General features: G+C 46.2%; 3 protein-coding genes and 1 pseudogene across 13 annotated transcripts; 2 read left to right on the top strand and 2 right to left on the bottom strand.

Annotated features, from left to right (window-relative positions):
• Nucleotides 1-2,805: 2,805 nt before the first annotated feature.
• Nucleotides 2,806-15,377, top strand: Plin1 (perilipin 1). Of its 2 annotated transcripts, none has more exons than XM_087637767.1 (9): nt 2,806-2,905; nt 3,454-3,512; nt 5,578-5,782; nt 7,529-7,611; nt 9,014-9,278; nt 9,877-10,049; nt 12,106-12,306; nt 12,942-13,187; nt 14,000-15,377. In XM_087637767.1, exons 2-9 carry the CDS (start codon nt 3,468-3,470, stop codon nt 14,336-14,338), a joined length of 1,557 nt encoding a protein of 518 aa, XP_087493893.1. In that variant the 5' UTR covers nt 2,806-2,905; nt 3,454-3,467; the 3' UTR covers nt 14,339-15,377.
• A 5,867-nt stretch (nt 15,378-21,244) lies between these two features.
• Nucleotides 21,245-47,770, top strand: Kif7 (kinesin family member 7). Of its 10 annotated transcripts, none has more exons than XR_015685249.1 (22): nt 21,245-21,305; nt 22,675-23,026; nt 25,607-25,807; nt 26,153-26,546; nt 26,678-27,197; nt 27,933-28,049; nt 28,574-28,792; nt 29,510-29,646; nt 30,048-30,163; nt 30,264-30,416; nt 32,822-33,024; nt 34,772-34,969; nt 35,180-35,305; nt 35,477-35,653; nt 36,537-36,752; nt 37,331-37,537; nt 38,074-38,272; nt 38,360-38,506; nt 38,759-39,292; nt 39,817-39,936; nt 46,351-46,541; nt 47,436-47,770. XR_015685249.1 is itself a non-coding variant. In XM_087655736.1 (19 exons), the coding sequence occupies exons 2-19, from the start codon at nt 22,699-22,701 to the stop codon at nt 39,124-39,126; spliced, it is 4,020 nt and encodes a 1,339-aa protein (XP_087511862.1). In that variant the 5' UTR covers nt 21,245-21,305; nt 22,675-22,698; the 3' UTR covers nt 39,127-39,568.
• On the bottom strand, nt 31,816-32,258 carry LOC147996856 (peptidyl-prolyl cis-trans isomerase NIMA-interacting 4 pseudogene; annotated as a pseudogene).
• Nucleotides 40,137-82,074, bottom strand: Ticrr (TOPBP1-interacting checkpoint and replication regulator). Its single transcript, NM_001432258.1, is given in 22 exon segments — nt 40,137-40,935; nt 41,546-41,671; nt 41,784-43,890; nt 45,382-45,539; nt 46,387-46,518; nt 47,421-47,479; nt 49,156-49,243; nt 49,899-50,060; nt 51,589-51,646; nt 56,424-56,520; nt 57,196-57,423; nt 57,598-57,677; nt 57,764-57,857; nt 58,455-58,555; nt 60,485-60,636; nt 62,175-62,393; nt 63,654-63,793; nt 69,759-69,888; nt 72,566-72,800; nt 74,154-74,392; nt 76,414-76,690; nt 81,296-82,074. Coding segments are annotated over 22 exon segments (5,655 nt in total). The 5' UTR covers nt 81,959-82,074; the 3' UTR covers nt 40,137-40,825.
• Nucleotides 82,075-108,556: the final 26,482 nt, after the last annotated feature.

The following is a 108,556-nucleotide window of genomic DNA, read 5'->3' as shown; positions in this document are numbered from 1 at the left end:
ATTTATTATATGTATGTACACTGTAGCTGTCTTCAGACACACCAGAAGAGGGCATCAGATCCCATTACAGATGGTTGTGAGCCACCATGTAGTTGCTGGGATTTGAACTCAGGATCTCTGGAAGAGCAGTCAGTGCTCTTAACCACTAAGCCATCTCTCCAGCCCCGAGAGTTCTTTTCTTTTCCACACTTTTCCACCTCTCTTCTTCCCCTTCAACCCCCTAACACTGGGTAAGAGAGAAATAAATCCCTGAATAAAGTCAGGTAGGAAGAAGGGCAACCATATTATTAGACTGCTCCCTGCCGATTAGGGGCATTGAGTTCCTCAGGGTGTGTTCGATCTTCACCCAGGATATCTAACGTCTTCTTTTCGTCTCTTTGCACACAACTACTTGGCAAACCACAACCAACCATTCCCAACTGCAACCAGCAGCATCCAGGCATGAGATAAATCATAGTCACCGGCTCTGAAGCAGCCCCAAATCCCCAAACCTGGGATTAAAAGGAAAACATTCCCGTACTATTCCTGTGGTTTTTAAAGAAACCAACACTGTCGACAAGACTGCACAGGGCAGCACACTGACAGTTGAGCATTGCTGCCGAGCACTGACTCAGCAGTGGGGACCCTGCTTGGCTTGGGGGCCCGCCTGTGCACAGAATGGCCAAGAGCCCTGCTCTCCTGTAGTGGAGGGAGGGGAGCTGCATGAGATAGCTCGTCTCCGCCCATCCCCCTATAGTTGGAGAGCTGCCTCTCACCCTCCCCCTCAGGATTTGCCTGGTTCTTTCCCTGGTCACCTTTTACCCACATTCTAGAATCTGTACCGAAGCAGCCAAAGGACCAGCTTTGTCAGCAGAGCTTTTAGGCACAGCGCCCTGTATCCTCTCTGGCCCAGAGCCACTGCCCGGGAAGACAGACTGCCCTTTAGCCTGGGCTGTGCCCAGATGCGAGCCTCCAGATCACCCGTCCTGAACCTTGAAGCAAAGGGAGAGGCCACTTTACACGCTTGCCGCCTCCTCCACTGCTGTAAGAAGACAGCAGCAGCTCAGACCAAGATTAAAAAGTATCCAATGCTTCACACATTCATTACCTCTTTTGGAAGCTCCTTGCTCCACACCCCTCCCTTTCCTGGCATCTTGTTCCCTGTTTTATTATATACTAAAGATAAAATTTACCACCAAGGATCTATCTGTAGCTGTTTCTCAGATCCTTATTATTACATTTATGCATGTGTTTGGATTATGTGTGTGGCATGTACTCTGACTTACACACACACACACACACACACACACACACACACACACACACTTATACACGTGCTCAAACGTCACAGCATGCATATAGAGGTCAGAGGACATCTTGCCAGGGTCACTTCTGTCCTTCAGCTTTGGGGGGCCCAGGGATTGAACTCAAGCGGTCAGGCTTGGTGGCAATCACCTTGACCTGCTGAGCCATTTTGGCGACCCTGCCCAGTGCCTTTCTATCCTGTTGCCCACACTAACAACTTAGTAGACTCAATAACATGCAAATCTGCTAAGTAGGGACTAACATTAATGCTGTGCTCTCATTCACTGTGATTAAGAGGTGTAAAGACACCGGTTGGCACCACAGTGTTCCATCAACTTTAATCAGGAACTAAGATTTGAGCTTGGCTTGAGTCCCTGTTTTGTTTTTTTGTTTTTTTTTTTTTGTTTTGTTTTGTTTTTTTTTTTCCGGAGCTGAGGACCGAACCCAGGGCCTTGCACTTGCTAGGCGAGCACTCTACCACTGAGCTAAATCCCCAACCCCCGAGTCCCTGTTGAGGAAGGAATGGCAGCAGATAGTTCTTGGCTGCCTAGGTGCTATTGGTTGGCAAAAACAACCAACCAAACAGCAAACAAACAAACCCAGCTTGTCAACACCTTTACTTGTCCAGACTTAGGTGAACAAAACCAAATAGTTTCGTCCCTCTTTCCCTCTCTCCCTCTCTCTGTTCCTCCTTCCCCCTTTCCTTTCCTCAGTGCTGAAGATCAAAACCAGAGCCCTCCACACACTAGACAAGCAAGCCCTCTGCCATGGTGCTCCACCCCCCAGCCCCTGAGACACAAGCTTGCTGTTCAGCTCAGGCTACCCTCAAACTGTCAGTTCCACCTCAGCCTCCTGCGTTCTGGGAGTTGTTCTGTGGCTCGTGCCATGGTATCCAGCTTCAAGAGGTTTTCTCTAGCTTTGGAGGTTTACAGAGGATGAAACTACTCCTCAGAACCCAGGTTGCTAAGAAGTCAACTCTCACTGCTCTATCTTGTCTCTCTTTTGGCCGGAAATTAATCTTGATACCGGTAGACTAAACATTAAGGTGAACCCTATCCCTGTGTGGGTTTGAATCATGCCGTTCAATAGTCATCCTTGCTAGCAAACAAGAAAGGATGGGGTAATGATTGAATATTGTCCCATAAAAACTTCTTGGGAAAGGGACTAAAGATTATAGAATTACATGGAACTTTGAGTTTAGGAGTTTAATGAGCCACATTGCAGTGGCTTCTTTATGGAAAGCAATTTTTTTTTTTTTGTCAATTGAGAGCCAGAAATATTCTGGAACTACCATCTCTGGGCTCTGACAAATGAGTCCTTCAGCCCTGAGAACCACCTCTTTATTGGCTAAGTATCCTCCATAGAAGTTAGGGTGAGCCCAGGGGACACCCTGGCTCAGACAGCTATGGTGACGGGCTGGCCCAGCTTTCTCTTCCTCTTTGCCCTCCTCCAGCTGGGAGGTCTGAGAGGCATTGCCCAAGATTCCCTGGAGTGGCTGGAAGTGTTTCTGGGGAGGAGACCATCCACAGCTGGGTTGTCTGAGATTGAGGTGGCTCTCAGCTGCAGTGAGTGTAGGGTCCTTGGGTGTCTGCCTTACCTGGTTGCTTTCTCAGTGTTAAAGGCAAGGAGCTGGGAGAGAGAGCATCTGGGGAAATTACCAAGGGATGCAGAGATCTGCAGGGAGAGCCCTGAGGAAAAGAATGAAAGACCAGGGGCACAGGGGGACCATTGGCTTACCCAGAAGACAGCTCTTTGAGAGAAGGCTTAACTTAGCTGGCAATAGAGGGAAACAGGGGTTAACTAGAATTTTGTTGTGAAGAAAAGACTAAACTCTACCCAACACTCATTCTTTAGTCTCTTTCAGTGTCTCTTTTTAAGAGTCCCAGATTTTGTTCTAAACTGTTTCTCCCATCTCATTCTCTTTGTCTAATTGCCTCCATTTTCATCTACCTTGAGCCCTTTAAAAAAAGATCACTTTTGAGCTCATTTTGGGCAGACTGGGGGACTTGTGTTGGGACTCCAAGGAGCAGCCTTTCCTAGGTGATATTTGCCCTCCAACCTAGGCCAGCTGAGCTCAGGATGGCTGGAGGACAGCTGTGAGAGGTAGGGAGGGAACCCATGGAATACAAGCCTGCCGGCTTCTGATGGATCTGGGATTCTGCTTTGCAGCGTGAAGAGTAAGGATGTCCATGAACAAGGGCCCGACCCTGCTGGATGGAGACCTCCCTGTAAGTGACCTGGACTCCTGTGAGGTGGGGAATGGGCCACCAAAGGGGGAGGGATGAACAAGTAAGATGTCTGTCTACCTTAGGTTCCGAACTCAGTGTCTCTGTTATTCCTGTCCTTGCCACCTTTCACGGGTGTTTGGGAGAACGGAGGGGAGAAGAGGTGGCTATAGAAGTCTAAGAACTGTGGAGAAAAGAATAGGAATGCGGGCTGGGGCCTCAGGAGAGACAAGGGGAAGAAACCTCCTGGTCCTAAACCCAGAAGAGTGTGCATGTCCTAGAGAGTCCATTGTTCTGTGGCTTCAGCTTGAGCCCGTGACCCTCATCTGCAGCACGAAGCCTGTGCGACCATGCGTGGGAATGAATTGGAAGTTTAGTGTGTCCAGTTTTTATCTCTAGCCCTGGTTTTGAGTAATTCTGATACTTTTATGTGTTCTTGATATCTTTTGCCTCTTTGCTTTGGGCTGAGTTCAGATAGTGAAATTCAGGCATGTGACCCTGGAGGAGATGAAACTCATTCTATTAGGATCTAACTAAGCTCCGCACTAGGGGCGACTGCCTTGTTTTGTACTGAATCAAGAGAGAGGTGTCAGTGGGTCACAAGAAACCTTAACCCTTCTAACTAACGATTAGTGGTTTCTTCCATTTCCCTCTCGTTTCTCCTTTAGCTTTGTCCGAAACAAGCCTTGAATGCTCTGCCCAAAACGTTAAAGAGGGTGTTTCCTTTTGTAGTCAGAATCCCTTTCTCCCTCTGATATCTGACTCGCTTGCAGGATGAAAAGCTAAAATCGTGTGGGCTGCTTTGTTCAGGAGCCCAGGCAGCCTTCCCTGATGGCTCTGTTAACTCCTCCTGCAAGTAGGGTAGCATCTATGGCAAACTACAGTAAAGATTAAGAGAGCTCAAGGCAGTATCCTAGAGCATTATAGCCTCCACTGAATGTTGTTTCCTACCCCACGACGAGAATCACTCTCTCACTCACAGATTGGGCCTTTCTAAAATCTAATCATGCAAGTGCCGACAAAGCAAAATGCTTTGATAACATAGCATCCAAATAAGAAGAGATGTCCACACCACGTCCCACAGGACCAGGCTCATCGGACTATCAGCTTAAACATGGAGTGTTGTATTTTAACGAAGGCCATGCCAAATTTTAGAGTGTCAAGAGGAAAGGATCGCAGGTCTGTCCAGTGACCCATTTATAAACTAAGACAGGAACTGGCCAGGTGGTGGTGGTGCATGCCTTTAGCCCTAACACTTGGGAGGCAAAGGCAGAAAGATCTCTGTGAGTTCAAGGCCAGCCTGGTCTATACAGTGAATTCCAGGACAGTCAGAGCTACACAGTGAGACCCTGTATCAAAACAGGTACTGGGGACTAGCGGCCATTCTCCTGGGAGAAAGGTAACCAGAGCAGGGTGGCAGAGGAAGACAGCCCAAGGGCAGACATAATCATAAAGGCAGAGAGCCAAAAATTGGTCCTAGCGGCACACGACACAGGCTTTTAATCCCATTACTGGGAGTTCAAGGTCATCCTCAACTATATATATAGAGTTCAAGGCTATCCAGGGTTACAAGAGATGTGCACCACCTGTCTCACAGAGGAGGTCATAGAAGAGAATAATATTCTATTACACCAAAAGGGATGGGGGAGGGGAGGAGAGCCTATTTGGCAGTGGTCCAGCATCCAGATGCAGGTCCAGCATCTCAGAAGGACCTTGAAAATGTTTAGATGAAGATATGAGTTGAAGGTGGACTAAACTTCCCAAGCATTATCTTTCTCTCTGTAGTCAGTCAAGAGGGATGAGTTGGGAGGAGATGGGATTTGGCTTGGTTCCCAGAGAACACGGATTGCTTGAGAATTTCTCCAGAGTCCAGGAAGGCATAGCAGGCTGGGTCCCATGTTCTCTGTTGGCTTCCTCGTGCTCTCATGAGCAGGCCATTTGGAGATACGTTGCTTCCTTTAGACTTGGGCTGGCCTCGATAACGTGACCCTTGCATGGTTCTAGCAAGGGTCAGCTCTCTGGGAGGTAGAGTGGGGGTGGGAGTATCTGACTCTTTCTTTGCTGACAGGAACAGGAGAATGTGCTCCAGAGAGTCCTGCAGCTGCCTGTGGTGAGCGGGACCTGTGAGTGCTTCCAGAAGACCTATAACAGCACCAAAGAAGCCCACCCCCTGGTGGCCTCTGTGTGCAATGCCTATGAGAAGGGTGTACAGGGTGCCAGCAACCTGGCTGCCTGGAGCATGGAGCCGGTGGTCCGCCGGCTCTCCACCCAGTGTGAGTCCTCAGAGAATTCCGTGGCATCCTGCCCGTCCACTGATACTCCCCGCATGTCTGCCTGTCTGCTTGTCAGTCTGTCTGATCATCTCACAACTCATTTGTCCACCTCCCTGACTCCTTCCCTTGCTTATCTATATCCAACTTCCTGGTCTTCTCCGCTACAGACATGTGTCTATATTTGCCTCAGTTGTAGCCCAGCCTAACAGCCAAAAAATGCTAGGGGGTTGAGGGGGTAAGAAAGGGGGAAGGTGAGCAACGATCTGTGAGCAGCGGTGAGAGTAGGGCCAGTGGCAGGACATTTAGCCACCTCAACTCCATATGCAAGAAAAGCAGCAGTATCCCGAACCAGCAGAATCTCGCGCGAAAACTGGCCTAGCAGCGCTGAAGGTTCAGGGATAGAGAAGGCCCACTCATCCAGCTGCTGCTGATACTGGTTCCCGACAGGTGGGGGCAGCAGAGAGCGACTGGCGGCAGAAACAAGGGTCCATCCAGGCTCGCCTCACCAGGCTCGCCCCATCTGCGTCATTCTGCCTCCATCTGAAAGTATGGTTTCTAAGACTTATTTTGGCAGGGCTGAGGGAACTCTCAGCAGCACCGAGAAATCTAGCACCTTCTATCATCCTGATAGAGGCTTGCGGGTAATGTGAGGATTCTACCCAGCAACCAGGTAAAGAAGACTTTAAGGCTCCACTTAAAATCTGTGGTCACATAGATGGCCCTGGCTGAATTCTGTGAGCGATAAAACAAAACGAAATGATAAGAACATGAGACACGAACATAGGGGTTGACAGAAGTGGGAGGGGGATTGAGAAGACGCAGGGATAAGAGTAGAAAATACACCACATGCGTGAATACGGTTGTCCAAGAAAAAATACATTCAATTACTGATAAGATAATAAAAATGTCTCAGGCCCTAGGCTAGCCCTCCCAAAAGCCTTCATTCTGTTCAACCAAAAGACAGCCAAGTCCTCTGGGCTTTTTGTTACTTGAAAGAAATATGAAAGAGTGTCTATAAATACCCTTTGAATCTGTGCCTTCCATGGCCTTGACCACAGAGCCTGCATCCTCAGCAGACCGTGGGCAGTCTCCCCTGACACGTCTGCATCCTCTGTGGTTTGTCCCACTCCCCAGGGACAACGTTTTTCTCCTCCCAGTGGCTCCCGTCAGCTTTCTGCCATCTTGGTAGTTGGGGGTTAAAGCTGGTTCTAGGGACCATCTGGAGCGTCTCTGGCTGTGGCTGTGAATTCATCATTTCCAGAACTAAGCAAGCCTGGTCTCACTGAGGTCAATGCAAAGGCCCCGGTGCCACCTCCCTCGCTTCCACATGATTCACAGGGCTGCCATCACTACAGGCTTGCTCATCCGACCGCAGAACCTCAGAAGCTGGTGGTTCTGACTCCTGACAGGAGGGGGCAGCAGAGAGCTCCTGCCCAGGACCCTAGAGCTAAAGTATAGGGATAATATGAGTCTTAACAGGCAGATGGGATTTACTAAAGCCACATGCTGTGCAGATGGAGGTGCGAGGGCTTGAGTGCAGGTCCCACTGACTCCAAAATGACTCTGCTCTCAAGGAATCATAAGTACATGAGGGCTAAATATAGCAAAGACTCTCTGGTCCCCAAATGCCCTGGAAGCAGCAGGGCTGGAATCTGTGGGCCCCAATGTACTTTCTTTGAGATGGAGACCACTCTTAGCTCCTTAGGAGCGGGCAGGGATCACCCCAACATGGCCCTTCCCTTTCAGTCACAGCTGCTAATGAGTTGGCCTGCAGAGGCCTGGACCACCTGGAGGAAAAGATCCCGGCTCTTCAATACCCTCCGGAAAAGGTGAGTCCTCCCTCTTCCTCAATGCTCCCTGTACTCTGTCGGGACCTCTTCCCATGAAGGAGAGCAGCCCACTGTGCAGCTTTCTGTATTCATGGGGTGAGCACCCTTTTAGGCAAGAAGAGACTCCTCTTCTTCCTGTGGGGCCAGGCAGAGTTGGGGTGTCTGGGATAACAGGTATTTGCCTCCAACAAGCTCAGATAGACACTTTTATGATCCTCAAAGGGAAGGAAGGGCTAACCCCGGCATGGCCCTCCCATCACTGCACAGCTTTCTGACACCGTGGCTCTAAACCTGGGATTCTGTGGGCTTTCACAGTTGTTGACAACAGCTACCTAAGATCTTGGGTCCCACTCAATGAGATCTCAGGATTACCCACATGGCCTTGAGGTCCAACCTTTTATATACCATGAGACTAAAGAAGTTACTTCCCCCTGGTCACACCTTTATCTACCTTTACTCAGTGCTGGCTTCAGTAAGGCCTGTGACCTCGTGTGTTTTACTGAGCACCACCCATCTTTCTTACAAATCCCCCCTGCACCCTGCCCTTGCCAACAGCCACAGCACAGGCTTCGTGGCGCCCTTGGGTCATCCTTGGTAACAGTACCGGACTTTGCGACCCTGTTGTGCAGAGGAGTAAACAGCCTGAGGTATAGACCATGGGGGCAGGCCTGCTAGTCACCCCCTCTCTAGTGCTCCAGATGGTCAACTTGTCATTGCCACAGAGGTGCTCCCAGGGTCTCAGGAGAAAGGAGGCTAACTACGCCACTATAAAACTTGGAGGAGGGCCAGCCATATCTACCAATCAGTGTGAACAGTGTGTGAGGGAAAGACAGAGGAGTGAGGGTAGGGCTTCAGAAGAGGGGGTGTCTTGTGTGAAGGTATCAGGACAGGTGCCAACAGGCAAGGCTTTGGGGCTATCCTCTAAGTCCAGATCTTTAGGTAGAGTGGAGAAGCCAGGTGACCCAGGTCGCCACGACAGCAAAGGTGGGTCTTCCCCCCTAAAACACACATATTATTGCTGGTCCCTTAGTCCTTTTTTTTTTTTTTTCTTCCCGGAGCTGAGGACCGAACCCAGGGCCTTGTGCTTGCTAGGCAAGCGCTCTACCACTGAGCTAAATCCCCAACCCCCCCTCAGTCCTTTTTTAAAAAAATTATTGTATATTTATTTTGGCATTTTGAGACAGGGTCTCATTATGTAGCCCAGGCCTGTCTGGAGCTCACTGTGTAGCCAGAGGTAGCACTAACTCTTGGTGACCCTTCTGTACCAGCCTCCAGTCCTTACATTACAGGTGTGTGCTGCCATGCCTGGCCTGGGGCCTTTGAAGGGGGCTCTCCAGGGAGCTTCTGGGCTCAGGGCCTGTGAGGGATTCCACATAGTTGACCATCTCCCAACACTCCTCAGATCGCCTCTGAACTGAAGGGCACCATCTCTACCCGCCTCCGAAGCGCCAGGAACAGCATCAGCGTGCCCATTGCAAGCACTTCTGACAAGGTTCTGGGGGCCACTCTGGCCGGCTGTGAGCTTGCCTTGGGGATGGCCAAGGAGACAGCGGAATATGCTGCCAACACCCGAGTTGGCCGACTGGCCTCTGGAGGGGCTGATCTGGCTTTGGGAAGCATCGAGAAGGTGGTAGAATATCTCCTGCCACCAGACAAGGTGGAGTCAGGTAGCTGCCATTCAGACTGGTTACCCTGGGAGCCAGCTGGCCGCTCAGCACCCGAGCTGGGAGGCTACAGGTCTTATTGGCCCTGCTCTGGGATAGGGAATGTCCCTCAAAATCTTCAGAGGATTTCCAGGCCTTTAGTTTCCCCTCCCCAAATGTAAGAGAGAGTGAGCTTAGCATTGGCTATCACCAGTGGGGTCATGGCAGAAGTTAGGTAACTGTTTTCCAACCCTAAGTCCATTTCCGATTTTGTCTTTTTTTCAATGTCATGTGGTCATGTGTATGAGTGTTTTGACTGCATGTATCTGTGTATTCTCTCTCTCTTTCTCTTTCTCTCTCTCTCTCTCTCTCTCTCTCTCTCTGTGTGTGTGTGTGTGTGTGTGAGAGAGAGAGAGAGAGAGAGAGAGAGAGAGAGAGAGAGAGACTGCTGTCTGCAAAAGCAAGAGAAGGGCATTGAATCCCCTGGAACTGGAGCTACAGATGGTTGAGGGCCACCATATTGGTGCTGAGAGCTGAGCTTGAGTCCTCTACAGGATTGACAAGTGCTGAGCAGTCTCTCTCCAGGCTCCTCAGTCCCTCTTTGATCTGTTTCCTCCCATAGCCCCTTCTTCAGGACGGCAAAAGACGCAGAAGGCTCCCAAGGCCAAACCAAGCCTTTTGAGGAGGGTCAGCACCCTGGCCAACACTCTTTCTCGACACACCATGCAGACCACAGCACGGGCCCTGAAGCGGGGTCACTCTCTGGCCATGTGGATCCCGGGTGTGGCACCCCTGGTGAGTGTCTGCTCTGAGTTCTGCTTGGCCCTGGTCCCTTCTGTCTTGGAAACATCCTTCAAGCTGGACTGGGACATTAGACATAAAGCCAGGGGACCTAAGAGGCTGGTGGGCTAGTTGTCCAGGCCATGGAAGAACATGGCACAAACGGAGAGGTGGTCCTGCCCCACCAGCCTCCCTCGGAGCCTCTCAGACTCCCAGCCTTCAGGACCCCATGTGGTCCTCCCCCATCCCCATTTGCTATTAAAACAGTAGAAGTGTCACCCACAAACAAACAAACCAACCCATAAAACCCGTTCAGTGGATGCGAGTCCCACTAGCTGTCATCCTGACTGCAGATTACAGTCTAGGAATTTCTAGGGTTTTTGGCTGCCCCAGCACAGCCAGGCAAAGATGCTTCCCTGTTCATCTTGATACAGTTAAGATGATCTTTTAAAAAAAAAAATAAGGAACTTAGTGAGAAACTAAATTGAAAAAAAAAGGGGGGGAGGGAAACAAGGGAGAAAAAGGCAACATTAAAGTCAGATGTGGGGGTTGGGGATTTAGCTCAGTGGTAGAGCGCTTGCCTAGCAAGCGCAAGGCCCTGGGTTCAGTCCCCAGCTCTGAAAAGAAAAAAGAAAAAAAAAAAGTCAGATGTGTTAGGACATACTAATAATCTCCACACTTGGGAGGCAGAGACAGGAGGATTTCAAGTTTGAGACCAGTCTTGTCTATAGAGCAAGTTCCAGACCACACAGAGCTGTATGGTAAGATGTCTTTTCAAAAGACAACAGAAGATCCACAAACAACAAACAGAAAACCAGAAACAAATAACAAAATTAGAACACAGAGGTGGGTCTAGCCTGGGCATACGTGAAACCACATATCCACAGCACTTTAAGAAGAGAAAACCTGGAAGTTAGCAGGAAACGATGACTTCTTTTCAGTCATAAGAAAGCCTCCATTGATTGATTTGTTTTTTTGAGATAAGGTCTCATTCTGTAGCCCAGGTTAGCCTTGAATGTGTGGCCATGAATTTGCCTCAGCCTTCCAAGTGTTGGGATTACAAGTGTTTCCCATCACACATGGGTGTGAGTGGTTCTCTTTTTCAAGTTTTGTTTTAGTTATCATTACCCCGTGTGTCATCTCCTTCACCCTTTGAGATAGGGGTGGGTGTGTATCATGGTGGCACTAGTGCCACGGTCAAAAGCAACTCTCAGGAGTTGGTTCTCTGGAGAAGCAAGGAGGAACACTACAAGTTCAGGGTCCAGCCTGGTCTGCATAGTAAGTTCCAGCCAGCCAGGGTTACATAGTGAGACCTTGTTTCCATAGATAAAAATAAAGATAAGTAAATAAATAAATGGGCACAGAGGTTGGGGGGTGTAGCTCCAGCTTTGTATAGAAGGGCCCTGGATTCTGTCCCAACCCGAAAAAGGGAAGGAAGTAGCCGGAAAGAATATGGGGCTGTAGAAGTCAGACAGAGGTCACAGACGGGGAATACAGGCTGACGACACTTAAGAGAGTCCTTTGTGCTGTGGAAATGGTCTCTATCTTGATCTGCTATGGTTACATAGAGTGTGCTTACAAGAATTCACAGAGGGGCTGGGGATTTAGCTCAGTGGTAGAGCGCTTACCTAGGAAGCGCAAGGCCCTGGGTTCAGTCCCCAGCTCCGGAAAAAAAAAAAGAACCAAAAAAAAAAAGAATTCACAGAGCTCTGTGCTAATGAGGTGTGCCTTCAGTGATAAGCGTTTACTAATTAAAATGCTGGGGGAGTGGCTCAGTGGTTAAGAACACTTGTTGCTCTCCCAGAGGACCCAGGTTCAGTTCCCAGCACAGACGTGGTGGCTCACAACCACCCATAACTCCAGTTCAAGGGAACCTGAGGCCCTCTTTTGACTTTCGTGGGCACCAGGCACACATGTGGTGCACATGCATATGCATAAAATGAAATAAAGAAAAAAAATTTAAATCCCTCTGCGAGGCCAGGCTCTGCCCACCACCCCATCCTGCCCCTGTGACTAGGGCTTTTCACCCAGAGGGGTCTGCTGAGCAGCTGTCTGTTGCCGCCCCCCTCAGAGCAGCCTGGCCCAGTGGGGTGCATCGGCAGCCATGCAGGTGGTGTCCCGGCGGCAGAGTGAGGTACGGGTGCCCTGGTTGCACAACCTGGCAGCCTCCAAGGATGAGAACCATGAAGACCAGACAGACACAGAGGGAGAGGAGACAGATGAGGAGGAAGAAGAAGAAGAGTCAGAGGCCGAGGAGAACGTGCTCAGAGAGGTGACGAAGAGAGAGCACAAGGCCTCGAAGCCCATGGTGGGGGGTGAGAAGGAGGGAAATGGGGTAGAATAAAGGTCTCTGTCCTCGGGTCACTCCCAAACCCACAGCCAACAAAGTGTCACTATGCCACTCAGTGGGTGTCACATATCCATAAGAGTAGTCAGGGCAGGGATGTTGCTCCAAGTGACATGACCAAGGCTACCCCCACGACTAGGTACAGACCCAGTCCTAGATTTTTGTCTCCCTCCCTCCCTCCCTCCCTCCCTCCCTCCCTCCCTTTCTCCTTTCCTCCCTCCCTCCTTCCTTTCTTCCCTCCCTTTTTCTCACACTCCCTCCCTCTTTCCTTCCTTCCTTCTTCCCTCCCTCTCTTTCTCCCTCCCTTCCTTCCCTCCCTCTCTCCCTCCCTCCCTCCTTTCTTCCCTCCCTCTTTCTCTCCCTCCCTTCTTCCCTCCCTCTCTCCCTTCCTTCCTCCCTTCCTTCCTCCCTTCCTTCCTCCCTTCCTTCCTTCCTTCCTTCCTTCCTTCCTTCCTTCCTTCCTTCCATGTCCACATTTCTTCTGTAGCTGGGGCTGGTGGTTAGAGAAAGGGTCAGAGGAGCTGATGTAGGGCAGGGGCTAACAGTTCTCTGGCCCACAGGTAACAGCCCTGCCCACCCCTCTCGGCTTCCTGGGTGGTGTGGTACACACCGTGCAGAAGACTCTGCAGAACACCATCTCGGCGGTGACATGGGCACCTGCGGCTGTGCTGGGCACGGTGGGAAGGATCCTACACCTCACACCAGCCCAGGCTGTCTCCTCCACCAAAGGGAGGGCCATGTCCCTATCCGATGCCCTGAAGGGTGTTACGGATAACGTGGTAGACACTGTGGTACACTATGTCCCGGTGAGTCCTGCCCCAGGGCCACCTTCTGACTCCCAAGGTAGATTTGACTGAAGGAGATATAGACCCCCTTTTATCCAGTCCCTGGGCCCAGAACCTTCTTATGCACTGATCTTCCCCAGCCCAAAGTGCAAATGTTCACAGCCCTGACCTCAGACCTCCCCTCTCCTAGCCCCTAGCCCCCACCCTCCGACTTGTGCCTCCCACTCGATGATAGAATCATTTGTGAGTCTCTAGTGGCTCAGACCTCCGGCCTCAGATCCTGGAGGAAGGGCCTGGTAAATTTACATGCCACTGTTCAATAGGCTTTCATGGCACCTTGAACAGCAGGCTATACATCTGGGGACAGCAGCTGGCCCTATGTCACCAACAGGGAAAGAAAAAAGAAAGAAAAGCCAAAGGACGCTAACGCTGTCCTTTTGGGAGTACTTGAGACCCTCTGTTACAGGTTGAGCAGGCCGAAAGAGAGCTTGGTACAACAGGTGGCCCTAGTCTGGCCAGGGGAAAGGTTACTCAATCATTGGTACCAAGAGCTTGGTAGTCAAGCTAATTCGTATTTGGTCCCAATTATATGGAAACTGGGAGAGGTGGCACCCTTCAAGAAAGGGGACTACTCCCTCCACCAGAGGTGATCAGAGGCCCTTAGAACCACAGGAGTCTCCCAGATTGCCCCCCCCCCGCTCCCCATCCTAATGGCCTACACCCCAGTTTGTGTCCATATGATGGCAGCCCCAGGAGAACTAGGTCAAAGCCCACAAAAAGGGCGGTGGTGACTCCTAGAAGAGGGATCCCTAACAAGGGTGCCCGGCTGTCAGCTTCCCAGGCTGTCCCTGATGGAGCCCGAGAGCGAATTCCAAGACATCGATAATCCTCCAGCAGAGGTGGAGCGCAAAGGGTCGGGGTCGCGGCCCGCCAGCCCAGAGTCCACGGCGCGCCCGGGCCAGCCCCGCGGCAGCTTGCGCAGCGTGCGGGGTCTCAGCGCGCCCTCTTGCCCCGATCTGGATGACAAAACCGAGACATCAGCGCGTCCTGGCTTCCTGGCTATGCCCAGAGAGAAGCCTGCGCGCAGGGTCAGCGACAGCTTCTTCCGGCCCAGCGTCATGGAGCCCATCCTGGGCCGCACGCAGTACAGCCAGCTGCGCAAGAAGAGCTGAGTAGCCTGCGCCCCTAACCGCCCTGGCGCCACCCTCACCGGAAGGTCGCTTCTCTCCCCAAGGAAACAGAAACCACACTTCCAAGTGGGCCACTCCTTCAGGGTGGCCTCTTGGGAGCCCGAGTCACAACCCCACGATGTTCTCGAGACCCACATCATTTCTAAGGCATCCTTGGGGCTTGACCATCACAGTCAGGTTTTAAGGGGCACCCGAGCGGCTGTCGACTCTTTCCTCTCTCGTGGGCTGAATCTCTCATGGCTTTTTTTTTTTTTTTTAACTATAAAAGCAATTGCTTAATTGGATTTCTCACTTCTTTAACAAAACTTGGCCTGACTAGTTCTAAAAATGTAGATCCCTTCTCTGTGGACACGTATTTATTGCCAAAAAGTAGTGCGTCAGTTGACTGTTTTCTCTTTCTTTTCTCTTGTTTTTCTCCTCCCTCCATTCCTCTTTCCTCCTCCCCCCTCCCCCCTCCTCCTCCTTTCCTCCTCCTCTCCCACCTGACTCCTCCTCCTGCTCCTCCTCCCGCTCCTCCCCCTCCTCCTCTTCCTCCTCCTCCTTTTTTTCAATCATGTCTCCCTACATAGTCTAGACTGGTTCCATTTCCAGTGCTAGGTGATCCCCTCTCTGGCCATTTGAATGTCAGGAATTCTCAGCGCATTTTTTAGCACTGAGTTGGGAGACCCTCTGATTACCTAGCTCTCAGCATAGTGCTTTGAAAAGAGCAACAGAGTTGCCAAAGCCTTTGTGTGTTTATTTAGATAACATCTCCAGTTCCTGAGTCCTTCTCCCCTGCACAGGTGGAGCATCAGGCCCGTCCTCTGTAGCGCCAACTTTTTCACAACCACTTTTCCATGGCATCACTCCTGCTTGTGTGGTCACCCTGGAAGGTTGATACCCCAGATGCTGGGAACCAGCAGTGATCCCCTTTTGCTTAAACGGTGTATATCACATAGAGCACATCCCATTCCTAGAATACCAACACTTTGTCAATCTAGAAAATTCATAATATATGCTTGTAACGTCCGAATATTACAAAGTGTGTGTGTTTTCCTTTATGGATTTCTCGGTCCTTTTCCATAAAAACAGCCTCAGTTCGGTGTATCCTTCGAGCTATACATTGTGCTTCAGCTAGCCCATGTGTATAAATCCTTATCTTTACTAACTCAAGCTGTGAGTGGTGGCCTCCCTGACTTTTTTCACTCTGTCCAATTCGTCATTAAAAAAAAAAAAAGATTATTATGGATGCTGGGAGTCAAGCCCTGGTCCTCTGCAAGAGCAACGAGCGCCCTTACCCTCCGGGCCATCTCTCCAGCCCCTCAACTATGGATCTCACCCATCTTTTGGTTTTGGTATCAGAAGCCCTACCTGCTCTTTTGAATGGTAATTCGTATTGTGAATTTAATATGGATAATTTGGTGTAGCTACCTTCCTAAGGATGAACTTTTAGGTTGCCCCACCCCCACCCCCTATAAACAGTAAAGCTGGGAAGTAGCTCATTGGTAGAACATTGGCTTAACATGTGCAAAGCCCTGGGTTTGATCTCGAGCAACACACACGCAAAATCTCATTCGTGTGTATGTGTGTATGTGTGTGTGCGCGTGTGTGTACAAATTATAACTTGTAACTATGACATTCTTTTTTTTTTTTTTTTCCGGAGCTGGGGACTGAACCCAGGGCCTTGCGCTTGCTAGGTAAGCGCTCTACCACTGAGCTAAATCCCCAACCCCGGAAACTATGACATTCTTGATGAAATAATATATACTTTGCAATACTGATGGTTCCAGGTAGCTTTTAAAGGACAGTCTATTTTATTCGGTTATTGTCATCTGCTGCCACAGAAATGTCCATAAACCATCAGGACGCACCTGTCATTTAGATATCCAGGTATACAGCAGACCCTCAGGCCCATGAGTACCTTCTTGGCCCCTGCTATGCAGAACACTATGGTTGACCCCTGGGTTTTGGCAGATCTTTGTTGTAATGAGTTTTACACCTTAATCCTTGGTTTTGGGGTTCAAGGATGCCAAGAATAGGGACAGGGAGTGGACAGGGGCATGCACATGTGAATGTGACTAGTATACCCCTCCCAAGTAGACACCACACTCACGTGCACTCTGGACTGTAGTGGACCTGGCAAGAGAAGTCCTTAGACACTGGTACCCAGAAGCAGCCTATCTCTGGCAGGACTCCATGGACAGCAGCTGGATGTGCAGACAGGATACAGACTCATCCTGGGTCTCCTATTCTGTGCTGGGCATCCCCACCCACCCTGGACCTCCTCCATCTACCCTGGATACCTCCTAGCCCAGTTGAACCTCCTACTCACTCCGAGATTCTATCTACAACACGGCAACAAAGCAAAACAAACCACAGAAGTCCTGCTGTATTTATTGACTGTCTGTATTTCCCCTTCTGTGAGTGGCAGTCAGAACATTTAAGTATTTTTTTTTCCCTCGGTAACTTACTTGTTTGCAAGTTCTGTATCTTTCTCCAGCCCTCAACTTCTGCCTCATGGTTTCTGCATGGGTTTTTTCTTAAATGTGAAGGAGTTCTTTTCGAAAAGGTTTTATTTTGAATTATGTGTGTAAGTTTGTGTGTCTGTGTGGGTTTGTGCACGTGAGTGCAGTGCCCCAGGAGGCCAGAGGATGGTATGTGATCCTGTGGGTCTGGAGTCACATTGGCTGTGAGCTAAGTGATGTGGGTATTAGGAACTGAACTAGGGTCCTCTGCAAAGGCAACATTGTGTTCTTGGGCACTGTTTGAATTGACTTAAATTGATTCAATGTGTTTATTTAAATTTAGTCTATTGATTGTTTTTCTTCTTTTATAGCTTTTAATTCTTAGTTATGACTTTCAGAATATTCCTTAATACAAAGTCATTGTGATATTGTAACAGGGTTCCAGACCTTAGTAGGCCCTTAGCAGGACTGGCACCATGAAGGAAGTACTACGCCATCATGGGCCTTGTCACCCCCATGTAGACAGCACCATCATCCAGAATGAGAACAAAGATCTAATCCATCAAATCCTGCAGTTCTGGGGAAGAGCCTCAGGTACTAACCTTGCTTTTTGGCTTCTGTAGTTCCACGTCTGGCTGTTATTGATAAATAAGTTGTGTTAATCCAGTGTGTGTGTGTGTGTGTGTGTGTGTGTGTGTGTGTGTGTGTGCATGCACATGTGCTTGCACGTGTGTGCATGCACTTAAAAGACCACCCTGAGAAGGGCTCAGGACTTCACCCAGGTCCGGAACACCCTGTGTAGTCAGCAGGTTCCTAATAAAGACTGTCTATGGACTTAAACCTGCGTCTTCACTGGTGGCGATCTCACAGGAGTGTCACATGTATTTCTCCAAATATTTTCACAATGTGGTTTTCTACATTTGATTGTTTTTTTTTTTTTTTTTTTTTTTTCGGAGCTGAGGACCGAACCTAGGGCCTTGCGCTTGCGCTCTACCACTGAGCTAAATGCCCAGCCCCCATTTGATTGTTTTTTAAAATACTCTTTTAAGTGGAGATTCAGTTTTTCCATCCATGTGCAGAACCGACTGGAGAGCTACATGCTTCTCAACTGCTTCTCAGTTTCTTGGAGGTCATCTGGAAATGTCTGACCTACTGCTGTCTGGTGCCTGGTTGGAATCAATAGACTGAGGTTTGTTTGATGTCTTGGGCAGCCATTGATCAGTGTCCTGTTATACAAGTCTAGCTTCCAGTGGATCTTATTTCTGTAGGACTGACAGAGTATCTGGCTCACAATGGTTCAGCTTTTACACCTGCATAGGCATCCGCACACTGCCCATTGGCAAGAGTGTCCTTGCTACACCCTGCACTTTGCTTTTTCATGTAAGTAATTGTCTTAGTTAGGGTTTTGTTGCTGTGAACAGACATCATGACCAAGGCGATTCTTTTTTTTTTTTAGATTTATTTATTTATTATATATAAGTACACTGTAGCTGTCTTCAGACACACCAGAAGAGGGCATCAGATCCCATTACAGATGGTTGTGAGCCACCATGTGGTTGCTTGGAATTGAACTCAGGACCTCTGGAAGAGCAGTCAGTGCTCTTAACCTCTGAGCCATCTCTCCAGCCCCCCAAGGCAACTCTTAGAAACATTTAACTGGGGCCTGCTCGTAGGTCCAGAGGTTCAGTCCATTATCATCAAGGCAGGAGCATAGCAGTGTCCAGGCAGGCACGGTGCAGGAGGAGCTGAGAGTTCTACCCCTTGTTCCGAAGGCAAACAGGAGAAGACTGGTTTCCAGGCAGCTAGGATGAGGGTCTTAAGGCCCATGCCCACAGTGACATTTCCTATGACAAGGCCATACCTCCAAATAGTGCCACTCCCTGGGCCAAGTATATTCAAACCACCACAGTGATGAAACCAGCTTGCCAGACTCCTTTGGACTTTTAGGTCTACCACTTTCAAAGCATCTGGATGTTTCTTTCCTCCCCCTAACCTCCCTCCACACCATCCTCTTTACCCTCCCTCCCCTTCCCTTCCCCCTCATCACTCCTTCTTCCCCATCCCCTTCTTTCTTGGTTCTCATGTAGCTTAGGCTGACCTCTAACCTGCTGGGCAGCTGAAGTGCCTACTCCTGATTCTTCTTTTGCCTTCATCTTCCCAGTTCTAGAATTACAGGCACGTTACCACACCTAACAAGACCTCAATGTTCTGAACACACACACACACACACACACACACACACACACACACACACACACACACACACACACTCCAGTTCTTGACCTAATATGTGGAACTATCTGTTTTGAACTGGGGATGGTGATAAAGACCACAGTTTGAGCCCTGGGATGGGAGTGCTGAATTGTTCCACGTGGGTGGTGGATACCATCTCCTGCCCCGTGGTAAGGGTTAGGAAAAGGTTACTTCTTTGTAAAGTCATGGGTTTGTACAGACAGTTCCAGTGACGTCTAATGCCGCAGAACTCCACGACTTTACTGTAACTTTAGTGTTACCTTCTCGGTAGCTTAATTACTGTAATTGCTATTATAATTATAGCTCCTCTGGAAAACGTGCTGCTCCATCCATCGCCTTCTGTGATGTGTATGCAGCTCCAGTGGCTGGCTTCTTCACATTCACAGCCTAAATGAACCTCTTTGCTTGTCTCCGTGGCTGGCTGCTTTGCATTTTGCGTTACCCCTGCTCAGTCCTCCAACTGGCTGAGCGTATTTGGGACCCACAGTGCAATTCCACAGCTTTGTCTCCTTCACTGCAATGTGCTTTATAGGAAGTGCCACTGCTTCTGGCAGCTCCCATGCATTAGCTCCTGGGCATCTAAGGGAGAGCTGCCAGTGATTAGCTCAGGGATGAACAGACCTAACTGTGTGGCATACAGGAAGTGAAGGAAAGAACACAGATCCCAAGAGCACTCCACACCACCTGATGCTCCTTTATTCCTCTGGGTGCTTAGAGTCTGTAGATGACAGATCATACATGTGGAAGAGCAGGTACTGTCTCCCCTGCCTCAACCTGCTGGGGACTGTTAGGCTGGAACTCCTGCTCATGCCCTGCAACAAGCTGGGAAGCTGTCCGCCCTCCTTCCCCCAGCCCTGCCCTCAGAGAAAATCCCAGGCTAACATGCCATCTCTCCTTGACTTCCCGTTTCCAGCAACCCATACAAGAGTGCCCATCTGGGGGCTCAGTTTTTGACCATGTGTGGACCCCATCCCAGCTCCTAGCTGTCATGCCATCACTTCTCGCCTAAACTCTATATACAGTCCCCTTGCTTTTAGCCTGGGTGTGTGACGTCACTGACCTCCACCTATGAGATGGATGAACCCACCCGAGAGCTGCCTCCTAATAAACCTGCCTGTGTCTACTTTTCATCTGGTCTCATCTGGTCTGTATCTTTGTCACTGAAGGAGAGAATGTGCCTATCAGGGACCCTTCCTCTGCTTATCTTACCAGTGAGACAGCACATGGCCTCAGTATTGGCCTCCCTTCAGGCTGTGTTTTTACTGTTTGGGGCTGAGGGTTTTCTCATATAGATCTGGGTGAACTGGAAGTTTCTGTAGTCTTTAATTATGCTGCCTGCCTATAACAGGCAGCCATTTGAATACATATATTAAAATTTGTCTTTAGTGTTGTTCTAAGTGATAAATATGTATTGAGATGGTGATGGTGACTTGTGGTACCTGAGATAGAAACCAAGGCCTCCCTCATGCTGGGCAAATGCCCTACTACTCCTGTCCCAGTCTGACTTCCAGACTTTTTTTTCCTTTTTGTGTTTGTCCAGAGGCTACAACGCCTCTGTAGCCCAAGATGATGCTGAACTCCTCATTGTCCCTCTGCGCAAGGATTCTGCTGAGCTCTGGGATTACAGGCATGGGCCACTCATCCCAGTTTGGGTTCCAGATTTGAAATAAAAATTCAACAGTGCGTGGTGTTTCCAGAGGGAACAAGCCCTTTGAGATCAAAGAGATGGACTGTCCACATCGCCTCTCTGACAGTGACAGTCTCTTGACAGTGACTCTAAAATGCAATTTAATCCCAGAAATTCTAAAATGTGATAGTTTTTGAATTGAGGGAAGGTGGTTTTGTTGTTATGTTTTGTTTTTAATGAGGATTATGGCTTAACCCTGGGAGCAGAAAGAAAGAAGTGGGTCTATGAGAGGACAGATGTCTGGTGTGGAGTTTGCAGACTTATAAGACCTGAAGAGACGCCACTGGCTGCTTCTCCAGGCCTGCCCCTCCACGCCCTCCCCCGCCCCCGCTCCCCCCCGCAGAGGCCCGCCCCCCATAGGAGGGCCCGCCCCGCCCCGCCCCTCTGCGGACCGACTTGGAGGCGCCCTGACTGCGCCTCCGCCCCCGAGCGCCAGGGCAGGCGGAGTTGCGGGTGAAGGGAGGGATGTTTGGGGGGCGGGGGTCCCGATGACGGCATCGGAGCGCGCCGCGTCGGGGCGCGGACCTGGTCTACGCGTCCCGGGACTGCGCTCGCACCCTGGCAGGTGGGTGTGGGTCAGGAGGGGATGGAGGGCGAGTCGGGGCTCACCCGGGAGGCGTCTGAGTAGCCCCCCATCGGTACCCCTTAGCCTACCCGGAGCTCCCTCACTGCGCGCGCTAGGCCAGGAGGGTCCACGTCTGTAATCACTTCTGCAAACTTTCTGGGAGGGCCCGTTCCCAGCGTCGGATCGCGCGGGTGGAGTTGTCAGGGCGCCTTTGAGGCTTGGAGCATTGATTGTGGGGAAAGAGAAGCCGGGACCACACACAGCTCCAGAGTCTACCTGGGGATTGGAGTGCTGCCAGGCACTGTTACCTCTGTGTACCCAGGCCCCGGCACCTAACCAGAACCGAATGAATGAGCAGTTATACTTGCAGAGATGCTAAACAGTAAATGCTAAAACACTGAAGTGTGGCGTGGGATGCTGGGGTTAAGGAATGTGGTGAGGTAGGAGATTGGGGACGTGATGGGGATGGGGTCATCATGGATTACTAGATAGTGTTGTACCCTGTGCTGGGTGCTGATGAGAGAGTTCGAAATAGACATCGGGAGAGAGAATCTGGCTGTGGCATCTGTGTGGTCAGTGTCTGATGTGGGCAGCACAAAGGGCTGCCTGTAGTGGTGATGGGACAGAGCAGAGCAGCTTCCCTGTGGGGAAGGTGGGACCAGCCCAAGCGTGGGTGGAGGAAGATGGTAACATCACAATTGATGACCTGAGAGGGGAGGAAAGGCACGACGATGGGGAAGGAGGGGTGTCATTTCTAAGTTCCCTTTCTTCTTGTTGGGGTGTAAAAAGGAGAATGTCACAGTGTTTTTGAAAAGTTTCAGACTGCGAGGTTGGAGAGGGCAGGGAGATTGTGACTCGGAATGGCGACTGGCAGAAGTTATCCCTTCAGGATGTCAGGAGCAAGACTGATTTTGGCAACAGGATGAGGAGTGTAGCTGATAGTCTTGAGAGCTATTTAGGAGCTAGAACTGGCAGAGTTTAGCAATGGGAACTTGGTTTCGAAGGATCTGTTGGTTTCTTTGAAGAAGATGGGCAGGTGTTAAGCAGTTTCAGGGATGGGCAATGGTAGCGACTGAGAAGCCTAGGGGCTATGAAGGGAAAGAGCTCCTGTGTGTGGTTCTCGATAAGGTCACAGCTGGAACACAAAACCTGGGATATCAAGTGCTGGGGCGCTTTGGGGCGGGGGTAGGGGAGGAAGTCAAGAGAAGTTACTGTGGTTTTATGGTTTGTCAGTTAGGTACCTGTTTGGGCAAATGCTCTAAACTTTGACTATCCCTCCCTTAGTCTCCCCCAAAGTCTAGAGCTATGTGGTACCCCCCACACACCTGTAGTGCAGGTCAATGACAAAGGCCTTCCCTTTTCTCTGCAGATCCCGGAGCCACTCTCTTTAAACATGGGGCTGGAGGCCCAGAAGCTGTCGGGGGCTGAGGAGGCCCCAGTGAGGGTGGCCCTTCGAGTTCGCCCCTTGCTGCCCAAGGAGCTGCTCCATGGTCATCAGAGTTGCCTGCAGGTGGAGCCTGAGCGTGGTCGAATCACCCTGGGTCGTGACCGCCATTTTGGATTCCATGTGGTACTGGGAGAGGACGCCGGGCAAGAGGCTGTGTACCAGGCTTGCGTGCAGCCCCTCCTCGAGGCTTTCTTTGAGGGCTTCAATGCCACCGTCTTTGCCTATGGTCAAACAGGCTCTGGGAAGACGTATACCATGGGGGAGGCCAGCGTGGGTGAGTGATCCTTATGTTCCTTTGACCACTTTAAGAGGCCTCAAGGTCGGGGTTGGGGATTTGGCTCAGTGGTAGAGCGCTTGCCTAGCAAGCGCAAGGCCCTGGGTTTGGTCCCCAGCTCCGAAAAAAAAAAAAAAAAAAAAAAAAAGGCCTCAAGGTCTTCCTGAATTTCTGCAACCCACCCCCCACTCCAAAGCAAGGATGCCTAGGAGGGACCTGGGATTTCCTAGGCAGAGACCAGACTCTATGATGGGCCCAGCCATGTCAGCTGGCTGGGAAGTTCAGGAAGTAGGGCATGTGGGTGAAAGGCTTTTTCAAGATGGCTTTTGGAATCATAGCCGAGGAAGACCAAATGTGTCTTAGGATGCCACCAAGGGCTCGGAATCTGTGTTCCAGTTGGAGCAGTTGGGATCAGAGCCTCTGCATCTGGGGAAGACTCTTTTGGCCAGTTAAATGGCAGGAATAGTCCTCTTTTAAGCAAGATTAACTATTTTCTCTTAGCTACTGTTTTAATGCATCTAACAACGCTATGCTGGTGGATTGTAAACAGAAATTGGTTCTGGGGGCTTCCAAAGACAAGGCCAAGAAAACTAAGTATCCATGGAGTCTCCTACAACCATAACCCTCACCGCTGTGCATGGGCCATGGTAGTGATTTCCCTGTCCCAGGGAGTAATCAAGTCTAGGGTATCTGATAATCTGTTGGGAAAGGTGTAAGGAGGGTGCATCATGAAAGCAGTTGATTAAACCGTGAGAGGTTGCTTGGAACCTCTAATTCTGCTTCACTAGCCTGAAACATGGCCTTAGTTTTGTTTTGTCAACAAAACTAAGGATAATAGTTTCCATATAACCTTACAAGGTAGCCTCTTGTCTTTTGTGGCTGGGTCTTGCCTGAGGCTGGCCTGAAATCTACTGTGTAGTCCAGAGGGACCTCAAACTTTGTCTCTTTCAGTTTTCCTGAGTGCTAGGGTTATAGACATGCACTTCCATACCCGGCTCAAGCCTTTAATTTGGAAATAAGTGGCCTTACCCCTCAGCAACCTTTCCAACTTCACAGAGGTGCTTTGGTTTTTTTTTGTCCCCACACACACACACACTCATTTCATTCATGAGGGCTCTGAGTCATGAGTTAGTCACCCTGTTTCCTAATATTATCACAGTATGGGTAAGGATTTTAATGCATGAGTTTTGGGGAGACATACACAGACCATAGCAATTACAGAGGCATAATTGTTGTAGAAAATTAAGAAAATGCAGGAGAGTACACGCATAGAACAGCAGGCTTGGTGATCACCTTCCTGAGCGGTTCAGTTTTGCTGTGAAAACGATTATACTTTATACTTCAAGCATGACATTTTTTTTTCTTTTTGCCTTCATCTTTTGAGACAGAATTTCCCGGTGTAGCCCCAGCTGTCCTGCAACTCACTCTGTAGACCAGGCTAGTGTCTGATCTGCCTGCCTGTGCCTTCTGTCTTCTGGGACCAGAGGTGTGCATGTGCCACCATGCCTGGTTAGACATGGCATTATTTGATATCCACTCTTTTCCATCCTGCTTTATTTTTTCAATAATATGACAAGGGGCAACAGGAGGTTGTGCATAGCTCACAGGTAGAGTTGCCATCTCACTTAAGGCCATGAGTTTGATCCTCAACAACCCCCCCTCCCAACACACATGCACATACAGACACAAATGAACGATATTTAATTATAAATGTTCATGGTCTATGTGCCACCACACCTGGCAGCATCTGAATTTACTGGCCACAAAATGTTATTTTAATTCTTTTTTTTTTTTTTTTTTTTTTGTTCTTTTTTTCGGAGCTGGGGACCGAACCCAGGGCCTTGCGCTTCCTAGGCAAGCGCTCTACCACTGAGCTAAATCCCCAACCCCTATTTTAATTCTTGACCTAATACGTGGCGCCATCTATTTTGAATTGGGTAATAAAGACCATGTATATGTACGAGGGACAGTTATCATTAAGTATTCTTCAGTCGTGTGTGTGTGTGTGTGTGTGTGTTTGTTTGTTGCTGTGTACTGAACTCGGGGCTCATATGTTAGGCAAGTGTTCTGCCATAAAGTTACACCCCTAGTCTTTCAGCCTTCTTTTTATTTGATAAGTTCCTGGCATTCTGTTGCAAATATATTTTAAGCAAACTTCCTACGGGATCTTAGGATGGACACTCTACTTTCTTGAAGCAAATTAAGGGGCCCATTAGATAGCTGTGTATGGGCCGTGGTAGTGACTTCCCTGTCCCAGGGAGTAATCAAGTCTAGGGTATCTGATAATCTGTTGGGAAAGGTGTAAGGAGGGTGCATCATGAAAGCAGTTGATTAAACCGTGAGAGGTTGCTTGGAACCTCTAATTCTGCTTCACTAGCCTGAAGCACCGCCTAGCAGAGGCTGTCTCTCCTTGACCTCTGTCATTGTCTTCTCCACACTACAGCCCCATTCTCTAGCTGCTGCTGCTGCTGCTGCTGCTGCTGCTGCTGCTGGTGTTGGATACTTGGGCCAGCGGGGTGCAGGGGTGGTGGTGGAGGGGTGAGGGTTATGGCTGCAGGAGACTCCATGGTATCTCCCCAGCCTCCCTGCATGAAGATGAGCAAGGTATCATCCCAAGGGCCATGGCTGAGGCCTTCAAGCTCATCGATGAGAATGACCTGCTGGACTGCCTGGTACACGTATCCTACCTGGAACTGTACAAGGAAGAGTTCCGAGATCTGCTCGAAGTGGGCACTGCCAGCCGGGACATCCAGCTTCGGGAAGATGATCGGGGAAATGTTGGTGAGAAATCTTGGGAATCCTCCAAGGACTGGGAGTGAGGCCTTTTTGGCCAGGAAAGCCTGTCTTTATGCTCTGAGGGTAGGCTGGCTTAACCTGTCTGGAAGAGACACTTCCTCAAGGGAAATGCAGGCCCTGGATGATGGTTTTGTTTGCCATCTCCAGTGAGTTCAGTATATTCATCTGTGTGTATCCAGAGTGAAACATTAAGGTAATTGCGGGAAATCTGGGGACTCTGGGGCATGAGTCAATGCTCTGGGCCAGGAAGGACAGGTAGGAATCCTAGATTGTTTTTGCTTGTCTTCTGGCTGTCTGTAGGGAGCTACTCACAGTCTTCTGTTTTCACAGTGCTCTGTGGGGTGAAAGAAGTGGACGTGGAAGGCCTGGACGAGGTGCTGAGCCTCCTGGAGATGGGCAACGCTGCGCGGCACACAGGAGCCACACACTTCAACCGCCTCTCCAGCCGCTCGCACACAGTCTTCACTGTGACCCTGGAGCAGAGAGGACGGGCTCCTACCCGCTTGCCTCGACCTGGCGCTGGCCACCTGCTGGTCTCTAAATTCCACTTCGTGGACCTGGCAGGCTCTGAGAGGGTTCTGAAGACCGGCAGCACCGGCGAACGGCTCAAAGAGAGCATCCAGATTAACAGTACCCTGCTGGCCCTGGGAAATGTCATTAGTGCTCTGGGAGACCCCCAGCGCCGAGGCAGCCACATCCCTTACCGTGACTCCAAGATCACCCGGTGAGATGGCCCATCTCTCTGGGCTTGGGTGGGATCATGGACTCCCCCCCACCCCCCAGGAAAGGTAGCTTTGAACCTACGCCGGTGATCCCAGGTCAGTACTCAGAAGAGTATAATCCTCTCGCTCGCAGGATCCTCAAAGACTCTCTGGGAGGGAATGCCAAGACAGTGATGATCGCCTGCGTCAGCCCCTCCTCCTCCGACTTCGATGAAACCCTTAACACCCTAAACTACGCCAGCCGTGCCCAGAACATCCGCAATCGTGCCACAGTCAACTGGCGTCCAGAAGCCGAGCGTGTCCCTGAGGAACAGGCGGCGGGTGCGCGCGGGCCGCCGCGACACCGCTCGGAGACGCGCATCATCCACCGTGGCCGGCGCGTGCTCTGCCCAGGGGTGGGCTCCGCGGCAGTCGCTCCGGGACTGGGCACTGAGTGCGCGCGCTGCCGGGCCCGCACCAGCGCCGCCTACAGCCTCCTGCGAGAGCTGCAGGCCGAGCCTGGGCTACCGGGCGCTGCTGCCCGCAAAGTGCGGGACTGGCTGTGCGCGGTGGAGGGTGAACGCAGCGCCCTGAGCTCTGCCTCTGGGCCCGACAGCGGCATCGAAAGCGCTCCAGCTGATGACCAGGCGGCACAGGGGACCAGCGGGAGAAAGGTGGCCCTGGGGCGGGCTCCCTAGGGATCAAGGGAAGAGGGTTTTAATCCAGGCAGTCATGCTGGGGTTCATTGTCACTTCTAGTGACTAATGTCACTAACTTAACTTTGCTTAGCCTCTGGGTCTGTTAAATAAGGATTTTGTTAGATCAGAAGCAGTAATGGATGTCAAGCACACTGGCAAAGACGGAGGTGTTCTTGATAATAGTAACATTAATAAAAACACGTCAGGCATGGTAGGGCACTCCTTTAATCCCAGCACTAGGGAGGCAGAAGTAGGTGGATCTTTGAGTTTAAGGTCAGGGTGGTCTATAGGGGGAGAGTTCCAGAACAGCCAGGGCTACATGGAAGCCCTGTCTTGAAGAACCTAAATCAACAAGGACACAACCGTGATCTGTGGGAATTGTGGCCACATCCATAATTCCAACTCGGTGAGGTGGAAGCATGAGGATCATCAGTTCTAGGCTAGCCTGGGCTACATGGCAATACCCTAACTCAAAACAAAAGTAATATTAGTGATAAGCCGTATTAAAACGTATCATGGTGGCGGGAGATGACCCAAATGGTTCCTTGCAGAAGGAACCTAAGACTAGTCGGGGGCAGGAGCACCAAGGTTGTAGAGCAGATCTTAGAAGAAAGTGTAAGACTGGGTGAGCCGGGGTCAAGTCAGAGAAAGTTAGGTTATCACAGCACCTTGCCAGGCACCACCCCTAAACCCTTTCTCCTTGGCCCATAGGGAGATGAGGGGGCCCAGCAGCTGTTGATCCTGCAGAGCCAAGTGGCCCGGCTAGAGGAGGAGAATCGAGACTTCCTGGCGGCTTTGGAGGACGCCATGGAGCAGTACAAACTGCAGGTAGGATTCCCCTTCTGCAGACCAGGAAGGCTTTCTGGAGGAGGGAGGCTTTCCCCAGAATGGAAGGAAGAGTGTGAATGGAGAATTGGGCCAAGGGCAGCTAGTGGAGGGCTCTGCAGAGTGTGTGGTGCCTCACTGTGGCGAGGGACAGAACAGTGAAGGAAGTGCTCTGACAGCCATGCCTGGCACCTTTTGACTGGAGCTGGCATCTGAGGGCAGCGGGATGCACGTGGGAGCCTGCTGACAAGATGAGCACTCTGCCCGGCTGGTGTCGGGGGTAGGGGGTGGCATGCAGGCGTGTGGGAATGCGATGAACATTGGGCAGGACAGGGTGAGCGCTTGGGTGGGAACCAGCTGGTGTGTGTTATTCAGACAGAAAGGGGTCGGTGGTACTCAAACCTTTCAGTTTCATCCCAGGTGGGATGCCCTCAGACTTCTTCTTCAGTCTCTTACGATCACGCTGCTCAGCAGACAGTGCCACCCTTGGCATCCTTGTCGCCATCAGCTCCTGGGCTGTCTTGCAGAGCGACCGCCTGCGGGAGCAGCAGGAAGAGATGGTGGAACTTCGGCTACGCCTAGAGCTGGCACAGCCTGGCTGGGGAGCACCGGGGCTCCTGCAGGGCCTGTCACCAGGATCCTTCGTACCCCGGCCTCACACAGCCCCCCTGGGGGGTGCCCACACTCACATGACGGGCACGATGCCCCGGACATGTCTCCCTGGAGAAGAAGTTAGTTCTGAGCAGGTGAGGAGGTTAGCGAGGCTTGGTAGGTCAGGGCGGCACTGGGGTACATGTCGCTTGTTCGTGTCTCTGTGGCACCAACTGTGAGATAGAAGATTCCTATTTCAGGTGTCCCTAGAGAAAGGGACCAAGTATGAGGAACTGTGGGGCCTCTCAGAAGTGATCAGGGCCAGTGAGCATCTTGAGGCAGCTGGAGACTGCTTGGAATAAGGATATCAGTGATGGCGAGGTGACACTCTGGCCCACCGAAGAATGGAGCCCCTTACACAGGTTCTGGGGGTAGCTCTCTGCAGACTCACTCTTCTACGAGCTCTGCTTTGTCTCCCCAAGGCTTGCTCCCCTGCCTACAGGTTCTGCAGCTTGGACAAAGTTGCGTCCTGTGCTGCTTCAGGACCCTGGGTCATCTCAGCTGTGCAGTTGCCGAGGGCTTGGGTTGGGTCATTCTGGCAGGAAAAAAAGGGCTTGGGTGCACACGAGCTGCCTACTAGAAAGGCAGGTTGTCACCTGAGGAGAACCAGATCCCATCCTTCCCCGAGGGCTGAGGGTGAGTCCCTTCCCAATGTGTCCCTTGACAGAGCTTGAGGGTGAAGATGGGGTGGAGGAAGTTGTGGAGAGGACAGTGTGCTGGCCAAGGCACAGTTCAGCAACGGCCGTGGGAAATGGCTCAGAGGATGCCCTGTGGGCATTCATGTTCTCATCGTGAGCCCGATGCTCCCTTAGCAGGTGGCGAATGGCAAGGAAGCCAAGGCGGAGTTGTTGGCCCAGGTGGACAAGCTGGGCAGTGCCTCCTCCACTACATCAGAGGAGGAAGAGGAGGAGGAGGAGGAGCCACCCAGGAGGACCTTACACCTGCGCAGGTGAGGAAGAACCAATGTGTTGGACTTGCAGGGTCAGCTCTGGGTTGCTCCAGGCTGTCAGAGACCTGGTCATTCTCTCAGCGGTCGTATGGAGGCCTCTCTCAGCTCAAGATGCTCTTGCCTGTCTCATGCTCACCATGCCCTGGGAGGCTCTGGGTGGGAAGATTTCAGTGGGTGGCTGTGATAGGAAATGCCCAGACTTCCTTCCCGAGGCTCAGTTTCCAAGATGACCCTTGGTACCTGCGCTTCCCTCATCTAAGCTCTGCCCCATCTCTATCTTGGGTAACGTTGATCGGGCAGGTTGGAGGGTCCCAAGGCCTCTCTTCTTCCCTCCAGGCTAAGAGGTGACTGGGCTAGGTCAGGGGTGGGGAGAGGGATTGGCTCTTGCTGCTGCTTCCTAGGAATGGAATCAGCAACTGGAGTCAGAGGGCAGGGGTGCGTCCTGGGAGCCCACCTGACAGGAAGGGCCCAGAGGTCTGCCCAGAAGAGCCAGCTGCTGCCATCCCAGCACCACAAGGTAGGCTGGGTGGGGAGCACCGAGGGAACCCCTCTACCCCACTCCTCTGCCTCCTCCACACTCAGTCGGGGTGCTGATCCTGACAATCTGCATGTCGTAGCAGTCGGTGGTAGCAAGGCCCCGGGTCAGACCCGCCAGGCCCCAGCTGCCATGGCCTCCGAGTGGCGACTGGCCCAGGCCCAGCAGAAGATCCGGGAACTGGCCATCAACATCCGCATGAAGGAGGAGCTCATTGGTGAGCTGGTCCGCACAGGTCAGTGGGGGCATCAGGTGGGTCTCCTGCTCGGCCTTCTTCCTGTGCGGCTTTGCAGAGGGCTCAGCAGTACAGTACTGCTTAGTGGCACAGGCCTCAGGGCTGAGGGCTGAGCCCGAGATCCGGCCTCCTCCCTGTTTGTTTCCTCTTGTCTGAAGGGACTTGCACCTACTCCATAGGATGGCTGTGAAGGGAAAATGAGTCAATTCTGGTGGCATGCTTTGAATATTCCTCAGTAAACAGAGCTTATCTACCAACTCTGTTACATTGGAGGTATCGTGTTGGGGACCGGTAACACCCAGTCCTTGTCACAGTGTAAATGAGAAAGCAGTTTTCCCAGATTGTGCCACATCTGATACTGGTGATTAGCAGGGGAAATGGGGACAACTGTAAGTGGTGGCCATTCGATGGTTTTTCAAAAACATTTTTAAAATACATTCCCTCCTCTTCCGTGTGTGTGTGTGTGTGTGTGTGTGTGTGTGTGTGTTTGCACATGACGTAGATGACACAGTGCATGTGTAGAAATCAGAAAGTAACTTACAGGAGTCAGTTTTCTCTTCCATGGGGCCTGGGGATTGAACTTAGGTCATTAGTCTTGGCCGCAGGTGTCTTTACCCACTAAGCCATCTTGCTTGCCTGTTTGCATGTCTTTAACAGTTGTGAATTTATTACCAGTTCATTTTTCAGACTTTGAAGTAGTTGGTTAAAGGGAAAGACTAGTACAGAGGTCATTAAACAGACTTCGCAGTCACTGAGAGTCCCACCTTGACCTCTGTGCCCATTTTTCTTAACTGCTATATTTTGAAGCAAATTCAAGCTACCATATCCTTTCCCTTGTAATGACTTCTCAAAAAGCAAACACACAACTTGGACCCTTTCCTGCTACTCACCATGCCTCGCCCTGGGTGTATTCTAGACTTGTTCATTTGAGATGGTTTCATGTAGCCCAGGCTGGCCTTAAAGGTGCTGTGTAGCCAACTCTGGCCTCGAACTCCTGATCCTCCTGCCTCCACTGTCCAAGTACTGGTATTGCAGGCACACGTACTGGCTTGTTCTATTCCATCAGTGCTGGGGGTGAAACTGCAGACTCTCCTCCTGTGCTCTGAGTACCCAGAGCCCAGGCACTGTCCCTGGATGACCCGTTCTCCCTTGGTCAGCAGCCAGGCAGCCACCTCTCTATTCCTGTGTGGTTGAAAGCTAAGCTGGTTCCAGGATACCCATGACCCCAGCCTCGAGAGAAGCTGGGAATGACTGCTGCCAGTGATTCCAGATCTGCGATCCTGTTTAGCCTCTTAGGCTTGAGCCAGCCTTCGTACCTGGGCCCTGGGCACACTCAGTTGGTTTCATAGGCCTCTGAGAGATCTCCCGTCTCTCAGCTCTTGAGTCCTTCTGCCAGGATTTGTCTGTTTACTCCCTCTGCCCTTTGTATTTTTTTCCATGTGATTTTATTTTCTCCCTTCAACCATAATAATATGACATCCAAATGTTGTCTTACCTGGTGGGTCTGTAAACACAGGCTTACCCATCCCACTTACAGGCAACCAAATGCTGCTTCTTAAAATGGCCCCACCATGGATCCTCTGGTCATCCAACCCAAGTCACCCCCTTGTCTGGCTTTTTCTTCATGAGATTGTGTGGCCACTTCACTGCGTCTCATCCCAGACTTTTAACTTTTCCATGCCTTCCATGATTGTCCCATGTTTTTCCACATAGAATGTGTCTGAACTTTACTGAATTGTCACCATCTTTAGGACCCTGCGACTTCTTGTCAGCACTGTCACTCCCAGAAGCTGCACCTCCTTTCCCTCCCTTTCCAGAACCACTTTTTCTCTTCAGTAGCATCTCTTAAGCTTACGGTTGAACTCTTCCCCTTTGTGTGTTCTTGCGGATTGAAGCTAGTAATATATGCAGGCTCAGTGTACAGATTTTTGTCATGTCATGTGCAAGGTAAAGATAAAATTTGATAACTCAGGTCACTCCTGTGGGTAAAACTCAAACAGGTAGGGGGCTGGGAGTTGCGGTGCAGGCATTTAATCCCAGCACTCAGGAGGCAGAGGCAGGGAGATCTCTGCGTTCAAAGCCAGCCTGGTCTACTCTGAGTTCTGGCTACCAGGACCAGAAGCAAGATGGGGTGGGGGTGATAGAATAGATTTAAGATGATGGTGTGAGGGGTTGGGGATTTAGCTCAGTGGTAGAGTGCTTGCTTAGCAAGCGCAAGGCCCTGGGTTCGGTCCCCAGCTTCGAAAAAAAGAAAAAAGAAAAAAAAAAAAAGATGATGGTGTGAGCTTGACCAACCCGTGTAGTGTCCCAGACTGATAGGGCCTGGGAAACAGAATTCCGAAGGGAGGGACAGTGGCCTTCATCTGGGAGGGGATCTGCCTGTGACACTGTGGCTCCACTTCCAGGGAAGGCGGCCCAGGCCCTGAACCGCCAGCACAGCCAACGCATTCGGGAGCTGGAGCAGGAGGCCGAGCGAGTGCGGGGGGAGCTGTGTGAAGGGCAGAGGCAGCTTCGTGAGCTGGAGGGCAGGGAGCCTCAGGATGCCAGCGAGAGGTCCAGGCTTCAGGAATTCCGTAAGAGAGTGGCTGCAGCCCAAAGCCAGGTGCAGGTCAGTGTTGGGGTTCCCAGCTGGGGTCCCTGGGAACAGGATTGTGGGTCACTCCTCCTAACCTCTATCTAGGCCGGCTTCATAGGGATGTTATAATCAGTTTAGCTTTCAACACGGCAGGAATAGAGGTGGCTGCTACCCGCCAACCAAGGGAGGGTGGACAGCTAAAGAAACTCTCCTTCAGCCTACAGCACCTCCACTCCACACACACACCCACAGTCCCAGCTGCTCTTCTCTCACTTTCCATCCCACCCTTCTCTATTTGACAGTGTAGCTGTCCGCCTGACCCTCATTCATTTAGCTTGCTTTCTTTTTGGTTCTGGGAGAAACACTGAGCGTGGTCCCCAAGGCCTGGTTTAGCCTTCTGACATGAGTGTTCGTGTGCCTGTGTGTGCCCACCTTCCATCCCCTTGAGCAACTCACATTAGTCTGCTAGTGCTGCTGGAACAGGACTCGGCAGGTGGGAGGGGCGGCGCGGCACAGCAGCGCCTCCATGTCCGCCTTTCCTGTGCACCTGCGTTCTTGGTATTTACAGGATGCCTTTATCCTAGGTCAGGGTCACCATCAAGGACCTCACAGCAGCTCAAAGGCCACTCCATCTCTAAACAAAGTCATATTCGGGTGCAGGGTTAGGAGTGTGGGGAGAGACAGTTCTGCCCAGAGCCTGGCTTTTACCTGAGATGACCCCAGCCGCCTCTGCACCCGCCTACTTGCCCTTCCAGCCATGTTCCTCTTCCTTCCTTCCTCAGTTCTAGTCCGAGATGAGCTGGCAGAATGGTTGAGAAGAGAAGCTGTGCAGTCTGATTGGAAAACCCAGTTTTTTCTTAAGACATTTATTTTTATGTGTATGAGTGTTTTGCCTGGACACATGTGTGCTTGTGTCTGTGGAAGCCAGAAGAGGGCATTGGATCCTCTGGAACTGAAGTTACTGACACCTGTGAACCCAGGTAGATGCCAGGAACTCAACCCAAGTCCTCTGCAAAGACAGCAAGTGCTCTTAGCCATGGGGCCATCTCTCCAGCCTCTAGCTGTGGGTTCTTTTTTTTTTTTTTTTAAAGATTTATCTATTTATTTGTTTACTTATTTACTTATTATCTGTAAGTACACTGTAGCTGTCTTCAGAGACACCAGAAGAGGGCGTCAGATCTCATTACAGATGGTTATGAGCCACCATGTGGTTGCTGGGATTTGAACTCAGGACCTCTGGTAGGGCAGTCAGTGCTCCTAACCACTGAGCCATCTCTCCAGCCCTAGCTGTGGGTTCTTAGTCAACCTGCCTAGCCTAATTTCCTAATCTGTAACGTGAGAATAATAGCAGCCACCTTAATTGTTTTCTTTACACTTTCCTTATTTTGTGTGTGTCCTATGTGTAAGGTGCCACAGTGTGTGCATGTGTGTGTGCGCGTGTGTGTGCGTGTGTCGGTCAGAGGATACCTTTTGGTTCTCTCCTTCTACCATGTGGGTCCCAGGGATCAAACTCAAGTCAGTCAGCAAGCACCTTTACACATGGGCTTGTTGGATCATTTACTATAGAGAAAGCATGTAGCATAATTCCCTCATGAATAGTAAGAGTTACGTAGCTACTGTTGATATTCTGTTATTAGCCTATACCCACCTACCCACTCCCCTTTCCTGTGTCCCTCCATTCACCCGTCTGTTGGCCCTACCTTCCCTTGATAAATGCCAAGCACTGTGTCAGGCTCCATAACCCCTGTGCATTGCCCTGTGGCTGCTATGTGCATCCCAGGTACTGAGGGAGAAGAAGCAGGCAACAGAGCGGCTGGTGTCACTGTCGGCTCAAAGTGAGACTCGGCTACAGGAGCTGGAGAGGAATGTGCAGCTCATGCGGCGACAGCAGGGGCAGCTGCAGAGGCGGCTCCGAGAGGAGACAGAGCAGAAGCGGCGTCTAGAGACGGAGATGAACAAGAGACAGCATCGTGTCAAGGTCAGGCTCTGGCTGGCCTGGCGAAGGGTCTGTCCTGTTCCCACTGCTCATATAAACTACATGATCTTGGAACCAGGTTCCTGTAGGTTCTCTGAGAGTGGTTTGTCTTCTTACTATCAAGAACTTATAGGAAGCTTGAGGCTGTGGGTGAATGCCGTGGCCTTGTCCCTACTCTGCTTCCTTCCCTCCTCACTGGGCCTCTTCCCCCAGGAGCTGGAGCTGAAGCATGAGCAACAGCAGAAGATCCTGAAAATCAAGACAGAAGAGATTGCAGCCTTCCAGAGGAATAGACGCAGTGGCAGCAATGGCTCTGTGGTGAGCCTGGAGCAGCAGCAGGTGCGGCTAGGCTGAGCCTATGTCCCAGTGATATTGGCAGCTGGGTGACCTGTTCATTGCCAAGGTCTACTGAGGATCTCCCGGGGGATCTGCTGCTCTCCCTGGGCCCTCGGGTAGTGGTTCCCACTAGAGGCAGGTACTGAGGTTCCTGCCTCTTCCACTGTCCCTTAGAAAATTGAGGAGCAGAAGAAGTGGCTGGACCAGGAGATGGAAAAGGTGCTACAGCAGCGGCGGGCGCTGGAGGAGTTGGGAGAGGAGCTCCGCAAGCGGGAGGTCATTCTGGCTAAGAAGGAGGCCCTGATGCAGGAGAAGACTGGACTAGAGAGCAAGCGCATGAGGTCTAGCCAGGTGAGCACCCAACAGGAGATTCCTGGCCAAGTGAGGCCCTGCACGGCAGGGTATAGATAGCTGAGGTTCTCTGAAGTGGTGTTCTTGCCAGGTAAGACAGGAAGCTTTGTCCTCTGGATTTCCAAGAACTCTAAGGCTGTTTATGACACAAGAACTAATGTCGGGGGCATGGGCACTCATCCCATAGTCCATTTCACACTTGTCAACACTTCTTTGGAGCTTACATAAACAAATTGAGGGACATGTATGTAAGTGGTCTGGCCAACTAGATTCCCTCTGGAAAGGTAGGCTGTGGGTCCATCTGCACCTGGTATGGCACCCCCTCTTTCATAGGAAGGCCAGCTACTGAGCCACTTCATTCTCCAGATGGGATTAGAATGTGCCCACACCCACACCCAGGACTGCTCTAATCCAGGTGCTTGAGCCAGATTCCTGACGGGTTGTGAACACGAAGACCAGGATCCCTGTCACTGCCATCCTGGAGCACAAGGGCTCCGAGTCACTAGGTCAACTATAATATCCCTTGGACACGGGAACTCTTGCTTCCTTCCACATTGGCTTGCAGGAAGGGCCAGACATCCCCATACATAGTTCAATTACTCTCCAGCTAAGTGTCTGTACTGATAGCGTGCCACACACCAGCTGTCTTGTCATCATCCCTTAACATTAGAGCCTTTCTGCTTGCATGATCCTCCTCTGTCTCCTCCATAGATATTTTGGTCCCTTAAAGGGTCCTGATCCCTGAACAAACATCAGAGTTACATGTAGGCAAGAGAAAGACCCACATCCTCCTTAGCATGCAGTGAGCAGTATAGGCCCTTTCTGTGTCCCCTCTGAGGACAGTACCTGCTCCTTCTCTGACACCTTGGCTGTCCTGCCTCAGGCCCTAAATGAAGACATCGTGCGCGTGTCTAGCCGTCTAGAACACCTGGAGAAGGAGCTATCTGAGAAGAGTGGTCAGCTGCGGCAAGGCAGCGCCCTGAACCAACAGCAGATCCGAGGGGAGATAGACACCCTGCGCCAGGAGAAGGACTCGCTGCTGAAGCAACGCCTGGAGATCGATAGCAAGCTGAGGCAGGGAAGCCTGCTGTCACCTGAGGTAGGCCCACTGGGGGCCACCAGCTGTCTCTCTATACCTCAGCTCTCTGACCCACCCCTCATCCACCTGTCCTTCTGCTCCCCTTTGCCCCTTGCCCTGGCTCCATCAGTGCTGGCCTTGCTGCTTTAAGGTACATACCCGATGGGTGTTAAGCCTTGCAAGGTAGAGTGAGATTGCCCCTTTGGCCCCCTTGATACATGTAGGACTGTGTGGACTTCTCAGCTCCTTTCCACTGGAACTAGACACCCAGGCTGCATATGAAGCGCTCTTCCTCTGAACAGAAAGCCTGCATTACAGAAACTTACCCCTGGTTGCCTGGGACCCTAGGCTTTCTGGAGCTCCCCAAGCTTACCCTGAAGTGGTTAAGCACCTGAGGTCATAGCCTCACAGCATTGTCTTTCATACCGCGCCAGGCTGTGACCGAGTATCCCTGTTTCTGCTGCCGTAAGGGCACTTTTGATATGTCAAGACATTCTCAGGCTGAGGGGACACTGAAGGCCAGGTTGTATGTATGTGTATTGGAGGACTCTGGTTCAGTAAGTCTGATACCCCTTCTCCACGAGAGCCTGTTCTTGCAGGAGGAGAGGACACTGTTCCAGCTGGATGAAGCCATAGAGGCCCTGGATGCTGCCATCGAGTACAAGAATGAGGCTATTACATGCCGCCAGCGGGTGCTGCGGGCCTCGGCCTCCTTGCTGTCCCAGTGTGAGATGAATCTCATGGCCAAGCTCAGCTACCTTTCTTCCTCAGAGACCAGAGCCCTGCTGTGCAAGTATTTTGACAAGGTGGATTACCAGCACAAACTCCTTGCCTTCACTTCCTTTAGCTGGCTGGAGGGTCTGCTGGCATCTCCAAGAAGTGTGTCCCTTTCTCCCAGAGAGGGGACAGGATCAGGGTCAGCTCTACTCTCCAGTCTCTTTGAAGCCATCTAGGGGAAGCTAAGATTCAGTCTCCCTCAGCTTATGGTCTGAAGGCCCTCACCTACATTGGGGAATTCTAGAGGGGATGATTTTGCCCCTTGGGACATGTCTGGAGGTATTTTTGTTTGCCATGGTATGGTAAGAGGGGTAGTGGCCAGGGATGTTGCCAGATGTCATATAATAGACAGGTCCCACAACCAGGAATCACCCCACTGCCAAATACCTTATTCTTTGGTTGAGAAATCCTGGTCTGAGTGCAATTCCAGTTTCACTGTAAGTTCCACCTGGAGAACCAGCTGGTTGTTGGGACCTCACTCACTGTCTAGCCCTGTGTCAGAGGCAGGAAAGACCGGATATGACTTCCCTGCCACCATGTTTACCAGCTGGCAATCTTGGGACAGGTGGTGACTCTCAGAGAGGAGCAACACCAGCAACAGATTGCCTTCTCGGAGCTGGAGATGCAGCTGGAGGAGCAGCAGCGGCTGGTGTATTGGCTGGAGGTGGCCCTGGAGCGGCAGCGCCTGGAGATGGACCGCCAGCTGACGCTGCAGCAGAAGGAGCATGAGCAGAACGTGCAGCTGCTCCTTCAGCAGGGTCGAGGTGAGGGCTGGAGGTGCTGGTTGCCCCAAGCCCAAGGTGCTATCTGCCCTGCCCACAGACTCTTACCAATCTGTCTTTCCGTACCAGACCACCTTGGCGAGGGGTTAGCAGACAGCAAGAGGCAATATGAGGCCCGGATTCAAGCTCTGGAGAAGGAACTAGGTCGACACATGTGGATAAACCAGGAGCTCAAACAAAAGCTCAGTGCGGGAAACACTGCAGGCCAGAGCCGGGGTAAACACTGGTGTCCAATTTGGGTCTACACTACTGGGAAGTCGAAGGAAGATAGCCTCAAAGTCCTACTTAGCCAAAGATGATCTTGAGTTCCTGGTTCTGGGCTTATAGGCCTGTGCTGCCACACCCAGGTGCCTCGCGTGTGCTTCTATTAGCTTGTTTCAAGTTGCTTACTGTTCAGGGGCTTTGGGAAGCTGGGTTTGGGAACACCTCTCTCTGCCTCTATGTCTGACAAAGATGCTGTTGTGACAGGTTGTGAGAGGAGAAGCCACTGCCTGGAAAATAGACAAGGCCTTGGAAATGAAGATGGGCCCCATGTAGCAGCTCAGGAACCTCTCTGGCCATCTTCCCTTCTGGAAGGGGCACCCCGTGTGTGGGATGAGTCCCGGGACTTGGTCCACGCCCCGCTACCTCTGACATGGAAACGCTCAAGCTTGTGCAGTGAACAGGGCTCCTCTGAGGAGCCTAGGGCACGGGAAACAACAGAACCCCCAGTAGGGCGGGTGCTACCCATGGGTGAAGTGAGCCTCTCCTGGAACTTTGGACCCTTGCCTAAGCCTCGGTGGGAACCCCGAAGAACCAGCCCAGGGATGATCGACGTCAGGAAAAACCCCTTGTAGGCTTTGATCAGACCTTGATTCCAGTCCTGCTGAGAGGAAAGGCTGCCTGTTTTGCTTCTATGAAGGACAGTCCTTACCTCACACTGTATATACAGTCTCATCTTTACATCAATTGGAGTCAGCAAATATGGGCCACACCCAAAAGAATTAGCCTTTCCCTACTACGGTACTTAGCAGTCTTTTTTTTTTTTTTTAATATATGCAAATTCCTTCTACCCACTTCCTTTAAGCTGTACTACCTGACTGCTACCTTTTCATTCATGGGACATTTCTGGCTTTAAGCCTGTGTGCCCAGAGTTCTGGAGATAGTCCAATGCTTGTCACAAAACAGTCAGTGGCAATGGGGTTACAGCTTCAATTACACGGGTGGGAGAGCTGGGAAAGTTATTAGCATTTTTAGACTTTAAAAAATATCATTTGATAATAAACAGGAATAATCTCATTATGGCTTACGTCTTAAACGTGTCCCCCGCTGAGAGGCAGTGGAGCCTATCAGAGTTAGTTTATTAGAGAGCATCCTTGAAGGGCATATTGGAGTTCTGCCCCTCTCTACTTCTGCCTGCACACAGGCTCCCACTTAAGACAATAGAAGAGCCAACTTGAAGCCCTTCCCTTGCTTCTTTACTCATCAGTGGTATTGGGAATCGAACCCATGCAAGCACTCCAGGGCTGCCTTTTCTTCCTTTTTAGTTGTTTACCTCAAAGTGAACACATCTCTGAGAGGAGAAATGGGAGTTTTCAGTTGGAATCTGACAACAGGAATATCTCTGAGACCACAACAGGGTTGAATCTTCTGGGGAGACTGAGAAGGTACCAAATCAGCCAAATCACTGCAAATGAGGCTCCGGCCAACACTCCACAGCAAGTTGGTTTAGTTGATTAGAGGGCAGCACAGGTGTGGAGCACATTCCGGTAAGACTGTAATGAGGTGGCTGGCTCTCAGGGCAGACCCTGCAGCATGATCACTCTGGACTACGGCCAGTTACTCCCAGGCAAAAATGCCAAATACTAAGTTACCAGGATGACTTTATTGTTACCTCGCTTCTTGCTGTAGTCTTTCATTTAGGGGTCTTACTTTATGAAGGACCGCTTGTGTCAAAGCACTCAAGCTTTGGTTAACACCTCAAGAGACTATGTCAAGGGTTTCTTGTGTGGCAGTGGTCCTCTGAACCACCAAGGCCTGGAATGGGATCTTTGATTGGGATCAGACTCCTGGGCTGTCTGAGTTATATATAGTATCAGCTGCCCACCTGATTTCCAACCTTCCCCCAAAAGGGTCAGGGCCTGGCCTCATATGAAGACCACAAGAAAGATTTGAAGACCATGAGGCATTCCAGTGGTAATCTGAACAATGGCTATGGGGAAAAGGCCTAAGGCCCTTAATGTCTTTTGTTGTTTTTGAGACAGGGTCTCATATAGCCCAGGCTGTACATGCTACGTAGTCAGAATCTTCTGATGCTTCCGTCTCCATCTCCCAAGTGCTAGGACTATAGATAGGCTTACTACCATACCCTGCATAGTCTCCAGTTTCTTAAAGTCCACAGGAACCGAGCTGCTGTCAACCTTTACTTGTGAACTTTCTCAGTCCCATGAAGTCCTGGCTACTCTTGTTCTGGGCGCATTGCTGGATTGATGCGATGAGTCTGGCCAGGCTCACAGTGTTCCTTGTTTTGAGTCCTCCGGTGATGTTGTACCAGAGCTAGCTAATAAGCTTCTTCCTTGTGTAAGTTCTGAAAGGCCGTTTCCGAGACAGGGTTTGGCTGAAAGGAGATTCTTCAGCAGTGGAGGGAAACACATCCACATCCTCATCTAGGAAAAAGCAGAATCAGTGAGGTCTGAATAAAAGACAGCATAGCCACAGAGGGTCACACAAGAGTAGATTCGGGCATGTCACCTCCACTTGTTATAAAGGTTATGCATGTGCTGGCAGTGACAAGCAACTGAAAATGCAAAGGACCTGCATGTGTGTCTGCACAGGCTTTCTTTTGGGTCTCGGATGAATAAGGTTTGTTACCCTGCATGGCTGAAATGATTTTGTGATAAGAGAGTGACCCAAGTCCCTCACCTTAAATGTTTCTAACCAGTGTCATGAGCAGCCAGATCCTGGGCTTTTATGGGAAGGCCAGAAGATGGGGAAGCCTAGGGTCTGTGATAAATGTGGATGTAAACCTGCTGTTAGGAGGTGACTGGCTCTGAGTATCCACTCGTGCTGCCAGTCTCATGGCATGCACACCAGTTCCATCATCTGAATTACTTAGGTGAGATTTTGCAGAATTTTCTCTTCAAGTTCTACCATGAAACCTTTCTGGGAAGAGCACACAACACTGCAGGGTCAAAAACATCTTCCCACATTCTGTACTCTCAAGAGAATTCTGCACGGCATGCACGGGAGAGCTCAGCCTGGTAGCAGGCAGATTACCTCTGGTGTCTTTGCTATGAGAGGAGGGCGTTCTTCCCTGGAACAGCAGTGGAGACTGGGTCAGGGCCTGCAGACCACTCGCAGAGAGGCAGCTCCGAACCATGTAGCCAGAGGGTGGAGTGGAGCCTAAAAAGATGCCATGAGGTAAGTGTAGTCCCACAAGACTCCAAGCCACCCAGAGCTCCAAACACCTCATCTGACAAAAATCATGCCATGTTGGTTTGAAAAATAAACTCACCAGAAACAAACACCTCATCATCCCCTACAGAAGGGACTGGTGGTGCACTCCAACATGGAGAGCACTCTTTATGCTCACTAGCTTGGGGATCCTCGCTCGGGGAATCACAGAGCCTTTTGCCGTTATATTCAGATTCTTCCTTGGCAGACAAGAGTCTCTTTCTGCCTAAGCCAAATTGTTCCCAGGAGGTTTCCTCAGCCATAGACACACTGTGTTTGGGAGGTGACTGGTCTGGCAATTGACACACACCCTCTAGTTCAAAATCCTCCAAGATGAGAACCTTACAGAGGTCTTGTTCAAGGCTTTGCTCTTTTCCCTCGGGCTCAGGCTCAAGTAGTGACAAAGACCCAGGAAGGTCCATACTGGCCTCGCCTCTTCCAGCTGAGGGTCCGGCACTGCAGTCCACTGCCCTCTTCCTTCGGGGCCAGTCTTTGATGATTTCAGGAGTGGTCTTTCCACTTTGCTTAGGGGATGGTGTCCAAGAAACCCCAACATCTGCTTGAAATGGAGAGGGGGTACTGGGTGGGCAGCGGGAGGGAGTACAAGATTGGCAGATGAAGGTTTGACCCCCACTCTTGCCAGGCGTGCTGTGTGAGGGGAGGAGACAAGGGGGTGACAAGTAAGTGTGCTCACTTCTACCAGAGGACTTACTGGCCTTGGGCATGGAGAGAGCAGGGAGGGTGCCCTCCTCTCCCAGGAGGGTTTCCCTTCCTAGGGCCTCAGGTTCCAAAAGAACTCCGGGGTCTATTTTTTTAATTCGGAGCTTGGGAAGGCCAGAAGCTTGCATCTCCAGCTCAACGTCATAGGTCTGAGGGCTGTCAGTGGCCTCTGAGGCTGGTGGACTCTCCTGCTGAGCAGCATCGTGACTCTGCCTTCCATCTGCTACTCGGCACAGGGTGTAGGACAGCAGCTCAGGGGAGTTAGACACAGAGGAAGGAGCAGGTACAAGAATCCCAAGGTCAGACACAGAGGGAGGCTCAGCAGTGGTGGTCTCTGGTTCCTCACCTTCTTCCCCTGGCAAGACGCCACTTTTTACCTCTTGGTTTTCAAGCCTATGGAGTTGGGCTTCATCAATCAGAGGAAGGCACTCCGTGTCACTTGCAATGAGCATAGGAGAGGACACATGCCAGTCACTCCCGAAGCTAGTGCCCAGGTAACTGTGCCCTTCAGAAGGTTGAGACTGCTCCTCTCTAGAGCCTCTGACAGTCCCTGGGCTGGTGGTTGTGCCAAGCACTGGAACAGCACAGGGTCCAGGCTGGCACTCTGGGAAGTCCTGGGGAAGACAGGACTTCTTTCTACATAGTCTCCGAAGCTTAGATGGTGGAGAAGGGGGTATAGGGCAGATCATTCTCTGTGGCGTTCTGGGAGGAGTTGAAGGAACAGGACAAGAGACAGATGTAGTTACACTAGGTGATGTCTGGTTTTCTTTCCAACTCAGTTCTCCAGACGGGGAGGCTGACAAAGAAGAGATGCTAGGTTGATGTGGGGAGACATTACATCCAGGAGAAGTAAAATGTTCCTTTGGAGAAAGAGGTGAAGTACTTGTGTCTGTTGGTTTCTTTGGGATTTTGAGAGCTTTCTCCTCCAGTCTCTGTGGAGGTTCTCGTGCCTGAGAGGCCCTGCGGAGAGGGAGCTCTTGGTGCTCCTGATACGTAGATGTGACAGCAAGGGCTGTACGTGGAGGAGTTCTGAAGGAGTATCTTACAGGGGTTAGACACTGACCCCTGGCCTGGCCAGCCAAAGGAGGTGGGGATGCTGGACAATAGGGACCTTCTGAACTGGAGCTCACTGAGTTTGACGAGCACTGAGGTGGTTGGACATCAGACTCTCTGGGTATGCTGGGTAGCTCTGTGAGGGGAGAAGTCTCCTCTTTTGCTGGGGAGGCTCTCTTCTGAGGAGTGACTTTTGATGCAGATGGTGAGTTGTAACCATGGGAAGAGGGGGTTTTTATGGCTACTTCAGAAATGGTCCCCTCAGCTGATGTTATTTCTGTAGAGGAGTTCTGTAGTCTTTCTGGAGTGTACAGTAAGGTTTGTGCTGTACGAGGGAAACTTCTTGGTGTAGTTTTAGAAAAGCTTGGAGATTTTTGGTTATTCTTTTTGGGAGTCTGAAAGGAAAAAAAATGCCTATTTCAGAACTTGAATATTATAATTTATATTCTCTAAAGATTGCCTTAGTAAAGACTAAGACCATTAGAAAACCAAGCCGGAAATTTAAAGTCAGCTGAAAGAATGATCTTAAGTTGGAAACTAGAATAGTGACCTGTTCCCTCTCCCAAACATACTCAGATTTTACTGGTACACTTTTCCTAGGATCAAAAAGGGGGTGGGGAGGGAAGAGCAGAATATACAAATACACAGACATTACCATCACCACCACCACAACAACAACTTAGGCTTCTTCCAAACCAAAAATTTCCTTCCTTTTTATTAACAAACTGGGGAAGTCAAACACCTATCTTTCTATAACACTACTAGACTGTCTCAAGGGAAGCCCAATTTAACAGGTTTTGTGTTCAGTGAGATACAGCACACAGGAGCACAAAGAAGGCTATGAACCCAACTGAGGGACAAGGAAAAAAGACTTATGAATCAGGTATTAAAGAATGGATGCCTGGGGCCATTAGGATAGCTCAGTAGGCAAAGGGGTTACACACACACACACACACACACACACACACACACACACACACACACGAATTAATAAGTACTAATAGAAAAAAAAGAATGGGCATCTGCAGTAAAGGAAAAGACTAGAAGAGTGGGGCAGAGAGGATTATATCAAATATGGAAGGCTCAGGCCAGTATGTGGGCATGGTGGACCCCTGAGAACATGGGAGACTATCTGCCCTAGGGAGATTGGCTTTGGTCAAGTAGCTCTGTGGTATCCTCTAACAATGAAGCAGTTTCAATGCTTTTCAGACCAAGACGATCATTTCTGAACATAAGGGTTCTTTTTGCTTTAGCAAGGCCAGATGGCAGATGGACCTTTCAGAAAGAAATTAAAGATGGCTGATAAAATATTCCAGGTAGAACTATGGGAATGGAGGAGAGTTGGTGAGCACAAAAGTCTGTAAATATGACAGGCAGGAATTAACTCAGTGGCTCTGTCCTGAAAGAGAAATGAAGAGCAACTGCCAGGTTTTGAACAGTGATAGGCAGTCAAATGGACTGGATGAAAGAAGGTCCAAGCTAGAAAAGCCTCTGTAGTAATCACTCACATGGTAGATGCAGCCACCAAAGTCAGGAACACCTCTTTCTCTTCCTTGCTACCTTGATCTCAGCCAAGCCTGCTGCTTTACGCTGCCATGCTCCCGGTAACCCCTCATGTGGCCACCCAGGTTATTTTGGTTTCGAGACAAAATCTCTGTGTAGCCTGGCTGTGGTAGAACTCACTCTATAGGCCAGGCTGGGTTCATACTCAGATCTGCCTGCCTCTGCCTCAAGTGCTAGGCTTAAAGCGCGCCCCAGGCCACTGTACCCTGGTCTTCTATTCTCTGCAGACCCTGGCTTTCATCTTCTACTAGACACTTGCTTCCTCAGCCATGTTTCTATGTTCCCCCAGACTATGCCATTTTAAACATTAAAGACTTTTATACCTCGTAAGCTGTAGAGATCTCAGAATCCAACATGCTTCTTGAGGATCTCTTAATTCCGGGTGAACCTTTCTTGGAGGAGCTAGGTGTCTCAGACAATGCCCCAAAAAGAAGTGTTTTAGGAGACCGAATACTTTGAACTGGAAAATTTTCTCTTTGGTCTGCAAGTCAAAAACAACATTTAATTCTTCCTCAAGACTTGCCCTCCCAATATACTTTTTTTTGGGAGGTGGGGATGGGGGATGGGGGATGGAGGATGGAGGGATGGGGGATGAGACAGGGTCTCTTTGTATAGCCTGGCTGTCCTGGAATTCACTATGTAGACCAGGCTGGCCTCAACTTTGCAGAGATCCACCTGCCTCTGCCATCCCAGTGCTGGTATTTAAGGCATGCACGAGCAGTCCCAACATTATGAAAACAAGAAAAGACAATGTTTTAGAGCCGTTGGGGTGGAAAATCCCAACTGACAATGTGCAAAAGTATACAACTGATGAATTAAAATTTTTTTAAAGATCTTATTTTTATTATGTGCATAGGCCTTTGCCTATATAATTGACAAGTATGCACCACATACATGCAGTGCCTGAGGAAGCCGGAGGAGAGTACTAGACCCTCCAGAGCTGGAGCTAGAGTGTTGTCAGCCATATGTAGGTGCTGGGAACTGAATCTCAGTCCTCTGTAAGAGTAGCCAGTGTTCTTAATTACTAAGCTGTCTTTCTAGGCCCTGTCTTCTTGGATTTTACTCTTATTTCAGGGGATGTAGGCAATTGAAGTAACTTATTTTAGTGTAAGTATACTGTGTTTTTTTTAAGTATAAATGTAAAAACACATATTAGTCAAGCTAATGACAGTTAATGACAGAGACCAAGGTTATAGGCCGAGGACTGTTATCTATTATCACCTGGATTATTGGCTTTTAGTAGGTAACTGTCAAAATTGTATACTTCTTTTCCCCAAAAACATTCCACCAAGTCAACAGACCTACACTTGACAGCCAGGCCTCATTACCTGACTTCTGCTGGGAGGAGTGGATTCTTTGCACACTTCGAGACTTTGGCTGAGATACAGAATAGAAGGAGCCAGAATTTGTTCTGCTAAATGACAGCTGCTTGATTCGAGGACTTCTTCTCAAAATCATCTCTGAAAAACCGGAAGCAGAGCTGGTAAATAGAAGGACCTTCAGACTTAGCATCTTTCCATGGTGTCTAAGCAGGCATTATTTTGTGCCACCAGATTCAACAATGGCTTTAGGAGGCATCTGAAGTGTTTCTGAACAATCAAAGAGACATCAGTCCCACCAGGACACTAGAGACCACCAACCCAAGAGCTTGCTTGTTTTACAAGTTTCATAAATGGCCATCTCTAAGCATGGCAGAAAGAACAAAAAAGTACAAATAGTGTGATTTTAAAACAAAACAAAACAAAACACTAGGTTCGTTTGTTTGCTTTTTGAGACAGGTTCTCTCCCCTCTATACCTATGCTTGCTCCGAAACTGTCTATGCAGACCAGACTTGCCTTGGACTCACAGAGATCCACCTGCCCCTGCCTTCCAAGTGCTGGAGCTGTGATTAAAGGCAAGTGCCACCATGAACAGTTCAACTAGGTTTTCTATATGCACAATACGTATATTTTGTCTAGGAAGAATACATGGTAAAATGTTAAACGTGTTTTTGAGTGCTGAGATTATCAAGTCATTAAAAAGATGTGTTTCTAGATTCTAATTTTTCTGACAAAAACATGAGATACTCGAACAATTTTTTTTTTAAAAACTGCCCTTTAATGAGACACATTTTAAAGTACGTCTTAGCACTTTGTATAACATGGAAGTTGAATCCTTACACTAAGCTCTACTTCTATCATGCAAAAGTGTTTCTTCCACAGAAACTTAGTACATTTCCTGTACAACGACATTTAGCCATGTGTGTGCTTGATCCAGAATTGGGGTGCCAATTTCTGAAAACCATTTGAGAATATGCTGAGTGACAAACCCAGAAACGCTTTTGGAGAAACTGGATAGAATATAGCAAAAGGGTGCACTCACCATCCTCTTTTTCAGGAGACTCTTCAACTACATGAATATCAGGACCAGGATCAGAAGACCTTAAAGAGCAACCAGCACAGAGTCAATGCACTCATGACTGGGCAGGCCGGCTCAGGAGGTAAAGGTGTTTGTGCCAAGCCCAACAACCAGAGCTATATCTCCAGAACCCAAACGACAGAAGGACAGAACCAATTCTAAAAACTATCCTCAACCTCCACATGCACTGTTGTGCAAGTACACACACACACACACACACACACACACACAACTCCCCTTCTCTTCCTCTCTCTTAAAATATAAAAAGCAACAACAAAACACATTAAAGATAGAAAATATTTGAACTAACAAGATTAAAAGTCTCTGTGTTTGACAATATTTAACCAATGCCAGTTGGTAAGCCCTCATCACATCCATGATTACTGTGACTTTGTGTGTGAAAGATGGAGACTGAACCACAAATCTTGCACAAGCTAAGAATCTACACCATCACCAAGCTATGCTTCAAATATATAGAATTATAGAGTGTGAGATGGTTAAAATTAAAAAAAAAAAAGTGCTTGCACATCTGTGTGTGTGTGTGTGTGTGTGTGTGTGTGTGTGTGTGTGTGTGTGTGCGTGCGCGTGCAGGTGCCCACAGAGACCAGAGGTATTGGATCCCCTGGAACTAGAATTACAGGCTGGTGTGAATTACATGGGTGCTGGATGGTGGAAACTGAGCTCAGGTCCTCTGTAATAGACTATGCTCTTAACCACCCTAGAATGTTTTTACTGTAGAAAGTATTTTGACAATATCAAAATTAGCTTAAAAATAGAAGAGGGTTTATTTTTGTCCATTATTGCATTAAAAAAAAAGTACAGCTAAACATTGTACAGTCCTAGCAGCAATGGTTACACCTCTGCCAAAGAGCTACGATGTCTGTCAGCTGTCAAGGACTTCTGACTGTCACTCTCACTTCTCACAATTATCCTGTAACGTTCATAGTGTGTAAAATCTGCACACGTCTAAGTGGACTTGTGACAATATATAGTAGTTGAGTCCCCCTCCTCCCCCCCATTTGTATTGTGATGTGGAAAGAAAGGCAGTTCAACTGGGGACCTGAAGGAGGGTCAGTGAGCTCCCTGGGTTTTATTTTTGCTGCTTATATCTTAGATTGGGTGCTGGAGACGCTGATACCGCAGATACCAAAAGGTTAAGACAAAATTTACTCCCATGAGAGGTAGGCTTTTTTTGGGGGGGTAAGGGTTAGGGGAGGGAACAGAAATCACCCTAGTCCAACTAGTGACTACAGAAAATAAACCACAGCTGTACCTCTATCAGGTAAGCTGGGTCTCCAGCCTTCCCTGTCAGGAAAAAGGGCTCACCTTTCCTGTCAACAGGAGAATGCAGAAGACCGATTTAATGACATACTGATCAATAATAAAAAGAAATGGATTGATATAGGCAACGTGCGTAAGTCTTAATTATGCCTAATGAAAGAGTGAAATAGTGGATACTGTTTGACTGTAATAAAATATAAGCAACAGGGTTAAGAATTAGCCATGAGGGTTTGGGGATTTAGTTCAGTGGTAGAGCGCTTGCCTAGCAAGCACAAGGCCCTCGGTTCGGTCCCCAGCTCCGGAAAAAAAAAAAAAAAGAAATAGCCATGAAATTCAAGAGACGGCACAGAGATGCCTGTGAGATGGTGCTGAAGGTAGCCTGGGAGTATGCAGGGATCTGGATAGGACTGTTACTCACCTGCCCTTGATTTGTCTGTGGAGCAGCCTCCTGGAGATTTGCTTATGGACTGGGGTCTCAGCCACACTCTTAGTCAGCAGTTTATAACCTAAGATGCAAAAACAGTATTGACTATAAATCTCACTTAACCTTCTTCGGCAGCAGCAAGGGAAAGGGTGCTGTCTAAACTTATATGAGGCTTTATTACCCGGCTAGAGAGGATGCTAAACTCTAAACTAGACCCTAAGCCTCCAGGGCTCAACAGAATACAGCAGCAGTTCATCAGCCTGATTAAAAGACACAAGCCTGCCTGACCAATGTCTTAGGCAGAGGAGGATCTCTGAGCTGAGGCCTGGTCTGCTAAGCAAGCTCCAGGCCTGGCTGACCAAGGCTACAGTGAGACCCTGTCTCAAAAAGACATAAGCCAACGTAAAATATTTTAAAGATCTGTGGGATGGCTACAGACATTGGATCAGTTCCAACCCTCTCAAACATCAATGGCTTTGTTTCACAGCACCTATCAGTAGATTGGTTGTTAATTTTTAAGTGCTGTGTGCATGTGAGTACTGCTGCTGCTGGTGTCTAGAGGCATCAGATCTCCCAGGAGCTGGGGTAAAAGATGGTAGTAAGCTACACAACATGAGTACAGGCCCTTTGGAAAAGCAGGAAGTGCTTTAAACCAGAAAGACGCAATTACTAATTTGGGAATAGAAACGGGGACAATGCTCCCAACAGATTTGTTATAAACGCTTTTCCCTAGTTACCCTGGAATGTACTGCTTTTGGTTTTCTTCAACTTGTCCTGCTTATGCTGTAGACATTCCAAAGTTGAAACAGAACGGCTCCGAGGCAGCCCTTTCTTCAACCCCCTCTTTGAAGGAGAAAGCATTCCCTGGTTGAAAAGGTTTCTTCGAACTTTTGTCACTTCTAAAATCAGAGGAGAGATAGGAGATAAAAATCTTATGTTGGTATCAATTAACTGAGCATGCCAGATCCAAAGAGAGAGAGCTGCTTGGGGAAGCCACTCTGTAGCCATATGCATTAAAATGATTCCTTTGGGTAGCACACTCCTGGGGGACCTCAAAACTACTGATCTTACAGGTTTCAAAAGTTTTTACATAGACTTTAGAATGAGGTAGAGGCCCAATATTATTCTTCTAAAGATTTATCTATTAGTACACTGCAGCTGTCTTCAGATACACCAGAAGAGGGCATCAGGTCCCATTACAGATGGTTGTGAGCTACCATATGGTTGCAGGGAATTGGATTCAGGACCTGTGCAAGAGCAGTCAGTGCTGAGCCATCTCTCCAGCCCCCTCACTATTATTCTTTTCCTCGTGCATACAGTTATCTCAGCATCACTGTTCAAGGTAATTCATTCCTCAGTGAACTGTCCAGAGTTATCACCTGAAATAATCCAAGCTGGTGTGCTTATTCTTAAATGCTGGGTAGACTTCAGCAGTGAAGCCATCATCTAATCTTTGACACTTCTTTGTAGGAAGTATTTTCTCTAATAATGAATTTAATATTTTCTCTTAGAAATTTATTAAATGTTTCTATTTGTTAATCCTAGAGCAGAGCAGAGCATAGCAGAGAGAGCAGAGCAGAGAGAGCAGAGCAGAGGTACACAGATTTCTGTGACTCCAGGGCCTTCCTGGTTTACATGAGTGCCAGGCTGCCAGACCTAAATAGTGAGAGCTTTTCTTAAAACAATACAAACCACAAACAGAAAATATGTTATGAGCTCAAGAGAAATAGTCTTCCACAGGTATGAGCCCCTAATTGGTTATCTAACACCAGGTGGCCAGTCCTGAAATCATGCACACAAGCCAAGCTAAACACACTGTGTATTTGTATGTTTAGGTTTGTGCTGCACACACACAAATATAACAATAACAAAGACAAAGAGACCACGGCTTCCAAAGGGATAGGAGGGCTCATGAGCAGGACTAGAGGGTGGAAAAAGAAGGAGAAAGGTGATGAAATTATATTTTATTTGTAAAATAGAGAGAAAAAAGTTAACTTAAGAAATATACTTTAGGGGTTGGGGATTTAGCTCAGTGGTAGAGCGCTTGCCTAAGAAGCGCAAGGCCCTGGGTTCGGTCCCCAGCTCCGAAAAAAAAGAACCAAAAAAAAAAAAAAAGAAATATACTTTAGCCAACATACTTAAGCTCCTTTTGTCTAAATTAGCTCACTGCCTCTCTCTTTTTTTTCTTTCTTGTCTTTTTTTTTTTTCTAATTGTAGATTCCATGCTAATGACACTTTGAAATATTTTAGGTCAGTAATTTACTAGATGTAGTATTTTGAGGCCCTATGAACTATCTTGTCCCTAAAACATGGAATTTGTTATTTTTTTAACCAATGATGATACAGAGCTGTAACTTACATTAAATACATCCAATCATAATAAATTTGTCAATCCAGTGACTAGGTTTTGAAAAAAACAAAACATACCCTGTACTGTGTCTTTTCTCGGGAGTGGTAGCTGTACGGAAGCAGGGTGGGCGCTCTCCTGGAGATGAGAAACGAGGGTGATCAACAGAGATTCATCCAAGATAAAAGCTAACAGTTCTACCCGAAACCCTCTGAGCCAATTCAGAGATGCACACGCACACAGGAAAATGCACTGAAGGCCAGGTTCCAAAGACTCCTCTACACACTAGTAATCCAGGGGATGCACATAAAGAGTGACACAGGGAGCTCACCAACCAAAGGGGATGTGAAAGCACATGGAAGACTAGTGTATACCATCAGAGAGATAAGATGTGTAACGTGTGTGTGTGTGTGTGTGTGTGTGTGTGTGTGTGTGTGTGTGTGTGTGTGATTCTGAAAAGTAAGCACAGTAGTCTTTTGTTTTCTTTCTTGTTTCTTGGTTTCATTAAAAACAAGAACCTCTCTATGTAGTCCAGGCCGGCTACATACGTGGAGGAGGGTACAGTATAAACAAACATAAACTGCCTATGTCTATTTTAGGAATATACAGAACAGGGTCTAGGATTATAAACAGCAGAGTACATATAACTGGTGTTACACATTTTGAAGAGTGGATAGGAAGAGATACTGTCCGAGTTACACGTTAACTTTTTGGTGATGATCACACATACATTCTATACCTATAGAAAGGGACAGATTGATTAGGATACTGGCCTAATGCTTCTGTATCAAACCACTCAGCTTATTAGCCTCGTAAAGGAATCAAGAGACTAAATTCCAGGTGCATATAAATAAGGGAATCATTTTTCAAGATTTTTTTCAATTTGCTCTTTCTTTCTTAAGATTTATTTATTTTAGGGGTTGGGGATTTAGCTCAGTGGTAGAGCACTTGCCTAGCAAGCGCAAGGCCCTGGGTTCGGTCCCCAGCTCCGAAAAAAAAAAGAACCAAAAAAAGATTTATTTATTTTATTTTGTGTATATGAGTCTTTTGCCTGCATGTTTGTATATGTACCAGGTACACGCTCACAGAAGTCAGAAGAGGGCACTGAATCCCCATTGAACTGGAATTATGAATGGCTCTGAGTCACCATGTGGGTGCTGGGAATTGAACCCAGGTCCTGTCAGTACTCTTTTAACTACTGAGCTGTCTCTCCGCCTGTCTGTCAGCATTACAGTTATGCCATTTCTCATAATAGCTTTTTTTTTTTTAAATAAGCAGCACTGGGACTTGAACCCAGGGTCCTGAAACATGGTAGGCAAGGACTCCTCTAGTGAATTACACCCCAGCCCTGTTGGGTTTTATTTTGAGACTGAGTCTCTCTTGGTTGCCCAGGTTAGTCTCCTGACTGCATTCTGAAAGCTTTGAATTTGCATTCCACCTGCCTCAGTGCTCCACGTCCTGGGATTAGAGGCCTGCAATCAGAGAAAAACGTGATAAATGATCTCAGGATCATAGTCAGGGTCTTTCTGGAAAGACTACATATGGTAGTTGCTAGTTATATTGGTTAGTAATGTCTTCTATAATGATCTAGATCACAACTATGAAAATGAGTTCAACAAGAGTCCCTAATGAGGAAACTAAAACACACAGAAAAAAATTCGAACCAACTCCTGTTTAAAAAACAAAATGGGCTGAGAGACAGCTCATTGGTTAAGAGCACAGACTGTTCTTCCAGAGGTCCTGAGTTTGACTCCCAGCACCTGGATACATAGCAACTTACAACTGTTTTTAACTCCAGTCCTAGCAGACCAAATGTCCTCTCTGGGCACCAGGAATGACTGTGCAGACAGACATGCAGGCAGAACACCCATACATATTAAGTAAGTAACAATCAAACAGGCAAGGAAATAAAACATGACCTGCTTTTTCTGTACCGTCATATATTATCAACTTTCCTCTAGTGCCAGAGTATCTGATATCCTCTTCTGGTCTTTATAGGCACTAGGCATTGGCATGGTACACTTCCATACACACAGGCATAACACCCATATACATAAAATAAAATGAAAAAAAAAAAAACTTAAAAAAAGAAAAAGAAACAAGGAAAAAAACTCTAAGAGATTGTATGTAGGATGTACTAGAATGTACTAGAATGATTGTTCCCCAATCATTCTAATCTTTAGGAATTAATATATGCAAAGAAATTAATATACACTAATATGATTTATATAATTAACAAATGCTACATTTACACTACAAGTTCTTTACTTCCTTACTTAACTATATTGGCCTTTCAAAAATTTCAGCCTAGTTTCAGTCACAGTTGTCTTTAATCATAGCACTTGGGAGGCAGAGGCAGGACATGTCCTACAAATCAAGTTAGAGGACAGCCAAGGATATACAGAGAAAACTTGCTTTGAAAAACCAAAACTGGTCTAAAAAGCCTCAAGACAGCAAGTGCTATATAGAGAAACTGTCTGAAAAAACAAAAACTCTCAAATTTCATACACACAAACTTAGAATCTGACTCTTCTTCTTCTTCTTCTTCTTCTTCTTCTTCTTCTTCTTCTTCTTCTTCTTCTTCTTCTTCTTTGTATTATTATTATTATTATTATTATTATTATTATCTGTCATTATTTATACTACCAACTGGCATGAAATTCATTCTTTAATCAAAATCAAATCCTCATCTCCATAAGTCTGCTCTGGTTTTGTTGTTGTTGTTGAATTTCTAAAACAGGGTCACACTATGTAGCCTTGGCTGGCCTAGAACTTACAATGTGGGCCAGGCCATCCTCAAACTCAGAGATCCTCTGTCTCCGAGTGCTGGGTCTAAATGAATATGTCACTATGCCAAGCCATAGCTGCCTTGGAAAATCTAAAATAATAAATAAATAAGTAAATAAATAAATAAACAAATAAATATCAAAGACAGCTAGAAAGTATAAATCACTATAAAACCTGGTGATAACAGAGTTCTTCCACCTTCTGTTCCTCTGCTTTTGGATTTCCTGCCCTTTAGACATGACTGCAAGGTCTGTAAGACTGGCATCTTATCCACAGGCAAGGTGTGGTATGAAAGTAAATGCTGTGACCTCTAAAAGAAAGCCGCCTCCCATGCTAAGTGCAGTCTAGACAGGAGCAGCCACAGCCACAGTGAGGATGCTTCTGAAGCCAGCTCCAGCTCAGACTTGACCTCTGCTCAAACAGTCCATGTTCCAAAGTGTCGCTGCATCTCTAGTCTCCCGTCCTTTCCTTAGCAGGATGTTACTTACACTTAGTTAACAGACTCTAAGTACACTGCTTTGTTTCCCCGCACGGGAAAATCACGTGCTGCCACAGAAAACCAATTACCACTAGGCTTCATGTCAATGGCCAGCCTCTTCCCCAGCTGGCTGTTGAAATGAGGTGTAATATATTGACAAGTATTGTTGGGGAGACAGCACACACAAGGACTTACACAAGGACTGGTGTTGGAGTTACAGGTGGCTGTGAGCTTTCCCAGTGTCAAAGTGTGGTTGTGAACACCAAACACCAGAGCCACTGAAAGGGAAGCAAGTGTTCTTACCTCTGAGCCATCCCTCCAGCCCCCAGTCCTAGCTTTTACTTGTTTTCTTCATATTACTATAAATATTACAGTCTTTATGTTTGTTTGCTCACAGATGTGTGGATCTATGTAGGGACAGGTCCATATGTATGTGTGCAAGCCAGAGAATAACCTAAGGTAGCATTCCTTTAGGTACCATCCACATTTTTGTTTTCTCTGTACCCCTGGCTGTTCTGGGACTTGCTCTGTACACCAGGCTGACCTCAAACACAGAGATCTGCCTGCCTAAGTACTGGGATTAAAGGTGTGCACCACCAGGACCTGGTGACATTTTGTTTTTGAGATAGGGTCTCTTACTGTACTGAAATAGCTGTCCAGCAAACCCAGGAAGGAAGGACTCTCTGTCTCCCCAGTGGTAGATTACAAGTATGTGCTACCACGCTAGGTGTTTTATGCATGGGTTCAGGTCTTTATGCTGCATGGCAACAAACAGTTTCACTAAACATGTCCCCAATCCCTGGGCTTTTTTTTTTTTTTTTTTTTTTTTTTTGGATAAGGGATTAGCCTGTATAGTCCTGGCTACTATCCTAGAACTTATTCTGCAGACTAGGCTAGCCTCAGATGCAGTGATCTTCCTGTAGGTGTGTACCATCAAGACCAGCTTTTTTAAAAAAAATGATTTCTTTTATGTGCATTGGTGCTTTGTCTGTGTGAAGGTGTTGAGCATTCCATCTGGATCCTTTGAAAGAGCAGCTGATAGGAGCCAGCTCAACAGTCTCATTGGACACTTTAAAAAAATTATGTATTTTTTTAAAATGTTGGAGTATTCAGTCTTCATGTATTCCTACAAGCCAAAAAGGGCCTTAGATCCCTTTATAGATGGTCTTGAGCCCCATGTGGATGCTGAGAATTGAACTCAGGACCTCCGGAAGAGCAGCCAGTGCTCTTAACCATTGAGCCATCTCTCCAACCCCAAAGATTTTTGTTGTTCTTGTTTTAACTGTCAATACTCTAAACACTCTAAAATCCAAAAATCTCTGAAATGTCATTTCAAATTAGGTGACTTTCTTTCTTTCTTTTTTTTTTTTTTTTAAGATTTATTTATTTAACATATATGACACTGTCACTATCTTCAGACACACCAGAAGAGGGCATCAGATCCCATTACAGATGGTTGTAAGCCACCATGTGGTTGCTGGGAATTGAACTTAGGACCTCTGGAAGAGCAGTCAGTGCTCTTAACTGCTGAGCCATCTCTCCAGCCCCCATTAGGTGACTTTCTAACAGGAGAAACAAACACCACTGTCCCTCTGCACTGTCAACCCCAGCTAACAGCAGTAAGTTAACCCCGATCTATTAGTGACTTACACTCCTTGTAGCTCTCTTGGACACTTTGGGAACTTCAATTTGTCGAAGAGCCTGGGAAATCTCTGCAATACTTTTATGTCTTATTAGTGCATTTTTCCTTTTAAAAATAGAAAATAGAGAATACACCAAATAAAGTAAATATGTAGTTAGGTTTGAGTGAAAACAGCATCTAAAATACATTGTTTAAATAAGTGCCAGTTAGTTATCTTGAGCTTGGCCTATATTTATAACAAGTCCTGAGTTACAAAAAATGGCTAATACAGATTGAGCTAGTTAACAGCAATAAAAGGCAGCAAGGAAATGTTCTAAGTAACTGAAACCTTAATCTTTTTTTTAAAAAAAGATTTATTTACTTTATATATAAGTACACTATAGCTGTCTTCAGATACACCAGAAGAGGGCACCAGATCTCATTACAGATGGTTGTGAGCCACCACGTGGTTGCTGGGACTTGAACTCAGGACCCAGTGCTCTTAACCACTGAGCCATCCCTCCAGCCCCTGAAACCCTAATCTTATCTCACAACAGGTTCCTAGTTCTTAGACAACCCTTGTAGATAGTACAGGGTTTTGTAAACCAAAGTAAATACCACATATTCCCTGAGGAAAAAAATATAAACTATATGATGCTACTTGGAGGGAACTCCAGAGAGTTTTTTGTCTTGATTCTGATACAAGGGCAACTTGTACATTAGATGGACAAAGGCAAGACGGTCTTCAGACTTGCTACTCTAAACTTAGCTACAGTGCAAGTGTCTGCTGCTCGCTCCTACCTTCTCTTCTTGGCTGATCTGGTCCGAAGCTCCTCCAGCTGCTCAGACTCAGTAATGGCCGACACTGATCTGTGAGTGCTTGATGAGGGAGGTGGTGACATGCTCTCTTGAGTCATAGAATCATCACTGAAAAAGTCTGTAGGAAGAACTCCAGCCAGCTTCTGAGGAATCTTTAACCCCAGGCTGTGGTAAAGTTGTCCAATTGTCCCTGGGATGGAGTCAATATACCTGTGGAATATACTGGTTAGACAGAACTGAGTTTCCATCTCATCTCTCTGTCCCTGCACCCAGCATGAAAAAACACCCTTGTAAACATAGAATTCTAACATAACACCATGTGCAGTCATTGTTAAAAAACAACACCACATTTTTTTAAACTAAGCCAGTACTCGTTGAACTTACAATCCCAAAATCTCCTCCAGAAACTCTGACAGGTATGCTGAGTCCTTAGTGAGACACACCACACGCAGCAGATCTGTCACCTGAAAGACATGGCACAAAGTTGCCACAGGCTCTGCTGGGGAGCTGAGAGCAGGAGTGCATGCTCAGGGCAGCAGCGTGGGCTCACCTCCTCCACCACGTGCTCTACCTCCTCCGTCCGGTCCAGGACTGAGGGGCACTGCTGACACATCTCCAGACGAAGAAATACCTGGAGCTGGCACCTGGAGGACACAGAGTTCTGGTCACACATTCCTTTGGTGTGTAGTGAAACTCTTTCTTAGAGCAAAGATCTATTACTATAAGAAACAATGACCAGGAATGGGAAGGTAACTCAGTGCTAAAACATATGCCTACCATATACAAAGCCCTGGATTCAATCTCCAGGACTGAAAAAGAGGGAAAAAATAAAAAACACACAAAGCAGTGCGTGGGTAGAGGAAATGTGGGGAAGTGCTTGCCTAGCACTTGAGGCCATGCATTTGGTTCCCAGCACTAGATAAACTGGGAATGGTGATACGTGTCTGAATCTCAATACTGACGAGGTGGATGAAGACCAGGAGTTCAAGGCCAGCCTCAGTTAAATAGCAAGTCTGAGGCTAGTTGGGCTCCATAATACAGTCTTTTAAAAAAAAAAATTTTTTTTAAAAAAAAGAAGGAAGGAAGGGATGGAGGGAAATGTCCAGTAGAATCCAGCGCTTTCTCTAACTACTGGTGTGTTCCTTAGGCAATCAGGTGACTCCGTCTGCCCCTCAGAACATCATAAAGACCATGACAAACTCACAGCTGTTCTGGAGTAATGGTACAAAGTGGTTTCTTACTCTCTGACTTTGTCTTCTTTATCCGTCTTTCCCCCTAGGTTCTGTCGGAGGGTCTTGCTGGTTTTTAAGAGGTTACTATTCATATGATTCATGCAAGTCATCTGCAAGCACAAAATAATTATGTGGGAGAAAACTATTACTTATGTTTTCCTTTGATATCTTTTTTTTTTCTTTTTTTTTCTTTTTTCTTTTTTTTTTTTGGAGCTGGTGACCGAACCCAGGGCCTTGCACTTGCTAGGCAAGCGCTCTACCACTGAGCTAAATCCCCAACCCCTTCCTTTGATATCTTAAAGAGAATGTAGTTTTAAAAAAAAAAAAAGTAGACACAGCAAGCCTATAGATTTGACCTGTTAAAGGAAGGTTCCTTGGGCTGTACAGATGGCTCAGTGGTTAGGGTTAAGTACAGATATTGCTCTTGCAGATTGCTAGCTAACACCAATGTTAGACTGCTCACAGTCAGGCTTGAAACCATGTAGCTAAGATTCTCTCTCTCTCTCTCTGTCTCTGTCTCTGTCCCTCTCTCATGCTGGATGTCCTGGAACTTAACATGTAGATGGCGCTGGCCTTGAACTCACAAAGACCCCCACCTCTGCCTCCCAAGTGCAGGAATTAAAGGCGTGTGCTACCACACCCGGCTATATACACTTACTTTTAAAACAGAAGGTCCACAAAGCGGGGCTGGGGATTTAGCTCAGTGGTAGAGCGCTTGCCTAGGAAGCGCAAGGCCCTGGGTTCGGTCCCCAGCTCCGAAAAAAAGAACCAAAAAAAAAAAAAAAAAAAAAAAAGAAGGTCCACAAAGCAGTGGTAACCATAAACAGCTCTTGTCCACTATAAAGAGCCCAGCTTTTGCCATTACATATGAATAATGGCAACAGACTATTCTAAAACAGTGGTTTGCAATAGAGTTATGTAGGAAGTTTTAAAAACAAATATATGTTCAAGTCCCAACACAAACAGACTTGGAGTTAGTTAGTCCGTCATTGTAGAAGGACCAGACATTAACATTAGAAACAAAACAACAGGGGCCTGGAGAGATGGCTCAGCAGTTAAAAGCACTGACTGTTCTTCCAAAGGTCCTGAGTTCAATCCCCAGCAACCACATGGTGACTCCCAACCATCTGTAATGGGATCTGATGCCCTCTTCTGGTGTCTGAAGACAGCTACAGTGTACTTACATAAATAAAATAAAATCCAAAAGGCCTGGAGAGATGGCTCAGCAATTAAGAGCACTGTCTGCTCGGTTTGATTCCCAGCAATCACATAGTAATTTTTTTTTTTTTTTGGTTCTTTTTTTCGGAGCTGGGGACCGAACCCAGGGCCTTGCGCTTCCTAGGCAAGCGCTCTACCACTGAGCTAAATCCCCAACCCCGATCACATAGTAATTAACAAATGCCTGTAACTCTAGTTCCAGGGGACTCGGTGCACATGATATGCAGACATACATGCAGACAAAATACTCATAAATGCAAAAAATAAATAAACAGATAAATCATAAGATAGTTAACAACAAAGTCATTCTGAAGAGCAACTGGGGTTAAAACCATTAGTTTAATTCACACAGCCAACACACAACACAGATTATAGCAGTCTCTCTCATTAGGACAGAGGTCCACACTAATTTTTGACCTCCAGTTTATCAGGTTCACATTCTAAAACCTGGAATTATACCCAATCCTCTACTCAGCACTTTTCTCTTTTTAAATATTCACAAATCTTTATTTTATTTTACATATATAGGTATTCTGACTGCATGTACATCTGTGCATCATATGCATGCAGTGTCCAAAGAGGGCAGAAGAGGGCATCAGATGGCTTGAAACTGGAGTTACTATAAAGGCTTTGAACCATGTAGCTGGGAGTTGAACCTGGGTCCTCTGGAAAGCAGTGCTTCTAACCACTGAGCCATCTCTCTAGTCTATTCATCATTTTTCAATCATGTGCAGTGAAACAGAAATTCTTTAAGGTATGTGCACTAAACCAACCAACCATCAAATACTAGATCTATGGTGCTATTATCTAGACTTTCTTACTTCTAATTCCTTGACATCCTTGGACTTCAGGAAAATTTTAATGGTTGAGACCGTATTTTGAGCACATGAATGTAATGTAATTTCTCCTGTAGCCACAGTCTTTTGGTAGTTGTCATGTATGTAAGCCAGAAGCTCCTCTTCAGTTTTAAATTCTGTGGGGAAAAAGAACATTTGGTTATCATATTCAGAGCAACTCTGTGCATTATGTAAGGAGAAATCTAATTATGTGTGGATGGCCATGACTGACACTAGGCATGTAGTGTGAACATGCCAGGATGATGTGAACATTCCACAGGGCCTAGCAGTCACTGCCCTTTAACAAATAACAAAGGTGATACACTGAATAAAAGAGCAACAAACAGTGCTGGAACAATTGAACATCCAACTGGGAATATTAGGTTCAGACACAACCTGTTATGCTCCAGATTAATCAAAGTGAATCAGTCACAATTTGAAAAGAAAAGGTCTCAGACTCCTACAATATAACAAAGAAATCTAGGTGATCTGGAGAAAGGAAGGATGTTCATGACAAGACTCAGTCACACAGTAGGCTTGAGATTAGCCTGGGCTACATGAGATTTAAAATAAACAAACAAAACTCCAAACACCTAACCAACTAAAAATAAATTAAATACTAATGTTCTACCAATATACTGACAAGAGTGTAAAAGATAAGTCATAGATTTGGAGAAAATATTTACAATGGACATCAGATAAAGGCCCATTATCCAAAACATACAAAGCCCTCTTAAACTCAGTAGCAATCTAGTAAGGGGATTCACAGCTAAGTGTGCCGGCTGCCAAGCCTGACAACCTGAGTTTGATCTCTAGGACCCACAAGGTGGAGAGAGGACAAGCTCCCATGAGCTGTCCTCCAGCCTCCATGTGTACGCCATAACGCATACCTGCATACGTGCACATATAAATAAAAATTAAAGTAGTGTAAAAAAGTATTTAAAACTCAATAGTATGGCTCAGTTGCAAGCTATGGGGACCTCATCTCCCAGTACCAGCATTTTAAAAAGACAGATGTGGTGGACCACACTTATAATCCCAATGCTGGGGGAGTGGAGACGGGTGGATCCTTAGGGCTCACTAGCTAGCCAGCCTACTCTCTCAGCAAGCTCCAGTTCAAGGAAAGATTCTACTGGGCATAGTAGCACATGCCTGAAATCCTAGCATTGGGGAGGTGGAAGCAGGAGGATCAGGAGTTGAAGACCAGCTATATAGAGAGTTTGAACTGGACTATAGCCTGGATTACATCAGACTTTATTTCAATAAAATAAATTAATTAGGTAAAAATTTTTTTAAAGGTGGATGGCTTCTAAAGAATAATAACAACTCAGGTTGTAATCTAGTCTTCAATTCCCCCAAAACATTTCAATCTATTTCTCCTCTCCCCTCCCCCATTCCATTTTATTTATTTGTATATTTATTTACATGAGGCTTTATATAGCCCAGCTGGCCTCAAACTTATTACATAGATGCAATGACACCAAAAATTCTGATCCTCCTGCCTCTGTCTCCTGGTGTTGAGATTATATATGTTAGGTTTTCTGCGGTTCTGGGGAATCAACCCAAGGATGTCATGAATGCTAGGTAAACACTCTATCAACTGGGCTAGATTCCCCAGCCTCCACCCGTCTTATATAATAGCACAGACACCAAATGCTCGAGGATGAATGAATACCTTTAAGTTTAGAACTTCTTAATACTCTTCCTCTATCTTCCAATTTGTCTGCTGTTCTGCCAATGACAGTCTTTGGGAGCCCCTTCTCCACAGCCATGTCTGGACTCCCATCTGGATGTAACTTCTGAGCCTTTACATTTAGCCTCGCCACATTCAGCATCTTCAAGGAGCGGGACATGGTATTCATCTTCTGTCTCACCGGAGTTCGAGGGATGCCACCTACCAAAACATCAGCATGAAAAGAAAAGTCAAGTTTTACATCTATGGAATTGAGAACTATAGTCTCCAAATACTATGAAAGAATGCTGAACAGAAATATCTTCCTTCAGAAATGATCTAAACCAGGTAGTTCTTTTATCTACTTCTACAATACAGATTAAACAGGTTCCTTTTCCTGAAGTTTATAACTAAATTATCTCAACAATCATTTTCTTATTTTAAAGATACCCAGGGAGATGAGAAGAAGGCACTGGATTCCTTCGAACTAGAATTACAGACGGCTATGTGCTGCCATGTGGGTGCTGGGAACTAATCCTGGGTCCTCTGCAAAAGCAACAAGTGTTCTTAACTGCTGAGCTGTCTCTCCAGTCCCATCTCAATGATTTTTATACAAAGTCAATACACACACTTCAAAAATTTTGTGTTGCCCAACAGTCAAGAGTGTTGAGGAGACTTTTCTCCTTTGCAGAGCTAGTGATAGAGCTCATAGCTCATGCATACTAGACAAGCACATGCCTTTTCTGAAACAATTTAGCAATCTACATTATAAGCCAATTTTCACTCTTTAACACAGTAGCTCATTCGTAGAAACCTCTATGAAGGAAATCTCTCAGAGTTTACTCATGATACATACTGCAATATTATAGTGACAGAAATTGAAAACACTCTACATGTTGGACAACATGAGTGAAGCAGGATGATTATAGTCAGGCAGATGTTGCTCAGGGTAAAGCATTGCATAACATGTCTGATACCCTGGGTTTAGCTCCCAGCACAAGGGTCAGGGAGGCAAAGAAACTGATTAGCAAATATTTTTAAATTGTTTTTTTTTAAAGTTTGTATTGATATTTATATTATAATTAAAATAAGGATGTCAATTCATTAGGAAGGAAGAACATCAGTGATTTAATCAATATTGAACTAATACAATTATTTTAAAATATGAAATATAAAAATCTGCCTTTAGTTTCCATTTCAAGCTTTTGTTTCTTTTTTAGAAAGAATAAGTCTTTTAAAATATACAATCTTGGCCAGGTTTGGTGACGCATCGTCTTAATCCTGGCACTCAGGAGGCAGAGGCAGGTGGATCTCTTTGAGCCCAAAGCCAGCCTGGTCTATAGCGTGAGTCTAGGAAAGCCAGAGCTCTTACCAAGAAACCCTGTCTTGAAAAACAAAAGCAAGATAAAATAATTAAATAAAATGTATAGTCTCTAAAGGAAAAGAAGACTGCCTTAAGAAACAGGCCTTCTATGTGCATACGTTTCTTTCTGCTGCGTTCTTGATTAACTACAGTAGACTCTTCGTGAGATCTTCTCTGGTAGAGCTCAGAGAGGCAGCGTGTTAGCTCACTTTCAGTTCTGGAGGATTCATTATTATCAGGGGAGGCAGCGTGCAACAACCTATAAGACAAGATACACAGTATAAGGCCAAATTCCAACTCAGCAAACCCTGAGAGTCAGAACATGTGCAGGGCTATCAATGTCACACAGTCTAGACTTCAGCAGATCCCTTATGCCATGGGAGTCGGATGGTAGAGAAGGCTTGTCATCCCCTCTCCCCTTTTGTTCTTTCTAAAGTTTTGCTATTAATTTGAATATATGAACTTTTCAACTAGAAAATCATCAAGATTAAATTCTTGTTAACAGTTATAGCTGCTTTGACATTTTTAGAAATCAGACATAGCTAAAGCCCCGCTCCATCTTTTCCCATCCACCCTCACAAGTATTCTAGACTTACATTTGCCTTTTATGTATAAACACAAACACGATTTCTATGTCCCACGTTGTAAATTTTATATAAATGATATTACAATTTTACCTCTTACAATTGCTCACACTCAGCATATTTTTCACTTGTATGTAAATACCTTTACTTTACTCATCTTTACTAGTTCTAACAGAAGTATATGAGGGTTGGAGAGATGGCTCAGTTAAGAGCACTTACCGTTCTTTCAGAGGACCCAAGTTTGATTCCCACAAGGTAGCTCAAACCATCTCTACCTCCAGTTTCAGGGGACAAGTCCTACTGCCTAGGGCATTTGCATTCATGTGACATAGCCATGCAAGCACACACACTGGGTTATATCTTTCTAATAATTTTAAAATGCTTTTCTCAATTTTTTAATCTTCTAGAAATTTCTTATTGTGTTTTCTGAAAGATTAAAATATAAATTTTTATCTTTTGGATAGCCAACTATCACATTACTTATTAAACTGAATCTGTCTTCCCTGGGGGCTCACACGGTACCCCCTGTCCATTATATGGCACATCCCCGTAGGTGCAGGAGTCATTTTGTAGGCTCTCTACATTCTCCCACTGATTTGGATTACCTGTGCACTATGCCAGACTGCCTTATGCACTGCAGCTTTACAGAAAACCTGCAAGTCACGAGAGGAATGTTTGTTTTGATCTTAGACTTATCTCTATCCATCCTCTCTTACATTTATTACTGAGCACTTTACTGTGTTTTCCAGGGCTGGGTGTCAAACCCGAGGCAGGAAAAGCACTCTACCTGTGATCTATACCCTAAGTCTTCTTAGTCACTTGTTAATGTTTCTTTTCTTGGATATTGTTTTTTTTTAATTGGGTATTTTTAAATTTATATTTCAAATGTTACCCCCTTTCCCAGTTTCCCCTCCATAAATCTGCTATACCATCTCCCCCCACCCTTCTTGTATGAGGGTGTTGCCTCGCCCAACCACCCACCCCTTCCCACTTCTCTGCCCTGACATTCCCCCACACTGGCGGTGGGGGGTGGGGGGATGGTCCAGCCTTGGCAGGACCAAGGGCTTCTCCTCCCATTGGTGCCCAAGGCCATCCTCTGCTACATATGCAGCTGGAGCCATGGAACCCATGTGTACTCTTTAGGTAGTGGTTTAGTCCCTGGGAGCTCTGGTTGGTTGGTATTATTCTTTGGTTCTTTTTTTTTTTTTTTCCGGAGCTGGGGACCGAACCCAGGGCCTTGTGCTTCCTAGGCAAGCGCTCTACCACTGAGCTAAATCCCCAACCCCGGTTGGTATTATTCTTATGGGGTTGCAAGCCCCTTCAGCTCTTTCAATCCTTTCTCTAACTCCTCCAATGGAGACCCTGTTCTCAGTTCAACGGTTGGCTGCTAGCATCTGTATTTGTCATGCTCTGGCAGAGCCTCTCAGGAGACAGCTATATCAGGCTCCTGTCAGCATGTACTTCTTGGCATCATCAATATTGTCTGGGTTTAGTGGCTGTATGTATATGGGCTGGATCCCCAGGTAGGGCAGGCTCTGAATGGCCATTCCTTCAGTCTCTGCTCCAAACTTTGTCTCCATATTTCCTCCTATGAATATTTTTATTCCCCCTTTTAAGAAGGACTGAAACATCTGCATATTGGTCGTTCTTCTTGAGCTACATGTGGTCTGTGGATTGTATCTTGGGTAATTCGAGCTTTTGGGCTAATATCCACTTATCAGTGAATGCATACCATGTGTGTTCTTTTGTGATTGGGTCACCTCACTCAGGATGATATTTTCTAGTTACATCCATTTGCCTATGAATTTTATGAAGTCATTGTTTTTAATAGCTGAGTAGTAGTCCATCATGTAGATGTACCACATTTTCTGTATCCATTCCTTTAAGACTACAGTCTCAAGGGATTAAGTCTATAGTTCATAAATGATAGTTTCTGTTTGTGATGGGCATACTATTAACTTTATACATTGATTCTGTATGCAGCAACATGGCTGTGTTCTCTTGTTTCATTATATACCTGTAAAATCTTTTAGCCTATGACAATACCTGTACATTCAATACTTAGATACTTTTCAGAAATAATGCAGAGTAAATTTGTACACTGAAAAATACAAAATATCATGGAAAATTAAGTCTAAACAGATAGACTAAGTTTTTAGATCAAAGACTAAACATTCCAGTTCTTCCCCAAATTTAGCTATGAGTCTATACATACTCCACCAAAATTCCAAGTTTTTTTTTTTTTTTTTTTTGGTTCTTTTTTTCGGAGCTGGGGACCGAACCCAGGGCCTTGCGTTTCCTAGGCAAGCGCTCTACCACTGAGCTAAATCCCCAACCCCCCAAGGTTTTTTTTGAGAAAAGTTAATAAGCAGATTCTTTGCCTTTTAGTATTTTGAGAGTATTTGAGAGTGTGTGTGATGGAATGTATACACATGTGTACATGCATGCAGGAACCAGAGGACAAAGCTTGGTGCCTTTATCTATTGCTCTACACCTTACTGTATGTAAGACAGTGTCATGTGTGGCCATGCGTGGCTTTTATGTGGTGCTGGGGATTTGAACTCTAGTCTTCCTACTCTCATAGCAAGTGCTCTTACCCAGTGAGCCATTTTCCCAGCCCCAATAGACAGATTCTAAAGTTCATAAAGACATCAAGAAATCTGGAATCAAAGTAAGTAGAAAATAAAATAAAGTTGAGACTACCTAACCTATCTGATTTAGAGACTGGAGCTATAAAGCTACAGTATATGGTAGGTATCTTGGCACAATGTTTTAGACAATGTAGTATAAACAGTTTCTGGACTTTCTATCTAAAAAGGTATCTGAACAATGGTGGTCAACTGACTGAAAGAATTCAATTGGAAGAGAATTCTTCTAGCAAATGACTTCGGAACAAATGGATAACTATATGGAAAAGCAAAAATACCTCAACTTTACCTTTTAATAATAATTTGAATTTCTACTGTATCTTCTACATTACTAAAGATTATTAAGGCCTACTTTGGCTTTTCTTTCTCTTTTGTTTACTTCTGAGTGTGTGTATGCAGACATGGGTGCATGATGTGTGTAGGTCAGATGACAGCTTTGTGGAGTCAGTTCCATCTTTCTACCTTTCCACAGGTTCCAAGAAGTGACCTCAACTACAAGGTCTATGCAGCAAGCACCTCCACCTTGCAGGCCCTTGCCTGACGTTTTTAAAAACCAACTTTACTCTGTTGACCATCTTTTGTTGTCATTTATTCTCTATGTAATCCATACCTGTTCTCATCCCTATTATTCTCTTCCTACATCTGAGGTGGGAGGTAGTTTTAACTTTTTTCTTTGCTTCTGGACAAGCCCTGCTAAGGCAGCCCAGACTGGCCTCCAACGCTCCATCTCAGCAAGTACTGCGATTCCAGGAAAGCACCACCTGGTCCTTCTCCCTGCTTGTACTTCATTCTTATTAATTAGTTCTTAGTTTTTCTCTCTAGAGAAATAACCAGTGAATTTATAAATACTTCTTAAATTATTCTATTGCCTTACTCAATGTTCTCTTGCTGTGAAGAGACACTATGAGCATGGCAGCTCTTATAAAAGACAGCAATTAATCGGGGCGGGGCTTGCTTACAGCTGAGAGGTTTCCATTATGTGAGAAACATGACCACACACAGGCAGACATGGCAGCTGAGTGCTCCAGATCCACAGGAAGAGAAGGACACTGGTACTGGCTTGAGCTTTTGAAACCCCAAAGCCCACCCTCTCCAGGGACACAATTCCTCCAACAAGGCCAACCTCCTCATTCCTCTCAAGTAGTACCCTTCCCTGATGACCCAGCATTCAAATATATGAATCTACAGGGGCCATTTTTAGTCAAACTACCACACCTATTTTACAGTTTGATATTTATTTTCTTTGCATTTATTTGTGTGTGTGTGTGTGTGTGTGTGTGTGTGTGTGTGTGTGTACATGTGCCAAAGCACACATATCAAGGTCAGAGGATAACTTGTAGAAATTATCCATTTCTTCAACCATGTAGATACAAAAGATCAAATTCAAATCATCAGGCTTGGCAGCTGATAACTTTACCTGTTGAGCCATCTCACCAATCCAAGTTTGCTGAATTTCTGCTGTAATTGATTCTTAGTTCTAAATGTTTCCTGATTCTTATATAATTTATAGAGAGAGATAAATAGTGTGGTTTGTTGTGGTTTGCCCTGGAGCTATCTGTATTTTGATGCTAATTCCACTGCCCCAAGGACAGCTGCCTAGTCACATACTCAGGACTCAGGTGACAACCAGAACCTTCTCCCCATTTAATTTGTAAAATTCAGGTGAGGGCATGGGTGGGAGAAGTTTAAGGGAAGAGGAGGAGAGAAGAGGAGACACAGAGAAGCCACAGCAGAGAGAACATGGAGGCTGACGTTAAGATTCCGCTCTGTATACTTACAGGTTGTTATGAATGTTCTTGAGGGATGGATGTGTATTGGGCTTTGTATTTTGAGGCGGACAACTATATCTTATCAATTAGATCAAAGGTTATCGTGTTGTGTGTTCTTTCATGTAGCGACTTAATTGTGAGAGAGTGAGGCTAGAGTCTGGGCTGCCTTGGATTGGGATGTGTGCTTTTGGCATGGTAACCTGCCTTGGGAACTGGATGGGTAGAGAGATTGTTGCCAGGTCAGAAAGAGGCCTTTGGCAGTGATATGGAATGGAGTAGAGCGGGCGAGACCATTTGCTGACTGAAGTTAAGATATTTACCAGATATCTTGGGGCACTGCAGTGCCGGACCTAGAGTGGGAAAAAAGACTGTTTATTTTTTATATTTTACAACAACAGTGGTTTCAATGAGAATGGCCCCCATAGGCTCATATATTTGAATGCTTGGTACTCAGTCGGTAGACTTTTAAGGAAGGATTAGGAGGCGTGGCTTTGTTGGAGATGTGTCACTAAGGGTAGGCTTTGAGGCTTTAAAAGCCTGCACCAGGTCTCATCTCTCTCGATCTGCCTCCAAGTTGTGATCACATGTAAGCTCTTAGCTACTGCTCTTGAACTAGGCTTGCCTGCCTGCCACCATACTCCCAAACTATGGTGATCGTGGACTAATAACTCTTGAAACTACAAACCGCTAAGCAAATGCTTTATTTTATAAGTTGACTTGGTCCTGGTATCTCTTCACAGCAACAGAATAGTAACTGAGAGATGTGTGTTTATATACTATGTAAGTGTTTATTTATATTTGACTGAAATAATCCTCTAAATGCATTTAAATTATGTTGTTTCTCTATTCTCAGAGATCTCCTTCATTTTAAAAGTGCCTTTTAGAAGAAATAAAGCAGGGGTTGGGGATTTAGCTCAGTGGTAGAGCGCTTGCCTAGCAAGCACAAGGCCCTCAGTTCAGTCCCCAGCTCCAAAAAGAAAAAAAAAAAAAGAGAGAGAAAAAAGAGAGAAAAAAAAAGAGAGAGAAAAAAAAGAAAAGAAATAAAGCAGTAATGTTAAAGCCGTCTAAAGACACAGAGTCCCATCATACTGCGCCAAGTTGGTAAATCTGCAGTGTAAGTAGTGACACTGTTATAGGATGTGATTACTCCTTTAGAACAAGCCTGTTGACATCTGACTATTGACTTCAAAGACCAATCTACAAAGAGATGTATAAAGTCTTACAAAAATGATTCCATCAAGTCTGAAGTGGCACCACAGACATTGGAGAAAGGAAACCACTTTTCGACAAGAGCTGGACTCCAGGGACTGGTACGACTAAGCTCCTGCTGGACCCATTCTGGAACACGGGAGACTAAAGGAACAGAAAACAGAAGAAGACATCAGAGCCAAGGAGAGAATCCAAGCTCATGCTTTCCCCTGGACTGACTCTCTTCAAATGCTCATTGTTACAACATCTGCCATTCTCATTTCCAACTCCTCCAGGTCTCTCTCGTCTGAGGCAGGAGTGGAGGGTGGGAATGTAAACATAATTTGAAGCTCTTTGCTCTGATCACTAACATAACCCTTCATCTTATTTTTGAAATATTCCTCTAAATGTATTTAGAACTATACTATTTCTCTTTTTCTTTTTTCTTTTTTTTTTTCTTTCAAGACAGGGATTCTCTGTGTAGCCCTGGATATCTTACAACTTGCTCTGGAACTCAGAAAGAGCCACCTACCTCTGCCTCCTGAACGGTGAGATTGAGCATTCACCACCATCACCTGGCTAAATCTACACTATTTTTCTCTTCTCGGAAAGTTACTAAACAATGTGCTAATAACATAATAGCAGCCTAAAACAGAGTAGAGCCACATCTGCATCAAGTGGGTAAATCTGAGCCAGTAAGCTGCGACCTTAAGTTACAGACTCGTAGACTCTGTTAGAACAGGCCTGTTAGACAGTGTTTACAGCACCAGAATAAGCTCAGTAGGACCTCATCTGTATGGATGAAGTCATCAACTGATTTACATATTCCAAGAAACCAAGCCACACTAGAGCATGGAACACTGGCAAAATACCTCACAGTGCTGTTTTACAGTACTGCAAAAGTTTTCTGACCTGTTTCCAAAACTCTACAAATAAATAGCCTATACACAATTGACAAATAAGATAATAAACTAATATGTGATTGCTTTAAATATGCCAATACTTTATCCTACCCAAAAAGCAACAGTAACATTTAAATCAAATTAATGTAAATACAAGAGAACACAGCATTATCTACTACACTCTTCCTACCCATACGCCTGCCTGTTTGACTATTCTTTTTCTTGTCATTCACCCATATCTCTATAATAACCAATCTCAACCTTTGCTTTCACTTCCTTCTATTACAGCTTCATTCATTTTTTTTAAATGTTCTTTTTTTTAAAGGTTTATTTATTTATTTATTTATTTATTTATTTATTTATTAATTATATACATTGTAGCTCTCTTCAGACACACCAGAAGAAGGCATCAGATCCCATTACAGATGGTTGTGAGCCACCATGTGGTTGCTGGGATTTGAACTCAGGACCTTTGAAGAACAGTCGGTGCTCTTTTTTTTTTTTTTTTTTTTTTTTTTTTGGTTCTTTTTTTCGGAGCTGGGGACCGAACCCAGGGCCTTGTGCTTCCTAGGTAAGCACTCTACCACTGAGCTAAATCCCCAGCCCCAACAGTCGGTGCTCTTAACCACTGAGCCATCTCTCCAGCCCAGCTTCTTTCATTTCTTAAGAATGATAAAGTGATTCTTTTCAGTCAAAAGAAAGCAGTTTACTTAACAATTTAATATACCTTTCTAAAAGGCTGTTCATTATTATCACTGTGTGTATGTATGCATGCACATGTGACAATGTGCATGTGCTGTCACGTCAGTTCTGTCTGTACATGGTCCAGTGATCAAACTCATATTCTCAGGCTTGGCAGAAACCATCCTAACCCCTGAGATGTCCATAGCCCTGCCTGAAGTTGTGTGTGTGTGTGTGTGTGTGTGTGTGTGTGTGTGTGTGTGTCTATAATTTTATGTATATGGGTGTTTTTGCCTGCATGTGCCTGTGTACCACTTCTGTGTAGTATCTATAAAAGCCAGAAGGTGTTGCATCCCCTGGAACTAGAGTCACATATATTTGTGAGCCACCATATGGGTGCTGGGAATTAAACCCAGATCTTCTAGAAGAGTAGGCAGCTATTAAGCAAGCACTAGCATATCACTCCAGTCCTCATGCAGTCTTCTCCACCCCAAGCTTTAAAATTAAAATTTCAAGCCCAGCAGTGGTGGTGCACATCTTTAGTCCGAGCACTCAAGAGGCAGAGGCGGGTGGATCTCTGTGAGTTTGAGGCCATCCTGGTCTACAGAGCGAGCTCCAGGACAGCTAGGGATACAAAAATAAACCCTATCTTGAAAAGGAAATTCATTCTTCAGTGTATAAAATATGGGTTTCACTGTATTTTCAGTTTTTAAAATGTTTTCATTATGACACTTGTATATATGTATCACTGAGCTTTGCTCATATTTATCACTCCCTTCTTAAACTGTTTGCTGTCCCTTCCCACCTTCAAACAGTTCTCCTGCCTTCACGTCACATGTGCATATGCATGCATGTATGTATGCGTCTATGTATGCTTGTATATAGAAAGATCCCACATGAGAGAAATATGGATTCTTTTAATCCTTTCCTAGTACATTTATTACCCATATCCCTTCTCTTTAAACCTCTTTTCCTGTTTGGTTTTTAAATCTCCCTTCACCGTTTATGTCCTATCCATTCATCTGCATTTATAGTCATAAGCTGTACTGGGAGCTAGCCTCATCTTACACCAGTTTCAGTGTTCCATAGTACCTTCAGCCGAAGACCCCCAGGATTTCTAAAACTAGCAACCTGAACTGCCTACAGCTCACTTTTATTTGACTTACAACATGCTGGCACTCCACCAAACACATGATGGGAAAGGCTAGAAGGGATTGCAAACTACCCCTGCTATGCTAATTACTGGTGGAAAAACGTACCAGAAGAAGCAGGATCTTCAAATGAATTATGAACCTGATTCAGTACACTATCCACGGCATCTGAGAACAGGGAAGTTACATCCTGGGAACCTTCAGTCACAGCTGTCTGGAGAAAATGTCTTTGAAATTCAGCTTCTTTGGCTCGGAGCACTGTGAGAATCATGGCATTGGCAGAGAATGGGGAGATAATTCCCGTGATGGGGGGCCAGCCGTCACCAGGATCCACACTGGCCACCTACAAAGAAACACTAATTAGCTGAAAATTTTACGGTCAAAATGCCTAAAAGAATGTGGCCTACGAGCAGACTAAATAACAGTTGTCTGACAGAGACAGAAGAAAATTTACTAACCATAGAGTCCCCAAGTCTCAGCCTATAAGAAAAGCTGACACTGCTGGTGACATCCACCACGTGCTCTGTCTCTGCATATTTCCAACTGTATTTGTTTTAAAGTGAAAAGCAGGAAAACAAAATTTATTCCAGTGGGGAAAAGAATAAAGAGATCCACACCCACCTTTTTCCCATCTTGTATATGGCAACTCAAGTAAGCACAGTATACACTCATTACACATTTGTTCAATCTTAACAACCTCTCAGTTTAAAATGATTGTTACTTCCACTTCAGAGGACGGACTGAGATTGAGGAAAAAGCTCTGTGTTCAAGAGCACCTATTGGTGTAGGAAGAAGTTACTAGATACATCTTTAAAAACAGCCATCACAACTGGGGGTCGTGCCTATATATCATTTATCCCAGCCCAGGGGGGCAGAGGAAGGCAGGCCTATGAATTCAGGGCCAGCCTTGTCTACAAAGCAAGTTCCAGGCCAGATAGGGCTGAGACCCTGTCTCAAACACACAAGCCATCATTTTAAAGACAAAGCTGGGTGCACTTGTGTTCCTTTTCGGAACAGTTCCAAGTTTGAGTAACTATTCTTTATTTTTACACGACAGCAGCTTTTTTTAAAAAAAGATTTATTTATTTATTATATATGAGTACACTGTAGCTGTCTTCAGACACACCAGAAGAGGGCATCAGATCTCATTACAGATAGCTGTGAGCCACTATGTGGTTGCTGGGATTTGAACTCAGGACCTCGGAAGAGCAGTCAGTGTTCTTAACCACTGAGCCATCATTCCAGCCCCAGCAGCAGCTTTTTCTTAGATACATTAAAATCAAAGTATTTATTAAATAGTGAGAAAGCACCCATGATTTCATTCTCATACAACCATCCTGTGTGGCCAACTACCTTTTCTCCTATGTAAATTCGGGGTCTTTAACTTTTTTTTTTTCCCCCTTTTCTTTTTTTCGGAGCTGGGGACCGAACCCAGGGTCTTGTGCTTGCTAGGCAAGCGCTCTACCACTGAGCTAAATCCCCAACCCAGGGGGTCTTTAACTCAATTGGATTCATGGTATATGCAATTTTACAATGGTTTCATGTCATATGCTTCCGTGAAAACACTATTATCTGAAAATCACCACCAGTTTTAGTGAGACTGTATTAGGTAGGCGATCCTTGGCATTTTGTGAACAAGTACATCTCATCTCACCAGTGTGCTATTAGACAGAATCCCTGACATGTGGACACCTACCAGATGGAATTCTTCAGCAGTCAGCCTGCTTACCAGCTCCTGAAACAGCAGCCTTTGAGTTGACTTGTGTTCCTCTGGACTTTGTAGCATCCAGTTGTCAGTGCCTAAAGCACTGCTCATTGGGAGAGACCACTGTGTCACTGAGCCTTTTAGGAAAATTCTGACGGGCTTTTGAAAATGTCTCTGATGCATAGCTAAAGGCTCCAGGCAGATTGCCCATGTTTCTTGAATTTCTTTGCCTGTTAGAAATAAAGAGTATTAAAATTCTAACATATGAAAATTTCTAAAAGAGATGTCAGAGTAAGAATCAAAGAAACAAGATTTCTAGTTCAGACAATGGGTACTGTCACTCAGTTTTCATATCAACCCTTAGCCTGTTGTCTGCAAGCTATCAAAGAAGATTCATTAGGCACTATACAAATAGGTATGGTATCAGAACTTATCAATTATGATTTGGAAATATGTACTCAAGTAGTACTAACAAAAAACAAGAGCCTCTGATTAGTGTGGTGGTAAATGTCCACAATCGTGGCTCTCGGGTGCCTGGGTGGGAAGAGGAGAGTGGCTCAGGCCAATGTGGGCTACACACTGAGGTCCTGTCTCAGAAAAGACTCAAAAACAAAACTGAAATAATACCTACTTTGGCAAGATTAGGGATGGTTCAGTGGTAGGTAATTGTCTAATATGTAGGCTCTGAGTTAAGTACCAAGGGATCCATGAGAAAAATAATCCTTTAAAAGACAGTGTATTTATTATATTTTATGAAAAGGATATATTGGGGCTGGAGAGATGGCTCAGTGGTTAAGAGCACTGACTGCTCTTCCTGAGGTCCTGAGTTCAAATCCCAGCAACCACATGGTGGCTCACAACCATCTGTAATGGGATCTGATGCCCTCTTCTGGTGTGTCTGAAGACAGCTACTGTGTACTCACATACATAAAATAAATAAATCTTATTCAAAAAAGAAAGAAAAAAAGGATATATTCTAAAGATGAATGGAAAATTACTCAAACAAAAGTACTCTTTAATTTTTCCCCTTTATGTATATGAGTGTTCATGCATGTTATGTGTATGTATATGCACCACGTGAGTGCCTAGTGCCCTTGAAGGTCTGAAGAGGATATTGGATCTCCTGGAACTGGGGGGGTTTTTTGGTTTTTTTTTTTTGTTGTTTTTTTTTAATGTATGAGTGCTGTGTCTGCATGTATACCTACAACCCAAAAGAGGGCATCAGATCCCTTTATAGAGGATTGTGAGCCACCATGTCATTGCTGGGAATTGAACTCAGGACCTCTAGAAGAGTTAAGACCAAGCCCCAAAATACTCTTAAACTGGCCAACTCTTAGATCATATACCTGTAAGCCCACCACTTGGGAGGTGGAGGCAATTTGACCAGAAGTTCAAAGCTAGCGAATCTAAAACCAGCTTGAGACCTTAAAAACAAAAAAGGGCTGGGGATTTAGCTCAGTGGTAGAGCGCTTACCTAGGAAGCGCAAGGTCCTGGGTTCGGTCCCCAGCTCCGGAAAAAAAACATCAAACCTAAAAATCCTCAAGGTGCCCATAATTACAACGTAGTTTAAAGACTACATCTCTATGCAGTATTTCCATGTGAATCTATGATATACTCAGAAATGAGCCTCACCATGCAGCAATCATGGCAAACAAATCTGTGAAGATCTGGCTTTTCCTGTACCATTTGGAGGCTTTATAATTTCTTTCTTCTGTAATCGTTCTCTTTCTATATGATCTCTAATTTATCAATTTCTTCTACAAGGCAATGATATCCTAATACCCATGTGTTTGGGTATCTGACCAATATTACCCTTCTTTTGGAAAGACTGAAAAATCCTCTGTAATCACCCTCACCCCCATTTTTTTTTTTTAAGATTGACTTATTTAATGTATATAAATACAGTGTAGTTGTCTTCAGACACACCAGAAGAGGGTATCAGATTCCATTACAGATGGTTGTGAGCCACCATGTAGTTGCTAGGATTTGAACTCACGACCTCTGGAAGAGCAGTCAGTGCTCTTAACCACTGAGCCATCTCTCCAGCCCCCACCCCCATTTTTTTTTAATGCATGCACTGGCAGTCGCACCACAGTTTAGGCTTCCTGTAGTGTCTGATTTTGCTTACAGATCTTTTAGTCCTTTCAATTATAACCATTAATTGAGTATCAGGCTATAGGAAATACTAAAGAAATTGGTAAGTATGCCTCAAAGAAAAAAGATTTTAAAAAAAAGAATTTATATGCTTACCTTTAACAGGGAGAAATAATGTTCCTTCAACTCGTGGAAATGAGGCTTCATACTCAGAATTATATAGCAAACAGTTTACAGTGGCATCTATTGGCAGAGCTGAGATCCATGGGGAGAGGTGAGGTCCAGGTGACAGCTCGCCACCACATGGCAGCACTGTTTCCCTGGCTTTAGTAAAACCCAGGTTCCAAGTTTCAGCAGGCAAGATGGTGCCTCCTCCGTGGTGGAGCAGTTCACAAACTGTCCAGTATCCAGTGTGGTCTGGGGAAGCCCACAACTAAAATAAACATGACAAAGAAACAGATAAGTTACAGAAAAAAATTAATGAATAAACTAGAGGAAATAGAGAAATATTATTAAAGGGTCAAATTACACAATTAATGTGTCTGTTGACCTAAGTACAAATAACACCTATAATCTATTACTACATAGCTCAAGAACTTAATTACCACATAATATACCTTCAAGAAACTAGAGTACTAGGGACATATCAATCAAGTGCTTGCTTTTAATCACAGGACTTGAATTCAAACCCTAGAACCCATGTAAAAAAGCCAAGCACAGGGACACAAGCACTGAGAAACAGAGACAGATGTGTCCTTGATATGCTCTGGCTGGCTAACCTACTTGCTGAGTTCCACTTGAGGAACGACACCCTGTTGTCTTGTGCCTTCCCATGCACGTGATACACTAATGAGTATGCACATACACATAAAGACAAAACTTGGCTTTTCAAAACTTAGCCCTCTTTCTACTGCTTTTCATGTTTTAAAAAGACTTCATTTTTTATTTATATGTAATACCTGTATGCAGTGTGTGTGGGTATCCTCAGAGGCCAGCTAGTATTACATACAGTTATTAACTGCCTAACATGGGTGCTAGAACCTGAACTCAGGGAAGAGCAGCAAACATTCTTAACCTCTGAGCCACTTCTCTAGCCCAACTACTTTCCATTTTAAACAGGGTCTCATCAAGTTACCCAGGCTAGACTTGAACTCACTATATAAAGCAGGAAGGATCTGAACTTTCCATCTGCCTTGAAAACAGCCTAGATAGACTACAGGTCTATACCATTAGGCTCAACTAAATCTTTTAAAATAATTAATATTAATTTATTTAGGCTAATTTGAGTCAGGATCTCTCCGTATACTCCAAAAGGGCCTAAACTTAAAGTCCTCTTGCCTCAGTTTCCCAAGTGTTGGAATTAAGAAAACACCTGGCCTTGATGAAGTCTTACACAGATTGCCTCTAACTCCTGCCTCTATGACTTAAAGTGTATCCATCTGGATCAGAGATCTCATCATGCTAATAACCTTTACGCTTCCTGCTTTGGGGAAAAATAACTCTAGCACTGCCATAAAGCCCTTTAAAACCAAACTCAGCAACTTCTCCATCAACCATCGGTGCATAAAGCTTTGTGTCTTAAACAAGTCACATTTTATGTTATGGAAATGTGTAACATCGAAATGTCTTTCCGGTTGTACCTCCTGTGCCTCTTTACCAACTGGGTGCTTATTATACTTCTCTATCAGTGGAAACTCCTGCTTTGTCAAAACATTGCCTCTCTGCTTCACTCAGAGAATGCTGATAATCAAGCAACATTTTCCAACAAACTTTTATTGTGCCACCTCTGTGTGACAAAGAATGGTTGAGACACAGTGTCTTCTAGTTCCTTTAAGACTGGTGAACTTGGGGGTGGAGAGATGATGGCTCAATGCTTAAGAGCACTGTTTGCTCTTCCAAAGAACCTAGATTCAATTCCCAGCACGGACGTGGCAGCTTACAGCTGTCTGTAACTCAGTTCCACCTTTTTCTGACCTCCAGGGCACCAAACACACAAGTAATGCACAGACATAATGCAGGCGGGCTACACAGGAAATAGAAGGAAAACAGACTGGTGGAATTAAACAGCAGCAACATAAACTATTTGGTAGCATTGTGTAACATGGCAATACCATTATGGGATATGAAATCAGATCAACTACCCTACACCACCGTTAGTAACTCTAAACTATAACTGCCATAGACATGTGAGGATACGAGCTGGAAGGGTCTTCAAGGTCATCCCACTCAGCCCCCAACCATCCATTATATCCAAGTTCAAAGAGGAGCAGGACTTGACCACAAATACAAGCAAGACGATGACAGAGACATCCACCAAGAATGAAACTGACTTGATGTTTTTAAAAATGACACTTTCATGAACCTTGATAGGTCAATTAAATGCCACTGCATTTGGGAGGCTAAATCACAACCTGAGCTATATATACCACAGGCCTTGTCTTTAAAAACAAAACGAAACAAAAAACCAGGGATGTATTGGTCTCAAAGTTTTCTTTCAGTCATGCACAGCAATCTTGGAAGTTTCGAAGTGCTGAAACAGTAAATAGAAATTAATTAACCAATTGATTAATCTGTTATCATCCATGTAGTTCACTGTTATGTGAAAGAACAGCAAACTAGTTCAGATGTCACTAGACACAAATCTACTGAAACTGATTCAGCCAGAAGAGCAGCTTGGAAGGGTAGGGTGGGGCTGTCTGTTGATAAAAGGCAAAGTTAACAGAGGACTTTTCACTTACCTGTGTTACTTATACACAATTCTCCCAAGCACTCCACCATACCCAATTTATATTGGAAATCTTTAGTTTATGTGTACAAATTTATTATATGTATATAGGTGTTTCTCTTGTATGTATGTCTGTGCACCACTTGCCTGTCTGATGTCCTCGGAGGCCAAAAGGGGGTGTCAAATTCCGGGGTGGGGGAAGGGGGGATTACAAAAGGTTGTAAGCCACCACATTGGTGCTGGGAATTGAATTCAGGTCTTCTGGAAGAGCAATCAGTGCTCCTAACCTTAGCCATCTCCAGCCCTAATACACCTAATATTTGTTTGTTTGTTTTCAAGTTAGGGTCTCACTATCCTGGAACTCAAGATGTAGACCAGGCTGGCCTTGAACTCAGATCCACTGGCCTCTGCCTAAGTGCTGGGATTAAAGGCATGGATCAAACAACCTGCTTTAACATATTTTTATTACAGCTGGAGGGATGGCTCCGCAGTTAAAGAGTATTGTCTGCTCTTTCAGAGGAACTAGGTTTAATTCTTGGCACCCACATGGCAGCTCAAAACCACAGATAACTCCAGTCCCTAGAATCTGGCCCTTTTCTGGCTCTCATAGGTACCAGCCTTGCAGGTAATTCACAGACATACATGCAGACAAAACACCCACACATGCAAAATAAAATTAAAGTTTTAAATTAATTCTTGGAAATGTTCTTACCCCCAATTCTTGCCCTAAATTTTAACATTCTGTATGACTACTGTTAATTTCTCATCTGTAATCTTGCTGTATAACCAACTCCTGGTTTAGAGCTACGCAGTTCTATTAACTGGAAGCTCCTCACCCATTTAAACCACGTTCTAAATCTTCTCATTGATCAGAACAAAACCAACGTTTCAAGCCTGGCCTGGGGGACTGGCCACTTCTTTCTAACTTCGCCGATCTCCCCATTGCTTTTCTGGGTTCTGGGCTCCTCGCCTTTCTGTATGTAATACGAAGCTCACTCTTAGCTCATACCCTTACACACACCTTCTCTAAGTCTAGAATAGTCTTTCCCAGCTTCACATTCTTCCTCATTCACTATCCAAGCATGCAAGAAAGGCCTTTTCCCCTACATACACCTCTAAGTACGAGAACCAGCTCCCTCCCCTCACCCAGCCTTTCTTTGGAACAAGTTTTGAAATCGTCACTGATTTGCTCATCTGCCTAATATATCTTCCGAACTAGAAAATACACTTTATTTACCCACCATATCTCTAGCACCTAAAACAGGGTAGGATGTACCTAATGGAGTAGCTCATTAGTGCATATATCTTTACCAAATGATGTAACAGAAAGAAAAATTTATATACATATGAAGGCAGGAGACCAAGAGTTTAAAGTCATCCTCCATTACACAGAGTTCCAGGCCACTACACTACACCAGTCTGTTTCAAAACTAACAAGCGCGCACGCACACACACACACACACACACACACACACACACACACACACACTATTAGCTGTTTTAAGACTAAGTTTGTAGAACAGTGATTAATTTAATCAGCAAATATTTACTTAACACTCACAATGTTCAATTGTGGGGAAATAGAAAACGGAGTTAAGACCTGGTAGCTGGCTTTGAGATTTTTGTTGTTTGCTTTTTTTGAGACAAGACCTTGCAGCCCTGGCTTGAACTGTGGCTAACCTGCTTCAGCTTTCCATGGGCCACTACCATTGAGGTAGCATTTTTAGAATGAATGGAAAATGACAGGTGTGTCCAACTGGAACAGAATAGAGAAAGAGCGCCAGCCACAACAACAAAGGGGTTTTGTTTTTGTTTTAGAGACAGGGTCTCTCTGCATAGACCTAGGGGGTAGATACACCTGACTCTCTCTGCATCCTGAGTGCTGGGATTAAAGGTGGGGGGCTGGGTGGCCATCAGGGCGAGCCAACAACAAACGTTAAGAGAAGTTTCTATTGCCTTAGAGTGAGAGGATTAGAGGTCAAGGAAGACACAGCAGTACAAGACAAAACAATCGGTCAAGCCCTGTAGCCTGGCTGAACCAGGCTTCCACATGCTGGAATACAAATGCTGTGTAAAACTAAGTACGCAAAAGCACACTGGTACCAAAGCGCAGAAGCTCTTCCACTTATATTTAGTAGGTACCCAGAATCTACCCATGGAGATCTGGGTGGAGGAAAATCTGTCCTTTGTGACCCGCAAGGGTTTCCTTCGGAAAGAACACAGGGTTCATTCTGGGTCTATGGCACTTTACAGAGCCTGACAATTTCAACTGTCGAGGAGCTGTGTACTGGATCAAGACTGCTCTCCCCTTACCTTAGATCGCTCGGTGGTGTCCACCCAGTACAAGGTTATATTTCGGGCGATCATGACCTCCTGGACTCTCTTGGGCAACACCTTTTCCATCAGCTGCTTGGGGGTGAGCGGCACGCGTTGAGCCTGGGCCTCGCACCCGGACACGAACTGAAGCAGCTCCCTCTGTGAGTGCGGACAGGGCGCCAGGAGGAAGACGGCGTTCCCAAAGCCCCCGAGCGCGGTCTCGGCCTCCTTGGCCTCGCTGTCGGCGTCCAGCAACCTCCTCCCGCTACTTCGCAGGATCGGCTTAGTGGGCGACGTGATCTCCGGCCGGTCCCACTGGTAATCGAGCAGCGTCTCCATCAGGGCACCGTGCGTGTGGGTGGCCCTGGGCGTGGGGCCGGGCAGGTGAGCTCCGGGAGGGCGATCCCCGAGCCTGGCCTCCAGCTCCTCCTCGAAGTCCTCCCAGGAGCGGCTCCCCAGTTCGCGGAAGTCGGACACGCGGGAGGGCCGGTTTCGCGCCCCCTGAGAGTCGAAGAACTTGAAGGTCCAGTGGACCCTGGCCAGGCCGAAGCGGCAGCTCAGGTAAGTTAGGAGACGGAGGGCGGCGCGCCGGGCGGAGCTATGGCGAGCAGCGTCGCCCGCAGTGTCCACCAGCAGCATCACTTTGTGACAGCAGGCCATCTCGGCCGCCACGGGACTCCCTCCGCCCGGCCCCGCGTTGCCCTTCCTGGGGTAAAGCACTCTCTTCAGAGAACCAGCGCCATTGCCCGCTCCTCTGAGGCCCTGCTCCGAAGGCTCCCGCGCTCTCCGACAACTGCTGCTATTGGAGGAGGTGGTTTCCAAGCTCCGCTCCTATTGGCTGCCGGCTGAACGTAAGTTACGTAAGCACTTCCATTTTTAAGCCTAACTGGAAGGCGTGTGGAAAACCTCCGCTTGATTGGTGGAGGGTGTGGCGGTGGGCGGGGCGCTGAGTTCCGGGAGAAATTTAGTTCTCATTGGCTTGAGCCTTCGTTTTAAAATTTAAAGAGGCGGTACTTCGGGGGCGTGGCGGTGGGCACGGAAGCCCGCGTTTGGGCCACTGTGCACAGAGGTGTGTGAGTGTGTGAATGTATATGGAGGGGTGGGGAGAGTTGTGTGTCTGTGTGTGTGTGCGCGTGTGAGTGCGCGTTGGTCGGGGTGTGTGTGTGTGTGCGCGCGCGCGCGCGTGTGAGAGTATAAGTCGCCTGCCAGAGGCGGGGCATGTTTACTAGAACCCTGAAGCCTGGGATGTGCACAGGAAGGGGTTTGGGATGAGTCAAACTCGCTTTAGACTAACTACTCTTAAGCCTTTTAGGGAACAGAATCCTTTAACCGAGGGCTTAATTTTTTTTCTGTAAAAAGACGAAAAATACATTTCAAAAATCCCCAAACTCAGAAGGCGGAGGTGAGACTCGTGGATTCCAGGCCAGCGGGGGGCGGGGGCGTACTTAGCAAGGCTACTTAGCACTCGGATATTCTATTGTAAAGGACGGGAAGGCAGGGAGGAGTTGTAGGGAAGAAAGGGAAGTAACAGATCTCATGTTTCAGAAAGAGCACTGTGGGTCCCAGGTGGGAAAATGCAATATTAAAGATACCTAAAAGAGTTAAAACAGAAGCAGCGAGGTAAACCAGGAGTCTGCAGAGCACCTGGGAGGCTGTTTTACAAACTAAGGAGTGAACACACCAGAGAGTACCTAAGCCAGTTCAATGGGTACTGAAAAATCACACTAGAACGTCCGATTCCCAGCACCTGCCTTCTTACATCTCATCCATTAATAGACATTAGTATTTTTGTGACATATTGGGTTGTTTTTTACTTGATTTTGTTGCGTGCTTGTTTTTGTGACTTTCTCTTATATTCCAAATTGGCCTCAAACTGTACCTTGAACTTCTGATCACCTTGCTCCACCTTCCCAGTGTTGGGACTGTAGACATCCCCCCCCCCAAACCTGGTTTATGGGGTATTGGGGATCAAACCCAAGGCTTCCTGAATGCTGGACAGCCAAGCGCTGAACCAACATCTCCAACACTCATATGTGCCCCCCACCCCCACTCCTCCACCCCACCACTTTCCTTTTAACTTTATTGTATGTAGGATCATGGGAGTGTTGCTAGGGATGGAACTCCCAGCCTGGCATGTTCTTGGCAAGCATGCTCCCTTTTAGTCCCATCTCTGGCCAGTGGCTTTTTTACTTTTTTTTTTTTTTTTTTAAATTTTGTGTGTATGAGTGCTTTGCCCATATGTTCATACTGTGCTCAGAGATTGGAATAGGATCCCTGGAAATGGAGTCGCAGCTGGCTGTGAGTCAGCACTGAATGATGGGAATTGAACCCAGATCTTCAGCAAGTGGAACAAGTTCTTTAGGCCACTGAGCCATCCCTTCAGCCCCTCATATGTGTTTCTTATATTGATACCAGATTAGGGAGAGTTTGGATTATCTGAGTTTTAATTTAAGTGACTTTAAAAAGGCTTATGGCCTTAATAAAACTCCTGTAATAAAGCCACATATTATTAATGTTAATAATGTAATCATAACACATAGAAATAATGAAGATGACACCATTTCCAGAATGATACCTTGTCAGCCATATTTTGAAATAAAAAGAACAAGTCTTTTAAAGATTTATGTATTTATTATATATAAGTACACTGTGGCTGTCTTCAGACACCCCAGAAGAGGACATCAGATCTCATTACAGATGGTTGTGAGCCACCACGTGGTTGCTGGGATTTGAACTCAGGATCTCTGGAAAAGCAATCAGTGCTCTTAACCACTGAGCCATCTCTCCAACCCCCTAAAAGAGAATAGTTTGATCAAATCTTACACTTTAGTTGTCTGGATAAATCTCAGAATTAATGAGAATTATTAGATTTCTGTCGTCATTGTTTTATTTTTAATAAAAGGATTTAATATGTAGCCCAGTTGGCCTTAAACTCTCCTGGGTCCTCCTGTCTCAAACTTCAAAGTGTTGGGATTACAGTATGTACCACCACGCCACGGGAGGTTATCTGAAACAGATTTTTTTTTTTAAATAAGGATAAAGAACCATAGGCCTTAACCTAAATGTTTATTGTAGTTTGAAATATTAGCTTTAGGGATAATATGAAAGCCGGTCACATTGGCATGTTCTTATGAGTCAGTCTGAGACAGGTGGGCTACATTATAAAACTGTGCCTTAAAAAAGATAACAATTAAGCATGCAAAACCTTCTTACTACCTGTTTATGTCGTTGTTTCTAAGTTTCTGTTTTTCACTTGGTTAAATGTGGCAGTGGTAATAGAAGAGCTGGGCATGTTACATTTCGCCTTTAAAGCTAACTAGCTCTATACAGTAAGTTCCAGGCCATTCAGGGATACATAGTGAGACTCTGTCTCAAAAAGGTGGGTGGTAGGGCTGGATGGTAGGATGGTAGCCATTCAGTGGCTAAGATCAGTTGTTCCTCTTACCCAGTATCCATTGGTGGCTCACAACCAACCACAACTATAACTTCAGAAAGTCTGATGCCGAGCGCTTGCCTAGCAAGCACAAGGCCCTGGGTTCGGTCCCCAGCTCCGGGAAAAAAAAAAAAAAAAAAAAAAAAGTCTGATGCCATTTTCTGACCTCAGTACCTGGCATGCCTGTGGTGCATATACATACATGTGTGAAGAACACTTGTACACATAAAATAAATATTTTTAAAGATTTATTTATTTATTTATTATATATGAGTACATTGTAGCTGTCTTCAGACACACCAGAAGAAGGCATCAGATCTCATTACAGATGGTTGTGAGCCACCATGTGGTTGCTGGGAATTGAACTTAGGACAACAAGTTAGTGCTCTTAGCCTCTGAGCCATCTCTCCAGTCCATAAATATTTTTTTAAAGTATACATAATTTGCTGGTGAAATATCCATTTGTTGGGGATGCAGGTTCAACACCTTTCTGTATGTATTTTTTAAAGATCTATTTTATTATGTTTAATCACAAATAGGTGTATACGCTTGCATGTGGGTGTGTGCAGGTGAGTGTAGGTACCCACAGAGTCCAGAGGCTTCAGATTCTCTGGAGCTGGGCCTACTGTGAGCTGTGGGCTAGTGTGCTGGGAATTGCAAGGGCTCTTAACCACTGACCTATCTCTCCAGCTCCTCTATATGCACTTACCTTATACAAAATAGAAGTCTGTGGGTTTTTTTCAGATTTATTTATTTATTTATTTATTTATTTATTTATTTATGTGTGTGTGTATATGACCCCACTATAATTTTGTTGTTGTCATTTTTTTGAGGCACAGTTTCTCTGTGTAACTGCCCTGGCTGTTCGGAAACTCGCTTTCGGGCTGGGCTTGAACTCATGTAGATCCATCTGCCTTTGCCTCCCGAGTGCTGGGATCAAAGGTATGCACCACTGTTGTGAGCAAGAAAGTAGGTACGTGTAGTGAGTATAGCAAAAGTTGTATTTTATTATACTGGAGGGTCATCACATAATATTCATGCTGTAAGTTCCTAACCATAGTCCTAAGCCTATCTCCCTAAGGCTGGATGTATCTTAGCTGAAGGTCAGGACTAGTCTCTAACAGAAGTCTTCAATTAAAGGGCCACGGTCCTGGGGGAGACTCCAGCCACAGAGCAAATCAAGGTAGCGTCTTTTCAGATGTATAAAGTATTTTTCTTGGTCTCTGCTTATATCTGTCCAGTGGGCATCATGATGTTCTAGGCCTGTGCCTGGTTGTCTTGAGTGAGTGATGTCACCGAATTCTAGTTATGAACCCAGCCTTGGGTGTAGTGGGGATCCTGACTAACCTGTGTTTACCTGTCTAAAGGCATTTGTTCTGCTCATTACAGCCACCAGACCAAACTCCTTTTCCTTAAAAAAAATACTTTTTCTATCAGGGTGTAGGTGTACACCTTTAATTCAAACAGAAGCAAATGGATCTCTGTGAGTCTGGGGTCAGCTTGGTCCACATAGTGAGTTCCAGAATAGCAAGAAAAAATTATTTCAGTCTTGTAGGGGCTGTAGTTGTCATGCTGGACAGACAGACAGACAAACAAACTAAAACCAACCCAACATATCCACTCCTTTAGAATACCCCAGATTGAGGCTGCTCCCGCCAGATCTGCGGGTGATAGGAAGAAGCTTGGAAAACAACAGGAGAAAAAAAAAGTGCCCCCCACTTCAAGGTGAAGGATGACCCTAGGGGTGAGGTTAACCAAGGGTGAGAGGTGAGGATACCCAGGGGTTGGGTGCTAATCAGGAATGAGGGGTGAGATAACCCATGGTAAGGGGTAGGAGCAGCCAGGGATAAGGAGTGGGGGTAGCCCAGACTCTTAGAGTTTTATTACTGTGAACAGACACCATGACCAGTATACGTTTTAAAAAAGACAACGTTTAATTGGGTCTGGCTTACAGGTTCAGAGGTTCAGTCCACCATCATCAAGGTGGGAACAGGGCATCATCCAGGCAGGCCTGGTGCAGGCAGAACTGAGAGTTCTACATCTTCATCTGAAGGTTGCTCGTGGAAGACTGACTTCCAGGCAGCTAGGGTGAAGGACTTAAGCCCACGCCCACAGAGACACACCTATTTCAACAAGGCTACACATCACAGTAGTGCCACTCCCTAGGCCAAGCATATACAAACCATCACACCAGGGCTGAGGAGTGGGGGTAGCTCCCACCTGACGGTGGGAGTGAAGGAAGGCTCCATAACTCAGATAAGAAGGCTGATTGCACAACCACCATGGCTGACTCAGACTTGCTGGCTCTGATGACCAGTACAATAAATCCTCAGTCTGCCTCCTTTCAAGGTATATCATGGTAACAGGGGTCTATGCTGAAGAGCTCCCTTGGCCAACTTCAGAAAACCAAGGTGAGATAGGTACGTATCCATTTCTCGTTGTTAGAAAGTAAACTGGCATTGAAGGACCCGAGGGGCCAGCCTTATACCCACCCGCCTCAGGTTCCATTCTCCAAACCGCAGGAACATTCTTGAGTAGAAATTCTCAGAATGTACTGACTGATGCTTCCTAGCCCATAGATTTAAAGGTCAAAATGCTTAGCCAGTAAGTTTGAACTGTAACCCTGCTGAGTTAACCTGTGTCCTTAAAAAGTATAAAAACTGCTTGTAATAGCTGTTTGCAGTCACCTTCTAGTCACTCACCTTGAGGGACTAATTGAAGGTTGACCCTAACTTGCTGGAAAATAAACCTCTTGCTTTTGTGTTGATCTGCGTCTCAGTGTCTCACTTGGAGACATCTTGAAGTAAGTACCACTGACCTAGGGTCGGGGTCTTACAGCACATCCTATCAGCAGTGCGGATAAACATTGAGTTTTTCTTGGTTGTGGGGTGAACTGGGCCTGCTGGCCTCCCAGTGCTGCTCTGAGAAATGGGGTACAACTGTGCATGACAAACTACTATTGCAACAATGCTTTAGGGTAAACTTGAGTTTTGAAATAAAATTAAGAATAATAAAATCTAAAATAAATAAATAAAAAGAAATACTCATTTTTTTTTTTTTCTGATCTGGTGAAATGACTCAGTGTATGGGAAACCTGATGACCAAAGTTCAATCCCTTCCCAGCAGGAAGCCGTGACTCTATCTACAATCCCGGTGCTCCCACAGCAAAATGGGAGGCAGAGTAGGAGAATTCTCTGGAAGCTTGAATGACTGCTAGCTTGGAATACACAGCAAGGTGGACACAAGAGACACCCATCCTCAACAAGGTGGAAGGAGAGAGCCAACTCCCTACAGTTGTTCTCAAACCTCGATACAAGTGCCCACACACATCTGTACAGTGGAGAGGACTTGGAGGCTGGGGCAGCTCAATGCCTGGCAGCAGGGGCTGGGGTGAAACTTGCCTCTCACTGAATCAGGAAGCAGTGTGCTTGGGAAGAAATGAGATGGGCCCTAGTGACCCACCTTGTTCTACAACTCAAAAAATAAATTAAGTACAGCCACCACTGAACAGGGGACTAAGTGTTCACACACATGAGACTGTGGTAAACACTTCATTTTCAAACTGTAAGAAGCAACATCTTTTTCTCTGTATCCTCAGGACCCAGCAGAATGCATATTCTAGAATGTATTTCTCCGGTTAGAAGTGCAGGCCAATACCATAAAGTATCAGCAGGGGGCGGTGGCAGCCCTCCACTAAGGGCTCTGACTTCTGCTTTCCAAAGAATTGCTTGTCCTTAGTTTGCCTGCGAAAAGCAGAAACAGGGGGAGGGGAGATTTAAGTCCCCCAACCCATCCTCATACAACCTCAAAAGACATTGGGTGCACTTGGGACACGTGAGTCCCCTTCTTTTGGAGAAAGATGGATACTTCCTTTTCTCTCCCATAAATAGAGAAATGAAGTATTTCTAGCGCTAGCCAGACAGTCAGGAAGTTGGGCGTGCCTTATGGTTATTCTGCAAGGCAGGCATTATTTTCTTTGTTCTACAAATGAGGAAACTGAGGCTCGGTTTAATTCCCGTAGCTAGCAAGAGAGACCCAGGCTTGAGTTTAGTCTCCGCCAAAGTTCTCACTGCTTCCCTCAAAACGTGCGGACAGCCTCCCCTCCAGTCTCTATGCTCCCACCACCACCCAGCCAGCACTGGTGCTCCAGAGGCTTGGAGGGGCTGGCTGTGGATACTAGCCAGGGAAACTGTGCCTTGTCCCTCCTGATTGGACAGCCAGGAAGCCTACACCATACACATATCTCTGCCTTTCCTTAATGGAGGATTATTCACTCTGCTACTCTAACAGCTGGGTAGTCAGGGGCCAGGATTAGCTGTGGAACTTGCACACACCTGTGCAAAATAAAGTGCCAAGCCCCTTTAAGAAAGTGGGGAGGGGAGCATGAAAAGATGGCTCACCATTGAAGAGTACTTGCTGCTCTTTCAGAGGACCCAGGTTCAAATCCCAGCACCTACATTCCCATCTCTCAAGTGTCTGTAACTCCAGTCCCGGGCTATCTGACCTCCTTATGTTATCAGGCTCACATGTGGTGCACAGACTTCCATGCAGGTGAAACACCATGCACATAAAAATAAATATTTTATTACAGTGGAGTGAAAGAGATGGCTTTCTTGTAGAGGATCCATATTTGGTTTCCACCACCCACCTAGTGGCTCAAACCATTTGTAACTACAGTCCCAAGAGGTCTGATGGCTTCTTCCAACCTCCACAGATACATACACACTTGGAGGCAAAATATTCATACACATAAAAATAAAATGAGGCTAAACTTTTTTAATTAAGAATTTCAGGGGTTGGGGATTTAGCTCAGTGGTAGAGCGCTTGCCTAGGAAGCGCAAGGCCCTGGGTTCGGTCCCCAGCTCCAAAAAAAAAAAAAAAAAAAAAAAAAGAATTTCAGTTTGACATCATGTTCTACACCTGTAAATTCAGGTTGAGCCTGGAAAGCTGAGGCAGGCAGATCCTTATGGGCTGTGATACAGGGTGAGATGCAGGTTAATATGGTACAGTGAAATAGTGAGTGAGTGTGTGTGTGTATGTGTAGAGAGACAGACAGACAGACAGATGATGGATAGATAAAAAGATGGATAAGATAGAGATTGATGGATGGATTGATAGATAGTAATAGATGATACAAGGGTAGAGAATTAGACAGATAGACAGACAGATGATGATACATGGGTAGATAGATAGAAGATAGAGATTGATGGATGGATAGATAGGCCTATGGATGGGGATAGGTGATACATGGGGAGGTAGTTAGATACATACATACATACATACATACATACATACATACATACATACATACGAAATAGTTGAAAGAAAAAAAGAAAAAAAAAACAAATGAAATAGTTGATAGATGGATGGATAGACAGATAGACAGATATGATAGATGATGGCTCCGTGGGTAAAGTTACCTACCACCACACATGACTACCTGACTTGATCCCTGGGATCTTCACGGAGGGAGGAGAAAACCAACTCCCAAAAGTTATCCTCTGCCATACACAAAGCTTGGTACACATATATACATACACATGCACAGACCCCCACACACAAGACAAATACATGTAAAAGCAATTTTTAAATGCTTCATTAGTTAATCAAAATAAAATCAAGTATTTCATGTATATTATGATTCACACCTAGCATCCCAGCACTGGGAAGGCTGATGGCAGCCTAGGATACAGAGCGAGATGCTGTCTGAAAACCTCCAAAATAACAACGACAAATGCAGTAAAGCTTGAGCATTTCAAGGTGGAGCCACTGGACTGTTTAACTAAGCCCTGGTTCCTTCTAAGCATATTGGTCTCAGGCTGGGGAGGTGATTCAGCGGAGTGCACAGTTCTGACAGAGCATCTGTACTGGCTGGTTTTGTGTGTCAACTTGACACAAGCTGGAGTTATCACAGAGAAAGGAGCCTCAGCTGTGGAAATGCCCTCATGAGACCCAGCTGTAAGGCATTTTCTCAACTAGTGATCAAGAGGGGAGGACCCAGGCCATTGTGGGTGGTGCCATTCCTGGGCTGGTGGTCTTGGGATTTATAAGAAAGCAAGCTGAGCAAGCTATGATGAGCAAGCCAGTAAGGAACATCCCTCCATGGCCTCTGCCTCAGCTCCTGCTCCCTGACCGGTTTGAGTTCCAGTCCTGACTCCCTTTGGTGATGAACAGCAATGTGGAAGTGTAAGCTGAATAAACCCTTTCCTCCACAACTTGCTTCTTGGTCACGATGTTTGTGCAGGAATAGAAACCCTGACTAAGACAGCATCTGAGCTCTGTTCCCGGCACCCACCCACCAGTCACTTACAAATGCCTGTGACTCCAGCTCCAAGGGATCTGATGCCCTCTTCTGGTCTTCTAACACACTGCACTCACATGCACAAATCCATACATACACAAAAGCTAAACTAAAGGTTGGTGGCACAACTTTTAATCCCAGCACTGGGGAGGCAGAGGCAGGGAGATCTCCGTTAGTTCAAGGACAGCCTGGTCTATAGAGCTAGTTCCAGGACAGCCAGGACTACACAGAAACCTAGTCTCAAACAACAAACAAACAAACAAAACAAAACAATAAACAAACAAATAGGATTAGAGCAATAGTTCTTTTATTAAGATTCACTTATTAATTTTATTTTATTATTTTATATGAGTATGCTGTAGCTCATTTTTCAGACTGTCGCTGTCTTCAGACACACCAGAAGAGGGCATCGATCTCATTACAGATGGTTGTGAGCCACCATGTGGTTGCTGGAAATTGGACTCAGGACCCCCAGAAGAGCAGTCAGTGCCCCTAATGGCTGAGCCATCTCTCCAGCCTGAGCTTAACCCTGCTTACAAGTTAGAAATCCTCCAGGTGTTTAGATGAGTGTTTAAAGCTGCCCCACCCCCACAGATTCCAACCCCATAGGTTTGGGAACATTACCTCTGGTAGAACATTACCCCTCATTCTGAGCCTCTGTTTCTATACAAGTGAGACATGAATGAAAATGCCCTCTTCTTCTGAAGAAGCCACCCAGGTAGGGGTCATTTCTACATGGGGGACGCAGCTGAGCAAGGAGTTCTGAGGAGGCCTCCCGTGTGAGATGTTCAACTGGCAGATGCAGACAATGAGTCCTAGTACATTCTGGAAAAGGGAGGTCTTCTGGGAAAACTTTCACCCTGTGCAAGCCGCTTGTCCAAGGTTCCACCCAGCCTAGCAGCTCTGCACTGTATGATTATCTGGTGCTGAGTATCTGGTGTCAGGGAAGCCATTGTTTGTGGTAATATTTAGGGGCATGAAGAGACGACAATGGCTTCTCCGGCCCACTTCTTACTTGTCAAACCTGAGAAGAAAGCCACAAGAAACAGCATTTTGGTTTAGTTGTTGTTGTTTTGGGGAGGTCTCTCTATTATGTAGCCCTGACCATCCTGGAACTTGCTCTGTAGACCAGGCTGGCCCCTAGCTCATAGAGATCTACCAGCCTCTGCCTTCAGGGTGCTAGAGTTAAAGGTGTGCACCATCACACCCAGCTGAGGAACTGTTTTAAAATGAACACTTTCTGAACATGGGGGTTAAGGGCAAGAATATTTATACTTAATTCTCCAAAAAGCTTTCAGGGTGATTTCTTTTGATTCCCCATTTGTACAGCTCAAGAAGGTTAAATAAATTGCTGAATGTCTCATACCTGATTGAATGGACTCCGTGTGTGTGTGTGTGTGTGTGTGTGTGTGTGTGTGTGTGTGTGTGATTTAAAGATGCTGTGAAGGGCAGCCTGGGGGACATTCCTGCAAGCTAGAGGCCAAAGACCCTGCTCTTCTTTCAACCCCAACCCCTCGGACCCCAGCAGTACTCACTGTACAACCTGTCGTCTACAGGCTGGTGTGGCCCCAGACTTCTGTGGGCCTACCCCTCCCTTCTCTGGCCAGAGGAGCAAGCTGTGACTGAAGGCAGTGAGGCATGGCCCAGTCCTGCTTTATCAGGATGGCACAGAGCCCAGAAACCCCTCATATCAGGTGCTATAACCATGGCCTGGAACACAGTGTTGGTTTACAGATGTGGAAATTCAAGGGCTAAAGGTAGTGGAATGGGGGGGCGACATCTCCTTCTGGAGCCCATCACGAGAGAAGCCAGATCAGACGGGCAACATGGGACCCCTGAGCAGAACTGAAAGTCTCTGTGAGGCCAGACCCCTCCAAAGCTGACCGTACTGCAAGGTTCCCCAGCCTGGTTCTCATCGGCCCTTGGTCCTTCCCTGTAGAGAATGAGTCAGGTATTGAGTGCAGGAACAAAAAGGAACGGATACCTCAGATAGTTGGAGACTGGGCAGAATTGCAGTCTCCCTTAATGAGCCATGGCCAGAGCCTGAGGAAGGGCTGAGTAAATCGGAAATCCTAGTGTGGTGCAGAGGAATCCACATCTCCCCTTTCAAGAGTAAATCCCTGTGTGGATGTGTGGGGGAGGGGGGGGGCCCAGCCAGTGAGGGCTGAATCAGTACCGAGGGCCCTGAGACCCAATTGTCATCCAAGTCTGAATCCCATGGCCACCAGGTGGTCTGGAAGCAGGGTTGGAAAATCCCTTTCAAATTCATTCTTCAAAAGCATAGACAAAGCCGACTGGGGATATAGCTCAGTTTGCAAGAAAGCCTGCAAGAAAGCCCTGGGTTTGGTCTGCTTTGTCCCTCCTCCTGATGAACTCTCCAGCACCCCGGTACCCCACAAACTGCATTTAGTCTGTGATCCTAGCACTTGAAAAGGGGTTAAAGGCCATTCTTAGCTATGTAGTGAGTTCAAGGGCAGCATGAACCCCCAAAACACTATACACAGTCACATTGTTGTACAATCTCCTTCCATCTACTTCAGCCTTTGATATCAGTTTCATCTTAGAAAATATGTGCTCTACACACACACACACCACACACTCACACACACACTCACACACACACACCACACACACACACACACACACACACACACACACACACACACACACACACGAGCCAAGCTCGTACACAGATAAACCGTGATAAGGAATGCTGGAGCTGTTTTGACTGTGGATGGGGATGGTGGTTGCACAACTGTGTGAATATACTTATTGCCACTGAACTGGGATACCCTTAAAATGATTAGGTATTGGGGCTGGGGGACAGGAGTGAAGCCCTGAGGGCCAGCAGAATGAATGGACACAGGCAACCACAGGAGGTGGGAGATGGGGGGACCCTCTAGAATGTACCAGAGACCTGGGAGGTGAGAGACTCTCAGGACCCGAAGGGAGGGACCTTAGATGAATGCCCAACAGTGGAGAGAGGGAACTTGTAGAGTCCACCTCCAGTAGAAAGGCAGGGCATCAAGTGGAGGAATGGGGTTGCTGTCCCAAAGTCCAAAACTCTGACCCAGAATTACTCCTGTCTAAAAGAACTGCAGGGCCAAAAATGGAGAGGAGTCTGAGGGAAAGTAAGTCCAGTGATAGGCCCAAATTGGGATCCAGATCAAGGGGTGGTTTCAAGGCCTGACCCTGGGATTGATGTACTTCCTGACAGAAGCCTAGCATGGCTGTCCTCTGAGAAACCCAATAAGCGGCTGACTGAGACAGATGCAGTTACTAATAACCCAACCAATGGACTGAAGCTGGGGACGCCTGTGGTTGAATTAGGAAAAGGCTGGAAGAAGCTGAAGGGGAGGGCGACCCTATAGGAAGACCAGCAGTCTCAACTAACCTGGACCCTGGAGATGTCTCAGACACTGAGTCATCAACCAGGCAGTATACAGGAGCTGGTCCAAGGCCCCCGACACATAAACAGCAGAGGATGCCTGGCCTGGCCTCAGTGAAAGAAGATCCACCCAACTCTTGAGAGACATGAGGCCTGGGAGTGCGGATGTCTGGCTGGGTGGGGTGGGGTGGGGTGGGGTGGGGATATCATCTTGAAGATGGGGGAGGAGTAGGATAAGGAACTGTCGAAGGGGGGAGGGGGAGGGGGGAGGGCGAGGGTGGCAATTACAACTGGATTGTTAAAAAAAGATAAAGATAATTAAAAAATAAAACAAAACAAAACAAACGATTAAAAGTGTAAACTTCGGGGCTGGGAATTTAGCTCAGTGGTAGAGCGCTTACCTAGGAAGCACAAGGCCCTGGGTTTGGTCCCCAACTCCAAAAAAAAAAAAGAACCAAAAAAAAAAAAAAAGTGTAAACTTCATATTATTGAAATTTCAAAACTATGGTGCTGATGGTTTTTCTCAGCGGCAGAGCACCTGGGCATGCCTGTGGCCCTGGGTATGATTCTCAGAACTTGGAAAATAGGAGGGAGGAGGGTGAGGGAGAGGGAGGGAAAGCATCCAAGATATACAAACAAAATCATAGGGTTTAAAGTAGAGACTGACAGAGTTGGGGCTGGGGCGCTGGTGAGGGTCCCTGAAGAAGAAATGTGAAGGAAGTTGCTTCAGGCCTGCATTCAGTCCTCAGCATTGCAGGCAGGGAAAACATTGTTTCTCTTTCAGTTTGCCTTTTTGTTGGGTTTTTTTTTTTTTTTTCTTTCTTTTTTTGAGAGAGAGGGAGTGTCTCAGTTAGGGTTTTATTGCTGTGAACAGACACCATGACCAATGCAAGTGTTATAAGGACAACATTTAATTGGGCTGACTTACAGGTTCAGAGGTTCAGTCCATTATCAAGGCGGGAACATGGCAGCATCCAGGCAGGCCTGGTGCAGGAGGAGCTGAGTTCTACATCTCCACCTGAAGGAAGCCAGGAACAGACTGTGCATCCTCCAGCAGCTAGGAGGAGGGTCTCCAAGTCAACCCCCCACAATGACACATCCTCCAACAAGGCCACACCTTCTAATAGTGCCATTCCCTGGGCCAAACATATGTAAACCATCACAGGGGTCTCAGTCTAGTGTACCCCAGGTTACCTTCCACTTCCCTATTGAATAAAAAAAGAAAGAAAGAAAGAAAGAAAGAAGGGAAGAAAGAAAGAAGGAAAGAAAGAAAGAAAGAAGGAAGGAAGGAAAGGAAGAAAGAAAGAAAGAAGGAAAGAAAGAAAGAAAGAAAAGGAGGAGGATGTGACTACTCCTAAAGTGTGGAGAAGGTTTTTATTGTAGATTTAAGAGAGAAAGCTGGCAGAGGGAAGAGTCAAGGTTAAACATGGCCGGCAGACTGGACAGTGAGAGGAGAGAGAAGGAGGGAGAGCAAGAGAGAAGCTGACAACCAAGAGAGGGGCCAAGAGACCTGCATAGACCAAATGGCTGAGGTATAGGGTCAGTCTAGGGGAAGGGAAGCAGAAGCCCAGCCCCTGGGAGGGAGAGGTCAGGGTAAGGGGTGGGGCAAGAAGTGCTGGGAGGAGCCATGGGTAGTGAGTAAGACTTGTCCAGAAGTTTGTTGACTATGAGGGCTGATGTAATCTCTTCTGTAACTATTTCCTGCTGAAATTGGGGCATCGTTATAAAGTCCCAGAAAAGCTGGAATGATGTTCAAAAATGAGAATTGTGGTGGTGTGAATATGCTTGGCCCATGGCAAGTGGCACTGTTAGGAGGTGTGGCCTTGTTGGAATAGATGTGGTTTTGCTGGAGGAACTGTGTGGGTGGGCTTTGAGGCCTCCTACTGGTCAAGCTCTGCATAGAGCAGAAGAGAGAGACCCTCCTTCTGGCTGCCTGCAGAAGAGAGGTCCCCTTCTGGCTGCCTTCAGATCAAGATCTAGAACTCTTGGCTCCTTCAACACCACATCTGCCTGCATAATGCCACGTTTCCTGCTATGATGATAATGGACTGAACCTCTGACACTGTAAGGCAGCCCCAACCAAATGTTGTCCTTTATAAGACAATATTTATAAGAGTCCCCTTGTTCATGGTGTCTCTTCACAGCAATGAAACCTGAAGTAATACAGGAAGGGAGAGAGGAATACGGGCTTCGGGGTATCTGCTTACGAAACGCCAGATTTTGCAGAGCCACCTGGGGCTAGTGAAGTGCAGGCCACTTTGGAGCAGTCTACGGTGCAGGACCACCTGTGGCTAGCTGCTGTGGAGTCACCAAGGATCCAGAGTCTGAAGGAACACCTGGTGCTGGCATGTTGTAGCAGCCTTGGAACCGTCTGCAGTTTCACCCAGGACAGAGAGACTAGGGAGAAAAGGTAAAGTTAAGCAATTTAGGAAAATTTTTTTTATCTTGGGTGTACATTTGACACTTTTAGTCCCATGGTCCAAGAGAAACTCAAGAGCAGGGGAGGAGTAAGAGTTGCCACCCTCAGGAAAGATGCTACCCTCGGGTGGGGGAGGGGGGACTTCAAAGTACTTATCTGGAATCCATTTGACCAGGGAAAGGCAGATCCAAGTTTGACTCCCTGAAACTTACATGAATTTTTTTAAGTTTATAAAAAGAGATAAAAAATACTGATTAGTATTACCACTGTTTCTAATCTGTACTGAAATCCACCTTGTAGAAAAAAAAAAAAAACAAAAAAAAAAACAAGAGTCAAACATTTGAGTCACAGTAAAAGCTTGGGGACCCAAAGAACTGATTCTGGGTTGAAAACCTGAACGCTCATTTCAGCACAATGAGAAGCAATTTTAAGTCTGTACTTAGAAGACAACCAAAGGAAATTCAAAATTTGTGACTTCCACAATAGTAGCAGTGCTTTACCAGAACTCAAGGGTTTATCAGCACTCCCTTGATTAATGTTGAAAGTCTGAACGTCTTGGTATAACCATAGCACACAGAGAGAAATAAGCCTGAAACATTTTAAACCTGTTTAGCGAGTCTATCTCTTTCAGAGTGAAGTTTGTCAAGCAAGTTAACCATGATCTCAGCAGAAGACCTAGTGGTTCTAGGATAGAGCAGCCTGAGCCCTGAGTTTACACACGGCCTGAAGAGGTGGCCATGGCCTTGTGGGAAGGAGCTGGTTTGCTTGCCGCTGTTAATATAAAGGTACAGTCAGCCGTCGATATCATCAGAGATCTGAGGATAAATTATAGCAATAATAATTATAAACTATAAACTATAAATATAAATATATAAATTATAAACTATTATCCAAATGGCCTGTATCAGTTAGAATGGCAGACTTACTACCATTCTGGCATTACTGGACAGTTACTCTAGGCTCCTGGATGGCCTGGGCGGCTTTGGTAGGGAAAGACTGTCTTTGGCTTTCATGCCAGACGGCATTTTGACTTCAGCTGTTGCACAGGACAACATTGGCCTTTGGCTACCGGACCCAGAGGATCTCAGAGATCTTTCCTGTGGAAAAGGAACTTGGGAAAATTGAGCTACCTTGGTCAAGCAAGGTGGGATAATCAACCCAAAAATGTCCTCAGGATGAGCAGCGCTCTGGTGGCAGGGGAGGCATGGGCAGTTTTGCCCCAGGGTTAGCATCACCACAATCCAGGCGAAGTCTTCAGTGCTCCACCTGTTTTCTTTGGAGACCTTAGAGTTGCCGCTTAGAGCTAGTACTTGTCTATCATGGGAAGTTTCCACCATCACCCCCAACTTGCCCCTGCAAGACAGGGTTTCTCTGTGTAGCCCTGGCTGTCCTAGAACTTGAGCTGTTGACCAGGCTGGCCTCTTCCTCCCAAGTGCTGGGATTAAGGTATGGGCCATCACCCTCTGTGAAGCTTTTTTACTAAACACGTTAAATGACATATTCAGCAGATCTCGGAAGAGTTTGTGGACCATTATCTAGGAAGTATACAAGATTGTAAGCAACCATTATTTGTTTTTAGTTTCTTGCTTTATTTAGGCTTAGCCTTGAAAACATTTACAAGGTTATCAAAGACGAAGAGGCTAAACATGTTTCTTCTTCTTCTTCTTCTTCTTCTTCTTCTTCTTCTTCTTCTTCTTCTTCTTCTTCTTCTTCTAGATTTTATTTACTTACTTTATGTATGTGAGTACACTGTAACTTCAGACACACCAGAAGAGGGCATCAGATCCCATTACAGATGATTGTGAGCCACCATGTGGTTACTGGGAATTGAACTCAGGACCTCAGGAAGAGCAGTCAGTGCTCTTAACCGCTGAGCCATCTCTCCAGCCCGACATATATCTTCAAGTCAGTTACTGTTAACCTGAATTTATAAATCCTTTTTTTATACTTTAGACTTTAGGAATTTATAAACCCTTTTTTTAAAAAATTCAAATATATATTATTTTCAAACATACGTTGTTTCTTACCTAAAATTTCTTAAAGCCTGGTGTTGAGAACAGTTGGCAAAGACATAAGTAATTAGATATACATCTCTAAGCAGCTTTTGTTAATTTGAGTAGACCTTTATACCCTTAGGAGTTTATAAGAGGTCCTGAGTTCAATTCCCAGCAACCACATGGTGGCTCACAACCATCTGTAATAGGACCTGACACCCTCTTCTGGTGTGTCTGAGGACAGCAACAGCGGGAAGGAGGAGAAAGGGGGGATGGGCTGTGAAATGAACTCTGTCATAGGAAGGCATCCTGGAAGGCATAGCAGGGTCCAGGAGCTTGAGAGACAGAGAAATGGCCAAGTGAAAGGCCTACTATCCCTGGAGGATGAAGTAAGTTCCAGGAGCCAGACAGAGAACACTTACTGAGTAGGTGAAGAGAACAGGATGGTTAGAGCAAACGGAGGGGAGCCCCTGAAGAAGCAGACTCTAGAATTTAGAATCAAATAAGGAAACAAATGACCCACAGATACCTTAGAAGAATCAAATCAGCAGCTTGGTTCAGAAAGGCAACATCCCTTGGAAAGGAACCCATGGTTCTGGTATCAGAGAAATGAAAAGTGGAATAAAGGGAGGAAGCCGTGACTACTCCTAACGTGTGGGGATTTTTGTTGTAGGTAGTAGGGAGAAAACCGACAGAAGGAAGGTTCCGGGCTGAATACGGCCATCAGACTAAACTGGACCATGAGAGGAGAGAGGAGGAGGGACAGCAAGAGTAGAGCTGCTGTCAGTGGTAGAGCGCTTGCCGAGCAAGCGCAAGGCCCTGGGTTCGGTCCCCAGCTCTGAAAAAAGGAAAAAGGAAAAAAAAAAAAAAAAAGAGTAGAGCTGCTGACTAAGAGAGGTGTGGCCCGGGCCAAGAAACCCATCACCTCCAAAACAGGGGAAGGGAAGCAGAAGTCCAGCCCCTGGGAAAGGGAGGTTAGGATAGGGGCGGGGCAAGAAGCGCTGGAGGAGTCACAAGTACTGAGTGAAACTTGTCCTTGTCCTATATCACACACACACACACACACACACACACAAACACACACACACACACAAAAGCTATATATAACACCTGTATAACCAAAGGTGGTGGCTAACTCAGAATCCTCCTTCAAAGACCCAAGTGCAAGAATCTGAGGTGTGCTCTGTAACACCCAGCTAGCATATTCTAGTAAATCCCTAACTGCTGCCTGACAAGAACCCACGGATCATCACCACCATTGAATACTCACTGCATGATCTCTTAGGGTGTCCTCTGCCACTCTTCACAGGCCCCCCACCCTTCCCTTCCCCACCTCATCTGGAAAGAAAGTGTTTCAGAATATGCTCCAGCTACCTAATTGCTTCTTAAGAAAACACCCCAACGTTTATCAGCTCCAAGAAGAGCCGAGGCGTGGTTTTGCTGACAGATCTTCCTCATAGCCGGTTTCAGTGAGACCAGGTCTCATCTCTGCTCCATAAGGCATCTGGTCACCATGGTCATTCATTCCATTTTTAATCTCCACTACTTTTATGTGCCAACGTGATGTGGCTCTTGTTCCATGTGGAGATGGACATATCGAGTCATAGCTGGTGTACATCCTTCTCCAGCTGATGTCTTCTCGAAAGCTTGTCATCAGCCACGGTGGCAGCATTCATAGCAAATGCTATAAATTAAGTCTTGGCTTCTTTGTTTCTTCATTGGCTGGGTTAAGTGATGGTAAAATATTAATCACTCAAATTCAATTTTAAATTGTGCTATTCTGTAATCACGACATCATGACTAGCTATCCATGCATGGTGAAGTGTTTTCCTGATCGAAAATGACTCTGACTCAGCATAGGTGTGTCTTCCATTATAGCTAATGAAGCTCCAACCTGTCCAGCTGTCTTATTTCCTCTTCCTCCCTAACATAAAAATGTCAACCAATATTTGTGTGAGAATGAAGATGAATAAGCAGGGGTTGGCTGCAGGTACAAGAGTTGCACAATAAGTAAATAGAAGTATATTTGCAATAATCAATTTTCCATGTATTTTATCAGTATTATTTGCAATGTCCAATGGCTTTATATCTGTGTGTACATTGTCACATATTTTCCCCTCATGTCATGGGTGGACCCATTCATCTGAGGCATTCATCAAAATGCAAGGTTAAGGTCTCCGGTATTCTGTCAAATCCTTAGTTGACTAGCTGGATTGGGCTCCTTTGCCCCGAACTGTGAAATCAGGGGATGATGTATTTCTGTGTCAGTTCAGTGAGACATTTAAAAATATAACTTTCCATCTGGATGTGGTGGTACACACCTTACAGCACTCAGGGGGCAGAGGCAGGTGGATCTCTGTGAGTTCAAGGCCATCATGGTCCACACAGAGAGTTCCAGGACAGCCAGGGCTACAAGGCTAGAGAGATGGCTTGTACAGGGAGTTGGAGCTCTTCCTGCCATTCTAAAGGCCTGGAGTTCCATTCCCAGCACCCACAACTAGTGACTCACAACTGTCTGTAGCTCCAGAGCATCTACACACATGTAGCATTTACACACACATACACATAAATAAGAATAAGTATTAACATAGAACGCACACACTTTTCAGAGTGGGAGAGATGGGTCAGAGGTTAAGGGCACTTCTTGCTGTGCCAGAGGACCTGAGCTTGGTTCCTAGCACTGACAGTGGGCTCTGAAACTCAGCTTTAGAGGATCCAATTTCTGGCCTCCAAGGGCAACTGTATACATATGGCATATGTTCATGCACACACATATACATGAGAAATTAAAAAATAAACCATACACACACACACACACACACACACACACTTTGCTTAATGTTTTATTTAGCAATCCAGAATTTAGCTTTTGCTTTTAATAAACTTTTTTCCTTCCTTTCTTCCTTTCTTTCCTTTCTTCCTTTCTTCCTTTCTTTCCTTTCTTTCTTTCTCTCTCTCTTTCTTTCTTTCTTTTAGTTTATGTGAATACACTGTCATTGTCTTCAGACACACCAGAAGAGGGCATCAGATTCCATTACAGATGGTTGTGAGCCACCATGTGGTTGCTGGGAATTGAACTCAGGACCTCTGGAAGAGCAGTCAGTGCTCTTAACCACTGATATATCTCTCCCAGCCTCTTAATAAATAAACATTTTATAGGAGAGAAGTAAAACCACCGCCTACACAGGGAAAAGAACTCAGAGCTTCAACTCTTACACAATAACCAACACTTGGAACTATTCAGGGTAGATTGCTGTTACTTTTCAGTTTGTTAACAAGCTTCCCTTCACAGTGTGGCTAAGTTTTCAGCTGAAACAGCATCAAATTTTCAAGGAATTAAGGATCTCAGGAAAGGTATCCTCTTTCAAGATAATGAGGATGGTACCAAGAGCCCCCTAGTAGGAACAACTCTACCTAAAGATTTCTTTTTTTTTTTTTTTTTTTTTTTTTGGTTCTTTTTTTCAGAACTGGGGACCGAACCCAGGGCCTTACGCTTCCTAGGCAAGGGCTCTGCCACTGAGCCAAATCCCCAACCCCCCTAAAGATTTCTTAAGAGCAACCAGTGAGGGATGAAATAGTTTCCATGTCCCAGAGACTAACAGGGATGGGCTAGAGCAGATGTTGATGGCCCAATAAACATGGCGGCCACATTTCCTTCTCAGAAGAGCTCCTATAAGGAAGTCATGGGGGAGCTGGAAACAAATATATCAAAAATCCACACAACTCTTTCCCTTACACTGCTTCATTTGGTCTTGGAAAGCTGAAATGAAGTAAAATGAACTTCAAGTTACGTTTATCCACTGGCTGTAGCATGTGACAACAGATGATCCACAACCAATGCTCTCTGCAGTACAGTTGTCCTAGGTTGTGTTTTCTTTCTCTCTTTCCATGAAGTCTCAGTCAGTCAGGGATCCTGTTCTCCTCTTTAGATCGGCAGGTCTTACTGGAAGTTTTAGCTGGTTGTAGACTTCTGAAACAAGGAGACTGAGTGATTTTCTCCTCTCTGTAATTGGGACAGTCACATCCTCAATCTGACACTATGTTGAAATGTTCTTTCTGTCCTGCTTGCTTCTTCGTCAGCTATTTCTTTCAAGTGGATTTGGTTGATCTCTATCCTGAATACGCTATGTTTGAAACCATCATTACAAACCAATTTGTCACCATCTTTGATATATTTACCCTTTGGGTTTTTAGCGAGAACTCTACCTTTGCCGCAGGCTAGCAACTGCAGGCTTCTCCCTAATCCTCCATTCTCTATGCTGCCAGCCTGCTTGATCTTTTCTACACTGACTCCTCCCTTCATCCAACATCAAAGGACCAGGGTTTGAAAAGAGAGACCTGAACTTCTTTTTTACCCTCTTTAAATATGGCTTTTAGCACACAGCGTTCCAAAGTTGACTGCCATTGGATTTCTGGCCACCATGTTTGCCTAAGTCAAATGTCTTCACATTTTCCGGAAGCGTTACTATCTCCGGTAGCAAATGGACACATATGTTGGCCGGTATTCCAATGTTGGGATATTCACAGTTAACTGATATTGTGAGGCATGTTTGGCTCTCCACAACTGTTTGAACTGAATCATGATGTCTTTATAAAGCCCCATGTCTTTAAACACCCCCTCAAGTGGTGAAAGCCCCACCCCCTGTTTCTGTTAGGCAGCAGTGATTTTTCAGTATCAACAGATGGGGTCTTGTCTAGTAACAGGCGTTTGGCTAAATCTTTCTTATAGAAGGCCTCAAAAACATCTTATCTATAGACATATCTGAATACGACTGACCATTATCTCAAGCTTTTCATCTGTAACTTCTTTATTGTCTGCATGAGGTTTTGACTCCGCACACTTTGCTATCAGTTCAGCTGGTTTGTTTGGTCTTTGACTGGTAAAGGTTTCTCCTTTTTTAAGATTTATTTATTTTATATACATGAGTACAATGTAGCTGTCAGATACACCAGAAGAGGGCATCGGATCCCATTACAGATGGTTGTGAGCCACCATGTGGTTGCTGGGAATTGAACTCAGGACCTTTGGAAGAGTAGTCAGTGCTCTTAACCACTGAACCATCTCTCCAGCCCCTAATGATAACATACCCTTGATAACATTTTCATTATTCAGAGAGCAAGTATGAGTTATAGGATCAACTTTATCTCTTTGTTTTGTTTTGTTTTGTTTTTACAAAACAGGGTCTCACTGTATAACCTTGGCTGTCCTGGAACTTGCTCTATAGACCAGGTTGACCTCGAACTCACAGAGATCCACTTGCCTCTGCCTCTAGAATGCTGGGACTAAAGGTGTGCACCACCACCATGTGTCTGCTCATCTTTGTCTTTAAGGTCCAACCATTTTTGAGGGATTAATAGCAATAGTACTTCCAAGGCCTTGATATACTCAACCCACTGCTGCAAGAGAATCTGAATGCCCCTCAAACTCTACTGAAAAGCCGACAGAGGAGAGACGAAGCTTGAATTTTGTCTTTGTCAAGGTTATTTAACCCTTTCTAAAGACTCACTGTTAAATGTTCACCTAGAAGTTGTTCAACAGAAGCTCATAGTGACTTCTGGGTGGTCTGATCTAAGTAAGAAGTCTGTGTCTGCTTCTGCTAGGTGTGTATTAACAGGTCGAAGACACTCGGGATCCTCTTCCTTGTATTTACTCCTGACCTTCAGATGCCTAGATCCAGTTAGTTTGTTAGCAACCTTCCATCAATTGTTCCACCATTCTGGTCTCTGAATCAAGGACATCATCAATTTTCATCTTGACTTTTTGATCACTTAGAGTATGAGCCCTAAATAACTCCAATCTTGTGTCCCAAATAGAGAGTGGCACTGAATTCTAAAGAACATAGATTCTATCAGGAACAACCACAAAATGGTCCCAGTCACAATCACTTGCTTATGATGATTATTTTCCCCAGCATCTGTTCATTGTTTTCAGAAAAAGAACCCTGGCCAACGAATCCCCTCTAAACTGATAAATCTGCTTTGCTGTGATCTTCACAGATCTGTCTCAGCTTCCTATACAAGTTTGCAGAAATCTTATGGGAACAAAGATTTTCTACAGCCTGGTTGAGTTCTGATTTGTACTTAGTTGAAGTACTAGTCTAAACAGCTTCCCCTGCTTCTTTCTGTTGCTGCCGTCTGTCATCAGCATAGTTGGAGGCTTGTCTTTAGAGGTCTGGGTCACTGACTTTTAGCAGAGCCAGAGTTGCTCTTAGCACAACTAGACAACTAGACTGTGGCAGAGGACTCAGCCAGGCCACCATTTGTACTACTTGTTGAAGCCATAAAAGAATTAATATTTTCTTTCTTCTCCCTCTCTCTCCCTCCTTCTCTTTCCCTCCCTCCCTCATTCCTCCCTCTCTTTCTCTCTCTCTCTCTCTCTCTCTCTCTCTCTCTCTCTCTCTCTCTCTCTCTCTGTTTTCAAGACAGGATTTCTATGTAGCCTTGGCTGTACTAGAACTTGCTTTGTAGACCAGGCTGGCCTTGAACTCAGAGATCTGCCTGCTTCTGCCTCCCTAGCTCTGGGTTTACACACTCAGCTTCTGTGTTTTTTAAAGACTTATTTTATATGTATGGGTATTTTGCCTGCATGTATATATACATACATGTGCTCCAAGTCCATACCTGGTGCCTTAGACCCCATGGAACTAGAGTTACAGGCTGTTGTAAGCCACCATGTGGGTGCTGGGAATTATATTCAGTGCTCCTAACCACTTAGCTATTTCTTCAGCCCCAACAGTCAACTTTTTTATTAAGAGCCTCTCACAGGGCTGGAGAGATGGCTCAGCGGTTAAGAGCACCCGACTGCTCTTCCAGAGGTCATGAGTTCAATTCCCAGCAACCACATGGTGGCTCACAACCATCTCAATGCCCTCTTCTGGTGTATCTGAAGACAGCTACAGTGTACTTACATATAATAAATAAATAAATCTTTAAAAAAAAAAAAGAGCCTCTCACATAGTCCTACTTGCCATGGACCACCAGCTACCAGGGGCTTGACTAAGCTTTGGGGCCAGGGATTCATTATATGTTCCCAGGGATGCAGACTCACCATGCCCGTACGTGCAAGTTAGCGGACAGTACCTGTTGTGCAGCTGTCTTCTCATGAGGTGTTTACACTGAGGGTGTGAGGTCCGGGGCGGCTCCACCAGTCTAAGTATCTTTTATTATCTTTTGTCTTATGACTGTTGCCAGTAGCCGTGGCTACTGTGAGTGAATAGTCATCACAACTCTGGTGGTAATGATGATGGTTATTCTGGTTATCTTCTAGCCCTGGCAGTTTGAGCAGAACAACAGTCCACAGAAAGAGATCCCTTCCTTCATTTGGTCAGCATCTCTGGCCATTGAGCAGCTGGTTTTGTCTCGGCCTCCTCTAGCGACCATAGTAAAATACTGCTGACTGGGTAGCTTAAACAACGTCCGTGTATGCCTTACAGCTGGTGTCAGTCTGTCCAGTTCCTCAGTGAGGGCTTTCCTCCTGGCTTCCAGACAGGTGTCATGGAAGTAGTTGGTCTCCCACAATGGAGAGAGGCAGCTAGTTCTCGGGCATCTTCTCTCATAAAGACACCAATTCTGTCATATGAGAGCTTTGTCCTTAACGACTTCCTTACTCCTCACTGGTTTTAAAGCCTTCATATATGGATGTGTTTTACATAGCAGGTCCTCTGTTTGAGCCAAATGACCCCATATCCCAGTCCTCAGCATCCAGCCTGCCCCATGTCTGGATGAGGATAGGACTTGTATGGGAAACGTTTGCCCTGCTAGTCACAGCCAGGAGTGTGTGGGTGGATTCAGGAGCTCCAAGCTTTCTAACTTTCTTTCTTTTTTAGGCAGGGTCTCACTAGGTAGCCCTGACTGTGGATCTCCTTTTTTTTTTTTTTTTTTTCCAGAGCTGGGGATGTGGATCTCCTTTTTGACCCTGGCTCTTGACCTCAAGTGAAACAAGGCCACACATCAAATGTAGCCCAGAGAACTGGCCAGGTACCTATCTCCCACCTCAGGCAGCCTATTCCCTAAAGGTAGGAAATTCTGTGCCATGTTCAAAGTTAACACCCTTTTTCCTTCGGGGACCCTTAACAGGTTGAGTGGGGTCCAGCGATGCTCTGGGAGTCTGCCTTGTACATGCTTCAGGTAACAGGCACACTCTCTCTTCACCTACAGCCTTTTCATCTCTTCCCCTCGGTCCTCTGGGCAAAGAACCCACTTTATCTTCACATCTTTGATCTAAGTGGCAAGTCAAGCAGGCCAGCATAGCACCTTGCCTGTCATACACCCGTGCGCCCATTTAGACCTGGTTGTCAGAGTGACCAAGAGGCCTGCTCAGAGCTGTACAGTTTTAAGGGTTTATTTATTTATCCGTGTGCCACCGCCATCCCACTAAGATGTATTTATTTTTATTTTATGTGTACGAATGTTTGATTGCTCATGTAGCTGTGCACAGCATGGGTGCGGTGCCCATGGAGGTCAGAAGGAAGAATGTGTTGAATCCCTTGTGTCAGAATGAGGAGTAGTAAGTAAGGTAGCAAGGGAGCTGGGACTGAATGCCCATGGCTGACTGATTGATTCCTAGAAGGGAAGTTGACCCAAAGGCTCTGCTACTCCAGGTCACCCAGTTAAAACACAACTGGGCATTTCCCGACCCTGCCCCATCCTCCACACTGACCATGCCTCCCCATCGTACTCCCTCCCTTCCCGGCCCTCCTCCCCCTCTGACCTCTCCACCTTCTCCTCTCTCTGCCCTGTTCCTGCTCAGGGCAGGAGAGAGCCCGCAGGCTACTTTATAGATGCGATAGTCTCAGGTGGCTGCCTCTGGGGCCCACATGTCTTACCTTATCGTGATCCATCAAAATCTTTCCTGCCACTTGAGCTCCCACTCAAGGTCACCTCCAGCAAGGATTCTTGACAGCTACCTGGAAGGTAGAAGGGTGGGGGCGTTTAAAGAGCAGCACTCTAGTTGGGAACCTCCACACAAGCAGAGCCTGAGTGTAGCCAGGAGTAAGAGACACAGTCCTTTTAGAAGAGTCTGATTCTAGAGGACCAAGGCTTTCCTTGAGGCTCCGAGTTGAGCTCAGATGTGTCCTTTCCTCTCGTTGGGCCTCAGTTTCCCCAAATGTGAAGGCTGTGGTAAGAACAGTGCTTTCTGAGATCCTTTTAAAAGTGAATGACGGGGCTGGAGAGATGGCTCAGCGGTTAAGAGCACTAACTGCTCTTCCAGAGGTCCTGAGTTCAAATCCTAGCAACCACATGGTAGCTCACAACCATCTGTAATGAGATCTGATGCCCTCTTCTGGTGTGTCTGAAGAGAGTGACAGTGTACTTATATATACTAAATAAATAAATCTTAAAAAAAAAAAGTGAATGACGCTGGGAGATATTGGCACACGCTTTTAATCCTAGCACTCAGGAGACAGAAGCATGCATGCAGGCAGGAGGATCCCCCGAGTTTAAGGCCAGTTTGGTCTACAGAGCAGTTCCAAGATCGCCAGGGCTACACAGAGAAATCCTGTCTCAAAACAACAAAACAAAACAAAACAAAACAAAACAAACAAAAAGAGTGATATGTAGAGATTATATCTAGATAGAAATTATAAATATGTATGCATTATATATTGTTTATATAATTATGCACAATTAAATAGTCTGCACATATATAACTATATATCTTATATTATTTTCCTCCAATTAGAATTTTATTTTATTTATTTTAAAAAATGTGATTTATTTTAT

The sequence above is a fragment of the Rattus norvegicus genome, chromosome 1 (assembly GCF_021556685.1).
Source record: "Rattus norvegicus strain SHRSP/BbbUtx chromosome 1, alternate assembly SHRSP_T2T, whole genome shotgun sequence".
Taxonomy (NCBI): Eukaryota; Metazoa; Chordata; class Mammalia; order Rodentia; family Muridae; genus Rattus; species Rattus norvegicus.
The sequence above is the reverse complement of the archived record's forward strand: the minus strand, read 5'-3'. Positions and strand labels throughout refer to the sequence as shown.

Bases quoted from the DNA above. Each gene is read 5' to 3' on its own strand.
- Kif7 (XM_087655736.1), top strand. From the start codon at position 22,699: ATGGGGCTGGAGGCCCAGAAGCTGTCGGGGGCTGAGGAGGCCCCAGTG. The intron at 27,198-27,932 runs GTGGCCCTGGGG...CTTGGCCCATAG, and splicing joins AGGGGACCAGCGGGAGAAAG to GGAGATGAGGGGGCCCAGCA. The intron at 34,970-35,179 runs GTCAGGCTCTGG...CTCTTCCCCCAG, and splicing joins AGAGACAGCATCGTGTCAAG to GAGCTGGAGCTGAAGCATGA.
- Plin1 (XM_087637767.1), top strand. From the start codon at position 3,468: ATGTCCATGAACAAGGGCCCGACCCTGCTGGATGGAGACCTCCCT. The intron at 7,612-9,013 runs GTGAGTCCTCCC...AACACTCCTCAG, and splicing joins TTCAATACCCTCCGGAAAAG to ATCGCCTCTGAACTGAAGGG. The intron at 10,050-12,105 runs GTGAGTGTCTGC...CGCCCCCCTCAG, and splicing joins TCCCGGGTGTGGCACCCCTG to AGCAGCCTGGCCCAGTGGGG.